At 36.2% G+C, this 144,179-nt stretch overlaps 1 protein-coding gene, 1 long non-coding RNA gene and 1 pseudogene across 4 annotated transcripts; 2 read left to right on the top strand and 1 right to left on the bottom strand.

Moving 5' to 3' along the window:
• Nucleotides 1–41,521: 41,521 nt before the first annotated feature.
• On the bottom strand, nucleotides 41,522–49,276 carry LOC132293976 (uncharacterized). Of its 3 annotated transcripts, none has more exons than XR_009477949.1 (5): nucleotides 45,395–48,866; nucleotides 43,804–45,292; nucleotides 43,491–43,646; nucleotides 43,161–43,363; nucleotides 41,522–41,670 (listed from the first exon to the last, which is right to left on the bottom strand). It is a non-coding gene; the product is annotated as an uncharacterized LOC132293976 (long non-coding RNA). The 3 variants fall into 3 exon arrangements; XR_009477947.1 differs by lacking the exon at nucleotides 41,522–41,670 and adding an exon at nucleotides 42,390–43,020; XR_009477948.1 differs by lacking the exons at nucleotides 41,522–41,670; nucleotides 45,395–48,866 and adding an exon at nucleotides 49,119–49,276 and having other exon boundaries at nucleotides 43,804–44,028.
• A 25,925-nt stretch (nucleotides 49,277–75,201) lies between these two features.
• LOC132270171 (DNA mismatch repair protein MSH5-like) lies at nucleotides 75,202–136,979 on the top strand (annotated as a pseudogene).
• On the top strand, nucleotides 90,827–91,436 carry LOC132278863 (uncharacterized). The gene is made up of 2 exons (XM_059781092.1): nucleotides 90,827–91,186; nucleotides 91,282–91,436. The coding sequence occupies exons 1-2, from the start codon at nucleotides 90,874–90,876 to the stop codon at nucleotides 91,308–91,310; spliced, it is 342 nt and encodes a 113-aa protein (XP_059637075.1). The 5' UTR covers nucleotides 90,827–90,873; the 3' UTR covers nucleotides 91,311–91,436.
• Nucleotides 136,980–144,179: the final 7,200 nt, after the last annotated feature.

The raw sequence follows: 144,179 nt of genomic DNA, 5'->3' as shown, positions 1-144,179 counted from the left end.
ACCTTAAGTTGATTAAAGTTGACCTCTAAGTCAATGGGACAAACAGTATAAAATTAAGGAATTTTCTATGCTGTTAACGGATGGAAGAGAAATAAATTGCTTAATTAAATTTCAGCAATTGTTATGGGATTTAGTAAATTATTTAAACTTATTTTATATGCATGGTGAAGTATTTTAATAACCAATTGGACTTGTGGCATAGTGTATGGCTCCGTGCTAAAAGATGAAACAGAATACGAGTATACAACTTAGTACGCTGTTATCGGACGAAAGGAACTAAATTGCCTAGATTAGTTTAGCAATTAATTGGACTAGACTATGATTATAAAACTTATTTGTAATGCAAGATAGAGTCATATATATATTAGATGTGATCTACGCATGCTTTGGATGCTAGTTGTTGAACTTTTAAACCGTTTCCTACAAATATATGGTTTAACACTTGGATTTAAATTGCTGAAACTATAAATAGTCTCCTGCAAGTATTTGGGACGGTTCTGGATTGTAAATTGCTAAACTGTTAATTATGTGTTGTAATTTACATGGGTTGGATGTTAATTGTGGAATCTTATACAATATTCTACAGTTAATTGGATTATGGTTTTGAACTGTAATTGTTGTAGCATTGAATAAACAATTCTGCAATGATATGGATAATTGGGTTTGGACTGTAAATTACTTGCTTATTATTTATATGTTATAATTTACATGGATATGGAGGATCGTATGCACCGGTATGGGACGGTGACATACTAGGTATGGTTTAGCTCAAAACGCTCATTCCTACCTTATGGATTTTAATTGGTGAACAGTTCTACCTCTTCAACCAATTATATGGATTTTGTGGATTGTATGCACCGGTATAGGACGGTGACATACTAGGGACAGACTGATTCAAAATAACTCAGTCCTACCTATTTTTTATTAAGGGTTCGAATTATAAAAACATAATTCTCCTTATATTTAAGTCTGTGCAGCTAAATAAGCTGAACGACTTATTGGATTTCCTATGGATGGATATGAATGGATTTTAAATATAAGTTTATGGTACCACGAGATGAGCTTGAGTCTCAGACTCATTGGTTAGGGTACGTATATGCAGTGGATGCGTAGCTGGCTATAGTAGGTAGAGGTGTACCCTGTTAGGTCTAGGTACTCATGCCCACCTTTGGGTGCGTTTTCGCATGTTGCCTTCTATTCAGGTTGAGACCCCTACTGTAGTCCAGTGAATGTCCCTTAGTGTGGATATATCTATATGTATGGACTAGATAGCTATTGTTGAGACATCTAGGGTGTATCAGCGTATCGAGTCACTGTTTGGATTGTAGTTAGAGAAGAATTTGCATGTGGGCCTGACCCACTCTTATTTTTACAGGTGTTCGTTAGTTCCAGACTCAGAGCTGAATCGTGCTGAGCAGATACAGTTAGTCACTCCACCGATGACCAGGGTTTTATTTCATATTTTAGACTTGGGATTCGTTTCCAATCTTTTGAGTTCAGTGAGATATTTTAGGGGTCCACTAGATGGATTCCCGAGTTGTAATAGAAATGGAGAAGTAGGATGTATCAAAATCATTCTTTGTTAATTAAATTTTATTCTGAGGTTTTTGGATTATGATTCTAATTTCATTTCAGCAATTTATTTATTCTTGTTTTTCTTATTTGTATTCTGTGTTCGATTATTGCTAATTGATTTGATATCCTCGGGTTATTGGGCGTGGGCCTGGCCAACCCGCATCCGGGAATCTGGGGGTATCACAGTTGGTATCAGAGCACTCCAGGTTCTAGTGTCCTTAGGAGTGTTTTCGTTTTAGGACTTCTGCGTTGCGTCTCTTAAAAACTTAGAGCCATATTAGGATTTGTTGTACTCTTGTTACGGTAGATAGGAGGAGCTGAAGTCAATTATATTCCATAGTTATGGAATGGTTGACACTAGGAGGAGGATCTGGTTCAGGGCGAAAGCGATATAGACCCAACGGAGTAAAGGAGGATGTTGTCAAGTTCTTTGTCAGAAACAGAACTTAGGGATCAAAGATTTAGTCCTAAAGTTGGCATTACTTAGACAGTATACGCCAAGACGGGATTAAGATGTCGGTTTTAGGTCTGTATATCGGGGTCAACACAAATTTCAGATATTCTCAGAAAGGAGACAGACGAATAGTAGGATTCTGAAAAGGGTCCTACGGGATGAAATTTCAGTGTCTCCAAGAAAGGGGGATATTAAAGCTTGAAGATGAAGGATCGCATGAAGGTGATCTCATTCATCTGCAGTAAGGTGAATGATACTAGTAGAATTGGTGTAAATCAATCTATATGTGGATAAATTTTTGTCATTTCTCGGAGAGTCAATTGAAACAGTACTCTTCGGTTGGAAATCGGATAGAGTTCTCCTTAGAACAAAGATATGATTTTATATCACATTCTAGAGCGAATGGGGATTAGGTTGTGACGTTCTATGGTACGTTGTAAAACCACGATAGACGGTTTACATTCCGCGTATAAGGTGGATAAGGGGTAAGCCTTTGGTATTTGCTTAGGCAAAAGAATGTTACTTTTAAGCTATGGTTAAAAACAGGTTTCAAGGTTGGATGATCACCAACGAAACTACGAAATGAACTTTTGCGACATAATTTGTGAACTTGAGTTCAAATGAGGTTTTTCTCTGGAATGGAGGATGTTTTAATTAGAAATTATATTTTGGTTATTTTGTTGCATTGTGTGTATCTATGTGTTGATTTTGTTATTTTGTGTTGCATTTTACTACTATGTGTTTCATTTTGTTGTTACGTGTTTTATTTTTTTTAATTAGTCCGGATTGGGAGTATGGATTGGTTGGGAACACAAGTATGTGATCAACCAACTATTGTGTTGATGACGTGGATAATAGCGCTATGTACACTAGGATTTGTAAATAAATGGTCATATGATTGGGTAGAAACACAAACTCCTAGTCAATCTATTGGACTTGGATGTGCGTCAATAGGGTACATTAATTAGGATGGGATAGCTTAACTACAAATACGAGTCCAATAATTTACAATGATTAGTTAGATATAGTCTACGCTAGGTAGGGATTTGTTTTTACAACACTATAAGAATGGTGGTTGTCAATGTTTTGGGGGATTCGTGAGGTTGTGGTAGGTAAAGATTACTGTAATGCCACTATGGATCAGACGGAGGATTTTGGGCTAGTAGGTACTTATTGGGATAATGCCGACTGAGGATAGTGGACTGATTTAAGCAATATCAGTCTATTCGTAATTCAGACATGGTTTTATGAGGGTGTCATTTAGAGGGGTGGCTGGAATTGTACCTAGAGGAGGAACCAAAGTTTCTCCACTACATAAAAATGTGGAATATTTTTTTATGGTCCTAATTTGCAACAATTAGTTGTTGCTTTGACATTGATGACTATATGAAGGATGGGGAAAGTTTCGTAAGCTTTTGAAGCAGGACAAGGAGTCAAATTAACACTATTTATATTATAAAGGTAGCGTGTCAAAGATAGGATGGTGAGACCGGTTAGCTATCGTAAGGAAACGGTGCACAGTGTGCGTGAAAAAGTTATGTTGCGTGGTTAGCTGTTGACGATGCTCCAAATTAAGTACTAGGTGCAGATGGAATTTGGTGGTACCAGACTAATGGTACTTTTGGTAGACAGATTGGGAGGAGGATGACGGGACTGAGATTCACAACACTTAGTTCTTTCTTCATTCTGGTGGATAATATGATTTCTAAATTAAATCAGCTCAGATCTTGTTTATTTCGAACTAGAGAAATATCAGTTCATATAAATGGGAGGGATTACAAGACGACTTAGATGTATCAAAGTGGTAATTCGCATTTTGCGTTACGTTCTGGTTGGTGGAAGGGAACATGGATGAGGACGCTCGAAACAACTGATAGGAGTTTTCGGTTAGTTGTTACATTCGGAGTTGGGGTCTTAGTTTATACACTAATGACACTTCCTTTTATCAAGGCAATAAAGGGGGTCAAATTCAAATATCAGAGCTGACCCTGGAGGCAGTGTTACCTTACTCAGACAGAGTACAAGGTACTAGAGGAGGATTTGTCACATCTGTGAATACTATCGGAGTGACTGAGATATAAAATTTGTAGAAATTTTTCTTGGTACACTCGGACGGTTGTACGGAACATCAGGACATCAAATGTCCGTTCTAGTGACTAGGTTTAGAAAGAGACATGTATATAACTGTCTAAATGAGTCTCCCCAGTTAGAAAGATAACCGGAGGTCATTGGCGATTTTTGGCACCGCCTAAATTACAATGGGAGTAAGACTAATTCTCATAATGTTCACTTTTGAATTTCGTATTAGTTCTACATTGTACTGATAATAGAGGGATAGCTGTGCTTCATATCTCTCAACGGGGGATTCGGTCGAGAATGTATATTTGATAATGGAGGAGATACTTGGGATAGATATCCTTGGTTTTTATGGGAAGTTGGAAGTGTTTACTTCATTTCTCATCTTGGAGATTTGCGGGGGAAGCAAGGTATGTTGTCGGGGATGGTCAGTTGTTAGGTATTAAATTTCTTTTCAGGGAAGGTGTTACTAAAACACTAGGATGGATGCATAGACGTTTTGCCAGTTTATGCTATGGAATTTGGAGGAATGTGGATCTTTATCCTGTATAAACAAATATAGGTACGAATGAGTAGTTGCTAACTCCAACTTATATATTGAATAATTTTGTGTTTTCTTTATATGGGACCCGTAGATGGTTCTGGGAAGTTTTGGAATTCAGTGGAGCTCCTACGCAACAGCAGCGTCCACAATGGAACGATAATGAATGTTAATGAGAAAAATTCAGAGTTTCATGAATTCCGAGGACGGAATTCCGTTTGTTAGGGGGGAAGAATGTAATACCCCAAAAATTAAAAAGGATATAATTGGGATTTTACTATTTATTTTAAATGTTTTATGTGTTTATGTGGATATGTGTTTAGGTTTAATTGATTAAATTATTTGTTCGTTCTTTATTTTATTTAATTGTTTAGTCTTTAATTGATTTAGTTGTCATTTGGGTTGTTTTTGAATTATTTTGTTGGTTAATTATTTTATGTAACTTAATTGGGGTTTTAATTGATTGAATAATTGGTTTTTTATTTTATTTAATTAAATAGGTTGAATTATTAGGGTTTTGTCTCTTTACCATCACGTTTGAATAAAGCCGCCTTGTTTAATTAAGCCGCCTTAGAGATGTAAGGTATTGTTGATTTCTGTCTCTACGATTACAGTAGAAATAGGGTTAATATCTTTTCCTAAGCCTATGAATAAAACAATAAGGGTCTGCTTAGGGTTGTGCTTATTCACGATTGGTGGAAATACAGTGAGTGAAACAGAGAGTTTAAGGGAAAAACTAAAGGAGAGGAAGGTAAGGTTTGAGCCAAGGATTGTAACCCGAACTAAGGAGAAAGCTTGAGAGCTGTTTGAGGGTTAGAACCAGCGCTGAGGAATCCTTGACGGCGGTCACGATCGACAAAAAGTTTAGGAAGAAGACGACGTTGAAAGGTTTCAAACCGAAACCGAAAGGCAAGTTCTTCTACTTTCTCCTTCCCTTTGGCTCGTGTTCTGTGCACCTAGATAATCTCTAGTGCTTAATCAATTAGTAACTAGAATTTACTTGTTCAATATATGTTATATTAATGATCTGGTTGTGTTGAAATCAAAACTGTTACAATTTCTACATGTCTCGTTTCAATTTTCAGTTCTTTAAGCACGTTGCTTTGTTGTAACTTTAGACTTTGTAATTTATTTCATCTTCTGCAAATGAACCATGGGGATGTCATAGGGATTTATATAGGATCCTTAGGTTTAGTGGTGAAGAGGAACAGAGGGTTTGGAAGAGAACTGAAATTTCTTAAATTAGTTTCAATGTTGTTCTTCAAACATATTGGTTTAATGGCTTTGTTTAATCTCTGTAATTGATTTCAAATTGTTGTTCTAAAACCATAGGGAGTCTGTTTTGGTATTAATAAGACCTTAGGATAAGTTTTTGAAACCAACTGAATGGCAGAAACATGCCGGAGAAGAAGCAGAAAGTCAGAACGGAGTAGAATGGGGACAGGGGCTCTCAAATGAGGTGAGAGCCGGATCCATGGATGTTGGAGCCGGCTCCCATACTCATTGAGCCAGCTCTACATTCTTAGAGCCGGCTTCAGGCTCAAAAAAAGAGCCTGCTCTTGGAATTTAGAGCAGGCTCTTTCAAATAGGGATTTTCTGAATTTTTTTTTTTACGATCTATTTGCAACTGTTGGAGCATGGGAACTGTTTAGATGGGTCTGGGTCTACACAGAGGTATTAAGAAATATATTTTGGGTGTAATTAAGACCTTAAGTTGATTAAAGTTGACCTCTAAGTCAATGGGATAAACCATATAAAATTAAGGAATTTTCTATGCTGTTAACGGATGGTGAGACCGGTTAGCTATCATAAGGAAACGGTGCACAGTGTGCGTGAAAAAGTTATACTGCGTGGTTAGCTGTTGACGATACTCCAAATTAAGTACTGGGTGCAGATGGAATTTGGTGGTACCAGACTAATGGTACTTTTGGTAGATAGATTAGGAGGAGGATGACAGGACTGAGATTCACAACACTTAGTTCTTTCTTCATTCTGGCGGATAATATGATTTCTAAATTAAATCAGCTCAGATCTTGTTTATTTTGAAGTAGTGAAATATTAGTTCATAAAAATAGGAGGGATTACAAGACGACTTAGATGCTTCAAAGTGGTAATTCGCATTTTGCGTTACGTTCTGGTTGGTGGAAGGGAACATGGATGAGGACGCTCGAAACAACTGATAGGAGTTTTCGATTAGTTGTTACATTCGGAGTTGGGGTCTTAGTTTATACAATAATGACACTTCCTTTTACCAAGGCAATAAAGGGGGTCAAATTCAAATATCAGAGCTGACCCTGGAGGCAGTGTTACCTTACTCAGACAGAGTATAAGGTACTAGAGGAGGATTTGTCGCATCTGTGAATACTGTCGGAGTGACTGAGATATAAAATTTGTAGAAATTTTTCTTGGTACACTCGGACGGTTATACGGAACATCAGGACATCAAATGTCCATTCTAGTGACTAGGTTTAGAAAGAGATATGTGTATAACTGTCTAAATGAGTCTCCCCAGTTAGAAAGATAACCGGAGGTCATTGGCGATTTTTGGCACTGCCTAAATTACAATGGGAGTAAGACTAATTCTCATAATGTTCACTTTTGAATTTCATATTAGTTCTACATTGTACTGATAATAGACGGATAGCTGTGCTTCATATCTCTCAACGGGGGATTGGGTCAAGAGTTTATATTTGATAATGGAGGAGATACTTGGGATAGATATCCTCGGTTTTTATGGGAAGTTGGAAGTGTTTACTTCATTTCTCATCTTGGAGATTTGCGGGGGAAGCAAGGTGTGTTGTCGGGGATGGTCAGTTGTTAGGTATTAAATTTCTTTTCAGGGAAGGTGTTACTAAAACACTAGGATGGATGCATAGACGTTTTGCCAGTTTATGCTGTGGAATTTGGACGAATGTGGATCTTTATCATGTATAAACAAATGTAGGTACGAATGAGTAGTTGCTAACTCCAACTTATATATTGAATAATTTTGTGTTTTCTTTATATGGGACCCGTAGATGGTTCTTGGAAGTTTGGGAATTCAGTGGAGCTCCTACGCAACAGCAGCGTCCACAATGGAACGATAATGAATGTTAATGAGAAAAATTCAGAGTTTCATGAATTCTGAGGACGGAATTCCGTTTGTTAGGGGGGAAGAATGTAATACCCCAAAAATTAAAAAGGATATAATTGGGATTTTACTGTTTATTTTAAGTGTTTTATGTGTTTATGTGGATATGTGTTTAGGTTTAATTGATTAAATTATTTGTTCGTTCTTTATTTTATTTAATTGTTTAGTCTTTAATTGATTTAATTGTCATTTGGGTTGTTTTTGAATTGTTTTGTTGGTTAATTATTTTATGTAATTTAATTGGGGTTTTAATTGATTGAATAATTGGTTTTTTATTTTATTTAATTAAATAGGTTGAATTATTAGGGTTTTGTCTCTTTAACATCACGTTTGAATAAAGCCGCCTTGTTTAATTAAGCCGCCTTAGAGATGTAAGGTATTGTTGATTTCTATCTCTACGATTAAAGTAGAATTAGGGTTAATATCTTTAACTAAGCCTATAAATAAAATAATAAGGGTCTTCTTATGGTTGTAAGCACAAAACTTATTCACGAATAGTGGAAATACATAGAGTGAAACAGAGAGTTTAAGGGAAAAACTAAAGGAGAGGAAGGTAGGGTTTGAGCCAAGGATTGTAAGCCGAACTAAGGAGGAAGATTGAGAGCCATTTGAGGGTTAGAACCGGAGTAGAGGAATCCTTGACGGCGGTCACGATCGCCGGAAAGTTTAGGAAGAAGACGACGTTGAAAGGTTTCAAACCGAAACCGAAAGGCAAGTTCTTCTACTTTCTCCTTCCCTTTGGCTCGTGTTCTGTGCACCTAGATAATCTGTAGGGTTTAATCAATCAGTAACTAGAATTTACATGTTCAATATATGTTATATTAATGATCTGGTTGTGTTGAAATCAAAACTGTTACAATTTCTACATGTCTCGTTTCAATTTTCAGTTCTTTAAGCACGTTGCTCTGTTGTAACTTTAGACTTTGTAATTTATTTCATCTACTGCAAACGAACCATGGGGATGTCATAGGGATTTATATAGGATTCTTAGGGTCAGTGGTGAAGAGGAACAGAGGGTTTGGAAGAGAACTGAAATTTCTTAAATTAGTTTCAGTGTTGTTCTTCAAACATATTGGTTTAATATCTTTGTTTAATCTCTGTCATTGATTTCAAATTGATGTTCTAAAACCATTGGGAGTCTGTTTTGGTATTAATAAGACCTTAGGATAAGTTTTTGAAACCAACTGAATGGCAGAAACATGCCGGAGAAGAAGCAGAAAGTCAGAACGGAGCAGAACGGGGGCAGGGGCTCTCAAAGGAAGAGAAAGCCGGCTCAATGGATGTGGGAGCCGGCTCCCATACTCATTGAGCCGGCTCTACATTCTTAGAGTGGCTCTAGGCTCAAAAAAAGAACCTGCTCTTGGAATTTAGAGCAGGATCTTTCAAATAGGGATTTTCTGAAATTTTTTTTTTTACGATCTGTTTGCAACTGTTGGAGCATGGGAACTGTTTGGATGGGTCTGGGTCTACACAGAGGTATTAATAAATTTATTTTGGGTGTAATTAAGACCTTAAGTTGATTAAAGTTGACCTCTAAGTCAATGGGACAAAGAGTATAAAATTAAGGAATTTTCTATGCTGTTAACGGATGGAAGAGAAATAAATTGCTTAATTAAATTTCAGCAATTCTTATGGGATTCAATAAGTTATTTAAATTTATTTTATATGCATGGTGAAGTATTTTAATAATCAATTGGACTTGTGGCATAGTGTATGGCTCCGTGCTAAAAGATGAAACAGAATACGAGTATACAACTTAGTACGCTGTTATCGGACGAAAGGAACTAAATTGCCTAGATTAGTTTAGCAATTAATTGGACTATACTATGATTATAAAACTTATTTGTAATGCATGATAGAGTAATATATATATTAGATGTGATCTACGCATGCTTTGGATGCTAGTTGTTGAACTTTTAAACCGTTTCCTGCAAATACATGGTTTAACTCTTGGATTTAAATTGCTGAAACTATAAATAGTCTCCTGCAAGTATTTGGGGCGGTTCTGGATTGTAAATTGCTAAACTGTTAATTATGTGTTGTAATTTACATGGGTTGGATGTTAATTGTGGAATCTTATATATTATTCTACAGTTAATTGGATTATGGTTTTGAACTGTAATTGTTGTAGCATTTTATAAACTATTCTGCAATGATATGGATAATTGGTTTTGGACTGTAAATTACTTGCTTATTATTTATATGTTATAATTTACATGGATATGGAGGATCGTATGCACCGGTATGCGTCGGTGACATACTAGGTATGGTTTAGCTCAAAACGCTCATTCGTACCTTATGGATTTTAATTGGTGGACAGTTCAACTTGTTCAATCAATTATATGGATTTTGTGGATTGTATGCACCGGTATAGGATGGTGACATACTAGGGACAGACTGATTCAAAACAACTCAGTCCTACCTATTTTTGATTAAGGGTTCGAATTATAAAAACATAATTCTCCTTATATTTAAGTCTATGCAGCTGAATAAGCTGAACGACTTATTGGATTTCCTATGGATGGATATGAATGGATTTTAAATATATGTTTATGGTACCACGAGATGAGCTTGAGTCTCAGACTCGTTGGTTAGGGTGCGTATATGCAGTGGATGCGTAGCTGGCTATAGTAGGTTGAGGTGTACCCTGTTAGGTCAAGGTACTCATGCCCACCTTTGGGTACGTTTTCGCATGTTGCCTTCTATTCAGGTTTAGACTCCTACTGTAGTCCAGTGAATGTCCCTTAGTGTGGATATATCTATATGTATGGACTAGATAGCTTTTGTTAAGACATCTAGGGTGTATCTGCGTATCGAGTCACTGTTTGGATTGTAGTTGGAGAAGAATTTGCATGTAGGCCTGACCCACTCTTATTTTTATAGGTGTTCGTTAGTTCCAGACTTAGAGCTGGATCGTGCTGAGCAGATACAGTTATTCACTCCACCGATGACCAGGGTTTTATTTCATATTTTAGACTTGGGATTCGTTTCCAATCTTTTGAGTTCAGTGAGATATTTTAGGGGTCCACTGGATGGATTCCCGAGTTGTAATAGAAATGGGGAAGTAGGATGTATCAGAATCATTCTTTGTTAATTAAATTTTATTTTGAGGTTTTTGGATTATGATTCTAGTTTCTTTTCAGCAATTTATTTATTCTTGTTTTTCTTATTTGTATTCTGTGTTAAATTATTGCTAATTGATTTGATATCCTCGGGTTATCGGTCGTGGGCCAGGCCAACCGTATCCGGGAATCCGGGGGTATCACAGTTGGTATCAAAGCACTCCAAGTGCTAGTGTCCTTAGGAGTGTTTTCGTTATAGGACTTCCGCGTTGCGTCTCTTAAAAACTTAGAGCCATATTAGGATTTGTTGTATTCTTGTTACGGTTGATAGGAGGAGCTGATGTCAATTATATTCCATAGTTATGGAATGGTTGACACTAGGAGGAGGATCTAGTTCAGGGTGAAAGCGATATGGACCCAACGGAGTAAAGGAGGATGTTGTCTAGTTCTTTGTCAGAAATAGAACTTGGGGATCAAAGATTTAGGCCTAAGGTTGGCATTACTTAGACAGTATACGCCAAGACTAGATTAAGATGTCGATGTTAGGTCTGTATATCGGGGCCAACACAAATTTTAGATATTCTCAGAAAGGAGACAGACGAATAGTAGGATTCTGAAAAGGGTCCTACGGGACGAAATTTCAGTGTCTCCAAGAAAGGGGGATATTAAAGCTTGGAGATGAAGGATCGCATGAAGGTGATCTCATTCATCTGCAGTAAGGTGAATGATACTAGTAGAAATGGTGTAAATCAATCTGCATTTGGATAAATTTTTGTCGCCTCTCGGAGAGTCAATTGAAACAGTACTCTTCGGTTGGAAATCGGATAGAGTTCTCATTAGAACAAAGACATTATTTTATATCACATTCTGGAGCGAATGGGGATTAGGTTGTGACGTTCTATGGTACGTTGTAAAACCACGATAGATGGTTTACATTCCGCGTATAAGGAGGATAAGGGGTAAGCCTTTGGTATTTGCTTAGGCAAAAGAATGTTGCTTTTAAGCTGTGGTTACAAACAGGTTTCAAGGTTGGATGATTACCAACAAAACTACGAAATGAACTTTTGCGACATAATTTGTGAACTTGAGTTTAAATGAGGTTTTTCTCTGGAATGGAGGATGTTTTAATTAGAAATTATATTTTGGTTGTTTTATTGCATTGTGTGTATCTATGTGTTGATTTTGTTATTTTGTGTTGCATTTTACTACTATGTGTTTCATTTTGTTGTTACGTGTTTTATTTTTGTTAATTAGTCCGGATTGGGAGTATGGATTGGTTGGGAACACAAGTATGTGATCAACCAACTATTGTGTTGATGACGTGGATAATAGCGCTATGTACGCTAGGATTTGTAAATAAATGGTCATATGATTGGGTAGAAACACAAACTCCTAGCCAATCTATTGGACTTGGATGTGCGTCAATAGGGTACATTAATTAGGATGGGATAGCTTAACTACCAATACGAGTCCAATAATTTACAATGATTAGTTGGATATACTCTACGCTAGGTAGGGATTTGTTTTTACAACACTATAAGAATGGTGGTTGTGAATGTTTTGGGGGATTCGTGAGGTTGTGGTAGGTAAAGATCACTGTAATGCCACTATGGATCAGACGAAGGATTTCGGGCTGGTAAGTACTTATTGGGATGATGCCAACTGAGGATAGTGGACTGATTTCAGCTATATCAGTCTATTCGTAAATCAGACATGGTTTTACAAGGGTGTCATTTAGAGGGGTGGCTGGAATTGTACCTAGAGGAGGAACCAAAGTTTCTACACTACATAAAAATGTGGAATTTTTTTTTTAGGGTCCTAATTTGCAACAATTAGTTGTTGCTTTGACATTGATGACTATATGGAGGATGGGGAAAGTTTCGTAGGCTTTTGAAGCAGGACAAGGAGTCAAATTAACACTATTTATATTGTAAAGTTATGGTGTCAAAGATAGGATGGTGAGACCGGTTAGCTATCATAAGGAAACGGGTGCACAGTGTTCGTGAAAAAGTTATACTGCGTGGTTAGCTGTTGACGATGCTCCAAATTAAATACTGGGTGTAGATGGAATTTGGTGGTACCAGACTAATGGTACTTTTGGTAGATAGATTAGGAGGAGGATGACAGGACTGAGATTCACAACACTTAGTTCTTTCTTCATTCTGGCGGATAATATGATTTTTAAATTAAATCAGCTCAGATCTTGTTTATTTCGAACTAGTGAAATATCAGTTCATAAAAATAGGGGGGATTACAAGACGACTTAGATGCATCAAAGTGGTAATTCGCATTTTGCGTTACGTTCTGGTTGGTGGAAGGGAACATGGATGCGGACGCTCGAAACAACTGATAGGAGTTTTCGGTTAGTTGTTACATTCGGAGTTGGGGTCTTAGTTTATACACTAATGACACTTCCTTTTACCAAGGCAATAAAGGGGGTCAAATTCAAATATCAGAGCTGACCCTGGAGGCAGTGTTACCTTACTCAGACAGAGTATAAGGTACTAGAGGAGGATTTGTCACATCTGTGAATACTGTCGGAGTGACTGAGATATAAAATTTGTAGAAATTTTTCTTGGTACACTCGGACGGTTATACGGAACATCAGGACATCAAATGTCCATTCTAGTGACTAGGTTTAGAAAGAGACATGTATATAACTGTCTAAATGAGTCTCCCCAGTTAGAAAGATAACCGGAGGTCATTAGCGATTTTTGGCACTACCTAAATTACAATGGGAGTAAGACTAATTCTCATAATGTTCACTTTTGAATTTCGTATTAGTTCTACATTGTACTGATAATAGACGGATAGCTGTGCTTCATATCTCTCAACGGGGGATTGGGGCAAGAGTGTATATTTGATAATGGAGGAGATACTTGGGATAGATATCCTCGGTTTTTATGGGAAGTTGGAAGTGTTTAATTCATTTCTCATCTTGGAGATTTGCGGGGGAAGCAAGGTGTGTTGTCGGGGACGGTCAGTTGTTAGGTATTAAATTTCTTTTCAGGGAAGGTGTTACTAAAACACTAGGATGGATGCATAGACGTTTTGCCAGTTTATGCTATGGAATTTGGAGGAATGTGGATCTTTATCCTGTATAAACAAATGTAGGTACGAATGAGTAGTTGCTAACTCCAACTTATATGTTGAATAATTTTGTGTTTTCTTTATATGGGACCCGTAGATGGTTCTTGGAAGTTTGGGAATTCAGTGGAGCTCCTACGCAACAGCAGCGTCCACAATGGAACGATAATGAATGTTAATGAGAAAAATTCAGAGTTTCATGAATTCTGAGGACGGAATTCCGTTTGTTAGGGGGGAAGAATGTAATACCCCAAAAATTAAAAAGGATATCATTGGGATTTTACTATTTATTTTAACTGTTTTATGTGTTTATGTGGATATGTGTTTAGGTTTAATTGATTAAATTATTTGTTCGTTCTTTATTTTATTTAATTGTTTAGTCTTTAATTGATTTAATTGTCATTTGGGTTGTTTTTTAATTGTTTTGTTGGTTAATTATTTTATGTAATTTAATTGGGGTTTTAATTGATTGAATAATTAGTTTTTTATTTTATTTAATTAAATAGGTTGAATTATTAGGGTTTTGTCTCTTTACCATCACGTTTGAATAACGCCGCCTTGTTTAATTAAGCCGCCTTAGAGATGTAAGGTATTGTTGATTTCTGTCTCTACGATTAAAGTAGAATTAGGGTTAATATCTTTTCCTAACCCTATAAATAAAACAATAAGGGTCTTCTTAGGGTTGTAAGCACAAAACTTATTCACGAATAGTGGAAATACAGAGGGTGAAACAGAGAGTTTAAGGGAAAAACTAAAGGAGAGGAAGGTAGGGTTTGAGCCAAGGATTGTAAGCCGAACTAAGGAGGAAGCTTGAGAGCTATTTGAGGGTTAGAACCGGAGCAGAGGAATCCTTGACGGCGGTCACGATCGCCGGAAAGTTTAGGAAGAAGACGACGTTGAAAGGTTTCAAACCGAAACCGAAAGGCAAGTTCTTCTACTTTCTCCTTCCCTTTGGCTCGTGTTCTGTGCACCTAGATAATCTGTAGGGTTTAATCAATCAGTAACTAGAATTTACATGTTCAATATATGTTATATTAATGATCTGGTTGTGTTGAAATCAAAACTGTTACAATTTCTACATGTCTCGTTTCAATTTTCAGTTCTTTAAGCACGTTGCTCTGTTGTAACTTTAGACTTTGTAATTTATTTAATCTACTGCAAACGAACCATAGGGATGTCATAGGGATTTATATAGGATTCTTAGGGTCAGTGGTGAAGAGGAACAGAGGGTTTGGAAGAGAACTGAAATTTCTTAAATTAGTTTCAGTGTTGTTCTTCAAACATATTGGTTTAATAGCTTTGTTTAATCTCTGTCATTGATTTCAAATTGATGTTCTAAAACCATTGGAGTCTGTTTTGGTATTAATAAGACCTTAGAATAAGTTTTTAAAACCAACTGAATGGCAGAAACATGCCGGAGAAGAAGCAGAAAGTCAGGACGGAGCAGAACGGGGACAGGGGCTCTCAAAGGAAGAGAGAGCCGGCTCAATGGATGTGGGAGACGGCTCCCATACTCATTGAGCCGGCTCTACATTCTTAGAGTGGCTCTAGGCTCAAAAAAAGAGCCTGCTCTTGGAATTTAGAGCAGGATCTTTCAAATAGGGATTTTCTGAATTTTTTTTTTTTACGATCTGTTTGCAACTGTTGGAGCATGGGAACTGTTTGGATGGGTCTGGGTCTACACAGAGGTATTAAGAAATTTATTTTGGGTGTAATTAAGACCTTAAGTTGATTAAAGTTGACCTCTAAGTTAATGGGACAAACAGTATAAAATTAAGGAATTTTCTATGCTGTTAACGGATGGAAGAGAAATAAATTGCTTAATTAAATTTCAGCAATTGTTATGGGATTCAGTAAGTTATTTATACTTATTTTATATGCATGGTGAAGTATTTTAATAATCAATTGGACTTGTGGCATAGTGTATGGCTCCGTGCTAAAAGATGAAACAGAATACGAGTATACAACTTAGTACGCTGTTATCGGACGAAAGGAACTAAATTGCCTAGATTAGTTTAGCAATTAATTGGACTATACTATGATTATAAAACTTATTTGTAATGCATGATAGAGTCATATATATATTAGATGTGATCTACGCATGCTTTGGATGCTAGTTGTTGAACTTTTAAACCGTTTCCTGCAAATACATGGTTTAACTCTTGGATTTAAATTGCTGAAACTATAAATAGTCTCCTGCAAGTATTTGGGACGGTTCTGGATTGTAAATTGCTAAACTGTTAATTATGTGTTGAAATTTACATGGGTTGGATGTTAATTGTGGAATCTTATATATTATTCTACAGTTAATTGGATTATGGTTTTGAACTATAATTGTTGTAGCATTTTATAAACTACTCTGCAATGATATGGATAATTGGTTTTGGACTGTAAATTACTTGCTTATTATTTATATGTTATAATTTATGTGGATATGGAGGATCGTATGCACCGGTATGGGTCGGTGACATACTAGGTATGGTTTAGCTCAAAACGCTCATTCCTACCTAATGGATTTTAATTGGTGAACAGTTCTACCTGTTCAATCAATTACATGGATTTTGTGGATTGTATGCACCGGTATGGGACGGTGACATACTAGGGACAGACTGATTCAAAATAACTCAGTCCTACCTATTTTTTATTAAGGGTTCGAATTATAAAAACATAATTCTCCTTATATTTAAGTCTATGCAGCTGAATAAGCTGAACGACTTATTGGATTTCCTATGGATGGATATGAATGGATTTTAAATATATGTTTATGGGACCACGAGATGAGCTTGAGTCTCAGACTCGTTGGTTAGGGTGCGTATATGCAGTGGATGCGTAGCTGGCTAAAGTAGGTTGAGGTGTACCCTGTTAGGTCAAGGTACTCATGCCCACCTTTGGGTGCGTTTTCGCATGTTGCCTTCTATTCAGGTTTAGACCCCTACTGTAGTCCAGTGAATGTCCCTTAGTGTGGATATATCTATATGTATAGACTAGATAGCTTTTGTTGAGACATCTAGGGTGTATCTGCGTATCGAGTTACTGTTTGGATTGTAATTGGAGAAGAATTTGCATGTAGGCCTGACCCACTCTTATTTTTACAAGTGTTCGTTAGTTCCAGACTTAGAGCTGGATCGTGCTGAGCAGATATAGTTATTCACTCCACCGATGACCAGGGTTTTATTTCATATTTTAGACTTGGGATTCGTTTCCAATCTTTTGAGTTCAGTGAGATATTTTAGGGGTCCACTGGATGGATTCCCGAGTTGTAATAGAAATGGAGAAGTAGGATGTATCAGAATCATTCTTTGTTAATTAAATTTTATTCTGAGGTTTTTGGATTATGATTCTAGTTTCTTTTCAGCAATTTATTTATTCTTGTTTTTCTTATTTGTATTCTGTGTTAAATTATCGCTAATTGATTTGATATCCTCGGGTTATCGGTCGTGGGCCAGGCCAACTCGCATCCGGGAATCCTGGGGTATCACAGTTGGTATCAGAGCACTCCATATTCTAGTGTCCTTAGGAGTGTTTTCGTTATAGGACTTCCGCGTTGCGTCTCTTAAAAACTTAGAGCCATATTAGGATTTGTTGTACTCTTGTTACAGTTGATAGGAGGAGCTGATGTCAATTATATTCCATAGTTGTGGAATGGTTGACACTAGGAGGAGGATCTGGGTCAGGGTGAAAGCGATATGGACCCAACGGAGTAAAGGAGGATGTTGTCTAGTTCTTTGTCAGAAACAGAACTTGGGGATCAAAGATTTAGTCCTAAGGTTGGCATTACTTAGACAGTATACGCCAAGACTAGATTAAGATGTCGGTGTTAGGTCTGTATATCAGGGCCAACACAAATTTCAGATATTCTCAGAAAGGAGACAGACGAATAGTAGGATTCTGAAAAGGGTCCTACAGGATGAAATTTCAGTGTCTCCAAGAAAGGGGGATATTAAAGCTTGGAGATGAAGGATCGCATGAAGGTGATCTCATTCATCAGTAGTAAGGTGAATGATACTAGTAGAATTGGTGTAAATCAATCTGCATTTGGATAAATTTTTGTCGTCTCTCGGAGAGTCAATTGAAACAGTACTCTTCGGTTGGAAATCGGATAGAGTTCTCATTAGAACAAAGACATGATTTTATATCACATTCTGGAGCGAATGGGGATTAGGTTGTGACGTTCTATGGTACGTTGTAAAACCACGATAGACGGTTTACATTCCGCGTATAAGGAGGATAAGGGGTAAGCCTTTGGTATTTGCTTAGGCAAAAGAATGTTGCTTTTAAGTTATGGTTACAAACAGGTTTCAAGGTTGGATGATTACCAACAAAACTACGAAATGAACTTTTGTGACATAATTTGTGAACTTGAGTTCAAATGAGGTTTTTCTCTGGAATGGAGGATGTTTTAATTAGAAATTATATTTTGGTTGTTTTGTTGCATTGTGTGTATCTATGTGTTGATTTTGTTATTTTGTGTTGCATTTTACTACTATGTGTTTCATTTTGTTGTTACGTGTTTTATTTTTGTTAATTAGTCCGGATTGGGAGTATGGATTGGTTGGGAACACAAGTATGTGATCAACCAACTATTGTGTTGATGACGTGGATAATAGCGCTATGTACGCTAGGATTTGTAAATAAATGGTCATATGATTGGGTAGAAACACAAACTCCTAGCCAATCTATTGGACTTGGATGTGCGTCAATAGGGTACATTAATTAGGATGGGATAGCTTAACTACCAATACGAGTCCAATAATTTACAATGATTTGTTGGATATAATCTACGCTAGGTAGGGATTTGTTTTTACAACACTATAAGAATGGTGGTTGTGAATGTTTTGGGGGATTCGTGAGGTTGTGGTAGGTAAAGATCACTGTAATGCCACTATGGATCAGACGGAGGATTTCGGGCTGGTAGGTACTTATTGGGATGATGCCAACTGAGGATAGTGGACTGATTTAAGCTATATCAGTCTATTCGTAATTCAGACATGGTTTTACAAGGGTGTCATTTAGAGGGGTGGCTGGAATTGTACCTAGAGGAGGAACCAAAGTTTCTACACTACATAAAAATGTGGAATTTTTTTTTTAGGGTCCTAATTTGCAACAATTAGTTGTTGCTTTGACATTGATGACTATATGGAGGATGGGGAAAGTTTCGTAAGCTTTTGAAGCAGGAGAAGGAGTCAAATTAACACTATTTATAATATAAAGGTAGGGTGTCAAAGATAGGATGGTGAGACCGGTTAGCTATCATAAGGAAACGGTGCACAGTGTGCGTGAAAAAGTTATACTGCGTGGTTAGCTGTTGACGATGCTCCAAATTAAGTACTGGGTGCAGATGGAATTTGGTGGTACCAGACTAATGGTACTTTTGGTAGACAGATTGGGAGGAGGATGACGGGACTGAGATTCACAACACTTAGTTCTTTCTTCATTCTGGCGGATAATATGATTTCTAAATTAAATCAGCTCAGATCTTGTTTATTTCGAACTAGTGAAATATCAGTTCATATAAATGGGAGGGATTACAAGACGACTTAGATGCATCAAAGTGGTAATTCGCATTTTGCGTTACGTTCTGGTTGGTGGAAGGGAACATGGATGAGGACGCTCGAAACAATTGATAGGAGTTTTCGGTTAGTTGTTACATTCGGAGTTGGGGTCTTAGTTTATACACTAATGACACTTCCTTTTACCAAGGCAATAAAGAGGGTCAAATTCAAATATCAGAGCTGACCCTGGAGGCAGTGTTACCTTACTCAGACAGAGTATAAGGTACTAGAGGAGGATTTGTCGGATCTGTGAATACTGTCGGAGTGACTGAGATATAAAATTTGTAGAAATTTTTCTTGGTACACTCGGACGGTTATATGGAACATCAGGACATCAAATGTCCGTTCTAGTGACTAGGTTTAGAAAGAGACATGTATATAACTGTCTAAATGAGTCTCCCCATTTAGAAAGATAACCGGAGGTCATTGGCGATTTTTGGCACTGCCTAAATTACAATGGGAGTAAGGCTAATTCTCATAATGTTTACTTTTGAATTTCGTATTAGTTCTACCTTGTACTGATAATAGAGGGATAACTGTGCTTCATATCTCTCAACGGGGGATTGGGTCAAGAATGTATATTTGATAATGGAGGAGATACTTGGGATAGATATCCTCGATTTTTATGGGAAGTTGGAAGTGTTTACTTCATTTCTCATCTTGATGGCACCAGGAGATTTGCGGGGGAAGCAAGGTGTGTTGTCGGGGACGGTCAGTTATTAGGTATTAAATTTCTTTTCAGGGAAGGTGTTACTACAACACTAGGATGGATGCATAGACGTTTTGCCAGTTTATGCTATGGAATTTGGAGGAATGTGGATCTTTATCCTGTATAAACAAATGTAGGTATGAATGAGTAGTTGCTAACTCCAACTTCTATATTGAATAATTTTGTGTTTTCTTTATATGGGACCCGTAGATGGTTCTGGGAAGTTTTAGAATTCAGTGGAGCTCCTACGCAACAGCAGCGTCCACAATGGAACGATAATGAATGTTAATGAGAAAAATTCAGAGTTTCATGAATTCTGAGGACGGAATTCCATTTGTTAGGGGGGAAGAATGTAATACCCCAAAAATTAAAAAGGATATAATTGGGATTTTATTATTTATTTTAAGTATTTTATGTGTTTATGTGGATATGTGTTTAGGTTTAATTGATTAAATTATTTGTTCGTTCTTTATTTTATTTAATTGTTTAGTCTTTAATTGATTTAATTGTCATTTGGGTTGTTTTTTAATTGTTTTGTTGGTTAATTATTTTATGTAATTTAATTAAGGTTTTAATTGATTGAATAATTGGTTTTTTAATTTATTTAATTAAATAGGTTGAATTATTAGGGTTTTGTCTCTTTACCATCACGTTTGAATAAAGCCGCCTTGTTTCATTATGCCGCCTTAGAGATGTAAGGTATTGTTGATTTCTGTTTCTACGATTAAAGTAGAATTAGGGTTAATATCTTTTCCTAAGCCTATAAATAAAACAATAAGGGTCTGCTTAGGGTTGTAAGCACAAACCTTATTCACGAATAGTGGAAATACAGAGAGTGAAACAGAGAGTTTAAGGGAAAAACTAAAGGAGATGAAGGTAGGGTTTGAGCCAAGGATTGTAAGCCGAACTAAGGAGGTAGCTTAAGAGCTGTTTGAGGGTTAGAACCGGAGCAGAGGAATCCTTGACGGCGGTCACGATCGCCGGAAAGTCGAGGAAGAAGACGACGTTGAAAGGTTTCAAACCGAAACCGAAAGGCAAGTTCTTCTACTTTCTCCTTCCCTTTGGCTCGTGTTCTGTGCATCTAGATAATCTCTAGGGTTTAATCAATCAGTAACTGGAAATTACATGTTCAATATATGTTATATTAATGATCTGGTTGTGTTGAAATCAAAACTGTTACAATTTCTACATGTCTCGTTTCAATTTTCAGTTCTTTAAGCACGTTGCTCTGTTGTAACTTTAGACTTTTTGTAATTTATTTCATCTACTGCAAACGAACCATGGGGATGTCATAGGGATTTATATAGGATCCTTAGGTTCAGTGGTGAAGAGGAACAGAGGGTTTGGAAGAGAACTGAAATTTCTTAAATTAGTTTCAGTGTTGTTCTTCAAACATATTGGTTTAATAGCTTTGTTTAATCTCTGTAATGGATTTCAAATTGCTGTTCTAAAACCATTGGGAGTCTGTTTTGGTATTAATAAGACCTTAGGATAAGTTTTTGAAACCAACTGAATGGCTGAAACATGCCGGAGAAGAAGCAGAAAGTCAGAACGGAGCAGAACGGGGACAGGGGCTCTCAAAGGAAGTGAGAGCCGGCTCCATGGATGTGGGAGCCGGCTCTCATACTCATTGAGCCGGCTCTACATTCTTAGAGCCGGCTCCAGGCTCAAAAAAAGGGCCTGCTCTTGGAATTTAGAGCAGGCTCTTTCAAATGGGGATTTTCTGAATTTTTTTTTTGTACGATCTGTTTGCAACTGTTGGAGCATGGGAACTGTTTGGATGGGTCTAGGTCTACACAGAGGTATTAAGAAATTTATTTTGGGTGTAATTAAGACCTTAAGTTGATTAAAGTTGACTTCTAAGTCAATGGGACAAACAGTATAAAATTAAGGAATTTTCTATACTGTTAACGGATGGAAGAGAAATAAATTGCTTAATTAAATTTCAGCAATTGTTATGGGATTTAGTAAGTTATTTAAACTTATTTTATATGCATGGTGAAGTATTTTAATAACCAATTGGACTTGTGGCATAGTGTATGGCTCCGTGCTAAAAGATGAAACAGAATACGAGTATACAACTTAGTACGCTGTTATCGGACGAAAGGAACTAAATTGCCTAGATTAGTTTAGCAATTAATTGGACTATACTATGATTATAAAACTTATTTGTAATGCATGATAGAGTCATATATATATTAGATGTGATCTACGCATGCTTTGGATGCTAGTTGTTGAACTTTTAAACCGTTTCCTGCAAATACATGGTTTAATTCTTGGATTTAAATTGCTGAAACTATAAATAGTCTCCTGCAAGTATTTGGGACGGTTCTGGATTGTAAATTGCTAAACTGTTAATTATGTGTTGTAATTTACATGGGTTGAATGTTAATTATGAAATCTTATATATTATTCTACAGTTAATTGGATTATGGTTTTGAACTGTAATTGTTGTAGCATTGTATAAACTATTCTGCAATGATATGGATAATTGGTTTTGGACTGTAAATTACTTGCTTATTATTTATATGTTATAATTTACATGGATATGGAGGATCGTATGCACCGGTATGGGACGGTGACATACTATGTATGGTTTAGCTCAAAACGCTCATTCCTACCTTATGGATTTTAATTGGTGAACAGTTCTACATGTTCAATCAATTATATGGATTTTGTGGATTGTATGCACCGGTATGGGACGGTGACATACTAGGGAGAGACTGATTCAAAATAACTCTGTCCTACCTATTTTGGATTAAGGGTTCGAATTATAAAAATATAATTCTCCTTATATTTAAGTCTGTGCAGCTGAATAAGCTGAACGACTTATTGGATTTCCTATGGATGGATATGAATGGATTTTAAATATGTGTTTATGGTACCACGAGATGAGCTTGAGTCTCAGACTCGTTGGTTAGGGTGCGTATATGCAGTGGATGCGTAGCTGGCTATAGTAGGTTGAGGTGTACCCTGTTAGGTCTAGGTACTCATGCCCACCTTTGGGTGCGTTTTCGCATGTTGCCTTCTATTCAGGTTTAGACCCCTACTGTAGTCCAGTGAATGTCCCTTAGTGTGGATATATCTATATGTATGGACTAGATAGCTATTGTTGAGACATCTAGGGTGTATCTACGTATCGAGTCACTGTTTGGATTGTAGTTAGAGAAGAATTTGCATGTGGGCCTGACCCACTCTTATTTTTACAGGTGTTCGTTAGTTCCAGACTTAGAGCTGGATCGTGCTGAGCAGATACAGTTATTCACTCCACCGATGACCAGGGTTTTATTTCATATTTTAGACTTGGAATTCATTTCCAATCTTTTGAGTTCAGTGAGATATTTTAGGGGTCCACTAGATGGATTCCCGAGTTGTAATAGAAATGGAGAAGTAGGATGTATCAAAATCATTCTTTGTTAATTAAATTTTATTCTGAGGTTTTTGGATTTTGATTCTAGTTTCTTTTCAACAATTTATTTATTCTTGTTTTTCTTATTTGTATTCTGTGTTCGATTATTGCTAATTGATTTGATATCCTCGGGTTATCGGGCGTGGGCCTGGCCAACCCGCATCCGGGAATCCAGGGGTATCACAATTAAGCTCGTGAGGCTTAAGCTTATGAGGCCCATATGATACTGATCGCTCCTTTTGCATCAAAATACAACTCAAACACTGCAAAAAACCATCGGTATATACTAGATACTCAATTCCACTTTAAGGAGTGGCTAAAATAAGTGCAAAAGTCAACTTGCTCTTTAGCTCATCTAAAGCTAACTCGCAATGATCATCCCATACAAATGGTACACCCTTTTTAATCCAATAGGTGAGCAGTCCAGCAATCTTTGAGAAATCTTGGAGGAATTTGCGATAATAACTTGCCAAACCCAGAAAACTACGAATCTCCGAAGGTGAGGTAGGCTATATGTGGATGGAACATAATCGAAGGAATTTTGAAAAGAAGAAATTCTCAACAAACTATATGCTTTATCGTACTCTCGACTTAGAGAGGGTGAAGTTGATGTCTTGTTCTTTCATTGACTTTAATGGCGCAAGCAAGTGGGATCTAACTAGCTAACTTTTCTTAAGTGGGTTGAATGTAAGTAGGTTGACAAAACTCATCTTATCCATATATATATATTCTACAGTCTTTTATTAAAAACTCTTTAATTTTTATATTGTTTTATAAAATTTCAACCTTCAATTCCCGTCAAGGCAAGTTAGTATGGGTCAGCCTGTTTATACAACCCGACAATTTTACACACCCAACCCGTTTTTCTCAACCCTTTTTTTTTGTTCTATTTAAAAATTAAAAAATTAAAAAATAAAAAAATAAAAAAATTAAAAAAATTATTTTTGTAAAGTTACTTTAGGACATGTGAAATTCACAGCCATATATCCAAGGTGGCATGGGCTTACCACTTTATAAAGGTTGTTCGGTTTATAAACCTCGATCCATTACTGCAACCCGACCCATGTAATGCAATGTGACCCGAACCATGCATTCACGCTTCATACATATTTTCTGACTTTATTCCACTAGCCACATTTACGCTTCACAGTAGTAGTTGAAAAATTATAATGAATGAAGGTATTGGGCCTACTAATTAAGAGCATAACTATTCATGAACTGAGCCATTTTGTAACTTTCTTACTTTTTCAAGCTGTTGGGCTTTGGTTATGTCCATTGGGCTGACTTTTTCTTTGCCCAAATTAATGGGTTATTGTTAATTTCAAACTTGCACATTTCTAGAGGTTTAAGAAAAGAATGTACTCCCGCTGCTTGGCACAACTACTTTTTTTCTTCCCAAAAACTCTCTAGCTTTTAGTTTAATGTATAAACAACATAAGGACTCTTCAAAAAAAAATAATAATAAATGCTAAATTTAAAAACACTTTAAATTTGCTGTCATTTTTTTATTTACTTTTTTAAAAACACTTTTAATTTGTCGTCAATTTTTTATTTACTTTTTTTTAAGAAGAGGATTTTTTCCAACCCCCTAATAGAAGAAGGGCGATTTTAATGGAAGGACTCTTGTCTCTCTCTCTCCAAACGATGAATTCGTTTTTAATTACTAATACACCATAATTATAAAAAGTTTTTTTGGATGCAAAACACCTCAAATATTTGAATTGAGGTGGTTTTGGACACTCTTTGAAACCATAATCCAATATTATTGGTGGTTGTCATAATTTATTTAGTCAAAAATTTAATTTCACCCAATATAATTCTCAACATAGCATTTTTTTTTTCTTTTAAAAAAAAAAAAAGAAAATTGTGGGGGGGGGGACCGGCAACCAGTGATAGACCCAGAAAATTGTATGAAGGAACCGCTTTAAACAATAATATTGAATGGTAGGGTATCATTAGAAATTGAGTGGGAATATATTTAAAAATTTCACTAAAAATAGAGACATTTTAAAGATTTTTACAAAATCTATAAGTAATTTTGTAACAAAAAAGAAAGCCAAGGAGGGCTGCTGCCCCTACTGGACCTTTCATGGGTTTGTGCTTGTCGAAACCCGCTTATATCCGTCCACTTTTAAATAAATTTGGAAGAAATATTTACAAAATAAGAGTGAAAAATAGCAATAGACACTCATATTCAACCCAGTTTCAAATGTTATATTTAAATCAAAGAAAAATTCAATTAATTGACTACAATTTTAAAGGACTTTTTCTGCCTCGCCCCTCTCCTAAGATTATCTCTCTCTAGATCATTCTCTCTCTCTCTCTCTAAGATATTCTCTCTTAGGTCTCTCAAAGCCCCGCTCTCCCTCTAGGAGCCCTTATGAAATCAATTAATTGACACTGATTTTAAATGACTCGTTTTTTGCTTCGGCATTGAAGGTTATTATCCAATACTAATATTTACTAGTAGATGCTCGTTTGTTGATTGTTAATCTTGCTAGCGGAAACATTTTTCAAAGTTAGAAAATTAAATTGAATTTGAAAAAATAAAATACAATAGCAATTTTATTTTTCTCTTTAATCTCAAAATTATACGTTAATTTGAAAATGGACTACATTGTAAAAACAGTAATTCTTATTAACACGCCCCCCCCCCCCCCCCCCCCCCCAACCCAACCCAACCCAACCCAACCCAAACCCCAAAAAACGGAATTTCATTCCTGGAATTCACCATATACCTGAACTAAATAGCTTTGGATACTTTGAACGGATTTCATCTTCATGTTTCTAAATGGACTTCGTCTCATTATGATGGTTTAATGAACACGCACAAGAGGAATAATCTTTGTGCATAGCACCTAATTTTTACAATCAAGAATAGGATAAGGCTGCTTTGCATAGTTGCATCTGACTGCAACTCTATCTTGCCAAAATCTATATGTTGGTAATTATCCTCATCTCGTAGAAATTTCGTAACATAGACACATGGAAGATATTATGCATACGATGCAAATGGTCTGGTAATGCCAATCTATACGCTACTGCCTTAATCCAATCTGTAATCATAAATAGACCCGTAAAATGAGGTGATAACTTCCCTTTTCTTCCCAAAATGCATTACTCCCTTTATAGGAGACACCTTAAGTGAAACTTGATCTCCAACCTTGAACTCTAATGCACGAGTTCTACATTGAGCATAACTCTTCTTCCTATTCTGAGTAGTGCGCAAACGATCTCTAATAAGAGCAATCTTCTCCGATGCGTCCTTAATGAATTTAGGACCCAAAAACTAGCTCTCTCTAACCTCTGACCAACAAATAGGAGATCTACATAGTCGACCATACAAAGCCTCAAATGGTGCCATACCAATAGTCTTTTGATAAATATTGCTATAGGCAAACTTAGCAAGCGGTAAATAATACTCCCAATTGCTCTTAAAATCAAGGACACATGTCCTAAGCATTTCCTCTAGAATCTGATTAAGTCTCTCAATCTGTCCATCTGTCTGGGGATGATAAGCAGTGCTAAAATGTAACTTTGTACCCAAAGCCCCGTGAAAGCTCTCCTAAAACCCTGATACAAAATTCTCCCTATCCAATAAGATGGACATCGGTATTTTGTGAAACTTCACAATCTCTGTAATGTAAAGTTTCGCCAACTATTATGAAGTGAAATCTGTACAAATTGGTAGAAAATGAGCGGACTTGATCAATCTAGTAACAATGACCCATATGGAATTATGATTCCGTTGTGAAGTAGGTAGTCCCTCAACAAAATCCATGAAAATACTCTCATATTTCCACTTCGGTATAGGAAGTGGCTGTAATGATCCTCTGATGATCAATCTGGACCATCTGGCAAGTGCTACACTTAGAGACAAATATAGTTATGTCCCTCTTCATACTTGCACATTAAAACTGACGCTTCATATCCTGATACATCTTGCCCCCTCCTGGGTGTATAGAGAACTGAGAATTGTGAACCTCAATCATTACAACTTTCCTCAAATCATTAACGGGAGGTAATACTAAGCATCCATTGTAGTGCAAACCTCTATCAGTGCCCACGTAATGAAATGGAACATCTCCAGAAGCCAACTCCTCAACTCTACCAAAACACTATTGATCTATGAGTTAGGCCTGAACCATATTGTGGATGATAGCAGGTGTCACTACTATACATGCCACAAAAGCATAAGAAAACTCAACAACTGTCCTTAAAGCATCCCTTTATATGGCAAATAAGGCTAAAAGACTAGCATAGGGTCGATGACTGAATGCATTTGCCACTACATTCGCTTTCCTTGAATGATACTGGATGGAGAAATAATAGTCTTTCACAAATTCCAGCCACTGTATTGTATCATATTCAGCTCCCTCTATGTAAACAGGTATTGCAAACTCTTTATACCTGCAGACTCTTGTGGTCACTAAACAATCAAAAAGACCTCCCGAGTAGATAATGCTTCCAAATACACAAGGCAAACACCACTGTTACTAACTCCAAATTATGAGTCGGATAATTAAGCTCATGAGGCTTAAGCTTATGAGACCCGTATGATACTGGTCACTCCTTTTGCATCAGAACATAACTCAAACACTACAAAGAAGCATCGGTATATACCAAATACTCAATTCCAATTTGAGAAGTGGCTAAAACAGGTGTAAAAGTCAACTTACTCTTTAGCTCATCAAAAGCTGATAGGCAATGATCATCCTATAGAAATGGTACACCTTTTTTAGTCAAATGGGTGAGCGGTCCAGCAATGTTCGAGAAATCGTGGAGGAATCTATGGCAATAACCTACCAAACCCAGAAAACTACAAATCTTTGAAGGTGAGGTAGGCTATGTGTGGATGGAACATAACTGAAGGAATTTTGAAAAGAAAAAATTATCAGCAAACTATATGCTTTATCGTACTCTCGACACAGAGAGGCAAAAGTTGATGTCCTGTTCCTTTATTGCCTATCTAATGGTGCAAGTAAGTGGGATTTGCCTAGCTATATCCTTTGTCCACCTCCTCCACCTCCAGATTGATATAAATTGCAAAGCTTTTAGTGCTTTGCAATGGCAATTTCACTAGAGTTAGGTCGTAGTTAACAGTAATGAGATTTGATTTAGTCATAAGGTTTGTTGGTTCTAATGGGCTTCCTCTTGTTGGGCTTGGGTTGTTCCCATTATTTTATCCGATGTTGGATTGGGCTTTTTTGTAACATAGGTTGCCCATTCTTTGTTTGAGCAATCATTATCCCCTTCATCGGCTTGTACACATTTTTATGATCACTATACTTAAAAAGGGGTTGGGTCGGGTCAACCCGTAACAACCCAATGACCTGTTTTTTTTTCTTTTTCTTTTTCTTTTTCTTTTTTTTTTTTTTTTTTCCTTTTTTCATTTTTTGAAAAAAAAAAAATCTTACTATTTTTATTAGCCTAATTCCATCTTTATTGGAGTAAAAATTTTGAAAAAAAAAAATTTTAACTATTTTTTCTCAAGTGGGTTTAATGTAAGTAGGTTGACAAAACTCATCTTATCCATATATATATTCTACAGTATTTTATTAAAAACTCTTTAATTTTTATACTGTTTTATAAAATTTCAACCTTCAATTCTCGTTAAGGCAAGTTAGTATGGGTCAACCCGTTTATACAACCCAACAATTTTACACACTGGACCCGTTTTACACAACCCTTTTTTTTGTTCTATTTTTATAAAAAAAAAAAAAAAAAAAAAATTATTTTTTTAAAGTTACCTTAAGGCATATGAAATTCAAAAAGTTACTTTAGGGCATATTTTTTTAAAGTTACTTTAGGGCTACTTGAAGTGGTTAAATTTAGGGAAATAAAAGTGGTTAAATTTATTTTTTTACAGTTACTTTAGGACGTATGAAATCTAAAGCCATATATCCAAGTTGGCATGGGCTTACCCATTTATAAAGGTTGTTCGGTTTATATAAATCAATCCATTACTGCAACCCAACCCATTTAATGTAACATGACTCGAACCATGAATTCACGCTTCATACACGTGGTTTATGACTTTATTCCACGGACCGGGATCACCTCCAATCCCACAGTGCCCCATTTGGTCCATTTTGGGTCAATGAATAGTGTTTACCATGTTTGGTAAAAAATATATATCCTAATACAGAATTTTCATGTGTATATATTTATGTATACACTGTTCATCTATACATTCCCTCCCTTATTTCTTCTTCCTCTTCAGTCCCTCATTTCAGCAATCCTTTTCAAATAGAAAAAAAAAACCCGTCACTATCCTTCTTCTCTCCCAAAATATGAATGAAACCATTTTAGAAATTTATTTCTTTCTAAATAAAAGCCGGAAGCAGCTATTATTGTGTGAATCAATCCAAAATTTGGATGCTACAAATTGTTTTGAAATAGAAGCAGTGCTTCTGTCAGTCCTAATAAAATTGTAGATTCTAATTTCCTTCCAAAAAGGAGCAGTGTATTTCCAAAGCTAAGCAAGAGTGTATTTCCAAATCGAAGTATGAGACTGCCTTATTTCCAACCCTAAGCAGGTATGATTCATAATTTTGAGATTTGATTTTGAAGAAAATCGTCTTATTTCCATAAGAATTGAATGGCAGAAACAAATATAATTACCAAGAATATATCGACACATTTTTGGTAAGAAACCGAGAAATAGAAAAGTATCAACTGAATTTGAATTGATCCCTTTTTTATTGTGTAGTGAAATAATATGGTATTAGATTTGTTGAGAGAACATGGGTTTTCTTCTATGTTTTTTTTTTTTTTTTTTTTTTTTTTTTTTTTTTTTTTTAATTTTTTGATCTGTTGTTGTCTTTATTATTTGATATTATTTCTCTTACTTGGAATGTTGAAGAATTTCCATGTTCAGAGTGTATTAGGGGTTTTAATGTTTGTGAGTGTTTCAGAGTGTTACAATGTTAAGAAAATGTTTGGTCATTGGGCGTGCATTGTAACGTTTTCCTAAGTTGCATCATAACTTTGTCCTAATAAGCATCCCAAATTCTTCCTTATCTGCATTCCAATATTTTTGTAAAGTGAGTCACAACAATTTTGTAAGGTACATCGTAACATTTTCGTAATATAAATCCGAAATTATTTGTAAAGTGTATCCCAACATGTTTCTAATGTGCATCCCAAAGTTTTCGTAATATACATTCCAACTTTTTCAAAAGGTGAGTTCCAAACTTTTCCTAAGGTGAGTCCTAACTATTTCGTAAGTTGAATCCCAATTGTTTACTAACGTAAATCCCAAATTTTGCATAATATTAATCCCAACATTTTCATAAAGTATACATGAAATTAGCATCACTTGGTTGGACATATATGTTCTGTTGTGGCATAGAGGATTTTTATCCTCATTTGTTTGGGAAATACTTGATTGATACATGCAAAGAAATAAATGAGATATATGTCAAATTTAATTGGTCATGTACGTGAAAAGGTTTTGTATTTGAGCCGTTAAGATGGAACATACTTGGGGTGTAGAAATTATTTTTTGTTAATTCAATATTTTGTGCATATGTGAGAAAAGTTTTTGTATTTGAGCCGTTCAGACGGAAGGTGAAGTAAATAATATTCAAGACACAACAAAAGGACGAAATGTTGCTATTGTAGAACCAGAAGTGATTAAATGAAAACCAAGGTATAAAATGGAGTTTGATAGTGAGGAAGAGGCATATGATTTTTATAATGCATATGGTGGTCGAATTGGTTTTAGCATTCGGAAGGAGTATGGTAATAAAGTTAATGGAAGAATTACATCAAGGGCATTAGTTTGTAGCAAGGAAGGTGTAAAGGGGACTGATAAATGGGATGTATTTAGAAAGACTACCTGGGCTGAAATGCAAACCAATTGTGGTTCACGAATGGTTCTTAGATATGACAAGACAAAGGCAAAGTATGTAGTTTCTAAATTTGTAGAAAGTCACAACCATCCATTCATAATTTCTGAACACAGCCACATGATGTCATCCCAGTGATGAATTTTCTCAATCCAGGCCATCGATGTTGAGTTGGCTTTGGATTCAAGAATTCCGGCTTGTAATGTATATGAGTTGATGGGAAGACAATCTGGTGGCAAAGAATCAGTTGGGTGCTTGAAAGTGGATCTTAAAAATTATCTAAGGACGCGAAGACAAAAGGAGCTTCTCTATGGAGAGGCGGCATGGCTTGTAGCGACTCAGGTTTGGATTCAACCCGGTACTACAGTAATGAACCAAAGATCGACTCGATAACGGATACAGATGCGGAAGCAAGAAACAAAACAAGGGTCTCCCAAGACGCAACACACCTCTCAGACCCTAAGATGACCCTCCATGAGGTCACGGAACTCAAAGAAACGAGGTGCGGAAGCAAAGGACAGGAAGAATGACAATTAAGCCCCCAGGGGCAAGGTAGTCATTCCTGAAAGTATGAATTCAGGTGCTACTGAGCACACCATTGGAAAGACAATAAAAAACAAATCATGATGGACTCAAGAATTGCATGATTCCGAGTCCGAATGAAGGAGAAACGTCAAGATAAAGAAAAATGAGCAAAACCCGTTACTCAAGGGCAAAATGGTCAATTTACAACTGAGAAGGGAGATTTGACTCTAAACAAGTCAAATAAGGTCCACACAACCTAAACAATTCATTTCACAGCATTCCAAGAGGTTCTAAGAACTTTGGTCATGAATCCCACAAAACGTCATTTCCCGGTTTAAGCGAAAACTAACACCCTCTCACTAAAACATGAATAACTCTCTCCACAGTTGGATTTTTACTATATGGTTGGTATCATTGGAAATATGACTTCAAGATCATAATTTAGGCTCAAGAATCACCCCATTTGGGTTATAAATGAAGAAGTTATGGCCATTTGAAGTTGGAAGATCAGTGCTGAAACTCAACAGAAGCTAGTCTCGGGATCTAGCTATTTCGGTCGACCAAAATGACCTATTGGATGACCAAAATGGACAAAATCTGTGCTGAAAACAAGTTTCTGAGGTGAGGTTGCTTCGGTAGACCGAAATGAGCCATCGGTCTACCAAAATAGGCATAAACAGTGCTTTTGGCTATTAGAAATGGTGGTCTTGAAGCTCAAATGAAAACCAAAAGGCTTCAGTCGATCAAAATGGCATTTCGGTCGACTGAAATGACTTAAGGAAGTGTAAATGAACCTGTTATGCATAAAAAGCTGAAAGCTTACTTGGAATTCTCATGGCATGTTCAATACACATAATATGCAAGTGTGTGATGATGTGAACATACACGCAAGTGTAATATGGATATTTAAACATGTTACAATGGCCTATGGCCTCATTACACTTCGTTTACAAAATTTCACATGTCAAACCTCAAGGTTGGAAAAGTTTACATTTCAAAACAGAACTTGAAGTTGAAATACATACACTTGAACTTTATGGTTTGTGGCCCTTGGCCTCATGTCATACATGTCAAATACATTGAAAAGAGTGTACTTAGGTACACTTTACATAGCTTAGACAATAGGTACAAGTTTTTGTCAAAATAAACAAAAGCAAACATGATATGCTAACATGTGCATATTCAATGTCATAAAAAATACTTTAAGACTTCTAGCATGTCTAAGAGTGTTGTGTATTCCACAGCAAGGCTTCTTTACCTACAAAACACCTAGTAACTTCGGGGTGAATAAACAAGACTAACAAGTTTATTTGTAGGGAATGAGCATGCATGACTCGATTTCTTTCAAATTTTTAGACTGGCATACAATAGTTTAAAAGGGTCATGCCACCTAATGTCTATGTCAAAGGTTAGACTCAAGGAGCATCCTAAACTACCTTAAAACAATGTTAACAAGAATCATGATATACATACATATATGTAACGAATCAGGTTTGGGATAATCCAAAGAACACGATAAGACGGATGCTTGAAAATAGATCAATATGAATTGCACTTTCAATACAATTAAACAAGGTTTGGACTAATCCATACAACATGACAAGAAGCATACTCAGATACAAGTTAACAAGGATTACATTATCAATGCAATTAACATGATTGGAGCATTCTAACTAACAAGACAAGAAGTAATACATGAAATCATGAATAAGGTATAATATTTATGCAATTAAACAAGGATAGAACATTCTATGAAACACGAGAGAGTTATACATCAATCAAGAACAAGGCATAATATCTATACAAGTAAACAAGAATAGAACATTCCACATACGCAACAAGTTTAAATCTTTAAGGAATAGCAACTTGAAATTTAAAGAGTGAAATCAACCAATGTGGAAACTTGGATATCGCCCAGATTAAAACCATACTCTTGGGATCACTTTAGGGTTACCAACCCAAGGGTACCTTCCCCTAGTCTTAAGATCACTTTAGGGCTATCAACCCAAGGGTACCTTCCCCCATTCTTGGGATCACTTTAGGGCTTTTAACCCAAGGGTACCTTCCCTCATTCTTGGGATCACTTTAGGGCTTTTAACCCAAGGGTACCTTCCCCTATCCTTGATTGATATCCCAAGTCCCAAAATCAACAAGTTGTGCAACCAAGATTGTATCAAATACAAGGAATGCATTAACCACGTTTCATGCACAACCAAGATTTTGGAACACATAAGTTATGCCCTAAGTTCATCAACTAACATGGCATGTGAAAATGTCAAGAATTCATAGTGTGCATCTATATAGACTAGAAACAAGATATATAGCACATGAAATTCATTGAAATAGATATACTATAAGTATAAGATTCATGGTTTAATTACTAATCAAATAACACATGTTTAATTGAAACATCCCAAGACAAATGTGCAAGTCTATGAAGTGTAACGACCTAGTCATTTGCCTTCCTTTTCTTTTTCCTGAAATTTTACGAATGAATTTTTTTCGTTTAATTTTCCTTTCTGAGCTCTATTTCGTGTCGCTTAGTGTCATCTCGAGTGCTCGAAATTGGTTTCTGAGACTCTTTCATGTGAATTGATAACTTCCTTTGAGGACCGAGTCATTTTCGCATTTTTCGTTTTTGGACACTATGCGCTATTTCATCCTTTTCCCTATTCTGTCTTTTCCCCATTTGTCACATTGTTGGCACAACCTCACTTCTCATGCTTGGAGTTGGTTTTTGACTTCACGTGCCTTCATCTTGAGTGATTTCCATGAAATACGTATATTTACTTTTGTAAGAAAATACTTTGGTTGCTCCCGGTGTCCATAGGGGCATGGATGCAAAGTTCTTTGAAATTATTTTCTTTTCTTGGGGTGTTTTTATCTTTTGAAGATATTTTATTTCAGGGGTTTTTAAGAAAATATTTTTTGAAGATATTTTCATTCTGGGCCATAAGTGCAGTTTTTACTTTTTGGAGAGGCTATTGTGCAATTAATGAAAGTTATTGTAAAATGTCTTGTTTTGAGCTTGGATCCTCGTACGGGATTCATTTTCACATTTCGTTGAGTTTTGTACTCTTGGAATTTCCTCCCGGTCGATGTTTTCCAAATTCAGTTTCCGGCTCCGGTTAGCGCCAAACTTGTTTTGGGCATAACTTTCTACTCGGGACTCGGTTTTTGACGCCGTTTCTTCCATTGTTCATATTTTATCATTTTGAATCTTTTTCATTCACAAATTTTTGCCATTTGAGCACGTCTGCTCAAATTTTACTTTTTCAAACCCGACAGGGTCCGTTCGGGGCACTTTTTGAGATTTCTATAAAAGGGGGGTGAGATATTTCATTTTTCATCTTCTCCCCTCTTCATGCACGACCTGGAGCTCCCATGGCAGCCCAAGGGGTGCTGCCATCTTCTCTCTCCTCTTTTGGTTCACTTTTCCTTAATGGAAAGTCTTCGGCCTTAACGTTTGTTGTTCCCCTCGCCGTGCTCTACCTTTTACCCTTATTAGAATTCAATTTTGACCATTTCTTGAGTTTGGTTTTGAGGTCAAGTTATGATTTTGATGGGGCTTTGATGGGGGTTATGTTCACGGCGTTGTCCCCGACAAAACCTATTAGTTTCGTCGGATTTGGAGTCGTTCCATTTTGATGGCTTTTGAGATTTTCATCTCAAATTGAGGTAGGAGATATTCTAGGTTTAAATTCTTGTTATATAGCATGCTTGTGATGCTCATACTACTTGTTTGCATGATTAAATATAAAATCTAGAGATTTTATTATTTATTTTTCTTGTACGGGATCTAATTTTCCCGGTTGCTCATGACTTGGTTAAAACATGTAGCATGATTTTATATTGCCCCTTGATATGCTCATTGTCGTGTATTAAAATTAGAACATTTGAATAAGTATTAAAGATTTTATTTAATATTTATCTTAGGTGAAAGATTAATTCACATGGCCTTAACTAGCTTGAAATTAATATGTGTTAGCATATTATATTAGGCCTTAGCATGCTCTTCAACATAGTTGAATTTGAAAGTAATTGGAGGTGTTTTGAAAATTAGTAATTATTAATTAATTTGATTAATTAATTTGCCCCGAGTGCACTATTCACTCTATTTAAATTCTGACTTGATATTCTTGATTTACATACCATATAGTTTCATATATATTTGATTTAGAATATTCGGTTAGGTTTTGGAACCTTTTATTTAATTAAATTCCATGTTTAAGATTTAATCCTCATGGTGATATACAACTTGGAATTGTATTGTGGCATGCTAGAAAATTAAGCTTTGGTGTGGTTGTTCACATATATTAAATTGGGATTGATTGCATGAGAATTGCAACCTTTATTTTATATTTAACTTTAGTAAAAGTTTAATTTACATAGGTGTAACTTGCATGAAATAAACTTGTAATGTGATATTACATTAGTCCTTGGTATATTCTCTAAGATATGTTAAATTGAGAGCATTTGGTTAAGTTTAAAAATCAAGAGATTTTAATTAAAAGAATTAATTAAAATCTATTTTGTGTTCCCATTAGCTTAATTAAGGTTTTAACTTGATGTTTGTATTGGCCATGACTTGTTTACTAGTATATATAAATTTGGGACTATTTGAAGTTGTTTTAGAATCTTGGGATTTAAATTAGCATGATTTAATTAAAGTTCTACTTTGTTATTCTAACAACCTAATTGAGTTTTAGAATGGATATAGGTGATGACCTTGCCATACCCTTTAACATGTATTAAATTGAGGTTAATTGAAATTGAATCGGAAATCTAGAGAGTTTAATTGTGTTTATCTATTTAAATTCTATCAATTTACTCCATGATCTAGTTGTGTTTTAGAAGTGGTTTCTATATTCAAATCATGGACTTAGACTTGTTGTATATTCATTTGGTTATGTTTTGAACATTGGATAACATAGTTGCTATGTTTATACTCATGAGAATATGTTTTTCTTATTGAATATATTGTTACCTTGTGTAATAATTTGCACACTTCGTATTTAACATCATTCATGCATAGCGTGTAACGAATCGCATACTGAAGATTCGACATTCATCACATCATATTAGTGTTGGACTTAGAGCATGTATTGTATAGGTTTCTAAATTTGGTTGTGCTTGGTAGATAGTTGATTATCTTGCATATTCCTATTGATATATGCGTTGTTGCACAACTTGTTGATTTTGGAAACTTGGGGATGTCGTTGTTTGGCTATGGCTAGGACGTGGTTCTAGTACGGGAGATAGTCCCTCTATATATAGTCTAGTGCGCACATAGGGAGGTTACCCATGGGCTAGTAACCCTAAAGTAACTATGTTGTTGGTCTGATCCGGCGTGACGTCCGAGTATCCACTTTGTTTGATTTCGCATTTCATTTTCAAGTTCATAACTAGATGATTTTGTAACTTGTTGTTTCTTATTTGTCGTTCCATTTTAAGTTACAGGATGTTAACTTTGCGAAATTGTGCTTTATGCGTTGTATTGGACGTTCCAATGTTGGTTAAATTGCATCGATATTGAAAATCATGTTTTGACATTCTAATAAAGCTTATGATTGATCTATTGATTCATTTATAACATAGACGTTAGGTGGCATGAACCACTACTATTATTTTGTGCTTCAGATTCTAAGTCGATGGCTTTGAGAACTTAAACCTTATTGCATTGTATAATATGCTCTTTTGTTGTTGAATTGCATGGATAATGTGATTCTTGTTAACTTGTATTCAAATATGCTTTTGTCATGTTGTATGGATTACTCTAGACCTAGTTCAATTGTATTGAAAATGTAATTCATGTTAATCTATGCTCAAGCATTCTTCTTGTCGTGTTTTTTCGGATTATCCCAACCATGATTCGTTTCATACACGTATGTATATCATGATTCTTGTTGCTTAGACTCTAAGGTAGCTTAGGATGCTCCCCGAGTCTCACTTGGACATAGACGTTAGGTGGCATGAGCCCCTTTAACATGTTTCACCTTAAGGTGATAAATTTGTAAAATGTTAGGTCGATGCATGCTCATCTCCTACGAGTAGCTTTATGTTACTCACCCCTACGATACTGGGGTATATTTCAGGTATGAAGAATTGGTTCATGACGCCTAGCATTCCTTGGATGTCGTGTAGCTTTCAAGTTTCCATTTCATGCAGATGTTAGCATGAAATGTCATTTTGTAGACTTATATGTCAAAATATGTATATTTGATTCCATGTATGTAATGTGTACTTAAGTATACTCCTTTCAATGTATTTGATGTGTATGAGATGAGGCCGGAGGCCAGTGACATGTATATTGTATTCTATGTACTTTTTAACTTCATGAAATATTGTGAAAATCTTGAAAAATCGCAAGTCATTGCTTCACCATGGTTGCATCAGGTGTGGGAGTTCCGTTTTCATTCTTTCATAGGGTCTTATAAATCATGTTTAAAGTGTGGCCAAGGGCCAAACGGTCATTTGATCTCGTTTTGTATTTTTGGATTCTGAGTTTTCATTCCAAGTTCCATTTTTGCCTTTTTGCCCGTTGGGGGGTCGGGTTTTGTATCGGTGGTATTTTTAACTCGAGGACCATTGTAGCACGTCCAAAGAGGTAAGTTACGCTTGCGTGCATGGTCGTTTCCGGGCAAAACCTTATCGTTTGTGTTTTGAGCCTCTTGTGAATTCATTTCGCATTTTTTTTGCATATTCTGATCGAAGGGCATTTTAGGGATTTCACAGTGAATTTTTTTCAATTCTGTCCATATTGTTGGGTAGAAAACTCGATTTTAGGGGGGGTTTCTTCTTCGTGTTTTTCCAGAAAAACTCGTCTTGACCTCCGTTTCAAGCCTCAGTTCTGGGCAGATAAAAAAAAAAATGTAACAGCAGCCAAGGGCTGCCACCAGCCATGCCTTTGGGCGCCGGCATGCACGCCGGTGGGCTCGCGCATGGGCACCGTGTGCGCCATGGCCCCTTCGTCGGGCCGCCGCGACGTTAACTCTTCTTTTGGGCTTTTTTCCTTCGTCCGGACTCCGATTCAAGTGAATTTTTGTTTGAACTTGACTAATTTTTTGCTATCTTTCCAACGGTGTGCTCGGTTGCACCTTGTTCTTCCTGGATAATTACCAGTTTACCCTTTTTGCCTTAAGTGCTCATTTTTCTTCGTCATGCCGTTTCTCCTTCGTCTAGACTCCGAATCATGCGATTCTTGAGTCCATCTTGATTAGTTTTTCGTTGTCCTTCCAGTGGTGTGCTCGGTGGCACCCGAATCTATAATTTTCAGAAATGACTATTTTGCCCCTGGGGGCTTATTTGTCATATTTTCGATTTTTGCTTCCGCATCAGTTCTTGTTGAGTTCCAAGACCTCATGGAAGGTCACTTTGAGTTCTTAGAGTCTTGTTTTCTGTTTTTGCTTCCGCATTCGGATCCGTTATCGGATCATCCTTACGGTTCATCACAGGACACGCTAGCCTAAAAACCAGGGTCGTCACATGAAGTACACTAATGAAGCCAAAATATAGAGGGGTCACGATGCTTTATAAAAAGATACAAGGAGTCATGATTAAACCGATGGAAGCATAAATAGAAATTTAATCTACTTAAGGGATTAAATTATCAAGATTACGAGACAAGTCCAAGTATTCTACGAGTAAGGCTTGTCAAGGATCATGTTAAGGACAAGTTCAATATCATGTTACAAGGTCATTTCATACAAGACACAACCATGTGAATTTAATTCCATACAAGGAAGATAATTAAATTGTAAGTTTCAAAACTTATCCGATTATTCTCAAATGGATGCACGTGAAGGAACTCATGAAGAAAATCGTGAATACAAGGTTAGACACTTAATCTAGCTCATGGAACCATTGGAATGGATTTTAATTAATTCTTTTAATTAAAATCTCTAGATTTTGAAATTCACCCAAATGGTCTCAAATTAATATATGTTATACAACATGTCAAGACTTGATTTAAAAGCATGATACAAGTACATCTCACGCAAGGTACGGCCATAAGTATTAAACTTTAATACTAGAAAAATAATAAGGTACGGCTATAAGTATTAAACTTTAATACTAGAAAAATAATAAATGATAGATTTCAAAACCTAATCAAATATTCTAGATCAAATATATGTGAAACCACATAGCATGCACATCATGAATATCAAGTTGGAATTCCAATGGAGTGAATAGTACACTCGAAATAAATTAATTAATGAAATTAATTAAATATTACTAGATTTCAAAATATCTCCGATTACTCTCAAATTTACCTATGTTGAAGAGTGAATTAAACACTACAACAAATAAGGTTTTCAGCGGCGGTCTAAACTACCGGTTTTAGGTACAAAAAGCATCGGTAATACCTATACCGGCGGTTCTCTAAAACCGGTATTACTCTAAAACCGCCGGTATAGTCACCGCCGGTAAGCTTCACCGGCGGTTTTTAAGCAACTGCCGAGTTTGAAATCATTATTGGTGGTCCAATAAAACCGCCGGTAAAATTTTAATTAACAGCGTTATTGTCTGCCGGTGTATTTTAAGTAAACTGTCATTGTAACTGTCTATTCCGGCACTTTGAAGGCGCCGGTAATGTATATTCTTTTTAGGGGTGTTTGTAACTGCCGGTGTTAGAATTAATCTCCGGCACCTTAAAGCGCCGGTAATGTATAATTTTTTCTTTTTAGGGGCGTTTTAAATCGCCGTTTTTAACAATATACTCAGGCAATTTAAAGCGCCGGTAATGTATAATTTTTTACTTTTAGGGGCGTGTTAAATTGTCGGTGTATTGTAAGTGAACTGTAATATTTTTTTCTTTTGGGGCGTTTTAAACCGCCGGTAATGTGTTAATTTTTTTTTAAAAAAATATTTTTTTCTGGTTTAATTTACATATTAGCAAATATTTTATTTTGTTCCCTGTTCAATGAAATCACATGTAATTTACCAATCACAACACATCCAACAACTTAAATTTGATATATAACATAGAACAAAGAAAGTTACATTAAAATTCAATAACATCCCATAACATATAAGTTTTGTTTCAAAATGTCAAGTGCTAATAAAAGGTTCAAAAGGAAATCATGCAAAATAAAACATCAACATTTCATTGAGAATTTGAGTGAGACTATGCGAGGGCCTTGAGAATTAATGGTTCAATTTCATCTCTCGTCTTCCTTCAAATTGCCCTACATACATTTTAAATAAAAGCCATATAATGCAAGCTCTTCTAGTTGTGTTTGCATACATATAATGGATAAGGAAACATAAAAAGATATAAAATATAAATTATAATAAATTTTAGTACTCATAATTTACACTTAATCAAACTAGAAAATAAATAATTGAAGGTCTAAAAAAATTCTTACAATCATTTTGGCAGCATGTTCATCACTAGCTTTGCTATCCTTCTTGCTCTTATGTGTTGCGCAAAATAGTTAAGCACGAGTTGGCGTCTTCCCTGATTCCAACTTCATCTATATATTTTTTTTTAATATATCTATATATATATATATATATATATATATATATTATAATTATATCGCACTGATGTATAATAAATTGTGTGACATACAAGTGATTAACTTCATAAAAAAATAGACTTAACCTTTTCAGCCTTCCGCGCATAACTCATTGTCCCAGTTGTGTGCAGCATTGTTTGCTTAGAGCGTTTTACTTCATTTTGTTGGCTTTGTTTCTAAAACAAAGGAATAAGAAGGTATATATTAGCCTTTTAAATTGTAAACACACACATGTTATATATGAGCTAAGTAGATTAATCCTTATTTTTAAACAAATGTTATATATGTTACAGGTTAAGTGAACATTAACTATGAAAAAATCAGCAGGATGTCTAACAACTAAATGATTCAACATTCTTTTGTACATTGACTTCCTCTTTGTTTTTACAACTAGAGTTGTCATGTAATATCATTTCTACTCCATTTATTAGCTTTTTGCTAGTTGCTTTTGCTTGTAATCTATATCAACTTCTAGTTTTCTGGTCAAATTATTTAAGAATAAATAGAACTTGGTTCTGCTACATTATTATCCTTTAAGGTTACATTCATTTCAGGTTGTAAATGACTTGTTGAATCCAGCGGGATAGAATCTAAGAATCAGAGAGGACACTTAGGTACCTTTTACCATTTTATTGTTATTATGATTTGGTAATTGTTATTGGCTGAACTTGGCAAAGCTTTAGCAGAAAATGTGTTGAATATGACACATACAAGGATACATCAAAAGCTTCTGTCTCTTAACTCTCATGACATACAAGCTGGAGCCTACATTTTTTTTATTTTTTTTGGATAAATGGGGCCTTTAGTTTTTGTAAGGTGCATATGGACAACTTTTTTTTTTTTGTCTTTGTTTTTTTTTTTTGGGGGGGGGGGGGGGGGGTGGTGCGTTCCAGAATTTGGTGTCAATTGTTCTGGAAATAAAGTTAATCCACATAAAAATATAGTGGATTCATAAAAGGAATGTATAGCATATTTCATCACAAATATTTAAATTAGTAAAAAGTCAAATCTTTAATTTCTCTGATAATTGTATGCAAGGCTTACATTTTGAACTTAAAACCTATCAAGGATCAAAGTCCTAAAAGCTCCTGGCTATGTATCATAATACCTCTCAATAAATCTATAGCCATGTGCTTAGTTTCAGCACTGGATCATGCTACCACTGTCTACTTCTTACTTGACCAGTTACACTTACAAATTCTAAAAGGGTATTTGAATGACAACTTATTTAAAATGTTAGATTAATTTCTTGGTGTAATATTGACTTTTCTCTCTCTACTTCTCTGTTCCTTGACTGAAAAAAACTAGAATAAAATGCTAGAAGCTAACTGAAAAAAACTAGAATAAAATGCTAGAAACTGACTAGGAAAAAATAGTAGAAACTGACTAGGAAAAAATGCTAGAAATCATTCAACAACCAAATCAAGCAACCAAACAGCAACCCTGAACCACCAATTCAGCCACCCATAGTAATCAACACCCGAATTCGAACTCCAACAACCAAATCAAGCAACCAAACAGCAACCCTGAACCACCAATTCACATGTCCTCTTTAATTATCCAATTGTAAATAAGCATTATCCAATTTTAAATACACATTAGATGGGAATAAACCTATATACATGGAATGATAAATCTAATATTATTAAATAACATTATGAATTACCTGTGCTGCCTCTGTACGCCAATATCTAATGAGATAATCCCATTGGTCCTCCTTAACACTTGGTGGTGGGTTTGCATATCATTGTTCATCTGTATGCCAAATTTTATAATAGTTACTTTTAATTTCACTCTTCCAATCTCTCCATTTATGACCAAGGGCTGATAATGTCCAATCTTTTGAGATTTCTTCTACTCAAACTTGCCCTGCATATAAAAGATAAATAAATAAAGAATCGAGTAATTCAAAAAAAATTTATTAACTCTAGAAATGAAATGTGTATACAAGTGAAATCAGTCAGTCAGAGATGTGAAGAGTCAAAAAAAAAATTACCTGTACCGTCGTCCACATGTCCTCTTTAACTATTTCAGGGACTTTCCTCCAATTTTTATAGTTCAAGGGAGCTGCAAGACCATTACGGGCAATTGTGCCCAAATAATTAGCGAAATTTTTTCATCGGCTCTATTAGGTTGTCCATGCTCATTCACACTGTAAAATGGTATAATAATAAATAAGTCATCGATTTGGACCAAATAAGTAAAATGGTATAATAATAAATAAGTCATTCACACTGTAAAATGGCTTCACTTGCATACATTTCCTAAAACTTTCTAGTCATTCAATGCCATCATTAAAATAAAGTCACCTTAATGGTATCAGGCTATTCTTTTTGGTGTCATGTTGTACCACATTTGCGCAGTGTGTGGGGCCTCGAGTCTTCTTCGGTGGTCTTAACTCATTGCTTTCAATAGTCCCCATATCCTCTTCTTGTGAACCATGAGAAGTATAGGACTGCGAATTTGAACCCTGAGAAAGTCCTCCATGCAATTCTAATTCCAAGTTTGTTGTTGCCCTACATTTCATTATGTTCCTGCATAAAGCTAACAAACCTTTGTTGCCATGTTTATTCAAGCTGGTAGTTAAGATGAATGTAGGCTGAATATATTAGGTCTTCAAAAACATCAAAATTTGGAAAAGTAACACACTTGAGAACAATTACAATATGCAATAAGGAAGTATAAATTTACTTAAGTATGATAGTACCACAATTTTATTTGTTTTAGGACAATATCAATTTGAAATATGTTAAAATAAATAAATAAATAACTAATATTATGTATACTCTTTTTACTTACCAAGTTATAAGAAAATGAGTAAGGGAGGGAGAGATGGAAAAAAAATCATAATATTCCATAAGCACGAAGCCAAAAAAAAGACGAAAATAAGAAAATGCAACATTATTTGCAGCATTTAAGAAAAAATTATCATCATTCTAAGTATGTTACTCATCCGAAATATCTTCTTTTTCCGTGTTTGCTGATTAAGATTTATCAACCATTGTTCCAGGCACATCACCTCTATCCCAATGAATGTGATCATCAGTTGCATTCGAGTGTAGAGAACTAAATGGTTGCTCAAATCCATAGGTCTCAGTATCATCTTCAGGAATATCATATAAATCACAAGGTTTTGTCCCTATAACAACATGCCAATTGTATCAACGGGTCTTGAACATAAAACACTTGCTCAGCCTGAGATGCTAGAATGAATGGTTCGTCAGTTCGCATCACACGTGAAAAATTAATGAGTGTAAACCCAAAATCATCCTCCTTTATCCCTCTACCTATAGAGAGTACATCAAACGAATCACACTTGAACAATACAACCTTCCTTTCCTCGTTGTAGTCCAATTCAATGATGTCAGTCAATAATCCGAAGTAATGAACATTTCCTGCAATAGGATTTTGATCACTGGCTCTTGCATAACTTGATGTGTGTGCTTTTAAAACAACACCACTATTTTGGGTCTTCCTCTGATTATCACAATCTCTAACATTAAACTTAAACCCATTAATCACGAACAACTTAAATCGTTTGGAAACGATATTAGGACCCCGAGCTAGCCATCTAATCTCATTAGGGATAGGATCCTCCGTATTCCGCAGCTGTATTTTCAAAGATGTAAGTTTTACAATAAAGTAAATAGCATATATAATATAAAATTTAATTAACCGTTCTATGTGTAGATACTTACACATTCATTAAACCACTTATGAAATGATAGATGAGACATTGATTGTATTTGTCATGGCTTTAAATTCCGTTGCCTTCTTTTAAGAAATTTCTTATGCTTTCTGTAATGAAAAAATATCATACTCTATATGTTATATTGTTAACAACAAATGAATAATAATAATAATAACAACTAGGTCAAATATTGTAAACTTTTCACTTACTCAATGAATTGTGTAGCTCCGTCGTAGTTAAATAACACATACCGATGAGCTTGTGTTTGACAATCATCATCTAAAACAATAATCTCCTGTTTTCCTAAGGCACGACCTCTAGGGCCAAAAGTAGACATCTCTTCTCCATCATCAAGGTTGTCATCATTCCTTGAGGGCCTATTGAACCTTGTCTCCACGATTGCTAGGTATCTTGAACAAAAATTTAAGCATTCCTCAGCTAAATACCCTTCTGCAATTGAACCCTCTAGGCGACTTCTATTGCACACATAATTTTTTAAGGTTAAAAGATACCTGATAGGATACAACAAAAAAATGAGAAGTATTTGCAATATTTAGTGGGGAAAAAAACCTACGAAAATAGTGGAAAAAAGTTAAACCTCTCAAAAGGATACATCCAACGATATTGCACTGGTCCTACGATCTTTGCTTCCTGAGCTAAGTGAATTGATAAGTGGACCATCACATCAAAAAAAGATGGTGAGAATATCATTTCCAATTTACAAAGTGTTAAAGTAATCTTATTTTTGCAAATTGTCCAACTCAGCCGGTATGAGAGTTTTTGAACATAATTCCTTATAAAAGTTACTCAACTCAACAAGTGTAGAGCATACATTCTTTGGCAATAGCTTGCAAATGGATACTGGTAATAGTTGTTGCATTAGGATGTGGGAATCATGGCTCTTTAAACCGCTAATTTTACGCTCTTTCAATTTCACACAACGTGATATGTTAGCTGCATATCCATCTGGAACTTTAACTTTTTTCAACGCCCGACAAAAGATTTTATTTTCAAGTAGAGAAAATGTGTAACTTGCCGAAGGCAAATAATATTTGTTTGCACCACATTCCTGGGGGTGAAGTGAATGCCTTATTTGCATCTCCTACAAGTCGAGTCTTGATTTTAAACCATCCTTTCCTCGACCCGGTTCATTCATCAAAGTATAAAGTACATTGTCACATATATTCTTCTCAATATGCATCACATCAAGATTATGATGAATAAGAAGGTGCTCCCAATAAGGCAATTCAAAAAATATACTCTTCTTCCTCCAATTGAACATTGGATTTTCATCCATTTCATCCACTTATGCAGCATTCCCCTTGCCATCATCCCCTTTCCCAAATGTTGGAAAGCTAATGCCCTCTAGTTCATGTAGCACTTCTGTTCCAGATAACATAGGTGGTGCACACCTAGTCTCTTCTGTTCCATCAAAAGCTGCTTTATTGCGTTTGAATCTATAACATTGCTTAACAAAATGCCTATAGCCTGTATAAAAAATTTTTTTGCTATGCTTTAACCTACAAGAATAAGTGCCTTTAAGACAAACTGGACAAGCCAAATACCCCTTTGTACTCCAACCAGATAAGTTTGCAAAAGCAGGAAAGTCACTTATAGTCCACAATAACGCTATATGCATGCAAAACATCCCTTTTCTCGACGTATCATAGGTATCCACCCCTTCAACCCACAATTCCTTTAATTCTTCTATCAAGGGCTGCAAATATACATCAATATCATTTCCAGGACCCTTAGGACCAGGGATTAAGGTGGATAGTATGAAAAAAGGTTGTTTCATGCACATCCACCCTGGCAAGTTGTATACAGCAAGAACAACAGGCTATGTACTATGTGCAATACTCATAGTCCTAAATGGGTTGAAACCGTCTGATGCTAGGCCAAGTCTAACATTTCTAGAATCCCTAGAAAACTCTAGATACTTTTTGTCAAAATGATCCCACGCTAGAGAGTCAGCAGGATGTCTTAACTTTCCATCTTTTATGCGTTCTTCCTCATGCCATCGTATATCTAAAGCTGTCTTATTTGACATGAACAACCATTGAAGTCTTGACTTAAGAGGGAAATACCTTATAACTTTGGCTGGAATTTTTGTCTTTTTGATGGGGGTGATGTACTTGTACTGCCCTCGGAATGAGTGTCAAAATCCTTCCAGTACAACATACAATCAAAGGGACATGCATCAATCTTATCATACTTAAGACCTAAGTCACTAATTATCTTTGTTGTCTTGTAAAAAGATTTTGGCAGTGTCTCACCTTCTGGTAGTACATCTTTCAAAAACATTAGTAACTCACTAAATGATTTATCAGTCCAATGATGCAAAGTTTTCAACAAATATAGTTTCACTATAAAAGACAATTTCGTAAAGTTTTTACACCCAGGGTATAGATCTGTTTTTCCATCATCTAGAAGCTTGTAAAACTTATCTGCCTTTTCATTAGGGCCCTGATGATACTCATTTTCCTTATCAGCTTATTCACCCATTTCATTTTGAATTCCAAAACCCTCATATAAGAGTTCGTGCATGTCATCATTATTTACATTGGAGTCGATGTGCTCGTATAAGGTGTGCCCATCATTATGCCTAGAAGACGAAGGTAATTGTTCTCTATGATAAATCCAAGTTGTGTATGTTTGGATAAACCCATTCCACATTAAGTCATCCAAAACTTCTTGTCGTGTTTTCTTGATACAATTCCCACAATTGTTACAAGGACAATATATGCGTCCACTCTGCCCAACTCGCTCAAACGATGTATTTAGAAATTGTTCAACTCCATTCGAGTATGTAGTACTTATCCTATTTATATAGTAAGAAAGACAAAAGTAAAAATGAATTTATTGTAAATATCTAAACCAAAATGAGAATTAAGCTTTATTTATTTATTATTTTTTTGAAAATTGACGAGACTAAAATTTAAAGTACCTTGACTCCGTAATCCAAATTCTGTCCATTATGATAGATTCTATAACCTAATGAAAGAAATTATATATGAATCTCTACAAAATAATAAATATATTACAACAAAGTTACAAAAGTAACAAAGTAATAAAAATTATTTATTATCCTCATGAAGAATAATACATATGAGAGAGAGTGTTGGTTTTAACGATAAATACAAGTTTAATGCATTGGATTTCTTTTCATTTTCCTTTTATAGTTTTCTTTTCCTTTTTCAGTTTTCAGTTTTCTTTTCCTTTTTCCTTTTCAGTTTTAATATATACAAGTTTACTTTAATTCATGACAAAAAGTTATGGCTTGACTAGTTAATCTGTTTTGTGAACACTAAAACCAAAAGTTAGGGTTCACATCCATAACAAAAGTTGCTGAAATTTAAAGAATACGACAAATTGGAGGAACCCATGTATCTCACTAATCAATGAATTCTTAAGAAAGAGACCCTATTAACATGAAACAAGCCACAAAAATACAAACTACAATATAAGAACAATAAAAACCCATATGTTTAGAAAACAAACAAGCCAAAGCAACAGAACCAACATGAAAGCCTCAAAATCATAAGCCTCCAAAATCGGCAACAACATACCAAAAATCGGCAACAACATTACCCTATTTCCTTCAAAAATCAGAAGCCCCAAATCGGCAACAACATACCAAAAATCGGCAACAACATTACCCTATTTCCTTTAAAAATCAGAAGCCCCAAAATTGGCAACAACGTACCAGAAATTATATATGTAGTAGTTGGAGCTGATTCGTTCAAGAAAGAGTAGAATGTAGAAAAACCCAAAATATATATGCAATTGTTCATCTTTAATTAGTTAATTAGTTAAGATATATATATATATGCATATATATGCAAAATATATAAGCTAATTAGTTAAGAGAGAGAGAGATAAGTAGAGCTCTTAAGAAGGGAGGGATTAGGGTTAGAAGTTTTTAGAACTAACCGTATGCCAACTGAACAACCACCACTATGCAGATCTCTAATGCGACACCAATCGGCCACCGCCGCCGTGATCTTCCCTGCGCCACACCAACTGCACCACCAAGGTTTGAAGCCGTGAGTCAGTGAGAGAGTAGAAGGGAGGAATAGAAATCGTGTGAATAGTAATATCCTCCCCTAAACGTGATTTTTAGGAAAAAAAATAATAATACATAAAATAATAACAATTAAATAAAAATTACATAATTTCTGGTATATTTTTTATACCCGCCGGAATTATTTAATTAATTTTGGCGCTTTTACAAACACTGCCGGAAATACTACATATATACCGGCCGTTTTTTATCATACCGCCGGTATAATAACCAATAATGGCAGTTTAATATAAACTGCCAGTAAAAATTAATTAACAGCGGCACACACATAAAAACTGCCGGTAAAAATGATATTTCTTGTAGTGAAAGCCTAAGATAATATGCTAACACACATTGATTTCAAGTTAGGTAAGGCAATGTGAATTAATCTTTCACTAAAAATAAATATTAAATAAAATCTTTAATACTTATTCAAATGTACTCAATTTAATATACGTCAATGACCATATTATGGAGTAATATAATACCATGCTACATGTTCAAAACAAGTTATGAGCAACCGGGAAAATCAAATCCAATACAAGAAAAATAAATACTAAAATCTCTAGATTTCATATTTAAGCATGTAATCAAGTTGGATATGCATCAATAGCATACAATATAATAAGAATTAAACCTATAACAGCCCCCACCTCAATTTGAGATGAAAATCTCAAAGGCCCACCGAAAAAAAAGTGTTCCGAACCCGACGATACCGAAGGGTTTTGTCGGGGACAACACCGTGGACAAGAATCCGCAAGAAGCCCCATGAAAATCACAACTTGACTTCAAACTTGAACTCAAAAAGTGGTCTGAAACGGGTTCTAATAAGGGTATAAGGTAGAACACGTCGAGGGGAACAATAAATGTTAAGGCCGAAGGATTTCTACCAAGGAAAAGTGGACCAAAAGAAGAGAGAGAAGGTGGTAGCCATGGCTACCATGGATTCCAGCCAGAAGAGAGGGGAGAGAGAGAAAAGTCTGACTTTTTCTCTTAAGGCCTCCTATTTATAGAAAATCTCAAAAAGTGCCCCGAAAGGGTTCCGCTAGGTCTAGAAAAGTGGAATTTGAGCAGACGCACTCAAACGGAAAAAATCTATGAATGAAAAAGATTCACAATGATAAAATATGAATAACGGAAGAAACGACGTTAAAAACTGAGTTCCGAGCAGAGAGATATGCCTCGAACAAGTTCGGCGGCAACCGGGGTCAAAAACTCTGAAACTAGATAAAAACGACCAGAACGGAATTCTATAAGTACACGACTCGACGAAATGTGAAAATGAGTCCCGTACAAGAATCCAAGCTACAGACGAGGTATTTAGCAATAACTTTCGTTAATTGCACAATGACCTCTACAAGAAGGGTTAACTGCAAAACTGCCCCTGAAAGAAAATATATTCCAAAAGATATTTTCTTAGATACCCCTGAAATAAAATATCTTCAAAAGATATTTACAAAAAACACCCCAAGAAAAGAAAATAATTCCAAAGAATTGTGCATCCATACCCCTATAGACACCGGGAGCAACCAGAGTACTTTCTTGAAAAAGTGAAGATGCGTATTTCGTGGAAACCACGCAAGATCAAGATATGTGAAGTTAAAAACTAACTCCGAGCATGAAAAGTGAAGTTGTGCCAAAAACTGACAAACGGGAATAAGACAGAATAGGGAAAAGAACGAAATAGTGTATAGTGTTGAAAAACGAAAAATGTGGAAATGACTCGGTCCTTAAAAGAAGTTGTCAATCCATGGAAAAGAGTCTCAGAAATCATTTCCAACCACTTGAGGAGACACTAAGCGACAAGAAATAGAGTTCAGAAAAGAAAATTAAACGAAAAAAATTCATTCGTAAAATTTCAGGAAAAAAGAAAGGAAGGGAAATTTCCGGGTCATTACATGGCTTGTGGATTATTTTGAGACTCGTGCTTGCAAAGATCCTTCATTTTTCTATTCCTTGCAACTAGATACTGAGCAAATGATTACGAACATATTCTGGTCAGATTGTAGAATGATAATTGATTATGGCCATTTTGGAGATGTTATCAGTTTCGACACAATGTATAAAGTAATACACGGCAACAGACCATTTGTAATTTTCTTGGGTATGAATCATCACTAGGAGACCACTGTGTTTGGAACAGCCTTAATGTATGATGAGATAGCGGATTCGTTTGTCTTGTTATTTGAAACGTTCTTGAAAGTGATGGGCGGAAAAGCACCAAAGACGATTATTACGGATCAAGACATTACAATGGTGAAGGCATTAAAATAGGTGAATAACTTTCATGCATCTCCATTCTTGTCACTTTCATGCTGAGACAATCCTATTATTTCAGTCGTATTTTTTGGATTTGCAATATTGTAACACGGGTATTAAGTTAATTAATCTTGCAGGTCATGCCGGTGATGAAGCATCATTTATGTGTTTGTCACTTAATGAAGAATGCGCAAAAGAACCTACTATTTCTGTTTAAACGCGTTGAAGGAATAAAGAAGGTCATCTCAAAATTAATGTTCCAAATTAAGGAAGAGGATGATTTTATCAGGGAATGGGATTTAATGATTGCAGAGTATGGTGTTGCTGGTAATAAGTGGCTTTCCACTTTGTTAGATTTGAGACATAAATAGGCCCTGACATTTTTCAAACACGACTGGTCTGCAGGAATGAGTAGCACGTAATTGAGTGAGAGCTTCAATGGTCAATTGAAGTATTACCTTTTTAGACAACTTATTCTACCAGAATTTTTCACACACTTTGACAGATTGTTGTCAGACAAATGGTACAAGGAGTATGAAGCCGAATATGGCTTGGTGGAGAGGCAACCGGAACTAAAAACAAAGTGCCACATATTACGTCAAGCGGGGAAGGTGTACACGATGGCAATATTTTAGCTTTTCCAGGAGGAGTTTTTAGTTGCTCTTGCGAGTCAGGCTGTTTTAGTTGCAATGACTTGGATAACAATGGACACCGTGTTTATAAAGTTGCTGGTGAGGATGGGGTGCAACATCATGTGAGCAGGACATTTGAAGATGAATTATCATGCTCATGTTGTAAATTTGAAAGAGAGGGTTATTTGTGCAGGCACGGTTTGAAAATCCTTAAAGACTGCATGTTTGTGAATGAGTTGCCTTCCTTATATATAATAAAAAGGTGGACTAGAAATGCTAGAGATGGCAGGTTGGAGGAAATTGTTTCCACTGATGTGAATCTGGATCCTCAACTTGAGATTAGGTGACGGTATAGGATACTTTGTCGTATACTGACTGAAATATCTTCCATTGCATTGCACGATCCCAAAGGATATAATGATTTATTAGAAAAAGCACTAGATTAGAAAAAAAACAATACAAATAAGTTGTGGTCGTAGGTTTGTAGAGAAAATTGCAAGGGGTAAGGGAGAAAAAAGGGTGAAAAGCAGCAGTGGAATAATTCTTATGTCCCTGAAAGTTGAAGATACCTCTAAAGGATGATTTAAAAGGTTGAAACCAGCCATAGGGTTAAATAGTGGGAAAAGGAGGAAGTCAACGAAAGCAACAGGCCAGGTATACGTTACTATCGCACGCATGGCTATTTCATTGTTTAACTATTTGAGCATGCGAATAAAATAAATTCGATTTCATAACATTATATCCTTCATCATAAAACACTCGTGAGTAGAAGAAACTAAAATTTTTTATGTTTTAGATATCAAATGAAACCGTTATTTTGGGAGAGGTAGGTGGCAACGATAAACCGTCAACCCCATCCAACATGTAAGTGAATGTGAGTATTATTGCAAGTATATTATATATAAGCAGTTACTATTCATAACTATTGGTTAACATGTTGATTATGTTTAAAAGTGCATTGACAGTGTTTATATGAAATATTTTAGAGTGCAGAAATTCCCGTCCAATTTCTAAATGAAAAATCTAACGTAACACCACCAGCTGTATTGCACAACAGATAACTTAATATTGGTGAACCATGTATTTCATCAACTTACCATGTAAGTGTGTTAATTAAGATACATTATTTTCTTTATTTTTTCAAAATGGACCAAATTTTTTTTACATCTAAACAATTAATTACAAAGGTCACATGGGATATATCCCACACCAAACATTGCCCAGACGAGGCAACATTAGAAAAAGTCCCACTAAAACCTAATGCAAAACATTGATGTAGATCAGTTGGAATATTATCCATTTTCCGTTGACTTGCAGCAATAAAATCCCTAAAACTCTTGATCGAAAACTGTATGTGATTAAAAAATTGACATCATTTTGCCATTACACCAAGAATAAAGAAAAATGTTAATGTCAGTTCCTTTTTCCAATAACATGCTTACAGTTGATCTTCATGAAGTCCCCCAAATAACAATTATACTCTTCCATATAGAAGAATCTGAAACCTTTGGAATGACCTGCCAAAAGGATGTATTCCTTAGGTAACATGAACAATGTTTATACCCAACCACCGAAATCCTATCTTTGGACAATGAATAATCCGAAGCTAATACACAGTTTTTAGGTAAATCAATATCCAAAACTCTTCTCACCCCAAAACCACCTTCTTCTTTAGGAGCAGCAAACTTCGTCCATTTTAAATTCCTCGTATCTTCATAATATTTTCATCATGCTCTAAAATAAAGTTCCTCATTGTCTTTCATATGCCCATAATCATGTATAAAATTCCCTTCCGCATCCTAAATGACAGTGATATTGGTTTAAGCAGTATGCTCTTTAATTTGCTGATGCAAAAACCTTCTGCACCTGTCTTGGTCCTTCATCCATCTAATTTTTGTCTTTTGAGACAGAAGAATTGCTTCATTAGAGTTAGCACATTCAAATTTCTGTCTAATATCCTACTCCTCAATGAAAACATCATTCATAGGATTCTCGGTTAAACTCAATTACACTTGCTCAAGAGACTTCATAATACCAATAACCTCCTCAAAAATATACCCAAACTTTACAAAAATTCTATTTTTTAACAGCCCTTTTAACCAATGTAAAGTAGTACAATAGCTTTTGGATTGGATTCCCACGACTATTAATCAGAGATAATGTTGCCAACCACTACTTGGTTATTCCACACCAACAAAAATCTGAAAGGCTTTGGACCTTCACCAATGTGCAAAGAAATTTTCACTTTAAGTCCCCTATGATCTGAAATGAATGTTGTGGAGTGAGAATAATATGTGAACTTAGAAATACATTATCTTAATCCTGGTTCATAAGACCTCGATCCGACATTGTATAAATTCTTCTCTGACTAAACCTTTTAGTACCCCATGTATATTATCCATTATCCACTGGAATATTAGATAAACAAAGCTGATCAATGGTGTGGTTAAAATCATATAGCAGTGTGGGAGGATGCCTAAGGCCTCCCTTCTTCCTACCTTAATATGTATTGTCAACAATATAAATGTTTCAGGCTGATATTGGCGATCCAGCCATGTTGTTATCTCAACTGTTCAGTACGCCCTCTACATATGATGAATCAAGTGCTCATCGTGTGAGAGGTGATGAGGTAATCATTTATTCCTTCTTCACTAATTTTTTATCATTGTTGTCATTATAGTAATGCAGATAACAGCTTACAAAAATTATTTGGATTACATTTGTTGTCGCTGTAGTTAATTGCAGACACCTGGGCAAGTAAATGTGACGCCAATATCTCGAATGGCAATGACGTCGGGGATGAATCATCCAATTCAGCATCGACTATTTGAATATTGAGAAGAAACTTGTCATGTAATTCACATTTCATTGATTGTGTGTATCCTTGTAACCTTTTGGACTTCTTGTTTAAAGTTTATGGCCTACTTCGGCTGTAATACCCCTAATTTTAAAAGGATAGTCTTGGTATTTATTAATTTGTTTTTATTGCATTTTTAATTATTTAATTGATTATTTAACTAATTGTATATGTGTTTAATTGAATTAAGTGTTACTTTATTAATTGGTTATTTGTATTTTGTCTATGTGTTATTTGTATTATTTGTTTAATTTGATTATGTGCTTAAATGATGTGTTTGATTAAATATTTTATTTTATTGTATTGTATTTTATTTTATGGTTATGGTTAGTAGTAATGGGCCAACCAATTAAGTCCCATGGACTACTTAGATAGGAGGTTTGATGGGTATGGATAATTACTCATAGATAGTTGTATATGTATATATATATATATAGATATATATGTATAAACATTTATAAAAGGGAAAGTAATTTATTAATTACTTTTATGGTAACTTTAGTATTAATATTTAATCTGATGTATATATTTTATATTTATATAATAAGGATGTACATAGATTTTAAACATATCATGTTTTAAGTTACTTTTAATATTATTGTAACTTAAGTGTTATTAAATAATCTGTTAATAAATAAGCTGATGTATATATTTTATTTATTTACTAAGGATGTACTTACATTATATACATAATATATTTTAAGTTACCTTTTCAATACTTTAATTTTATTTATTTTCTTTATTAAGTTGACTTGGACTAGAAAAAGGAATAGGGTTATTATTTAGCCTATAAATATAACAATAGGTTGTAAAAGGGGGTTAAAACTATATCACGTAATATATTCTAGAGAGAGTTAGAGAGAGAAGGAGGAAGAGAAAGGAAGGAGGAGAAAAACCTTTAGAGAAGAAGATCGAGGAAGAAGAAGTTTAACTTTTGATCTGAAAGTTTAAGGCAAGTTCTTTTTCTATCTCTTTCCCTTTGATTCTATACATGCCTAGGAAATTTCAAGATGCTTAAACATTAAAATTAAATATTTATGCATGTTTAATTGGATTAGAACATAGGTTTTATGAATTTGGTTCATATTTTTTCTTGTTGTATGAATTGTTAAATTCATGGATTTAATCTGGTTTCCTTTATGAATTTTTACATGTTTAAATGATATATTTTCATATCTATGGATTGATGGAACTTAAAAACATACATAGGAATCCTTAAACAATAAAGATTGAGATCATAGTAGAAATTCTTAGTAGATTCGCGTAACAGTACTCGATCCACTATTACAGTGCTCGAGCCTTGGAGGCAAAGCTCAAGCTATTGATGCAAAACTCAAGCATGAAACGAAAAGCTTGAGCCGTGGGTGAAAAGCTCGAGCCATAGGTGAAAATCTAGAGCCTAGGATGTAAAGCTCGAGCAACGAACATGAAGCTCGAGCCTTGGACAGGAAGCTCGAGCAATTAGGATAAAAGCTCGAGCCTTACCTGGAGAAGTTTCGTAAACAGCATTAAATAGATCTTAATTGATTTTGGAGGTTCCTGAACATTAAACAAGGATTAGGGATGAGTTTAAATAAATTTTAAACAAACTTAAACGCAACAATGCATGCTATTTGAATTCTTGGAGGAATGAATGGATTTAATCTTTATTTTGTTCTAGCAACTAAGATTAAATGTGTAGCATGAATTTTATATGGAGAATGCTTACTTGACTGTATAATAAAATATCAGCATGTGTAAGATTTAGTTTGTGTAGGATACAGGATGTAGGAAGCTTAAAGAAGTATTAAGTTATTCCTATTTTGTGATAGCATGATATTCTATTATTATGTGAATTGTTAGATTAATTGATGTATTATTGTATTTGTTATATCGATTATTGGATTGTGTAGATGTAGTGCACCAATATGGGTTGGTGGCACTTTAGGGATAGATTAACTTATCAGTTAAGTCCTACCTATTTTGTATAAAGGAATGGATTAACTAAAATGTTAAGTCCTACTTACATTCAAGTCAGGTCAGCTGAATAAGTTGAATGACTTATAGAGGATTACTTGTAGAGTATTACTTTATACTGGATTGGATGGTTACTGGATTTTTATATATATAATTATGGTGCCATGATATGAGCTTGAGCTTCAGGATCAGTGGTTAGGACGCGTATATCGCCAGGGATGTGTAGCTAGATATAGTGTGGTTGTGTGCCCTGGTAGGTGTAGGTACTCATGCCCACTATATGTGCGTTTTACATGTTGCCTACTATTCAGGTTGAGGCAACTAGTGAGGGTCCTTTAGTGTATATTTATATATATATACGGTGTAACGGCCTTGGTTTTTCAAGCTAGTGCGTCCCGTGATAAACTAAAGATTGACCCGATAGTAGATCCAGATGCAGTAGCAAGAAACAAGACAACGGTATCCTAAGGCACAACACACCTCTAAGACACTTTGATGACCCTCCATGAGGTCATGGAACTCAAAAGAATCAAATGCGGAAGCTAAGATCAAAAGAATAACAATTAAGCCCCCAGGGGCAAAATAGTCATTTCTGAAACTATGGATTCCGGTGCCACCGAACACACCACTGGAAAGATAACAAAAAATTAATAAAGATGGACTTAAGAATCGTATGATTTGGAGTCCGGATGAAGGAGAAACGACATAATGAAGAAAAATGAGCACTTAAGGCAAAAAGGGTAAACTGGTAATTATCCATGAATATTCAGGTGTAACTGAGCACACCGTTGGAAAGACAACAAAAAATTAGTCAAGTTCAAAAAAAAGTTCACTCGATTTGGAGTCCAGACGAAGGATAACGAGTGAAAACAAAACTCGACGTCACGACGTCAAGACGGGGCACCACGAGCAACCCACGAGAATTCCCACGAGCATCCTGACATGCTAGTGGAAGAAAAAGGGTTCAGCCAGAACTGAGAGTTGAAATGAGGTCCGAAATAAATTTTTCTGGAAAATCACAAAGAAGAAACCCCCCTTAAAATCGAGTTTTATACCCAACCATGTGCAGGAAAATGAAAAAAAACTCATTGTGAAATACCCATAATGCCCCTAGATCAAAAGAGGTTAAAAGGGTCAAAAAGCTGCCATAGGATCTGTCCGCAACTGAGAGCAAAAATGGGCTATCAAATGAATTTTTCTAAAAAAACACGAAGAAGAAACCCCCCCCCCCCCCCCCCCCCCCCAAAAATCTAGTTTTCTACCAGAAAACGTAGACAGAATCAAAGAAAATGCAATGTAAAATGCCCAGAACACCTCGAACCAAGGTATCCGTACCTGAAAATAACTTGGTAACTTCGGGGTGAGTAAACAAGTTTACTCGTAGGGAATGAGCATGCATCGATCTAGCATTTTAATGTTATATCACCTTAAGGTGAAACATGTTAAAGGGGCTCATGCCACCTAACGTCTATGTCATAAGTGAGACTCAGGGATCATCCTAAGCTACTCATGCAATTGAAATGAACTATGGAATACAAGTACACATGCTCAAGTATTCTAAACCATATTATAACATGATACACGACATACAAGCATACATGTTCAAGTACCGTAAATTGTGTTAAACAAGATAAGCAATATCTAACATACACACACAAGTATTTGATATATGTAGAGTACTCATAGATCAAGTATACAAGCGCAAGTATACTAAGCTAAATGAAATACACATAAGACAAGTATACTAAGCTAAATGGAATACACATAAGACAAGTATACATGGCACAAGTGTACTAAATGAAATATAAACTCACGAAGTAAGTATACAAGTTCAAGTGTACTAAATAGGATTCAAATACCTAAAGTAAGCATCAATTCTCAAGCAACAAGTAATCCATGATTAACAACTTGAAATTAAATGCGAAATCAAATAGTGGAAAGACTAGGACACGTGGTTATAAACCAAACAAGTATTTTCGGGTAATTACGACCCACAAGGTACCATCTAGTGCGCACTAATGATTTAGAGGACACTTGTGCACGTACTAGAGTCAAACCCTAGCCATCACATAAATTATGTGCTCACAAGCTTTCTTAAATCAATAAGTTCAAAACTTATACAAAATCAAATGCAAGTTACCACATTCTATGCGCAAGTAAGATTGAATCCACATAATTCATGTCCTAGAATTCAAGTCTAAATAGCATATGACATGTCATGTCCTCAATATGCAACTTATACACAAAGTAAGAATATTTTACAATAATTGAGCCACATTACCATCCTAAGCCACAAGTGCTAAATAAGCTTTAAATTAGTAACTAACTTTCAAGGTAAACAATTATAATATTCTAAACAAGCTATATACCTATACAAGATACATTTAGACAAGCTTTGCAAGACAATGATATCCTATATATGCTAAGTCCCAATTACAATTTTAAGATGCCCCAAGTACTAATTCTACATCTAATTAGTAATATACTCACAAGGTAATTAATTTCACTACATTTCAAAGGATTTTCAACCTAACATGAAAAGTCTCTAAATTTCAAATCAATCCCAATTAGACTTAAATCAATATATGTTAAAGGGCATAACATGGTCTTCACATATATTATATACCCAAAATCGATTTAAGTGACTACAACACTTAAAAAAAAATTAATTAAGAAAATTAATTAATTTTCTCTAGATTTTCAAACAACTCCAAATGTCCTCAATTTAACATAGGTTAAAGAACATATCAAGGTCTACCTTAATACACATTACAAGTTGATTTAATACTTGATACAACTATGTGAATTAATCTTTCACAAAAGCTACATATTAAATAAAATTTGCAATTCTTTTTCAAATGTTCCCAATTTAATATATGTTGATAAACATACCAAGGCCTAATTTACTATAACATGCCACAATTTATTTCCAAGTTATACCCAACCATATCAATTAAATCTTAAACATAGAAAATAATTAAATTATATTCTAAAACTTGCACAAAGGCATGCTCACAAGTTATATATGCTTATAAAACAATCAATATAACTCATATATAAACCTAAGCCATCCCCTACCTCACAAGAGGATTGTTTCTCTTTAATCCAAGCCGAATCAACACAAAATGGCAAAGCCTTCAAAGGTTATGTAGAGGAGGATGAGGGAAACAAAAAGTATTCCAAGCTTTATGGTGTAAGGTGAGTGGAAGGAGGTCAAAAATGAAGTCAAAGCCTTGAGTCAAGCTTTTCCTTCAATGGAGGCTAGATTAGGGTTTGAGAACAAAGTGGTGAGAAAGATGAATTAAAATGTGGTGAGTGGAGGATTTATCATTCCTCCACTCACTATGTGAGTCTACACTATGGACTTCACACACATATAGTGCAAGACCTAAAATGAACCTTATACTTGTCATTAATCTAAAGCTCATTCCTACACTAAATCCCCAGCCTACACTTGTCAACCATCCAGGCCAACAAGTGGTCCAATTCTGGGCCAACAAATGGGTGAATCTCCACCTTCCATGTATTAAGAGATTAAGCTTTCAAGTGGTTTCACCAAAATATCAACAAGTGGTTCCCTAGGAGTGTGACACTTATCACACTTTCCAAAAATTGCCAAAAGTTCCTTTTCCAAAATATCTTCTAAATTAAATTACAAAATGGTCACTAAGAAGAAAAATAATTACTTTATTTAATTACACTAAGACCCCATATGTTAAGAATATTACAAAAAAGTTATGTGTCCATACATTTTACAAGAAAAGTAAACACTTAGCATGATTTTCTAAGAAAGTAAAAATACACATGACATGGAATTTAAATATCGTGGAAGCATGCAAAAAAAACGGAATCAAAGCCGAACACAAAAAGTAAGGTTGTGCCAATAAAGTAACAAATGATAAAAAGATGAAAAGTGAATAGTGTCTAAAAAGTGAAAATATGAAAATGACTCGGTCCTTAAGGGAAGTTGTCAATCCAAAGGAAAGAGTCTCAGAAACCATTTTCGAGCACTCGAGATGACACTAAGTGATGAGAAACTGAACTCAGAAAATAAATTTCAACGAAAAAAATTTATCCGTAAAATTCTGAGGAAAAAGGAAAGCGGGGAAAATGACCGGGTCATTACAACCTATCCTCCTTATAGAGATTTCGTCCTCGAAATCAGGAACATTCCTAAAAGAACCCATGTATCGTACACAAGGTCACACCAAGGAACAGATGATAAAGTACCCAAGCAAAACTCCAAAGGTCTCAAGATCATCGAAAGGACACGAAACCACGAATCGCGAGACACCTCCCCAACGAATTAACATACTAACCCAATCTCAAACAACCGAAAGGAGACCAAGGCAACAAGACATCGAAACAAGGAACACAACCAGAAGCGACATGGTAGCACGAATAGTGACTAGAACCTGCCCACAACGTACCCAAGGTATGGTAGCATCGACAGCATCAAGTGCCCACCCATACTCGCATTACTAGCTAGGTAATGCAAGGTAGCATCGACAGCAACTAGCACCCACCCACACACAACCTGTATGGTTGCATGACAGTAAAAAGCCCTAAGTCGTCATCTACCCCCAATAAGCTTGCCTGTGAAACTTATCGATACAAATGACATCAATGTCAAAATGATCGTTACCAAAAGCACCACAGAAACCAGGTATTCTATAAGAGTTGTGATATGGTTCAAAATGTCTGTCCAGAGTTTGGGTTTGAGGTCAAGTTGTGATTTTCATGGGGCTTCCTTCGGATTCATGTAGATCGTGTTGTCCCCGACAAAACCCTTCGGTTTCGGCGGATTCGGAACACTTTTCTCCCAGTGGGGATTTGGGATTTTCATCTCAAATTGAGGTAGGGGGTGTTATAATTTAAATTCTTGTTGTATTACATGCTTGTGATGCTTATACAACTTGATTACATGCTTGGATTCAAAATCTAGAGATTTTATTATTTATTTTTCTTGTGAAGGATTTAATTTTCCCGGTTATTCATAGTTTTGTTTAATCATGTGGTATGATAGAATATTACCCCTTGATATGCAAATTGACATATATTAAATTTAGATTATTTGGACAAGAAATGAAGATTTTATTTAATATTTATCTTGAATAAAATATTAAATCATGTGGCCTTATCTAGCTTTAAATCAACATGTGATAGCATATTATATTAGGCCCTAACATGCTCTTCAACATAGATTAAATTGAGAGTAATCGGAGAAGTTTTGAAATCTAGTAATATTTAATTTATTAGATTAATTAATTTGCTCCAAGTGTACTATTCATCCCGTTGGATTTCCAACTTGAAATTCTTGATGTGCATGCAATATAGTTTCATATATATTAAATCTAGAATATTTGATTAGGTTTTGAAACCTTTCATTTATTATTTTTCTTGTATTAAAGTTTAATACTCAAGTCCGTAACTTGCATGAAATGTACTTGTATTGTGTTCTTAAATCAAGTTATGATATGTTGTATAACATATATTAAATTGAGGTCATTTGGATGACTTTCAAAATAATTAAAATCCATTTAATGGCTCTATGCACTTGATTAAGTTTCTAACCTTGTATTCATGATTGTCTTGATAAGTTCCTTCACGTGTATTACATTGAGCATAATTGGATGAGTTTGAGACTTACACTTACTTGTTTTACTTGTATGGAACTTAGTTCACTTAGTTATAACTTGTATTCCATGGAACTTTTAGCTTTTCACATGTAACTAGACCCCGTGTATCTTGGTTTTATTAATGTACTTAATGAACTTTCATCATTGTCTTGAAATGATTTAATTATCCATGTATTGCTTAGTAAATAATTAAATCATGAATCTTATACTTGTGGTATTTTTGCATTGATGGATTTTATATGATATATATCCTAGTTTGTAGTCTATGTAGATGCATAGTATGATTTCTTGACATTTCACATGCCATGTTAGTTGAGAACATAGGGCATGACTTGTATGTTTCCAAAATCTTGATTGTGCATGAAACATGTTTAATGCATTACTTGTGTCTTAATGTTATCTTGACTTGCATAACTTCTTGATTGTGGAAACTTGGTGATATCAATCAATATTGACATGGCTAGGCCTTGGTTCTAGTACGGGGGAATGTCCCTCTACACTATAGTGCGTACTTGGGGAAGGTACCCATGGGTTAGTAGCCCTAAAGGGATCCCAACATTCCGGTTTTCAATAGTACGCACAAGGGGAAGGTACCCAAGGGTTAGTAGCCCTAAAGTGATCCCAAGAGTACGGTTTTAATCCGAGCGATATCTGAGTTTCCACATCGGTTGATTTCACTATTTAAATTTCAAGTTGCTATTCCTTGAAGATTTAAACTTGTCGTGTATGTGAAATGCTCCAATCTTGTTTCATAGCATAGAATTTATGCCTCATTCATGACTTCACTCCTTAAATTTCAAGTGTCGTATTCCTTGAAGATTTAAAACTCTCTTCGTGTTAAATGAAATGTTCCATCCTAATTAAATTGCATATATGTTATGCCTTATTCTTGGTTTCATATATAATTCTTACCTTGTTAATTGGAATGTCCCAATCGTGTTTTATTTCATTGATACTATCTATTATCCTTGATTCTATATACTTTTCTTGTCTTGTTAATTGAAATGTCCAAATCTTGCTAAAATGCGTAGATATTATGCCTTGTTCTTGATTTCGTGTATTAATCCTATCGTGTTAATTGGAATGCTCCAACCATTTTAATTGCATTGATAATGAAATCCTTGTATTCTAGTATCTTTTTGTCGTGTTGTATGGAATCATTCTAAATCTTGCTTAATTGTATTTGATAATGCAATTCATGTTAACCTATGTTCTAGTATCCTTCTTGTCATAATCTTGGATTATCCCAACTATGACTTGTTTCATGTGTATATATATATCATGATTCTTGTTGCTATTACTCCATGGTAGTTGAGGATGATCCCTGAGTCTAATATTTGACATAGACGTTAGGTGGCATGATCCCTTTTGAATTTTATCATGTTAGTCCTAAAAATCTTCAAGAAATCGAGTCGATGCATGCTCATTTTCTATGAGTAAACTTGTTTACTCACCCCGAAGTTACTGGGGGTTTTGATCAGGTACGAAGACTTGGTTCGTGATTCTTATCATGCTTAGATGATTTGTAGACTTGAAGATTTCAATTCTTGTAAAGTTTGACTTGAAATGCCATTTGTAGTCATTTCGTCAAATGTGTATATTTGATTCCAAACTTGTATTATGTGCTTAAGCACACTTTTTGGTATTCATTCTATGTATATAAATTGTGGCCAAGGGCCAAACTTCATTTGTAATCCTTGTATATTGAAAAATGTTGAATTTTGCCTTTAATGAGAAAAGTATGAAAATTAGGGTTTTGATATGTCATTTTCGCACCAGTGTGTGCATTGTGTATATAATTCATCCTTTAGTATTCATTTACCGTATGTGAGGTGTGGTCAAGGGCCAAACACCATTTAGTTTTCATTTTTGCATTTTAGTTCACATATTGCATTTTTGGGCTAAATTGTAGAAACCGAGCCTTTAAGGGTTCATTTTCAAATCGGGTGGTGTAAAGTGTGTTCCGGTACCTCCATTAGGTCTCATTTATCTTGTATGAAGTGTGGTTAAGGGCCAAACAGACATTTGAAACCATTTCCTAATTTTGGTTTCCATATTTTCCATTTCAAGTCCATTTTTGCCTTTTGGCCGTTGGGGGGTCGAATTTTGCATCGATAGTATTTTTAACCCATGGACCATTGTAGCGCGTCCTAATAGGTAAGTTACATTTGCGTGCATGATCGTTTTCAAGAAAAATCTCTTCCTTTGTGAATTGAGCCTCCTAGGGACTCATTTTCAACTTGGTCGCTTAGAAAACATGATTTTAGGGGGGGTTTCTTTTTCATGTTTTTCCAGAAAATGTCGTCTTGGTACCGGAAATCCCTCGTTAAGTTTTAGCTTCCAGTTTTCACTTAGCAGCTTTATGACCCTCATGACCAGATTTCTTGGAGGGGCATTTTGGGCATTTTACAGTGAGTTTTTTTCGTTTCCGCCCACGCTGTCAGGTAGAAAACTCGATTTTAGTGGGAGGTTCTTCTTTGTGTTTTTTCAGAAAAACTCATTTCGACCTCCGTTTCAAGCCTCAGTTTTGGAAAATCTGCTTTGGATCCTTGCTGTCAACATATACATGCCATTGGGCGCCGGTGGGCTCGGCATGGGCGCTTGATAAGCGCCGAATATTGTATATTCAAGCGCCCTAAATTGCATTAGTAAAGTCCGTTGTATGTTAATTTATGTAGATTATCTTCATTTCTATATTTTTATGCATTTTCAGGTTCCTTGGCCCAAAAGGAGCAAAAATAAGGTGTTGTGGATTTTTGATCAACAATGTGCTTAAAAGCTGAATTTCAGGCAGCAGTGGAACTGATTTTAATTGCCACTTTTGACCTAGAAAAATCGAGATATGGACTTCCATTATAAAATGGCATATTTAGAACTCTGAATTAGATTTCTAAATCTTCAAACGGTTTGTCATTCGGAACTCGGAACAGAGAGTTATGGCCTTGTTACCAGAGGTGAGCAGAACTGCCTAGCAGAAATGAAATTCTGCCTTGATCTTCATTTTCGACCAACCATCCTTGAGAATTGGATCTCCACCAAAACATGAAGTATTTAAAGCTCTGAATTATCTCTCCAAATCTTCAAACGGTTTGTCATTCGGAGTTTGGAGCGCAAAGTTATGGCCATTTCATCAAAATAGGTTTGGGTGGAGCAAGTGAAGCACGGAGCTTTTTACACTAAATTCGAGTGCTCGAATTTTGGGCAGAATGCCCTTTGGAAATGGCTCATTTCAGCCCACTTGCACCTTGGTTTCTTCATTTTGTTTTCCTCTTTAATGAAGTGGTTGGAGATGTTGGTTGGTAGCCTCTTGGAGTGGATAAGATATCTAATAAAGGGAAGCAAGGCCACACAAAAATAATTAAGCTGCATTCTACAAGATAGAGGAGGGAGAAGAGAGCAAGAAAAGGAGGTGTTCTTCAAGCTCCAAAGAGGGTGCACGAAAATGGAGATGAGGATGATGCTTCTTCCTTCTTCTAGCTCACCAATGGGCAACTAAACCTCATCTAGGGAGGTGATGAAACCCTTCCCTTGTAAGCATGTGTTAGTATAGTTTATTTTTGGGGATTACAATGTATTTTTGATAGTCTTTCCATGATCAAAAGCCTCATTTTTGTTGTAATGAATGTTGAATGTTTATAAATGATTATTGTGAGTTATTCATCTTGTCTTGGATGGTTACTTTTCTTAATCATATTGCTTGCACTTCCATGGTGACAATGGAAGTTAGATCATGGAATGGTTTTAATGGCATGGAGTTAGAGAACCTAGATAGTTCATGGCTTAGGGTTTCCCTTTGATGGTCTATACTTGATTCTTAGCTTTATGTGCATTCACCATTTAAATTAGGGCTTGATAATCCTTGACTTAGTAAGCATGTTCTAAGCTACATTTTAGTTTAGGTAGTTGATCATGTGAGCCTTTGATGGTTTACTCTTGCCTCTCTATTTAAAAAAACTTCTTGAGGATATTATAGCACCCTAGTATTGTTATGCATCATGACTATCATATATGTTGTTTTTCCCTTAAATGAATCTTAACCTAGCATGTGTATAGGGATGGAGGTGGATTCATTTCCCTAGCCTTCTTTACTTGTACTTCACTCCCTTGAATTCTTGCAATTTATTATTTTATGCACTTTTAATTTCCTAGCTTAAGTGACATCCAACAAAACCTCTATAAACCCTTCATCATTCTAAGAATGATTTTAGACATTTAGGTTGTATTAGACTAGCGCAGTCCCAGTGGTTCGACTTACCCGACCAATAGCCCTATTTTACAATGATTCGTGCTATTGCGAAGGTTGATGTATAGTTGATCAACCGATCAATTTTTGGCGCCGTTGCCGGGGACTGCAAATAGTTTAGTGACCATAGTTCTAGGGTTAAATTTAGTTTGATTGTGAATATTGTGTCTTGTGAATATTTCTTGTGTGTTTTGACCATCTCAATGTTTTAAGTGTTGTAAGATTCTAGGGACTCAAAGCTCGCCGGGGGAATGCTAGCAAATTGTAAGTCTAGAGGACCCCAGGTAAGTCTCGTGACTTCTAGTTTCGAGTTGTGAATATTGTGCATGTATTAAATTTAGTTTTAGTTTAGTTGTGAAGCCCTTGTTGAGGCTCTTATCCTGTTTAAATTTCGTGTTCAAGCATCGGTCCTTGTCGTGGCCAATTTAATTTTTGTCTTGATAATTGAGGAGAGAGGGAATATCATATGTGGAGGTTATGGTGATGAAGTGTTGTGTTGATTGCTTTGTGTGTTGTTAAATTACTCCTAGATGGAGAATAATTATCTCCCAACTCAATTCTACACACCACATGCGTTTTGTGCTTTTTGCTCTAGTAATACACACCATACAAGAGATTGTCTTCCAACGAGACAATTCTCGGATTTCTATCTAGAGCAACCAAATGCAAATTTCTCTGAACCGGGTAGTGATCCATACTTCAATGGTTATAACTCGGGTTCAGGAGATCATCAAAACTTCTTGTGGCATGACATAGGAAATTCCGCCCCACAATCTCTTGGGCAACATTTTCACTCTAATTTTCAACCCAATTATCATTATTTCCAGCCCTCTTCTTCTCCTTTTCTACCATCTCCATTGGATGAGTTAATAGCTGCCAACGAACAAATGATAGAGTCTATGCATACGCAAATGATAGAGTCCAACAAGCAAATGTTGGATGACATTGTTAGCATACAATCCACCGCCTATTCTCATTCCCAATCTAGAGTTGATTTAGATGACCAAATAGCCCAAATTCAACAAATGGTTGATGTTCTAAATCAGGAAAAGGAAGAAGAATTTCCAATTGAACTTGTGGTCAATCCAAAAGAGAATTCTATGAATGATGAGTTTACTTCTACTAATTTTCATCACGAGAATGTTCAAGTGGTTACCGCATGTGAAAATGAAGAAATAGTGGGTGAAGATCAAATTGTAGCCACACAAAAAATTGAAGAATTTGTGGTTCAAAATGAGGAAATTAATGATGATGAGATTGTATCCTATAAAAATCCAGCACAGCCCCTACATAATCCCTTGCTTGATGCACCTCCTTTAATGGAGGATCCTCTAAAAGCTTGCTTAGCTCATTTCAATTATAAGGATTTTGATGTTGACAATTCTATTCTGGAGGTAAATTCTTTGTTTGAAATTCCTCCACCTATTCATTCTCTTCCTAGGGTAACATCAAATGCACCTCTTTCTTGGGAGCTTGCATCTCATCCCATTCCCTCACTTGAGTTGTCTCAAGTTGTTGAGCCCGAACCGCCGGATAAGTGTGAGGAGGATGTTGAAATTTTGAAGGATAAGTTGTCGAGCATTCCCGTGCTCAATATGACCCTTCAAAAGCCTTTGCTAGGTGCACTCTCACCTACTCCATCTTCCTATAATCCAAATCAGCCCCATAGTCCAAAGTTCTTCATTGAGGATGAAGAGTGGATTGAGGTCTTTCCATTACCTCTTTCCAACTTTTGTCTTCAAGCTCTTTTCCTTCCGCTTCCAAAAGAACTTTCTTACTTAGGGAAGCTTGAATCTCTTGAGAGACATGGTATAGGGTGATGAGGACTAACCTGATCTTGGTGCGTCTAGCTATCGACGTTAAATTTAGCACTCATGGGAAGCAATTCTTTCAATTTCCAAGCTTCCCTCTCCTAAATTTGCTCGTGCCTTGAAATTTTCTGGGATCTGGTTTATAAAAGCCAAAAATTTGATTCTTCTGGAAGGCTCTTCAGTTGTGTTCCACAATCTTAGACCGATTTCTTAGACCTTCTCAACTCTAATTTTCATTCCTGAAAGTTTCCATCTCTTTCTAGCAATTTCATAGGATCTTTGGCATGCAACTCATGTGCACAACCTCTCATTTTCAATGCATTGTTGGATCATGGTTCCCCAAAAATTTTCATCCATTAGAGAAAAGCTGCAAGGTTTGAAAATTTTCTCAAAATTTTCCATGCATTGGAAATGAAATGCAAAGTTTGAAAATTTTTCATCCAGGCCTTAGAAATGTTGAGCAATTTGACATTTTTTCCAAAAATTTTCCACCCATGCATTGGAATGGACTGAATTTGCAAATTTTAAAAATTTTCCATGCTTTAGAGATGAAGTGCAAAGTTTCAAAAATTTTCCATCCATGCATTGGATTGGATTTATGTTGCAAAGCTTCAAAAATTTTCCCTATATTAAATTGGAATGATGTTGCCATGCAAAAGTTCAAAAATTTCTTCCATACATGGGAATGCCATGCAAAGCTTCAAAATTTCTCCATGCATGGGATTGGATTGAGGTTGCCGCATTTTTAAAAAAAAAAATTTCATTTTGTCCCAAGGCCTTTATCATATCCATGTTGAATCCATGCAAAATTTCAATCCATTTCATCCATGCAAATTTCTTAAAATTCAATCCATTGCATCCATGCAAATTGCAAATTGCATCCAAATGATGTTGCATCATGTATACATGATGCAAGATGTATATACAGTTTATACATTGGAATGATCAGGTAGATGCACAGTATATTCAAAATGCTCAAAATGATGTTGCATCATGTATACACAGTTTATACATTGCATGGGAATGAAATGCAAATTGCATCCATGCAAATATGTGAGCAAAAGTATGCATCCACCCATCACTTCCATCCATGCAAACCCATCCATGCATCCATGCAAGCTCACGATGCATCCATGCAAGCTCACTACCTTCACATTGCAACCATTCAATTTCCATGGTGTGCAACTTCATTTCTGCACCTACTGATGCCAATTTCGTGCACTCCAAAGTCCAGTTGAGTGCTTGAAAATTCCAACCCAAAATTTCGAACCCTCTGCCTCAATTTCGAGCAATCTCAGCTCCATGTTGAGTGCTCGCAGCTGCCCTCCTCCAAGTGCTGCACCCACTGCCGGATCTTCGAGCACTCGAAGATCCCATTCGAGTGCTCGAAAAGCCTTCAACCCACAAATCCCGAGCCCTCGAACTCACTCTCGGCATCAACCTCACAAACTCCACCCTCAATCACCTCCCACCTCTCAGCACTTCACTCAACACAACCCCACGACCTGCATTCACTCACTCACATCCTCTTGGCACCACCCAACTAACCCTCTCGGCACTTCCAATAATCAACCAACTCACAACCAACTTCTAAACTTTCTCCAACATTAACATGCACACCAAGCACCCACTCAACTCCACCTCTCGGCCAACCAAAAACCCACAACCAACTCCACACATATCTCTCCTCTCGGCATCTACCAACCCAGCCACCATGCACCCACGACCTCACAACCCTCTCCACCAACTCACTGCCCAGTGCTCGAGCACTCTCAAGCAACCCCACCTTCAAGCCCACAAACCCACCATGCTGAGTGCCAACCCAATCCTCACAGCAACCAACTCCACGACCTCCATGCAAGCTTCACTAACTCACCCCAAACCCAACCTCACCAAACTTCCTCAACTCGCACACACAGCACCCTCTCTCTCTCTCGACCACTCCCATGCATGCATCCCACCTTACCACCAGCCTGCAACCAACCAAAACCAACTTCACCCCTCTCAGGAAACCAACCCTCATCCCACCAGCAAACCATCTTCCACCATTCACTCACAACCATCTCTGCAAAATTTTCGAGCACTCGAAGCCAAGCTTCGAGTGCTCGCAGCAGGCTCGACCTTAATAATAATACTAATAATACTTCTTAAAAAAAACAAAAAAAAAAAAAAAAAAAAATTGTATAGATTTTCTTTCTGGCACTAAACTTCAGGTTAGTATTTTTATTTCTGTTTTGATTTTTCTTAAGAGACCTATGCTTTCACCTGTGTACATTAGTTCTATTTTGATAGGTCTTTATGTCCAAGTTTGGGGGACGTATTTGTGCATTCACATAGATGGACATCTTTGCATTCATCACTCCACTTGGTAATATTGTTCTTTTTCCCTTTTTTTTTGCTCTTATTTTGGTATGCTTGTCTTCACACCTTGAGGACAATGTGTCATTCAAGTTTGGGGGTGCATTTATGCATTTTTGGTTTCATAATTTTTGCTAAGCAATGATAGTATAACTTGACACTTGTCGAAGATGAAACATATGTTTAATACCTTGTGTATAGAAGTAATTAAAATTTTTGAAAATAAAGAAAAATTTGAGTTGAAATGATCATGTAGATTCAAATTAGTCTGTATAAATGTCTCAATTAAATTCTCGCTGGATTTAACACTCTTTTAAGCTTCACAATGCACAGATGCACATTGGAAACTTAACTGTGAGGCATGTAACTTAATCGACCTTGACCTTGGCCTAGTTAATCTGATTTGATGAACCTAATAGATGAATATCTTTGGCATGATTTAAGTTGTCTAAAAAAAAAAAAAAAAAGAAGAGAAAGAAAGAAAATAATGACCAGTTGACGTTCGTAGCCTTTCCAACTCGAGCTATTAAGCCCTAGGAGTGTCTCTACACTTAGCACCCTAAAGCCGTCTGGTTTGGGAGTTGTTGGCCTAATGCTTGCTACAGGGGTTGGCTAGAAAGCTTAAAGGACTTAAACATTGCACGGTCATTAAAAAAAAAAACTTGTAATAAGCATGGTTTGCTGGAGTTTGTAGCCTTTCCAACTTGAGCTATTAAGCCCTTTGGAGTGTCTCTACACTTAACAACCTAAAGCCATCTGGTTTAGGAGCTGTTGGCCTAACGCTTGCTACATAGGTTGGTTAGAAAGCTTAAAGGACTTCAGCATTGCACAACCATTCTATGTTTCACTTATGAGTTACAATAAATTGTCAACAAGCAACAAAAGTTGTCTTGTAAATAAAATCATGCCTTAGGGACCTTATTTAAAGGGGAATTCAATGATTTGAAAACTTATGCTTGGAAATTGGAAAAGAAAGTAAAAGCCGCATGTTGAGAATCCAATCCACTTTCACTAAAGTTAGAGTTGATTTCCATTTAAGAGATGACAATTGAGTTATTTATATGGACTATGATGTTGATACATGCATGTTGAAATGTGTTTAGTATTAATACTTCATATATGCAAGGTAGTCTTCCCAATGCCCCAATCTCCAGCTCTTTTTCTATTTCAAGTTATTTTTGAGCTATGTATATATCTCATTTTACCATGGATGATATTTTTGTAGTAGCATGCCCATGGTTGTCTTTTCATTAAGTTTTTCATTGTAGTTTTGCTAAGGACTAGCAAAATGTAAGTTTGGGGGTGTGATAAGCGCCGAATATTGTATATTCAAGCGTCCTAAATTGCATTAGTAAAGTCCATTGTATGTTAATTTATGTAGATTATCTTCATTTCTATGTTTTTATGCATTTTCAGGTTCCTTGGCCCAAAAGGAGCAAAAGGTGTTGTGGATTTTTGATCAACAATGTGCTCAAAAGCTGAATTTCAGGCAGCAGTGGAACTTGATTTTGATTGCCACTTTTGACCTAGAAAACTAGAGATTTGGACTTCCATTATAAAATGGAATATTTAGAGCTCTGAATTAGCTTTCTAAATCTTCAAACAGTTTTTCATTCAGAGCTTGGAGCAGAGAGTTATGGCCTTGTTACCAGAGGTGCACAGAACTGCCTGGCAGCAATGAAATTCTGCCTTGATCTTCATTTTCGACCAACCATCCTTGAGAATTGGATCTCCACTAAAACATGAAGTACTTAAAACTCTGAACTATCTCTCCAAATCTTCAAACGGTTCATCATTCGAAGTTCGGATCGCAAAGTTATGGCCATTTCATCAAAGTAGGTCTGGGCGGAGCAAGTGAAGCATGGAGCTTTTTACACTAAATTCGAGTGCTCGAGGCCTTGCTTCGAGTACTTGAATTTTGGGCAGAATGCCCTTCGGAAATGGCTCATTTCAGCCCACTTGCACCTTGGTTTCTTCATTTTGTTTTCCTCTTTAATGAAGTGGTTGGAGATGTTGGTTGGTAGCCTCTTGGAGTGAATAAGATATCTAATAAAGGGAAGCAAGGCCACACAAAAATCATTAAGCTGCATTCTACAAGATAGAGGAGGGAGAAGAGAGCAAGAAAAGGAGGTGTTCTTCAAGCTCCAAAGAGGGTGCACGAAAATGGAGATGAGGATGATGCTTCTTCCTTCTTCTAGCTCACCAATGGGCAACTAAACCTCATCTAGGGCGGTGATGAAACCCCTCCCTTGTAAGCATGTTTTAGTATAGTTTATTTTTGGGGATTACAATATATTTTTGATAGTCTTTCCATGATCAAGAGCCTCATTTTTGTTGTAATGAATGTTGAATGTTTATAAATGATTATTGTGAGTTATTCATCTTGTCTTGGATGGTTACTTTTCTTAATCATATTGCTTGCACTTCCATGGTGACAATGGAAGTTAGATCATGGAATGGTTTTAATGGCATGGAGTTGGAGAACCTAGATAGTTCATGGCTTAGGGTTTCCCTTTGATGGTCTATACTTGATTCTTAGCTTTATGTGCATTCACCATTTAAATTAGGGCTTGATAATCCTTGACTTAGTAAGCATGTTCTAAGCTACATTTTAGTTTAGGTTGTTGATCATGTTGTTTTTCCCTTAAATGAATCTTAACCTAGCATGTGTATAGGGATGGAGGTGGATTCATTTCCCTAGCCTTCTTTACTTGTACTTCACTCCCTTGAATTCTTGCAATTTATTGTTTTATCCACTTTTAATTTCCTAGCTTAAGTGACATCCAACAAAACCTCTATAAACCCTTCGTCATTCTAAGAATGATTCTAGACATTTAGGTTATATTAGACTAGCGCAGTCCCAGTGGTTCGACTTACCCGACCAATAGCCCTATTTTACAATGATTCGTGCTATTGTGAAGGTTGATGTATAGTTGATCAACCGATCAGCGCCGTGTGCACCAAGGCCTTCATCGGGCCGCCGCGACGTCTCAACTTCAAACACTCGTTTCTCCCTCGTCCGGACTCCAAATCGAGTGAAATTTTTTTTGAACTTGACTAATTTTTCGCTGTCTTTCCAACGGTCCATCTTGATTAGTTTTTCGTTGTCTTTCCAATGGTGTGCTCGGTAGCACCCGATTTTATAATTTTTCAGAAATGACCATTTTGCCCTTGAGGCTATTTTTGTCCGATTTTCTTGTAATTCGCTTCCGCTACTTTCTTTTGAGTTCCATGACTTCATGGGAAGCCACGGATGTGTTTTGGGAATGATATACATTCTAGGGACGTCATTTCCATGTAAAAAGACCATTTTTGCCCCTGGGGGCTTATTCGTCATATTTTCGATCTGCTGCTTCCGCATCAGTTCTCATTGAGTTTCACGACCTCATGGAAGGTCACTTTGACTTCTTAGAGTATTATTTTCTGTATTCACTTCCACGTTCGGATACGTTATCGGGTCATTCTTCGATTCATCACAGGACGCGCTGGCCTAAAAACTAAGGTCGTCACAGGTTTAGAGGTTTGCTTGTGGTTCCTACAGTTTGTCGGGAGGATGTGTTACGGGAGTATCACACTTCTTGTTTTACCGTGCATCTAGGTGGTACTAAAATGTATCATAATTTGAGACGCCAGTATTGGTGGAATGGGATGAAGGCAGATGTAGCACAGTTTGTTGCTAGATGTCTTACCTGTCAGCAGGTAAAGGCAGAGCATCAGAGACCTACTGGTTTATTGCAGCCATTGCTAGTAGCACAGTGGAAATGGGAGTGTATTGCTATGGATTTTGTGACAGGACTTCCGAGGTTACAGAGAGGTAATGAGTCTGTTTGGGTCATTATTGATAGATTGACTAAGACCGCTCACTTTTTGCCTGTTAAGGTGACAGATTCTGCTGAGGCACTTGGCAAATTATATGTTACAGAGATCGTCAGATTGCATGGGGTTCCATTGTCCATTGTTTCGGACAGGGATGTCAAGTTCACGTCGAAGTTCTGGAAAGGGCTTCATGCATTGTTTGGTTCACTGTTGCATTTCTAGTATAGCATTCCATCCACGGACGAACAGCCAATCGGAGCGTACTATCCAGATCTTGGAAGATATGCTTCAGGCCTGTGTACTTAATTTTGGTGGTAGTTGGGAGGACCACTTACCTCTTGTTGAGTTTGCCTACAACAATAGCTATTAGTCGAGCATTGAGATGGCTCCTTTTAAAGCATTGTATGGTAGGCCTTGTCATTCTCCTGTTTGTTGGACTGAGGTGGGTGAGACAGCCACCTTAGGGCCAAACATTGTCTTGGAAACCATTGAAAAGATTAAGTTGATTCGACAGCGGTTGTTGACTGCTCAGAGGCAACAGAAAAGTTACGCAGATAGATGGAGACGGCCATTATCCTTTGAGGTGGGAGACCACGTGTTTCTCAAGGTTTCTCCACGAAAAGGATTGCTACGGTTTAGAAAAAGTGGCAAGTTGTCACCTCGTTTCATTGGGCCATTTGAGATTTTGGATCGAGTGGGCGAGGTTGCTTACATATTGGCATTGCCACCACAGATGGACAGGGTCCATAATGAGTTTAATGTTTTGATGCTATGAAAGTATGAACCAGATCCATCACATGTATTGAGCTAGGTTGATGTTGACATTAATGAGGATGTTTCTTACAAGGAGGGACCCGTTCAGATTCTTGACACTTGGGACAAAGTGTTAAGGGGTAAAACGGTGACTCTTGTGAAGGTTTAGTGGCGACATCACGGTGTTGAGGAGGCTACGTGGGAACGGGAATAGGATGTTCGTTCTGCGTACGAGTTTATTTTTTTCCCCATGTACGACTTGATTTCGGGGACGACATCCTTATATGTTGGGGAGACTGTGAGGACTTGTATTTTTGCATTTTTATCATTTTTCGTACATGGAAGCATTCATGCATTTTATTTTATTTTTATTATTATTGTCGGAAATATGATTATTTTGCAAATGTGTGTTAAATTAATTAAATATCATTATGTGTTAAGAAGTATTATAGACTTTATTATGCAAATGGCATATTAGTCAATTAGTATTTCATAAAGGTGCAAAGTTGACTTTTATTATTTGAAATGGCATATTTGGCATTTGGTCATTTTATAAAGGGTAATGTGGACTTTTTCCATGCAAATGGTATGGAGGGGATTTGGTATAAAGTGGAAGGGCTTTTTAGTCCTTGTGTGCGGTCACCATTTTGACCAAAGGAGGGAGTGACACTTGTGTATTACACTTGTCCTTGTTTGGCATGTATAACAATATTATTGCATGCAAATGTGTATTTAGTTTTAGCAGAACTCATTTTGTTTCTCTAACTTGCTTAATTTCCATCGACACTTTTCTTTTCCTCCATAGTCAATTCTTTTACATGAAAAATTGAGGTACTTGAGTTGAGAATTTGAGGTGATCTTGTGAATAACAAATGATCTAGAAAGGGAGAGGGTTCTTGTGATATAAGGGTTGTAGCCATTTCCTCACTGGTGGGTTTTCAAAAGAGTTTTCAAAAGAAGAAGTTGTGTTAGTGTTTCAAGAGGTGTTCTTCAAGTTTTGCAAACTTAGGTAGCCTCGATTCATCATTTGGGTTGTTTTAAATTGTTCTTGAAAGGGTTTCAAGCTTTTTTGAGGTATGATTACTTAACTCTCACACCCTTTACCTTCAAGGAATCAATTCTATGTGTTTTGTGCTTAAAACATAGGCTGCTACTTGTTTTTCACAATTCTGGAATCACAGCGACCTAAACTTCAAAGGATCATAACGTCCTCATTTTAAGTCCAAATTGAGTGATTTTTGAGTCTAAATTAACTAGCTCGAAACAAGCTTTCCAACGATTCCAATTTCAGCCTTAGATTCGAACTGCGGAAAAAGTTATGACCCTGTAAACATAGGCTGCTAGGTTCGCGCTTTAATCTGCAGAATTTCCTACACAGCTACCTAAACTTCAACTGACCATAACTTCCTCATTTTAAATCCAAATTGAGCGATTTTTGAGTCTAAATTGACTAGCTCAAAACAAGATTTCCAATGATAGCAATTTTAGCCTTAGAATCCAACTGTGGAAAAAGTTATGACCTTTTAAACATAGCCTGCTACTTGAAAATTAAAATATTCGTTGTTGTGATATTTCTTGAAATAGGAAGTTTTGTACTTGATTTTCTAAATGTTATTAAGCACTGTTTATGTTGTTATATAGTAAATGTGAGTGAGAAAGCATGCTTCTTATGTTATACAAGCATGGATTAATTAGCCTGTTAATTTACCATGCTTGTGTGTGGATTAAAATGCAATACCATGATATTGTATATGAGTTGAGATTTTTATATTTATTCCATTATCCGTACATAATGTTATACAAATGTACATGCATGTCATATGAGCATGGGGATGACGTTGGAATCAAAAGGAAAGTGAAAATGTTTCATTAAACGGTTTTGAAAACTGGATAGCAGGGAGGTGCCTTGTATCCTTGAGTTTTGAAAAGGGAATTGAATCAAAGATTTTAAAATCGGACAAGAAGTTGCCTTGTCTGTGCAGTTAATGGGAATCTAGAGGAGACGTAGGGAGTGACTCTACGTGTAGTTGTGTCACTAGAGCCCCAAAATAATCACAAAGAGTGGCCTTGTATCAGGGATAGATGACCAACTCTCTTCTCATGGTACTGGGGAGCAACCCTGGGCGGATTACATTAACTTTTCGTGATGAAAATGGGATTTTGGGATAGTGAGAAGTGTCAGTGGCATTAGCATTAGCATTCGCATTGCATAGCACTTTATTTTATTATCCTACATGACATCATTTTTTTCCCGAGTTTATATGATCCCATTTTCTTTTATCTATTTTTTGTTTGGATTCACGAAGGTATTAAGGAGTGCGCTTTAAGTAATTCCTGCTGAGCCATGGTTGCTCATTCCTATTTTATTCACATCTTTTCAGGTTATAGCATGGATGGTGTGGAGAGTGTTCCTCCTTAGCTATAGACAGAGTCGGGGCTGGTGTTGTTGTGTTATATTCCGCATAATAGTCTATGTTTTGTATTATATTTCTTTAGAATATTTCTGGCATGTAATAAATGTTCTTTCAGACTTTAAAATTTCAAAGTTGTAATATTTGCATCTTATCTATTTATTTTCAGTCTTATTTTGTAAAGGAAAATAGATAGGTGGAAGTGTGGTTGAGATAGGTTATAAGGATATTCTTGATTTTGAAATTGTGATTGTTTGTGTGTTGTGTTCACAATCCGGACTACAATCTAGGGGCGTGACAATAATTCTTGTTTTATTATCACATAAACATAGCAATTTACACCATAGGCATGAAAATTCATCAATTAAGCAGGCTTTCATTATCATATATCACATAAAACATAGCCACACCTTTTCATATAGCAAGTAAGTAAGATTTACATGGAATTTCACAATTTAAACATGCTAAAACACAATTTTTTTTAGAAATTAACTCACAAAAGCCTAAGAATATGTGAATTAGAGACCCCTACCTCACTTAGATGCAAAAATCCCCAAAGTGAGCCAAAAATTCGAATTCGCTAGAGTGCACCAAAACTGAAATTGCTTACACCCACTTGAAGATCTCGCCGAGCTCTTCAATTTGTCACAAACAGCACCCAAAAATTCCAAATGATGAAGGAGAAATCAAGACTTGAAATTTAGAAGAAAAGAAAAAAAAAAAACAAGGAAAGAGGGAGAGAGATGCACAGCCGGGGAAAGAGAGAGAATAAGACCAAAGTGGTCTCTAGGCCATTAAAATGGTAGTGGTGGGTCCCACCACTTTTAAAAAGATTTTTCTGTTCTTTTTAATTTTATTTTCATTCTTCTTTTGCACCACACAATTATATATTTATACACAAACTATATATAACTCATATAAAATACATCAATTAAAATGTATGAGATGCAAATGGACCTAGCTAAAATTCCCGAACGCAATAATTCTGGTAGCGGGTCCCACACGGGCTTGTCCAGCCCGAAAAACTGAAAAATGTCAAAATGGCAACCCTTACATTTCAAAAAGTCCTGAACTCAATGAAATACCCTAACCATCTCTAGGACATAACCGGCACACCCCACGGTGTCCAGTACACAAAACGAGAAAAGACTAAAATGCCCTTGCAACGACAAAAATTCCAAAAAAATGGAAAATGACGAAAAATGGAAATATTACAGGTAGACATTCAATTCTTCCCACATACCCTTCAGTTCTGAGTAATAATCCCCAATAGAATGATCTCCTTGCTAGAGATTAAAAATATCCTTATACAACTAATAAATATTAGAAATATTCTTTTCTGAAAATACATGTCCCTGAGATTTTCCCAGATATCTTTGGCAGATTCTACGAATGACATGTTGTTGAAGATCTCAGGCTCCAAGTTGTTCCATAACTAAGTCATAATTTGAGCATCTTCTATCTCCCAAGCATCAATAATCTTTTCATCACTGATAGGTTTGGTTGATTTAACATAAGATAGTTTTCCTCGAGCCTGTAAGAACACCTCTACCGCTCAAGACCATTGAAGGCAGTTCGAGCCTTTTAGTTTGATGCTGGTGATTGACAAGAAGATGGGATTCCTCAGTATCCATCACAAGAGCTGCCAAACAAATGAGATATAGTAGTGAGCGGGAACCGAGATAAGAGAACCAGGATCTAGCCGAGATGAACCCGAGAGAAATTATCAAGAAGAGAGCCGAGGAGGGATCCGAGAGAGATCGCCGAGACGAGAACTGAGATCGCCAAGAAGAGATTGCCAGGAGAAAACCGAGATGGAATCAAGATCGGAGAGTCTGAATAAGACTATTTTTTTTTTTTTTAAGAGGGATTGATTTTCGCTTTGATACCATGTTGAAAGAGAGACTATATGAAAACGTATATGTTATTGAATGAGTAATACAATAATACAATGGTGTTTATATAGGAGAAGTTATGGGAGTAGGTTGATGGAGAAATAGTAAACCTTATACATGTAATTCTATTTATGGTAATGAGGAGTAGATGACAACTCATACAATACCAACTTTACATGTGTGACAACTCATACAATATTGTACAACACTCTCAAAGAGTCCAAAAAAATCAACTATCTCCTACATAGATTTACAATTTCTCCTTAGGACCCAACAAAAAATAGTGCTAATAATGGAGAACTTCAGCTCACTAATAGAAGTCTCCTTCCTTCAAAGGATATCCTATTTAATTGCTTTTAGTTTACAATGTTCTAATTTAAATTTTCATCAAGTAAACATACATACATCAAATTGAACTTTATAACTCCATCATACTACAGATGTTTTTCATGGCAAGAGGCACACAAATTTGTTAATTATATTATATGTGGATTAATATATATATTTTTTTTCTGGACCTATTGACTACTAAATACTTGGGGAATAGGTGTGGAGGAAGGGAATTTGGGGTTCTATATTACTCTTTCTAAACATATGCATGTCAGTGTCTACACACATCATAGATGCATAAACGGTTTGTTATGCACACAATAAATGGAAATTAGATAAGATTTCCATTTCACATATTGTTGGGTATTAAGGTTATTTAATCGACATGAGCTAGATGAATCTCATTTGATTACTTAATATCTCATTTCTATCAATTCACATATTTCCTTTTGGAACGTTGGTGAAATCTCACTTTTAAATGACCATATCTGCATTCCTTTTGTCAAGAAGAATAATATTTTCTCCCCCATCCCCCCACCAAACACCCCAACTTCCTAGCAAAAATATATTTCCAATCTTTATTGGGACGAAATTTGTTAATTAAACATTACTGCAATCATTCCTCTCACTTTTTTCGCACAAATATCATTGCTATCACTTTGTTTGTAGGATACTTGACGTGCATTTTTGAAGAAAAGCTTGATGAAACTACTCGTAAGAAACTTCCAGATTTTGAATATGTAGTAAGTCAATTACTGACTTCGATTGTATCATTTAAATTATGCAATTAACACTAGAAATGCGCCATCAAATGTAGTTATCATATGAGGATGCAGACACAAAAAAATTCTTCTATCGGACCTCAAACACGAGAATTGGACAGCCTTCTTAGGGATATATATCATAAAATTCTAGGTGTGTGATTTTAATAGATTTTTTACCATGTTTAATTCCCAGTGAGAATTCATAAATTGCTTGGAATTATGTATTGAATTTATCAAAAAGATACAAATGAGATTTTAAGTGTCATGTACAAGGCAAATAAACTGGTCTATAATTCAACTTACGGTAAGTATTACACCCACTTTACTTTGCCATGTGCCTGTTCAATTTGATTGTTCTGACTACCAAATTATTGACAATCTTAAACTAGAAAGCATGGATACGGACATTGGATGCGGGTATAACGCGATACGGACACGATTATATTACAAATCTTGAAAGAATAAGACATGATCAAGTAGATACATAAAAAAATAATATATAATATATTATTATATATAAACATAATAATTTTTGGTTATTTTATTTTTCTAATCATGAATGGCATTACTAATTTGGAAGTTAGAGTTCTACATTTGTTATTTTTGTTTTACAAATTTTTTTTTTTTTTTTTTGTAATTAACATATAATATATTTTAAATTGCATCGAATCACATACTTCTAAAAAAGAAATAATTTCAAAACCACCCGCCGTATCTTGAAAGTGTCCAAAACATGTCTTTCTCTTGCCCATGTTGTTTGCAACCAAAAAATAAAATTTTTTAATTGCATGACGCTTTTAGCCGTGTCCGACAAGTGTCCAATACTGCCCCGACACTCCAGGAGAGGTGTCCATACTTCCTAGATGTCAACTTAGCCCACCTTTTAGTTAAAACTTACAAGAGTGGCGATTCAATAATGTTTATTTTTTAGTAACATAATTTAATGCTCTTCCTTTCTTCCTTAAATTCTTTTTGAAGACATGGAGAGGGCAATTACCAGGGACTTAGTGTCACATATTCTTTTGTTCTCAATACATCTTATCAAGGCTGTGAATTTTACAGCTGAACTTGATTGGTAAAATTAATTTCAATTACTGGCTATTTTTTTTGCATGCTCTTTCCTTAAATCTCTGTTTATTGTTTGATTTTCAGTATATTTTTCTCACTTCAGTCTCTTCATGTTATTGCTTAGCTTTTTGTCGTTGGCATTGGTTGCTCGTCAGAACAATTTTGTGAGGCCAACTTTGACCACTGAAAACTTGTTTGACATACGGAATGGAAGGTTAGAAATGTTGCAATTAAGATATGTTGACATACTGAATCCTATTGCAACAAATCACATGAAGAAAAGGATATCCACCAATAAAGTTCTAACAAGTGGTTCATCCTGTTACTAGACATGTTTTGCAGGAAATGACAGTAGACACATACATCCCCAACGATACAAAGATTCGTGATGATGGTATTTAGGGTTTTCACATTTCTTAGGGTATTGGCTTTGGCTCATCCTAGCATATTGGTTATTTTCGTTAAATTTACAAAACCATGTGTCTTCAGGAAGGATTAATATCATTACCAGCCCTAATTATTCAGGGAAAAGTATCTACATAAAGCAGGTCAGTAGTTATATTTATACCCTTTCCAGAACTGTCTCTCTCTCTCTCCACACCCCCTTTTAGTAATTCATGGTGGGTTTATGAATTATGTATGTATTGTGCCTCTCTATGCATGTGTCTAGGCTATGGTATTCATATAAGCCTCCAATTTGGAGTCCAGAAATGTGTTCTATCATTTAACTAATCAATTCTCTTTATAGTCATATACAATGAACACTTAGAAATTCCTATGTGTCAATTATTTGGAGATACTTTGTAGTTATATTCTTTGTATATGCAATAATTTTGTTGAATGAATTCCTTGACATTTGGTCTTTTAGCAATTCCTATCTGTGTCAATTTCTTGAAGACAAAGTGTATTTATATTCGGTGTATGTGCAATAATTTTGCTGAACAAATTCCTTTATATTTTGTCTTTCAGCAATTCCTATTTGTGTAAATTTTTTGAAGATAATTTGTATGATATTGTGTGTATATGGAATAATTTTACTGAATGAATTCCTTAATAAACTGAAATATCTATTCTCTTTATATTTCTCAATGTGCGTTAATGACCACAATAACTTGGCGTTTTTCTAAAAACTTGAACAGTATAAAAGTGATTGGAGTTCTGCATAGCTATTCTTGGCGATCAATATAATTTGGGCTTTATATACTCGGTATTTTGGCCTTTTCTTTTCTGTCAGAACACCTACATGCATATGCATTGGATGCCATGTTGGGCACTGATACCCATCTTTCACTTCATTTTCTTTCGAAATTACTCTATTTAGATATCATTACTTGTGCTGGCGCTTGCAATTAATTTGTGGACACTGATATGACGCTTGACCATAAATTTGGGCTCAGAAGTTATATTTTTTCAGGTAGCTTTGATTGTTTTCCTTTCCCACATTGGAAGTTTTGTACCAGCGGATGCTGCTATTGTGGGTTTGACTGACAGGTTTGATCTTTATGTCCTCAGTTTTTTCCAATCACTATGTTTCTGGGACGTCACTCGCATATTTTACTATAAAAATGACCATTCTAATTCAAATTTAAAATAATAGGATATTTTGTGCAATGGGAAGCAAGCTTATGACTGCAGAACAATCAACATTCATGATTGATCTACAGCAAGTAGGAATAATGCTAAGGTATGCATGCAAGGAGTTTCTTTTCTTGTAACTCACTAATGATGAATATATTATTCATCGTTTGCTTCTTGTATTATTCGTGTTTTGTCTTTTTAGTAAGTGTCCTCACTCTTCTTTTAGCTAGGGGTCTCTTAAGTCCATATTATTCCATATGTTGGGTTAGGGACCAAAACCCTAGGATCTGATATAGAGTTGTGCAAGGTCCGTGATCTAGACCTAGAAAAGGGGCACCGGGGGGTGCGGTGGGTTGGTGTTTGATTAGGTCTCGTTGGTTGTCTTAACCAATTTTGACTACTTTTTAAATATCAAAATTAAAGCAGTCCATTATGACTACCACTATATCAATCAATTATGCAATAATAAGTCAGATTAGTAAAAAGCATAAATAATGAACACCAAGATTTTTTATGAGGAAAAGTCAAGCGGAGAAAAACCATGGGACCTAATCAGGGAAATTAAATCCACTTTGAGAAATTTTTTACACTAGGTTAACAGTTCCCAAACCCTAGGAGCCTTTGGTAAATTTTGACACAGATTGATCCACCAAACTCTATACTCAAGTCTCCACACACAATCCACTCCTCCAGCGATCCGTTTCTCCAACAAGTGATTTGATTCCCAATGACTAGTCATCCAACACAATCTGGTATGATTGACTAGTGTTGGTGTTGAACTTCTCAATTCAGTTCTGCAACAATTATGTAATCAACGCTCTCCTATCACACTCATCAATTCTAATGCAATTGATAAATGCTAGAAAGGAAAATATGAATGCATTCTGCTTTTCTCAAAAACTCTCAAAACTATAGGGCGTGCTTGGTTTGTCACTCAGAGAACAGTTATCTGATTTTCAGACAGTTGTACAAAAACTCGGCTTGTTTCATTTTCCAGAAAACTCAGTTATAGTTTATTTGAAAACTGTTTTCTGTTTTATGAGTTCTTAAGAATTGTTTTCAGAGTGATAAACCAAGCATGCTTGCACTTGAATTTTTTTTTCAGAAAATGTAGTTTCCAAAAATACTTTATATGCATATCAAATAGGATTTCACAAATCAAAACATGAAATCTCAAAAACCTTATTGGATGAATGTGTGAACCCTAATTTTGGGGAGTGCATTTAAGTATCAATTTACCTTTATACCCTAGGTGTAAAAGATTACACATTTCCCCTTGGTGAAGCTTGAATTCCATCTTCAACTATGACCAAGAGGTAATTAAACTAAAATAAAATAAAATCATAAACTCTAGTTTTAATTCATGAAATATGCCAACACGAGTCTTATTAACCTATCAATCTCTCTTTTGCAATTTCACAAACAAAAATTGAACATAACATTATAAATAAAAAATAAAAAGACTAAAATTTTCTTGTCTTTGCTTCTTGAACTCGATTATTGATAAGCTGCAAAACAAAGATGAAACTATACCTAGTGCATCTTATCAATTTGAGAGAGAATCATAAACCAAGCATAAAGATGAACATAATAAACATAAAATACCCATTCTCCCCCTTGTTGTATGCCTAAAAAATGTATTAATCAACAAAACATTATATCAATCAAGGTTAGGCAAATATATCAAATAATCAAGCATGTGTAATTAAGAATCATATATGCATTCTACCCTTTTTTTGTCACAGTATCGAAAATAGAATCAATAACATATTATAGGAGGAAAAACTGTTAGGAATTCTGTCTCAAATTCTTATAAATTCGGTTTCTGTTTGTGAGTCATAGTTTACGTGAAAATTTCTTGTAAGGCCAAGTCTTGGCCTCTTAAGGAATTTTTTTGTAAGGCAAGTATTGGTTGCTAAGAAATTATAACCCTTGTCCACCAAGGAATTGGGTGTTATTGAGAGTGAATGGAGATACATGTAGCCCGTGGAGGGCAGATACATGTAGCCTAAGAGTGGAGGGCAACCTTATGAGGGAGTTGATAGGTAGAGGGAGAATACTAGAGTGGTAGAGAGAGTACTGATGGTGAGAGAGAGTCTCGTGAAGTGGTACACAGTGTATGGCTCAAGTATCAATCTCAATACCTTGGAGCAGGAGTACACAGAGAAGAACTCTAGTATAAGAGTTTATATACACAGTCCAATATTAGAAATTATTTACTATTGTAATATCTTAACATGACTATAGTGGAATCTCCTCATTTATGGATGTAACCAAAAGTTAGGGTGAACCACGTATATCTTATGTTGTGATTTGTGATTGATTTTCTTCTTGTTAGTTGTTATTGTTATTTGCTTAAGTGTGCCCCCAACAAAAACAAGTTAATAAACTGAATGCTTCATTAATAGAAAAATAATCGAATCCATCGAGTCATGAGAATCGTCACTTATGACTCATGCACTGTGCAAGGTCATGTGACGCAGCGGATATCTGTTGCACATGCTGCAAATTGTCATACTTATTACTTTACTTCGAGTATTACGAGTTTAATTTTTTTATCATTCCATGCAAATAATTATACTTGTCATTTCATGAAGTTCAATATATATTTTTCTAAATCAAGCCCGGCCCGAACTTATGTTAACCTGCTAACAGGTGGATCAAGTTTGAACTTTTCAAACTTATGTTACTGACATAATTACAATTACAAATCATTGTATTTATAATATATATATAAGTCAAGTAGCCGGCCCGTTCTCTTTGGAGGAAAAAAAATGCCCGCTCTAAACATGCAGCTCGGCCTGTTCCAAGCCTGCAGCCCGCCATCCCAGAGCCCATGGCTGACCTGGGATTCTTAAAATGCCTTCTGGCCCGGCCCGTTGAATGGTCAAAGCCAGGCGGGCTCAGGCCTGGGTTCCTAAAACAACGGCCTGGCCCTTCCAGTTATGCACCCTTGGCATCCTCTTTGACGAGTACATTGAAGTGTCAAGTTACCTTTATACTCTTGACGTAAAAGATTACGCATTTGCCCTTGGTTGAAGCTTAAATTATATCTTCAACCCTGACCAACACCACCATAAGTGCCATTGACCTAACACCACCATTATGGATATGAAATTTGGGGTGCCAGAGTAGCAGAATTCCTCGTTTCTCAATGCAAGGATGCTTTTCTTTGAATAAATATATTTTAACTAGAAACTTTTACGTTTTATTATATCTGCTGAATATATTCACAGGCATGCAACTTCAGAGTCTTTATGCTTGTTGGATGAATTTGGTAAAGGCACTCTAACGGAAGGTTAGTTTTCCAGCAATTTTAAACCTTTTGTCACTTGCTGACATGCAATCCTTGTAATAATAAAACGATTGCTCATTTGATGACTGTCTCTTCATATTTGTTTCAGATGACATCGGTCTCCTTGGTGGAACTATAGATCATTTTGTTAGGATATGTGTGCCCTAACATAGCAAATTCTAATTTTGGATTGTAAAAGTCATGGTTTCTTGTCTGAATATTATTATTAAAGCATTATACAATTGGTGAATGAAATGTATTATTTTTCGATTCTTTATGAAATTGATGGTGTCCGCTTGATTACAAAATATATTTATATATGTATGTAATGGCAATTAATACTATGATATAAATTAGTAATCATAAATGGTTTAAAGTCGGTAATTATGGATGGACATTTAATTAGTTAAGACTTAAACCGGGTCCACGATAGATTGAGATATATTGCGAGAGCTGTCGTATGCAATTGCTCTCTATCACAGTCATGGCTTTTGACTCTCAAGCATGAGAGAAGTATAGACTCTTTTATTAATTAATAATTACTTTGATTTGTTCGGCGGATACCTCGGGATCCTTAGATCGACACTTTGGGTAGTTATGTAATTAATAATTAGAGGTCTATATTCTCAATATTTGCATCAGTGCTATTTGTATTTATTTTGTTTTGATTATGGTTGATCACAAATTAAATTCGAAGGCCTTCATATGTTTTAGACAAATGTTTTATATATATATTTATTTAATAAATTATTATTATTTTTTGTCAAATAAATATTTTATTGTGATCGAACCGGAATTAATCAAAGGTAACAAAATAATTATATTAATTATGTTGTCGAATTGACGGCTTTAATTATCCGATAAATAATTAAGCATAGAGGGGTCAAAGTGCGACATTGACTTAGAGATTATTTACTATTTAATTGGAGTGCAATTAATTTCTTTTAGTGGAGCAGAAATTAATTTATGAATTAATTGAATTGGGTCCATGGTTTAATGGACCGGACCAATTATTAATTTATAAGAGCCAAGAAAATAGTAAGCCCAGGAGGATTCTCACCAATAGCCCAAGTTGATATTGGAGTCATGTTAGGATTGAGAAAGTTGAATTAGAGATGGAGAATGATTTATTGTTTCCTTATTCTTATTTTTATTTTGCCTATATATACATGAGTTCATGTATATTTTAGGTGTGACTTGAAGAACAAGTAAAAGGAATACACTTTCTCTCTCTAGATTTTAGGGTTTTGTTTCTCTTCTAAAGGAGGCTACCACCAGCCTAGATTCCAAGGTCATTTATCAAGGCATATTGGTGATTCCTAAAGGGAAGATAATAATCAAAAAGAAGGAGAAATGATCTTGCTAAATGGATCTACAATAAGTGAGAACATTCACTTTAGAGGAAAGTTCAAAAGGTTTACTCAGACCTTTGATGTAAGTATTCAATCTGTTTATTGAATTATGCATCATCTTTTATTTATCTTTGCATAAAACTTGTCTCCATGTAATGAATCAAGATCTATGATTGCAAATCCCTCAAAAAGTTTTAAAAATTTGCACGTTTCCTAACAGTGGTATCAGAGCACATGGTTTGATTTATTACTAGAGAACATGTGTTTATAAAAATCATATTCATGGATCCAAATTATATATACATATATAAAATTATTGATATATGTTGATGTATGATTTATTATGTTGATATATATTAATACATGTTGATGTATGTATAATTGTGAATGGATGATGATGTGTGTTTGGGACATGGATGAAGCTTATAGGTATATAGAATGTAATTTTATTTTTGGATGAATGTAATTAAGGCTTTGTTTTAGCCGTTTGAAAATTCAATGATGTAATTTAATTTTTTCCATTGTATTTCAAATTGTAAGTATTTATTAAAGCCATGTAATATTCATCAAAGGATGCTATGAAGCTTCAAGAGGGTCCGAAAGGGTTAAATTATGCTTCAGTAATTTTCTGGAATTTTTTCGAATTTTTCGGGAATTTTTTGAGGCTTAATTTAATTTTCTGGGATTTTTCTGGATTTTTTGGAATTTTTTTGGCGTTTTTCCGGTGGCCGGAGCTTCGCCGGCGGCGAAAAGGGGCGTCGGAGGTGGCCCGGATCAGGTGTGGCGTCAAGATGGTGAGCCTGGCGCGAGTTCCACACGCGCCAGGAGAGTGCACATGCTAGCGCGTGCATTGCACGCGCCAGCCAAGGTAGCTTGACCTCCACGCGCGTGAAGGCGCGTGGAGGCACGTCCCACGCGCCCCAGGCGCGTGGGAGCGCGTGAGGGTGCATTCCGCGTGCCCCAAGCACGTGCCGGCGCGTGGGGGCGCGTGGGAGCACGTGCAGCTTGCCCTAGGCGCGTGCCAGCGCGTGTGGGGTCCTCCGGGCTCGTTCCAAGCGGCGTTTTGCTTCTCCTGACGCGTACAAGCTTCCTATGGGTGTTTACAGACAGTTGAAGGATTCCCGTACAGCAAGAATAGTTTTTAAATGTTAAAAGCTGAATCCATTGGCCATTTATATTGCTTCTGTCTATTATTTGATGCATGGAATAATTTAATAGTTGTTATAATTGTTCATGCATTGGATCCATGATTTTTAATTAAATGGCTTGATTTATATTAATTAAATTATGAAGATAAATTGGATTAGATTGCTAATTAATTTGAGGGCATTTATTGGGAAACAGAAAAATTATTTTTAAAAATTATTTTTTGCCTCAAATTAAAGATTAGTGAATCATTTAAAATCCATATATTTTCTAAATTTAATTGGATTAAAATCAAGGCGTTTTGCAAGCATTAAATCATGAATTAAAAACTCTAGTTTTATATTATTAAAAATTGAGTGGGAGCGGGGATTTTTTATACATTACCCCATGGCCTTCATAATTATAACCATTATGATTAGATCTTTAAAAATAAGGCTCCACGCATGATTTAAAGAGTCTAAATTACAAGAATGGTTGTCTCACGAAAATATATTTATTAAATAACCATTATAGTTAGATCTTTAAAAATAAGGCCCTACGCATGATTTAAAGAGTCTAAGCTATTAATGGCAATATATTTAATATTTGTTTTTCCGTTGGAGCATTAATTATGTTATACACTCAATCTAAAATCAATAGTATTAGCTCCCCAACGGAGTGGTCTATACTAGGTGATTTTAGAAAGACTAAATCTAATCGGGAATTATTTCATATTTAGATAAGGCATTGTCTAAAGAGATATGGAAATAATGAGTTATTCTCGTCAATAAGCAATAATGAATTCCGCCAACCGGATAAGTTATTGGCATATTGATTGTCCGATTTTTCATGCAATGTGGTTAAGGGACCCACAATTAATTAATTGTTTTATACTTGCATGATTATTATTCACTTTATTTATTGTATGAATGCTTTTATTTTCAGATTTATCATGACTAGTCCATTCAGTCCACTTGCAAACATACTAAAAGAAAATCGATTAACTGGACCTAATTATATCGATTGGAAAAGGCAACTAGATATTGTACTCACATATGAAGGGTTGAATTATGTGCTTACTACTCCTAGACCTTCTCCACCTTTGCCTGAGGATCCTCCTGAGGAGCATGAAGTATTTAAGAAATGGAATAAAGCAGATGAGATGACTAGGTGCTACATTCTTGCTTCACTCTCGAATGTACTCCAAAGTCAACATCTTCAATATCTCACTTCTGCAGACATCATGCTTAACCTTAAGGAAATGTTTGGGCAAATTGGTAAGAGCGCACGCCAAAATGCTATGACAAATTTGATGACCATTAAGATGGTCCAAGGTACTTCAGTTCGGGAACATGCTTTAAAAATGATTGATTTTTTAAATGAACTGGAGATCCTTGGATGCAACTTGGAGGGTGAACTTCAGGTTGACATGATTATCGCTTCATTGCCAGACTCATTTAACTCTTTTAGGGTTAATTATTATATGAATAAGCTTGAGTACACACTCGCTGAACTATTGAATGAGTTGGTAACCTTTGAAGGGATAAACAAAAGCAAGGGTGCATCTATCAACTACACTCAGTCTGCTGGACCATCCACTTCTAGGCCCAAGAGGAGGGGCAAGAAAAAGAAGAAGGATGGTGCCAAAACTGTGGTTGTGCCAAACAAAGTAATCCAAAAGGATAAGGGAAAGAAGAAAGTGCGGGTTGAAGGCGAAGGAAACTGCTTCCATTGCGGTCAACCGGGTCACTGGAAACCTAACTGCCCAATACTTCGCACACAAGGCAAAGGAAAAGGTATATTCATTGTTGAGGCATGTAATGTGGTTGAATCTATAGATTCCTGGTGCATAGATTCTGGAGCCACTAATCATGTTTGCAATTCATTGCAGGGATTCCAGGAGTCCAGAAGCCTCAATGAAGGAGAGATATACTTGCATATGGGATCTAATGCCAAGGTGGAAGCTAAAGCAGTGGGAGTGGTTCATATGCAGTTTGATAGTGGGAGGAGTCTTATTTTAGAAGATTGTCTTTATGCGCCAAATGTTAGGCACAATTTAATTTCAGTTTCTTCGTTGGTTTGCAAAAATTATATTTTTACTTTTGGAAAAAATGTTTTAATTAAATTAAATGGTTGTGTTATAACTTCTGGTGCATTGAAAGATAATCTATATGTTTTAACTCCTAACTCATATCAAATGCAAAATTATGAATTAAATGCAACTTCATCTAGATTGAATGTTAAAAGAAAAGCAGTTTCTCCAAACTCATTGTATCATTGGCATCTATGATTGGGTTACATCAATCAAAATAGGATTCAAAGGTTGGTTAAAGAAGGTTTATTACCTTGTGAGGCAGAGGAGCCTATGCCAACTTGTGAATCCTGTATTGAAGGAAAGATGACTCGAAGGGCTTACTCAGCCAAAGGAGATAGAGCCAAAGAACAATTAGAGTTGGTGCACACAGACGTGTGTGGTCCCATGAACACCCAAGCGAGAGGAGGGTTTGAGTACTTCATCATTTTCATTGATGATTATTCACGTTTTGGATATATTTACCTAATGCGACACAAGTCAGAAGCTTATGGAAAATTCCGTGAGTTTCAGGCGGAAGTGGAGCGTAAATTAGGTAAACTTATCAAAACACTTCGATCTGATCGAGGAGGTGAATACCTCTTGGGGGAGTTCAAGGATCATATGGTCAATGAGGGTATTGTGCGCCAGTTATCCGCACCTGACTGCCTTCAACAGAATGGAGTGGCAGAAAGGAGAAACAGAACTTTACTTAACATGGTTAGATCTATGATGAGTTTTGCTACATTACCTCTATCATTTTGGGGATTAGCCTTAGAATCAGCGATGTATATTTTGAACTGTGTTCCATCCAAGTCTGTTTCAGGAACGCCATATGAGCTGTGGTTTGGACGTAAACCTAGTTTAAATCACATGCATATATGGGGGTGTCCAGCACACGTGCGAAAGAAACAGGCAGATAAGTTGGAAGCAAGATCAGATGCATGCTTATTTATTGGCTATCCTAAGGGCACTAGAGGTGGATTATTTTATGATCCCAGGGACAATAAGGTTATTGTCAGCACTCATGCTGTTTACCTGGAGGAGGATTATATTATGAATCACAAACCTAGTAGCCAGATAGTGTTAGAGGAGATGGTTGGCACGTCAGAGATACCCCCAGTGGACACACCTAATATAAATACTGAGAATGATGAGACACAAGAAGTCCATGTTGAATTACCATCATCTAGTACATCGATTCCTGCACCGGTCCTTCGGCGTAGTGGGAGGACTATCATCCAACCCAAAAAACTCACACTTTTGGGTGAGGTCTATGAGGCCGTCCCCGATAAGCATGAGTCGGACCCAGTAAGCTATACGGAAGGGTTGACCGATATAGATGCGAATCATTGGAAAGATGCCATGAAATCAGAGTTGGAATCGATGTATTCTAACAAAGTCTGGGATGTTGTAGAACTTCCTAGTGGGGTTCAGCCCATTGGTTGTAAGTGGATCTACAAACGAAAGAGAGGAATGGATGGGAATGTTGAGACATTCAAAGCTAGACTGGTTGCCAAAGGCTTCACTCAACGTGAAGGTATTGATTATGAGGATACATTCTCATCAGTTGCAATGCTTAAATCTATTCGCATTCTTTTGGCCATTAGTGCTTATTATGACTATGAGATATGGCAGATGGATGTTAAGACGGCATTTTTAAATGGCCATCTTGAACAAGACATCTACATGAGGCAACCAGATGGTTTCGTGGTTAAAGGTCATGAGGACTGTGTATGTAAGTTGAATAGGTCTATTTATGGACTTAAGCAAGCTTCACGCACATGGAACATTTGTTTTGATCAGGCAGTCAAATTATTTGGCTTTGAACAAAACGTGTTTGAACTTTGCGTTTACAAGAAAAAACAGGGTAATGTCATCATGATTCTCGTTTTATATGTTGATGACATCTTGCTCATTGGTAATGATGTAGAAGCATTGTCATCAGTCAAAAGGTGGTTGTTCAATAAATTTGAGATGAAAGATCTTGGAGAAGCAAGCTATATTCTTGGGATCAAGCTTATGCGAGATCGGGTTAAAAAGAAAATAGGCTTGTCTCAAGAGTCTTACATTGACAAAGTTCTGATCAGGTTTGGAATGGAAAACTCTAAGAAAGGGTTTTTGCCATTTAGACATGGGTTGGCTCTTTCTAATGACCAGTCTCCCAAGACTGATAAGGAAATTGAGCAAATGAGGCGGGTACCATACGCTTCGGCAGTTGGTAGTCTCATGTATGCTATGGTCTGTACCAGACCGGACATCTGCTACTCGGTAGGGATTGTCAGTAGATATCAGTCCAATTCTGGACTTGATCATTGGTCAGCTGTGAAGAATATCTTAAAATACCTTAGAAGAACTAAGAATCTAATGCTCATTTATGGAGGTGATGATCTGGTTCCAGTCGGATATACGGATTCTGATTTTCAATCAGATCCAGATGCCAGGAGATCTACATCTGGATATGTGTTTAAGTTCAATGGAAGGGCAGTTAGTTGGAAGAGTGTCAAGCAGGGTTGTACTGCTGACTCAACCATGGAAGCAGAATACATTGCAGCCTCTGAGGCAGCAAAAGAAGCTGTTTGGTTGAGAAACTTTCTAATTGAACTGGAGGTTGTGGAGCATATAAATCAGCCTATGACGCTTCATTGTGATAATAGTGCAGCTATAGCCCAAACCAAGGACCCAAAATTTCATAAAGGAACAAGACACATTCAGAGGAAACATCATGTGGTTCGTGATATAGTAAAGCGAGGAGATATACTTGTGGCCAAGATTGCATCGGAACATAACCTTGCTGATCCATTCACAAAGGCTTTACCGATCAAGATGTTTGATCGTCATATGGAGAACATGGGAGTTAGATGTGATTTGAATTGGCTATAAGTGCAAGTGGGAGCTGTTAGGATATGTGTGCCCTAGCATAGCAAATTCTAATTTTGGATTGTAAAAGTCATGGTTTCTTGTCTGGATATTATTATTAAAGCATTATACAATTGGTGAATGGAATGTATTATTTTTCGATTCTTTATGGAATTGATGGTGTCCGCTTGATTACAAAATATATTTATATATGTATGTAATGGCAATTAATACTATGATATAAATTAGTAATCATAAATGGTTTAAAGTCGGTAATTATGGATGGACATTTAATTAGTTAAGACTTAAACCGGGTCTACGATAGATTGAGATATATTGCGAGAGCTGTCGTATGCAATTACTCTCTATCACAGTCATGGTTTTTGACTCTCAAGCATGAGAGAAGTATAGACTCTTTTATTAATTAATAATTACTTTGATTTGTTCGGCGGATACCTCGGGATCCTTAGATCGACACTTTGGGTAGTTATGTAATTAATAATTAGAGGTCTATATTCTCAATATTTGCATCAGTGCTATTTGTATTTATTTTGTTTTGATTATGGTTGATCACAAATTAAATTCGAAGGCCTTCGTATGTTTTAGACAAATGTTTTATATATATATTTATTTAATAAATTATTATTATTTTTTGTCAAATAAATATTTTATTGTGATCGAACCGGAAATAATCAAAGGTAACAAAATAATTATATTAATTATGTTGTCGGATTGACGGCTTTAATTATCCGATAAATAATTAAGCATAGAGGGGTCAAAGTGCAACATTGACTTAGAGATTATTTACTATTTAATTGGAGTGCAATTAATTTCTTTTAGTGGAGTAGAAATTAATTTATGAATTAATTGAATTGGGTCCATGGTTTAATGGACCGGACCAATTATTAATTTATAAGAGCCAAGAAAATAGTAAGCCCAAGAGGATTCTCACCAATAGCCCAAGTTGATATTGGAGTCATGTTAGGATTGAGAAAGTTGAATTAGAGATGGAGAATGATTTATTGTTTCCTTATTCTTATTTTTATTTTGCCTATATATACATGAGTTCATGTATATTTTAGGTGTGACTTGGAGAACAAGTAAAAGGAATACACTTTATCTCTCTAGATTTTAGGGTTTTGTTTCTCTTCTAAAGGAGGCTACCACCAGCCTAGATTCCAAGGTCATTCATCAAGGCATATTGGTGATTCCTAAAGGGAAGATAATAATCAAAAAGAAGAAGAAAGGATCTTGCTAAAGAGATCTACAATAAGTGAGAACATTCACTTTAGAGGAAAGTTCAAAAGGTTTACTCAGACCTTTGATGTAAGTATTCAATCTGTTTATTGAATTATGCATCATCTTTTATTTATCTTTGCATAAAACTTGTCTCCATGTAATGAATCAAGATCTATGATTGCAAATCCCTCAAAAAGTTTTAAAAATTTGCACGTTTCCCAACACATTTCGTTACATGCTGTGAACCTCCAAAGGTTTGATGTTCTCAACCACTGCTTACTACGAAATTGCAAAAAAATGTATGTTAACATTGCACATCCAGGTTTACTTTGTGTTAATTCACTATCTGATAATGAGTTTGCTGAGCTATTTAAGTTTCTTTTAATTTAGCAAAGAAGATAATTGAATTTACTTTGAGAAACCCCCTTGTGTTATGATCACAACTTTCCAAGTTTTACCGTAATTGCCTGAAATTTAGTAGCGTTAATTTTGTTGGAGGACATTTTGTTTTGTTAGGAATCTATCTTGTATTTATAAATTTGAGAGTTGGGGTTGGAAAAGTTTATTAGTTCCACGGGTATGGGCATGCTGCTAATCATGTAAATTATACTTTGATTGCCCTATGTTTAATTTTCTTGCTGTTCTTATTGCTAGATCGGATGTTTGGTCTCACACTGTTCTTGTCCTTTTTGAGCATTCTACTTGAATTTTTGTGCTCATCAGTCGGCACTGGTGCTATTGTGGGTTTTCATTGTACATGATCAGATCCTCTCTGTTAGTTCCATCCTACTTTCTAGTTTCTACACATTGGAGCTGTGTCATTGATTTTTTCTAATACGTCCTAACTCAGAGTTTGTCTCTCTCCTAGTCATCCAGTATCCCCCTAAACTCTCACATATTATAGTCCCTTTTCTCTTTTCTTTTATCTTTTTTTGACATGCTTTCCAGTTTTCAAGTGCCCAACTCAGCTTCAAAATTCATAGTTTACATTCTTTTTGTCTCGTGAAACTTTCCTAACCTAAATGTAATTGATAATCATGTATAACAGTAGTAAATTCCATTTTAAACATCCAACTCTAATTTTATGAACCACATAATTTCTGACCTCTCCATGCATTTATTTGAGTGAATTTTCATATGTTAATCTATCTGATAGGAGTGTGTGTTTCTTGTGGTCACCCTTCTCATCACGTTTGAGAAAATGCCTTAGAGTTGCAAGTTACAGAAACATATAAACATCAGACCATTGAAGAAATCCTTGAGTTTTGGTTCCATTCTAATCTACTAAACTACCAGAACCTTAATGATTTGATCCGCCATTTTGCAGTGATGGATACTTTTTGTGTGTTAAACTCGTATCAGACCACATTATAATGATAATGGAGAGTTTTTTGTGAAAAAATTAGCTCTGTCAAACCCATGGTTGGTTTGCTAATATTTTTCTGGTGCACCATCTACCCACAAAGTTTCTAACAATAATTTAGACATCAGTGAGCCTTAAATTTATTTAAATGTACAAATTTTTTTCTATTTGTTGAGAAACAGCATGTCATACAAGAAATGACATATCTTGGGGACCTGCCAGCTGAAACTTTGTAATCTTAGATTTACTGCATAATCTAGAATTCGACTTGTGATGAGATATGCTCTACTTATCTGCAGGTTTTAGTTTGCACTCACTTGACGGAGTTATTTAATGATAGTTACTTACCAGAGGTATAAGCTGGTACATATCTGCTGCCTACTTATTGAAAACTTTCCTCTATTACGCATGACATAAAGGTGAATTATATATATTGATTGATTTCAGTCAGATAAAATCAACTATTACACCATGAGCGTGCGAAGACCTGATAACAACTGTACAGATATTGAAGATATTGTATTTCTATACAGGTAATTAATTCTTACCTATTGTATCAGACTACTAATGGAGGAATCTATTGCATTCTGTGTTATATGTACTTGCTGTTATATTTTGCATTCAGGTCGGTGGTTAGAACCATCTGGTTGTTTCACTTTTGGGTCAAATAGGAAGTCCTGGGTGAAACTGGTTGAATGGCATGTTTATCCTAAGATGCGGCTTTATGAATGTGTTAGTAGACAAATTATATCATCTCTATAAAAAATGGGTGTTTATTAGTTAAGAAGAACTACAAGATAGAAGAAATGCAAGAAAAATATGTAAATGCTTGAATGAAAATTAAGCACTCATTTACAGCTCTAGTATTGATATACTAAAAGTGCACATATTACTATTATAAGAAAGGAAATTAAGTAAAATCACTGCAGACTCTATGCCTAGACATATGCAGTATAAGTCAAATTCCATGATTCTAGGATTTCATTTCGGCTAATATGTAACTCACATCCCACGATTCTAGGCTATCATATCTCAGCTAACAATTTATCTTCGGGGGAATTTAGACTCCCTTTGAAGTTGGTACTGATAAACATAGCTTGTTTTATAATGTCTTGCAGGCTTGTTCCTGGACATACACTTCTTAGCTACGGTGAGTATATAATTTATTTGTGTTGGTAGGGGATGCCACTGCAAATTATCTTAACATGCTTCAATTTATATATTGCAGGGCTGCACTGTGCACTACTTGCTGGTAAGATACAAACATAATGTGTATCTTAAGTAATATATCTTCAGGATTATCAAAAAGAGAAGTTTTGGAGTTTGAGTTCCATAATATGTGCAATTGTAACGATCCCAAAACTAATACTTTTTAAACAAAAAAAAATTCGACATGACCTCCCCTAAAAATAGGCCTATCACAACCTGTTTAAATTCATTTTTAACCTATCATGGCTCAAATTCCGAATTCACGGCAATAGTAGATGATAATACACAATCAAATGACCTCAATAATACTTCAAACTAGTATTACTCTCCCCATTCATCAATAAGGTTTACAAGTTATCAAATTCACATCCAAAATATCATCAAATGCCTTAATTACATTACATGAAAAAGTTTTGCAAAATATACATATACACCTTCACACTTTTAGTGCTTTGCAAAAATAACGGGAGATATACAAAAGACACAGAAGTGAGCTTCTAGTATCGCTCAAGCTTGAGGTGGGTTGTCGTCCATCGGTTCTTTTCCAAGACCTGAAAAAAATGTATAAATAGTAGGGTGAGCTATATGCTCAGTAGGTGACACTTAAGACACAAATCTTGTGTCCTTGTGAATTCAAGCAAAGCATAGGCCAATGGGAGATAGGGATCATACAACGTATGGGATCAAATACAACATACAATTCAATTCCAATTATAAACAATGCAATGTAATGCAATGAAATGCAATGCATGTCAATGACACTCCCCATTTTCATTCTCAAAACCATCACTTTCAAACGTTAATACAGTCCGCCCTTTGGTAACCCCGCCGCGACACGAGAGGAGGATTGGCTAGTGTCCCTGACCCTTGGTAACTCCGCGGCGTCATTATGGGGCCCAGGTAGCTCAACCACACTAGGGCGACTCCCTAGTCCCCTCTAGGCTATATTAACCTCCGGCCCGTTGGTAACCCCGCAGCGACCGGGTTTATCAAAACCATTTCACAAAAACTATCATCTCCCAAAAATTCCTCATTTTCATTTCAAGACAAATTCTCCCATTTCATGCATCCCAATGACATGTCCAAGAATGTACATATAATCTCAATATCATGACAATGTGAAATTTTGGCACAATACAATTAAGCATGGTCTCATACATCACTTTCAGCAAGTTTACACATAGTAGACATAAACTCAACACATAGGCAAGCTTTTCACATAATACATCACATGTGCATAAACATACATTTCTTTAGACAACATTAAAATAATCATTAACACAATTAATCCCCAAGTAAAGCATGTTAGCACATAAAAGAGGTATAATTCACAAAAAACACCACAAAGCCATCATTTATACATGCTTTTCACATAAACAAGTCATAACCCTAAGAAATGAATTTTTTCTAAACATCACTTACACCTCATTGAAGCAATTAATTCTCAAATTTAGCATGTCTAGCACAACAAAAGAGCATAACTCACAATGGAACAAGAAGATAGTGGATTAAGATGCCCCTACCTCAAGATTGCACCAAAACCTAGAAAATGGGTCTCAAGATTCGAAATCCAAAGGGGCACAAAATCTAAAATTGCTTGTATGGATGTGCAGAGCTTGACACGAGCTTCGTTTTGCCTCAAACAGCACCTCAATCCGACAAAAGGTGGAGGAGTAATCTAAGAATGAAGTTTGAGTTCAAAAAGAAAAAGAAAAATCAAGAAACAGAGATAGAAGGAAGGGCCAGCGGGAGAGAAGAAAAATGGAGACCAATTGTGGTCTCAAACCCTTTTTGGGTGTGGTGGTGGGTCCCACCAAAATTTTAATTTGTTTTCTCTTTTTCTTTTACTCAATACACATCACACAATACACATATACTTACACAGACATCACATTTTCCCCAACTTTAAAAAGATTTCGTCCTCGAAATCAAGACATACCTGAGGAAGAAAACAATGCTGGGTACTTGGACCGAACCTCCTGTTCGAGCTCCCAAGTAGCCTCCTCGACTCCGTGGTGTCTCCAAAGGACTTTCACCATTGGTATCGTCTTGTTCCTCAACACCTTCTGTTGTGTGTCAAGAATCTGAACTGGTCCTTCCTCGTAGGAAACATCCTCATCAATATCCACATCAACCCAACTCAAAATGTGAGATGGATCCGGCTCGTACTTTCGTAACATCAATACATGAAAGACATTGTGAACTCTGTCCATCTGTGGTGGTAAAGCAAGCCTATAAGCAACCTCTCCTACTCGGTCCAAAATCTCAAACGGTCCAATAAATCGTGGCGACAACTTGCCACTTTTCTCGAATCTCATAAATCCCTTCCGTGGAGAAACCCGTAAAAAAACATGGTCTCCCACCTCAAAGGATAACGGCCGTCTCCGCTTATTCGCATAACTCTTCTGTCGGCTCTGAGCTGTAAGTAACCTCTGTCTTATCAACTTAATCTTCTCAGTAGTCTCGAGTACAATGTCGGGTCCTAAGGCGGCTGTCTCGCCTACCTCAGTCCAACAAACAGGAGACCTACAAGGTCTATTATACAATGCCTCAAATGGAGCCATCTGGATACTCGTCTGATAACTGTTGTTGTAGGCAAACTCAATAAGTGGAAGGTGATCCTCCCAACTACCTCCCAAATCAAGTACACATGCCCGAAGCATATCTTCCAAAATCTGGATAATACGCTCCGACTGACCGTCTGTCTGTGGATGGAATGCCGTGCTAAGATGCAACGCTGAACCAAACGCTGCTTGAAGTCCTTCCCAGAACTTCGAAGTGAACTTGGCATCCCTATCTGACACAATGGCTACAAGAACTCCATGTAACCTTATAATTTCCTTCACATAAAGAACACCAAGCTTTTCTGCATCATCTGTTGCCTTAATAGGCAAAAAGTTAGCCGTCTTGGTCAATCTGTCAATGATGACCCATACGGCCTCATTGCCCCTCCTTGACCTTGGAAAACCTGTCACAAAATCCATAGTAATATGCTCCCATTTCCATTGTGCTACAAGTAATGGTTGCAACAAACCTGCTGGCCTCTGATGCTCGGCCTTCACCTGCTGACAGGTAAGGCATCTAGCCACAAACTATGCAACATCATTCTTCATCCCGCTCCACCAATACTGACGTCTCAAATTGTGATACATTTTAGTACCACCTGGATGAACTGCAAAACGGGAAGTGTGAAACTCCCGTAGGACATCCTCACGACATACTGTGGGAACCACCAACAAACCCCTGAACCGTAGACCCCCATCTGCATGCAAGGCCCAATCTTTCACTGTCTCACCACTAGAGATAAAAGCGTGGATGGCATCTAAGTCCGGGTCCTGTCTCTGTGACTCAATCACTCGTACAACAAGAGTAGGCTGAGCCACAAGACTAAATAAGAATGCCGACTCACTGCAAGCATCATCATCACAACACTGTAATCCCATCTCTGCCAGATCTTCAAGCATCTTCCACTTCCGAATAGCTAAACTGGCCAAAGTTCCATAAGATTTCCGGCTTAAGGCATCCGCTACCACATTCGCCTTGCCCGGATGATATTGCAAGTCAAAATTGTAGTCCTCCAAGAATTCGATCCACGCCTCTGTCTGTTGTTCAAGTCCTTTTGGGAGAAAAGGTACTTGAGACTTTTGTGATCTGAAAATACCTCGAATCTCTCACCATACAAGTAATGTCTCCAACACTTCAAGGCAAATACAACTGCCGCTAACTCCAAGTCATGAGTAGGATAGTTGTACTCGTAAGTCTTCAACTGTCGAGACCCATAAGCCACTACTCTACCATCCTGCATCAACACACATCCCAACCCGTCATGTGAAGCATCACAATAGATCACATAACCTAAGCCACGCTCAGGTATCACCAACACTGGAGCTGTAGTCAATCTCGTCTTCAACTCCTGAAAAGATGAATCACAGGCCTCATTCCAGACAAACTTGATCCCTTTCCGGGTCAAACGGGTCATAGGAGCTGCCAAACGGGAGAAATCCTTCACAAATCTCTGATAGTAACCCGCTAAACCAAGGAAACTGCGGATCTCAAACACATTCTTAGGTCGCTCCCAAGTCAAAACTGCTTCAACCTTTGATGGATCAACTGATACTCCACCTTCTGAAACAACATGCCTCAAAAACTTCACATCCTGTAGCCAAAACTCACATTTCTTGTATTTGGCATACAATCGGTGCTCCCACAAAATCTGTAAAACAATACTCAAATGGACCTCGTGATCTTCCCGAGTCCGTGAGTACACAAGAATGTCATCCACGAAAACTACCACAAACTGGTCCAAGTAATCGTGAAAGATGCGGTTCATCAAGTCCATGAATGTCGCTGGCGCATTAGTCAAGCCAAAAGGCATAACAAGGAACTCATAGTGTCCATACCGTGTACGGAATGCTGTCTTCGGGATATCTTCATCCCTAACCCGCTACTGATAATAGCCAGACCTCAAGTCAATCTTCGAGAAACAACTGGCTCCCCTCAACTGATCAAATAAATCATCTATCTTTGGCAAAGGCTACTTGTTCTTGATGGTGGCATGATTCAACTTCCGATAATCAATGCACAACCTCAACGAACCATCTTTCTTCTTAGCAAACAAGACCGGTGCGCCCCACGGTGACACACTCGGTCGGATGAAACCTTTCATCCTCAAATCATCAAGTTGCCTCTTTAATTCTTCCAATTCAACTGGTGCCATACGATACGGTGCCATAGAAATCGGCGCGGTACCTGGCATCAAATCAATAGAGAACTCCACTCCTCGGTGTGGAGGCAACTCTGTCAAATCCTCCGGAAACACGTCCAAAAAATCACAAACAACCGCAGGATAATCCTCTTTCCCAACATCATCTTCTTCGGCTATAAGACTAGCCAAGAAGTAATCACCATGACTTCGTCCACGAACTCCATAAAATGATGAAATGTGGGAATCACTCCGATCTCCCATGAAAAAGAAACAGTCTCCCTCGGAAGTGCAAGCTGTAACCCTTCCTATGTAATAGTCGATCGTGGCATGAAATGAAGCCAACCAATCCATCCTGAGAATGACATCAAAGCTAGTCATCTCTAGGAGGATAAGGTCAAACACGAAAGTCCGCCCGACTATCACAATGGGACACTCCCGCACAATTCGGCTCAAAGACACTGAAACCCCAACTGGCGTATCAACACTCAACGCCCGTTCCAAGAAACTAACTTCTAACCCCTATGCAAGTGCAAATGATGATGAAATGAAAGAATGAGATGCACCAGAGTCAAACAAAACACGGGCCCAACAACCAAACACTGGAAATATACCTCGAAGAACTGACGGTCCAGAAGATGCATCGGTCTGTGCCAGTGCAAAAACACATCCCTGTGGTACCTGTGCCTGAGGACTGCCAACCTGAACATTTGACTGCTGCACTGACATAGTAGGAGTATCACTCCTAACTAACCGTGAACCTTATGAAGACATGGCAGGCTGTGGTGGTGGCAGTCTGAAACCTGACTGAACTGTAGCCGACTGAGACGGCCTCTGTCGTGACCCCCTGCCACTACCTGTGCCTGCTCCCTGGCCTGGACAATCACGAATCAAGTGACCCTGCTGGCCACACCCATAACAAGCCTTCGGAGATGACGAAACTGAAGACGATCTCATCGGACAACTGGACTTGTAATGTCCGGGCTGCTGACACTGATAACAAACAACTGCACTCCTGTCAGGTCCAGCTGGCATAGGAGTGGTAGGAGCAGATCTTGTAGACTGTTGCCCCTGAAACTGAGATGGACTGTCCCTGTTCCTTTTCCAAGAAGATCCCTCTGAGGATGGCCCTGCACCCCTCTTTTGCTTCAATTGCTCTCTTCTTGCATCCTTCTCTTTATTGTCAGCCTCCAGCATTAAAGCCCTTTCCACTGCTTCAGAGTAAACCTTAATAAACTGTGCCGTGATCAACGGCCTCATTCGATCATTAAGACCCGAGACAAACTTCCGAGTCTTGTTAGCTTCATCTCTCACCACTTCTGGAGCAAAACGGGAGAGTGAGGTGAACTTGTTCTCGTATTCCGCCACTGACATGCTCCCTTGAATAAGATTATGAAACTGGTCTTGTAACTCCCATCTTTTGGAAAGCGGGAAGTACTTCTCATAAAACAGCTCCTTGAACCTGTCCCAACTCATCTCTTCAATCTTGTACTGGTTAGTGATCGACTTCCACCAAACCTTGGCATCCATAGCAAACTTGTAAGTTACTAGGATGATCTTCAAGTGATCCTCTGTCACATCCATTGAGGTTAGTTGGGTTTCGACTTGATCCATGTAGTTGTCTGCTATCATTGGATCCGCACCACCCTCAAACATAACTGGCATCAGCTGAGAAAACCCCTTAATAATCTTGAGACGCTACTGAGCTGGCGTCTCCTCAACTTGAACTGTAGGTTGTGGTGCCGACTGCGACTGAGCAGCAATCGTTGCCCTCACGACATTTTACAACAAACGATTAAACTCCAGTGCCATAGAACCTTCACCCACTTCTACAGGTGCTTCAACATTATCTCTCCTTGTGGGGATAATTCTCGGGAGAATCAAGTCCCTAAGAAGCATGTTCTCATCATTTAGCTCCTCCAGATTGGAGCTGGAGCTCTCACCAACATCACCCCTTGTTGGCCTAGGGCCAACTTCTCTAGGTTCCTCACGCCGTGACATCGTTCTATAAAATGAGAAAACGATTCAGAAATATGACACTAAGGTCCACTGTGGACGACTCAACAAGAATTGATACCGTACAACACTTAGCATGCAAGACTATGCAAGAAACATTTTAACATAAACAAGTAAGCAGTAAGCACATAGGCAGTTAAGCATGCTCATTTAAGTAAAATATCACGTAGCAAGTAGTCAAGTAAGCAACACAAACAACATTCCATGTGACCCTAAGTAAGCCTCTACCCGTCGTCCTAAAGGTTTTCGAACCTTTGCTCTGATACCAAATTTGTAACGATCCCAAAACTAATACTTTTTAAACAAAAAAAAATTCGGCATGACCTCCCCTAAAAATAGGCCTATCATAACCTGTTTAAATTCATTTTTAACCTATCATGGCTCAAATTCCGAATTCGCGGCAATAGTAGATGATAATACACAATCAAATGACCTCAATAATACTTCAAACTAGTATTACTCTCCCCATTCATCAATAAGGTTTACATGTTATCAAATTCACATCCAAAATATCATCAAATGCCTTAATTACATTACATGACAAAGTTTTGCAAAATATACATATACACCTTCACACTTTTAGTGCTTTACAAAAATAATGGGAGATATACAAAAGACACAGAAGTGAGCTTCTAGTATCGCTCAAGCTTGAGGTGGGTTGTCATCCACCGGTTCTTTTCCAAGACCTGAAAAAAATGTATAAATAGTAGGGTGAGCTATATGCTCAGTAGGTGACACTTAAGACACAAATCTTGTGTCCTTGTGAATTCAAGCAAAGCATAGGCCAATGGGAGATAGGGATCATACAACGTAGGGGATCAAATACAACATACAATTCAATTCCAATTATAAACAATGCAATGCAATGCAATGCATGTCAATGACACTCCCCATTTTCATTCTCAAAACCATCACTTTCAAACATTAATACAGCCCGTCCTTTGGTAACCCCGCCGCAACACGAGAGGAGGATTGGCTAGTGTCCCTGACCCTTGGTAACCCCGCGGCGTCATTATAGGGCCCAGCTAACTCAACCACGCTAGGGCGACTCCCTAGTCCCCTCTAGGCTATATTAACCTCTGGCCCGTTGGTAACCCTGCAGCGACCGGGTTTATCAAAACCATTTCACAAAAACTATCATCTCCCAAAAATTCCTCATTTTCATTTCAAGACAAATTCTCCCATTTCATGCATCCCAATGACATGTCCAAGAATGTACATATAATCTCAATATCATGACAATGTGAAATTTTGGCACAATACAATTAAGCATGGTCTCATACATCACTTTCAGCAAGTTTACACATAGTAGACATAAACTCAACACATAGGCAAGCTTTTCACATAATACATCACATGTGCATAAACATACATTTCTCTAGACAACATTAAAATAATCATTAACACAATTAATCCCCAAGTAAAGCATGTTAGCACATAAAAGAGGTATAATTCACAAAAAACACCACAAAGCCATCATCTATACATGCTTTTCACATAGACAAGTCATAACCCTAAGACATGAATTTTTTCTAAACATCACTTACACCTCATTGAAGAAATTAATTCTCAAATTTAGCATGTCTAGCACAACAAAAGAGCATAACTCACAATGGAACAAGAAGATAGTGGATTAAGATGCCCCTACCTCAAGATTGCACCAAAACCTAGAAAATGGGTCTCAAGATTCGAAATCCAAAGGGGCACAAAATCTAAAATTGCTTGTATGGATGTGTAGAGCTTGACACGAGCTTCGTTTTGCCTCAAACGGCACCTTAATCCGACAAGGTGGAGGAGTAATCTAAGAATGAAGTTTGAGTTAAAAAAGAAAAAGAAAAATCAAGAAACAGAGACAGAAGGAAGGGCCAGCGGGAGAGAAGAAAAATGGAGACCAATTGTGGTCTCAAACCCTTTTTGGGTGTGGTGGTGGGTCCCACCAAAATTTTAATTTGTTTTCTCTTTTTCTTTTACTCAATACACATCACACAATACACATATACTTACACAGACATCACAGCAATCATATTCATTTTTGTTTTTTTTTTTTCGAATTTTTTCATCTCATTGAGTGTAAAAAATTAATCTGAAGACACAAAGGACTAGGATCATCTGTTTTGCGTCGAATCTATACGAATCAGACCATCCAGGATTAACTAGTGATGTGTTGACTTTATAGTAGTCCACTGGTGTGGGGCGAAGAAAGAAAGTGAAAAAGAAAAATCCGAAAAGAGAAATAAGTAAAGGTAACATGCAATTGCCCAGGTAGAGTAATAAAAGAATAGATCAAATATAGAAACATGAAATCAAATATCCACTTGTTTGATGGAATCGAGAAGTAAGCGTACCACATGCTTCATCTGATGTTTGTTTCCAAATGATGGTGGATTCCGTGCAACTGGGTTTTCCAAAACTGCTTGATTTTTGTTTCTAAGAGTGTTTTATTGGAGGCAAAAATGATCCATTTCGATGCATGTGATAACATAATTAGATTATAGCCGTTGTATAGATTGCTACCATAGTTAGATTATATTATAGCCGTTGTATAGATTGTTGCCATGATTATTGTATAGCCGTTGGTGATTTGTCACCTATTTATACCTCTCCTTCTACATGATTTATTCACACTTCAATATACAGAATCTCTACATTTTATATATGAGTGTCTCTCTCTCTGTCTCTCTATCTCTTATAATCAACTTGGTATCAGAGCCATCGATTGATGGCCTGTACTGAGCCATGTCTCTGATCTTTATCACAAATCTGCACCATAAATTATTATTATCTTTTTTTATCTTTATTTATATATTTATTTTTTTACTTTTTTTTTTCTCTTCTTCTCTCGTTGAAATTGAGACTCACCTAATCTGAACAACAACCACATAACCTCATCGTCGGCACTGCTCTCTGTAACTGCAAACTACATAATCTACAAGACTCGTATCTGCAGAATCAGAAGTTCTTCCTCTCTGCCACTCTCTACAACAATCTATACAAAACCTATTACCTACATCAACACCCATATCTTTCAGGTTCGCGATCTCAGCCGTTGTTCCAGTTCAGGTTTGCGATCTCAGCCGCTGTTCCAGTTCAAGTTCATAATCTTAGCCGCTATTCGCAGTTCCAATTCGGGTTCACGATCTCAGCCAGATTCTTCCGCCATCACCGAACGGATCTCAGCCAATATTGTTGACTTTTGTAATACCCCGATAATTTTAAAGGATTTATTAATTAGGATTAATTATTTTATTTTATTTTTCAATGATTTATTTTATTTTATTGAGTGCTAGATTAATTATCTTATTTTAATTAAGTTATATTTCGTGATTATGTATGATAATTGATTGTTTGTGTGGTTGATTATTGATTGAATTATTAGTGTGTTGATTTTATTGGTATTGTATGACTTAGTTGCAAATTCTTGTTTGTTTATGTACTTCATGTAATTAGTTATTTTAATTTCTGTATTTAATTAATTATCTTATTTATTTAAATTAATTGGATTGGGCTTAAGGAAAGTTGGACCAAAAGATGTGGTCTTGGGCTTGTATGAAACCTTATTGGGTTAATTAATGAAGGTCCGTGGTTATTTAATTATTTAAATAATCACTTTTGTATCAATTATATATATATATATATATATATATATATATATAATTAATTAATAATTGTTATGGAAAGATATATATATATAGATATATATTTATTGATATATATATGTGTATATGATTTAATTAACTAATGGGTTAATTATGGAAGGAATATATATTTATATATATATATATGTTTATAGATATAAATTATTTAAAGGTTATTATTTTAACTCATAATACTAGTTGGAATAGGATTTGAAATTTAAGGTGTATAAAAATGCACATAAGGGTTTAGGGTTAAAAGTTTTACACGTTAGAAAAATAAAAAACAACAGACAGAGAGAGAGGAAGAAGAAGGACTGACAAGGAGGAGGTCGGATCTGAAAAGGAGAATGTCGGAATTAGAAGAGATAATTAAAGCTTAAAGCGTCGGTTTCGTTTCGAAACCTTCAGGCGAGTTCTTCTCTAACTTTCCTTTTAGAACTCATAAAGATTTCACCTTGAGCATTAAGGCTTTAATTAATTTTATTAATTAAATCATGGCTATATCTGATAAATTAAAAGCATGAATTATTATATTTTAATTTTGTTTTTTTTTTTTTTAAATTGATAGATGTATATGTTGTATTTATTGTTAAATCAATTGTTGTGCTTGATTTTTGACCCAAGAGGGTTATTTAAGGGTTTATAGAATTTATAGGATTTTTCTGTATTTTCTGGGATTTTTCTGGATTTTTCTGGAATTGTTTTATAATTTCTGAAATATTTTTAGAATTAATCTAATAATTTTTGGGTAATTAAATAAATTATTAAAATGGGGGAAGGATTCTGTTCATCGGCGTGTGAAAAAAGGGCTGGCGATTCAGTACGGCGCGGTACATGGAAGTATAGTGTGCCGTGGATGTGAGACATGGATGTGCCATGATCAAAGGTAGATTAATCCGGTTTGTCTACGAGATTTATTATACACGTGGATCTCCACCATTAATGGGGAATCAGATCAGTGGATTGATTCAGTGTGGGCGAGCTCACCGTAGCGCATGAGCTCAGCCAATACCAACACACACAAAGGCTTGGATCCAGCGCATGCAAGTGCATGGTAAGCACGTGGGCGCGCGTGGGAAACTATGTTGGCCTAATTCGACACTAGAAATTAAAACGGTCATAACTTAGTCATTTTAAATCGAAATTGGGTCATTCTTGAGCTCAAATTCAAGGATTTTTCGTCTTCTTTCCAATGGTACCAATTTCATTATCAGATTCCCATCCTACTAGGAGATATTTATGTTTTAGTGAGATAGTGTCGGAAAACTATTTAAACCAATATGGAGTATTTAGAGGAAACTATTTCTGACATATTTAGTTGCACTAATTTGTGTAAATATAATAAATTAATAATTTGTTATGGAAGGAAGTGTGTATATATATATATATATATATAATTATTTATATATGTGTATATATAGTTTAATTTGTCTATGAGTTGTATGGAATGATGAATATATATATATATATATATGTGTGTGTGTGTGTGTGTGTGTGTGTATGTATATTGATTTTAAATAATCAAGGATTATTAAGGAATGTGTTAAACACATATATATATTAAATAATATATGTGTAGGTATATATATATATAAATCATTTAAGATGATTAATATTATCATTCTTATTTGGCATATCTTGATAGGCTGGTTGTTAAATTAATGATATGCGTATAATATGCATGTGATGGCTATGTATGATTTAGCGTATTGTTAATTTTAAAGTTAATTCATGGTTAAAGTGTGGGCATGGATGAATTGTCAAATGATTAAATATATTACCTAAATATTTGTATGAATAGAATACATATATGGAAAGTATTGATGAATTGCTAATTAAATGTATGAATAAATATACCTGTGGAGGCATGGTTGAATTGCCAATGTATAAATATACATACACGGAGGCATGGTTGAATTGCCAATGTATAAATAAATATACTTATGGAGGCATGGTTGAATTGCCAATATATAAATAAAAATATTTATAATGGCATGATTGATTTGCCAAAGCATAATTACGTTGTTATGTGTTAGATGATTAAAATATCATCTATGGTTGTTGTATGTATGGATTGGATTAGGGTTAGATATTCTTAAATGAGAATAGTTTAGTACTTACTGGTTAGTGTATTATTTAATATTAATAAAATAATATTGGGGAAGACATAGATGATTTGTCAAAGCTTGGATTTTGGATATGTGATTTAAACAATTAAAATCATTATCGGGTTGGGATTAAATAGAGTATTTCTTTTATTATAATTTATTGTTTAAGTGATTAAACAACTGATTAGGATGGAATTCAGGTTAAAGGAGTTTATTTTTTTTTTAAAAGAAATGGTGGATTGGTCTAGGTATGATTATTATTTTAATTATTATTTAATAGGTTTGAAAATTTAATAAATCTATTAGTGGATGTGATTAATGTAGTATATATAATTATTTATATATATGTACATCATGCTATATTAAAGTTAAATTCTTTATTAGGTTGGATTTTGATCAGAGATGATCTACTTATTGGTTTTCAGAGGTCTGGTAGAGAGAACTTGCTCGTAGGGTTTAACCCATGATTTATTTTTCAGGTTATTAGAAGTTCCAGTCTCGAGGTTAAGGATCCGCAGCTGTGAGACTGTTATTCATCTATTCATTTTGTGTACTTTTAAGTAGTATTGGATTATAGATAATGTTTTAAGGGGTCATTGGGTTATGGGATTCCCGAGTTGTAATTGTTGGAGAGTTATTAATTAATGGAAATTATTATTTATTAGTTTTTCTTCAGCGTATTATTTATTCTTTTATTTCACTTTGTATTCTGTGCTTGATTAAATACTTTAATTGTTTTGATATCCCTTAATTTTGTGCGCGGACTTGATCAACCCGTGTTTCGAAATTAGGGGGTATTACAGTTTGTATCAGAGCACTCCAGGTTCAAGTGTCCCTAGGGTGTCTTTCGTTGTGTGACTTCCGCGTTGTGTACTCTTTTAATTAGAGCTTAAGGTTAGGATTCATTGTATTCTATATTCAGTCCGTTAGTGCGTCCTAATGGTAAATCGTTGAGTTTTATCCGAAAATGGTAAGACACTGATTTGGAAGGTATTTGGGGAGGAAGGAATATAGGCGCCAGAATCGTATGCTAAATTAGTATATAGAGAGACAATATCTATTGTGGAAATCGATTGAATGGCATAGATTACGAAGCTTGATAGTTTACGTTCACACAGTAAATGCAAGTGCAAGATAGAGTAGAAAACTGAATTGTGGAAAGTTATTACTTCTACACTTAGTATTGTTCAGGGAGGATGAATGTAGTTGCAGAATTGGTTTTTAAGTTCTGTTTTGAGGCCTTTTGGGGTGAAGCTCAAGAGTAAAACCGTGAGGGCTCAAGCCCAAAGCGGACAATATCATACCATATGGTGGAGTGGGTCGTTACAAATGGTATCAGAGCCTAACCCAGCCGGAAGTGTGCCAACGGGGACGTCGGGCCTCCAAGGGGGGGTGGATTGTGATGACCCTGTGGGCGGGTGTGCCGTGGGCGGGTGCGAGAGACACTGTCAGGCTACCACACTGGCGAGCTACGGGTGCGGTGCACAGTCCCACATCGCCTGGGTGGAGGAAAGGTGAAGTGCTTATATGTAAGTGTGTCACCTCCAATTGGTATGAGGCCTTTTGGGGTAAAACCCAAGAGCAAAACCGTGCGGGCTGAGACCCAAAGCGGACAATATCATACCATGTGGTGGAGCGGGTCGTTACAACTTTAGCCGTGTTCCGCTGCGTTCAGCTGTGTTCTACCACTGCCCCTCTGCCGTCGCTGACTTTAGCCGTGTTCCTCTGCTCCTCTGTATACCGATGTGTTCTCTATAATATATATATATATATATATATAATAGGATAAAGTGCAAAAAAACCCTTTCAACTATTGGTCATTTAGCAGAAAATCCCCCTAATCTAATAATTTGGCACCTCTGTATACCGCTATGTTCTCTATAATATATATATATATATATAATAGGATAAAGTGCAAAAACCCTTTCAACTATTGGTCATTTAGCAGAAAATCCCCCTAATCTAATAATTTGGCAAATAACCCCCCTGAACTAACATGTTTGTTGCAATTAACCCCAGTCTGGTGATTAGCCGGTTGAATTTGACCGTGAAGAAGCACATGACGGTCACGTGACAACCCAAATTTTTTTAAATGGCCATACAACCCTTTATGAAGTTAAAAGACCACAATGCCCTTTCACCCTTACTATAAAATGACTTATTTTTAGTCTTTAACTACTGACGTGACGTGGAAAACCAACCCTACCCTCCTCCTCCTTCCTCATTCACGCCATAATTAAGCAAAGACCAAATATCTCTGCAACCTTTTTTTTTTTTTTGTGGGTAAAATCCTTGCAACGACTACCGGGCGGACTCCAATAACCACAAATGTAATATTTCCATTTTTCATCATTTTCTATTTTTCTGGAATTTTTGTTGTGGTAAGGGCATTTTCGTTTTTTTATCGTTTTGCGTGCCGGACACTGCGGAGTGTGCCGATTGTGTCCGAGAGTTGTTTGGAGCATTTCATTGAGTTCAGGACTCTTTGAAATGTAAGGGTAATCATTTTAGCATTTTTTCATTTTTCGGGCCAGACCATAGTTGTTAAAGGCTCAAGGCGCATAAAAGCGCAAATGCCTCCTGGAGCCTGAGGCGCAAGGCGAGGCGCGCGCCGGACTGAAGCAAGGCGCACATTGGAAAAAAAAAAAAAAAAAAAAAAAAAAAAAAAAAAAAAAAAAAAAACCCACCCAATAAAGTATTAAAGATGCAATAGTATATATAAAGATGTAAAAGTCAACTAAATGAATTACTTAAGTTAAATATTCAACATAAAGATGCAAAAACCAAGTAAATCAAGTACTTGAGTTCAACACAGTGAATAATCGAACATATTAACATAAAGATGCAAAAGTCAACTAAGGAAAAGTATAAGATAAAACTAAAACAAATATAAACATCATTTCTTCCTAAGAAGGCAACACTAATGAATCTAAATATCATCCTCGTCATCAATAAGCATAACATCATTTTGATTGTCACTAAATGATTCATAATTCTCAGGATCCTCTTCTATCTCATCTGAATCATCCTCATCCTCATCCACAAGTCGAACTGAAGAACTTCCTACTCCCTTTGTTGGTAACCGTGAACTAGAACTAGATTTTGATCTAGTAGACTGTTGCGGCTTGCTAGCCTCTACAATATCAGCAAAATTAGCAACATCACCCCATGTCAAGGAATCATCTTCATAGACTAGATCATGTTCTGCATCAGAATCATCCATCCTCCCCGTCAACCACTCGTTGCTCTCATCAATGTCATCGAGTAAAATGGGATCAAGAGTGTTACGCATATTATATCGACGCCTCAATGCTCTATTACATTTGATGAACACTAAATCATTCAAAGTTGTTTGAGCGAGCCTATTTCTTTTCTTGTTATGAAGCTGTAATAAATTCAACTTTAACTAGTAAGTATAAAAAATTAAAATTTTAACTTTCAACAATTGAATTACAAACCTAGTTAGTAGATAGTATATACTTACATGCTCAATAAGCTCCAATTTCGTTCACAACCAGAAGAACTACAAGTAAGGCTTAAAACCTTTATAGCAAACTTTTGCAGAAGTTTTGTTGACTTGCCATAAGCTTCCCACCAATTACCTATTAAAAAAAAAATTAATAATGATGTTTAGCAACTTTAGCTTCATCTTTCTATCGACTCTATTGTCAAAATAATTTTAACACTTAGCTATACTAACTTAATATACTTTACCACTTTACCTGGTCCTCGTGTACTTCTCTGTCTAATAGCAAAGGGATTACCAAAGAGGCCCGCAGCTTTAGAATATAAGGACAGCTCCTTAGTAATTTTGTCTTGGTCTTTGACATCCGGGACTAACCTTGCAATGCATGCATACAAACCCTTTGCAATCTCTTCATCTTCTTCAATTTTCGGATTTGAATAAAAGTATTCTGGGTTCAAATAATAACCTGCTGCATGCAAAGGGTGATGAAGTTGAACATTCCACCTCTTATCAATTATTTCAAAAATATCTGAGAATTTATCTTCTACTCCCCTAAATGATTTTGCAATGGCTTCTTTAGCCCTATCCATAGCCGCATAAATGTATCCCATGGGAGGCTTTCTCTTGCCATCAACTAATCTCAAAACCGGAATAAGAGGACCGGAGACCTTAAGGCTAAAGACAATGTTATTCCAAAAGGAAGGCATCAAAACATAAGAAGCAACTCTTTTACCAGCTTCCTCTTTCGCCCATTTACTACGATTCCATTCTTCTGAAGTAAACATCTTTCTCAAGTTATTCTTTTGCTTGTGAATACTTGATAATGTGATGAAACATGTAGCAAATCGAGTCTTAGCAGGCCTAAGTTACTCCTTTTTATGAGTAAAGTTCCTCATAATGTTCAATAACTTTGGACGCATATAAATATAACTATTCAACTCTACTGCCCTCTGCATTGTTCTAGAGATGGACGGTATTTTCCCAATGTCTTCCAACATCAAGTCTAAGCAATGAGCAGCACATGGGGTCCAATACAAATGTGGGTGTTCTTTCTCTAACAACCTCCCTATTTGAAACCAAACGGAAAAAAGAAAAAATGATATAAAGAGCATGAGTAAATCAAAATTGATTTAAATTATATATTTGTAAAGAATGTAAACTCTAAAAGTTATAAACATTGAATATTCTTACCAGCATACTTATTGCTTGATTCATTATCTGTGACGACTTGGACGACATTTGCTACTCCAATGCGGTTCACAAATTTATTAAGTCAAACATCTTGTCACCGTCCTTTGAAAAAGAAGAAGTATCTATCGATTCAATAAACATGGTTCCCCTTGGACTATTTACTATGAAATTAAGCAATGTTCTCCCTCTCTTGTCTGTCCACCCAGCTGCCATTAATGAGCATCCAAAATTTGACCACTCCTCTCTATGGTCATTCATCAAAGCATTGGTATTATCTAATTCCTTCCTAAGCAAAGGAACTCTTACATCATGATAACTAGGTGGTTTCATGCCAGGACCATATTGTCCAATTGCTTCAACAACCTCGGCAAAGCTATCATACTTAACAGCATTGAATGCAATTCCTGCATCATACATCCACCTTGCAAAAGCAGCACACGCTCTTCCTCTCAACTCTTTCTTGCACGCATCATTAATGGTTGTCTGTTTTCCCCCCTCCTTTCTTTTTTGTACCACAATTTCTAGTCTGGGAGTGAAATATAAATCAATCAGTCCCTTTTGCTTTTGCATCTTTGAGGAATTGACACTAGCACTACCACTACCTGCACTAGCCACCCTTTTTTCCCGATTGTTAACTTCCATAACGTCATCCTCATCCTCTCCATCAATGAAATTAATTTCATCACTAGGTAACAATTTCATTTGCTCTTTTTCTTCCTTTTTCTTACTCATGTACTCTTTGATTTCTTCTCTAACACTAAATGGGCATCTTATGCATGCACTCACATTTCTATACCCTCCAGCTAAGTGTTGCTTAGCCCAATAAATACCTCATTTTGTAGCTTTTGTGCAAAAGTTACAAGTGACAGCATTTGTATCTTTCGAATTCTCCAAATGTGAGTAATTCCATGCCGAATCCTTTCTTGAACCATCACTAGGCATCTTTTAAAGTACAAACTACAATCAAATTCAAGATGACAAAATAATAGCATCATGTAATCAGTGTCTACAACAACTCTGACAAAAAAGTAATACAGAACTTTAAAGCATTATTAACATTTCAATTTAAAAAATAATAATAATAAAGAGCTTTGACAAAATGCAAAAAGCATAATATTATTTCATGCAAAAATAAAAAAAGCAGTGTTGATGCAAAAAGCAGAATATTATTTATATATTATTTCGATCTCAACTTATATATATATAGTTATCATTTTTCATGAATCATGTCCAAACCAAGCTTATATATATATATATTTATCATTTTTCATGATAGATATGTTGAGATCAAAGCTTGGTTTCGAATATTATTTATATATTATTTTGCATACCAAAGTCCAGACAATCAACTGCAAACCGGCAAGGAATCTACAAGACTACAACAATGATATGCTATTGAAAAAAATGGAATTTTGGTTTGGTGTCTTTGATCACAAAAAATTACCTAGTTATATTTAATATATAATTTTTTTTTTAAAAAAATTTTATTTACCCAAAAAATACTTATATTTATATATTTTTTCCTAAATATATATATATAGTAATCAAATTTACAAAATAGTTATCCTCAATGGTTCAATGTCTTGAATATCCTTTGGACGCATATAAATATACCAATTCGTGAAATGAAGAAGGAAAATGGAGAGATATCAGTTGTCAATGAATGACATAAATTAATGGAATTTCATCTTCCAGTTCCAATAAGATATGCTATTGGAAAAAAAATAAAATATAAAAGAAGAGCTGAGACGAGAGGAAAAAAAAAAAATGCATCGAGACTCGAGAGAAGAAGAGAAGAAGAAGAAGAATAAATAAAAAAATAAAAAATAAAAAAATAGAGAAAAAAAATAAAAATATTAAAAGAAGAGCAAGACTTGAGAGCTGAGAGAGTGAAAAAAAAAAAAAAAATCTGAGAGAGGACAGTCTCAGGAAGAAAAAAAGAAAAAAAGAAGAAGACTGAGAGATGATGATCCGAGAAGCAAGAATAAAAGAGGGAAGGAGAGCTTACCGGCTTTGCAGATCCGAATTCCGGCAGATCCAAGACTCCAAGCTTCGCAGATCCAGGCTCGTACTTTTCTGTTCTCTCAGTTAGTTAGTTCTTTGTCCTTTTGCTTTGGTTCTCCTTTTTTCTTTTCTTTTTCTTTTGACTTTTGTAGTCTTGTATACCGTATGTATAGGTTTTGTAATTAAAAAATAAAAAGTAAACAAATTTTAAACAAATAAACCCATACAGTCATATACAAACAAAATAATAACAAAAAAAAGTACAAAATATATATATATTCACTCAGGCGCGCCTTTATATCGCCTTTAGCCTTGCGCCTATCCCTTAGAGGCGCTCGCCTATCACAAGGCAGTCGCCTTGAGTCAATCAAGGTGCCAAGGGTGTGCCTTCGGCGCCTTGGGCCTCAGGCGTGCGCCTTCGGCGCCTTTAACAACTATGGGCCAGACAGTCCCGTGTGGGACCCGCTACTAGAATTGTTGCATGCGGGAATTTTAATTAGGTTCATTTACATCATATTTATTTTATTTAATGTGTTTTATATGGTTGTAATTTAATAGGTGTATGTATATACATATATATATGTATGTGTGTGGTGTAAAAAGAAAATAAAAATAAAGAGAAAAGAAATTTTTTTTTTTTTGGTAGGGCCCACTAGCACATTAAGTGGTCATGAAAACACATTTGTTTTTTTGGTCTGAATCTTCTCTCTTCTCCTGCTGGTCTCTCACTCTCGGATTCCATTTTTCTTTTTTCTTTTGCTTCAAACTTTGAATCTTGTTTTCTCCTTCAATACTTAGTATTTTTTAGTGTCGTTTGCAGCAAATTGAAGCCCATAACGAGATATTCAAATCCATACCAGCAATTTCAGCTTTTGGCCACTCTATGAAGTCCGAAAATTGAGACTCATTTTGAGGGTTTGAGGTGAAAATTGGGGCTTTTGGCTTAGATTGAGGTAGGGGTTTCTAATTCCCAATTTCTTGTTCCTTTATGAGTCAATTTCTTGTTAATTGTTGTTAACTTGTTTAATTGATGTTAATTAATCCTAAAATGATTTTATTGTGGTGTATAAAGTTCTTAATTTTATGTATTAATTGATGTGTATGAAAAACGTGCTTAAGTGTTGATTTCCTATGTCTATTGTATTACTAATTGCTAGAAATGATGTATGTAAGCATGTATAATTTTTTTTAGAACTCCTTGTGAAGCATGCCTTATTGAAATTGCTTGCCTTGAAAATGATATAATTGTTGTAATAAAAAGTTTGTGCTTATACGCGTTGATGGTATTATGTGAGAAGTGTGGCTAAATGTTAGTTTCCATACCATGGTGTTTATTATTTTCCTAGAAATTTCTATGAAGAAGCATGTTAAATTGTGAAGTGTAAATTTTCTTTATTTTTATACTATTGGAAAAATACATGGCATGCATCCACAACATTGGGCATGAAAGAAAAGGGGAAAGTGTTTTGAAATGAAAGTGAAAGGGATTTTTGGGAGAAGAAATTTTGATAAAATGGTTTTTATGAAAACCTGGACACCGCGGAGGTACCAATGGCCCATAGAGTTAATGTAACCTAGAGGGAACTAGGGAGATCGCCCTAGCGTGGTTGAGCTATCTGGGCCCCAAATGACGCCGCGGGGGTACTAAGGGTCAGGGACAGTAGCCAATACTTCTCTCGGCGCTGAGGGGTTACAGAAGGGGGTTACGTTAACGGTTTAAAAAATGGTGAATGGAAGTGATCTTGGAAAAAAATAGGGAGCAACATAGCACGGCATTGCATTTCATGGCACGACATTGTCTGTTTTGAGCCTTGTAATTGTATCATACTCTTCCTCTGTATGGCATGATCCCTTTCCCTTTATTCCTATTCATTATTTGGATTCACGGGGCCACAAAAGGTGTCTTAGGCATCACCTACTGAGCAATTTTTCTCACCCCTTATATTTAATATTTTTTTCAGGAAACGGGAAAGAAGTGTCGGATGACGTTCCACCACAGGCCTAATTTGGACTAGAAGACCATTTTGCTATTTTTGTATCTAAGTCCCATATTTTTTTGTAAAACTTTAGTTGTTATATTCAGTATAGAGATTTATAGACTCTTAATATTATAATTATACCTATGGGCTGTAACTTTTATATAAGTTGTTTGAATGTTGTAAAGCATGGACATTTGATCTTAATCTTATATTTTGGGATTTTAATTATGATATTTGGATAAAATTGTATGTGGTTATACCACCATAGAATGAACTAAGTTAAGGCATAATGATTGGATGAAAGGGATGCTGGAATATAATATTTTGCATTATGTGTTGGGACAGGTCGGAAAAGTCTTAAAAGGCCAAGAAAGGCCATTGAATTTTTTTAATTAGGCAGGTTGTTGTTGTTGGCTCCCTGTTTAGCGAAGGTCATGCCGATTTTTTTTTTTTTTTTCTAAAGGGTATCAGTTTAGGGGTGTTACATAAATATCACAACTCATGTTTTCTCAACTTTCCAATCATTGATTTGATCAATCGATGAAGCTTGGATCCCTGATTTTAGGCCAGATGATGGATTGATATATATATATATCGAATTTCTTGAAATTTTGTTATACAACTATGTCAAATAGGCATCGGCATCGGCATCGTCATCTCCATCATCAGAGAAACAACACTGAAAAAAAAAAAAAAAAAACAGAGAAATCTTTCTCAGCCGATGGTCTTTTTAGCCTTTCTGGAATTGCATCACCATGGTTGATTCTGCCGGAATCACATCACCGCCGTGAGCCCATCATTTACTTTACCGACAGTTTTGGGAATTCCAGCCGGATCGATTATGTCAGATGCACAAGGGCGATTTATATGGATAAATTTACAGATAGAGGAAGAGAAGAAAGAGGGGTTCAAAGGTTTGAAGAATTAAGGGAATGGGTTTTGGAAAGAGATTGATCAGCAGGTAAGGGTTTCTTCAATACATTTCCATTGGTAGCTGCTTTAATTTTGCTAAAGAAAATAAATTTGAAAAGAAAATTAATATTCCCATCCTTTCCTTTTCCTTTCTCCAATCCGTTTTTATTTTTAACATCTTTTCTATCTCTTGTTGATGATATGAGGCGAAGGAGGCGAAAGGTCCGAAGTGCAGCTTCCAAATGCATAAGCTGTTTAGACTTCAATTTTCAATTTTTTCTCCATGTTCCCTAATCTCTACATCCAAATGCATAAGCTGTTTAGACTTTAATTTTCAATTTTCTCTCCATGTTCCCTAATCTCTATTTAGGGTAGGGGTGGCAAAACATCAATTTTTAATTTTTTTTTCAGAATTTATTTTTTTAGTTCTACTTTTTTGTGGATAAAATAACATCAAAAAATTGGTGGTTGCTAAAATTTTCTGAAACGACGTGGTTTTATATAGGGGTAAAATTGTCTTTTACTATTTCCGTTATAACTAATTGGCCGGAGATGTCACATAGGGGGTTAATTGTACCAAATTCAATAGTTCAAGGGGGCAAATTGTAGTTCAAGTGGGTTAATTACACATAGCCAATAGTTGAAGGGGTTTTTTTGCACTTTACCCTATATTATATTATATTGTCATTCACCTCACCCAGAATATATAATATTATATATATTATATCTTCCCCCTTAATATATATATATATATATATATATATATATTTTATATCTCGACCGAGAAAGAAAAAAAGAAAAAAAAAAAAAAAAAACAAACAAACAAACAAACAAATCCCTAAATCTCTCTTTATAAATATTATATATTTATAGTATAATATATATTATATTATGTGTAATACCCCGTATTTTATTAAAGAGTTTAGTTTATTTAAATTCATTTATGTGTGGATTTCTTTACCTATTATTGTGCATGCTACATTATTATATTAAGTTCATTTAATGGTGCATGTAAATTAATTGTGTATGTTAAAATAGTAAATTTATTCATTTAATTGTGCATGTATTATTATTAATCATTTTTATTTGTTGGTTATGTTTATATTAAGCTTATTAGTTAATTAAAGTATTATATTTGTGTTATAAAGTATTATGATGATATAATGTATTCTTATGTAATAATAATAATAATAATAATAATAATAATAGTTTAATAATAATAATAATAATAATATAATAATAATAATATAATAATAATTATAAAAGTTTAATAATAATAATAATAATAATTATAATAATTATAATAATTATAATAATAATAATAGTATTAAATCATAAGTCATGATGAAATTAGAGATTAGGATATGATTTCATTAATGTTTATGGGTAAGACTTGAAGCCATATGGTTGGGAATGTGGTTAATTAAATGCAAAATTAGATATTTGTAATATTTATATTATATAAATTGTATATAAATTAGCTAGCCTACCTTAGAAGGAATGGAAGGGAGATAGAAAAAGTTATAATTTTTAGTGAGCCATTGTAAAAGTGTGGAAAGGAAGAGAGAGAAAGAAAGGAGCTTGGACCGGTGTAGGAGAAATTTACCCGACTACGCGCAACCGGCGGATTTATTTTAAATCCCAAAAAGGCAAGTTATTATCTACTTTTCCCCTTTGAGTCCATAAATTATTCATTACATTTATTCGGCTATTTTTTTAGTTAGAAACCATGCTAGGACAATGCTAAATTAAATATTTAATTTATTAAAATAATGTGATATTAATTATTTAAGGGTTAAATAATTTATTATTGGCCTAGGTAATTAATTGAAACTTAAGAATTGTTATTTAAGGCTTTAGAAATTTTTCTAGAATTTTTGGGCAATTTTCGAAATTTTTCTGTATTTTCCGGCGACCTTCCGGCGAGTTTTCCGGTCGCCGGCAATGGGGGAGATGACCGGAGTGATCCGGTGTGATGCGGCGCACCATAGGAGGGTATGTGCGCGCATCTGGGCCAGTAACAGGAGCGATTGATCCGGTGCACCGCGGTCCATGTTACCGCGATACACCCGGATCTGTGAGCGTTGGATGGAGGGAAGATAGGTGGATTGATCCGGTGTGGCGCGCATGTAAGAAAGATGATGCAGCCAACCAACCGGAGGACGCCGCGTCAGCAAGAAGCCATCAACGCGCGCATGGGAGCGCGTGCGCGCGCGTGGAACTCTCCAGACGCGGGAGCGCGTGCGCGCGCGTGGCTGATGCCAGACACGCGTGGAGGCGCGTGGGAGAGTGGGGAAGGTTGGGCTGCACGTGGGGAAGCTTAGGGCGGCGCGTGGGGGCGCGTGAGGGGCCCTGTCAGCTGCTGGAAATTACCAAAATACCCCTAGGGCCTGTTTTGTAAATTCCAGAACCTTAAACTTGGATTTTTAGGTACTGGTTGGTATTTACAGGTTTAACGGGCAACGAAATTAGTATTTTAATACCCGTTAATTATTCTTATGGCCGATTAGTCTTTTCTAAGTATTTATTGGCTCGTTTACAGTACGGATATTAATGTGATTTATTTAACGACATTGTTAAATATAGATGGTGTTATTATTGTATTAAATGGTATTAATCATTGCTTTGAAATTAAACAATGCCATGGTTTTAGTCATATAAATTATCCATGTTATATTATGGGATGTTTATACTGTTAATCATATATAAACCATGATTATTATGCTGTGTGCATTTCAGAGAATAAATGGACTGTTTTAATTATGTCGCATTTATTTTATATGGATGTGTTGCCCTATAGAACCATGTGAGCTGGCTAATAAGTTTCGACTCATTTATACCTTATGCATTTGTTGCTATAGATAGATGTGTGGTTGTCGGGGTATGTGGTTTAATATTATTGGCATGTGTTGCCTAATTTATATGCTCAGTATATTCATCAGTACTTTGAGAGGTGTTATCACTGTGTAGTTCGTTATAGTCTGTGTTGTCAGTACCATGCACCATGTATAATAGCTGATTTCCCGGGTAGGGAAAGGCGACACTTAACCACCTCGTGTGATTCTAAGTGATCACCGTCTATTCTGGTTGAGGTCATGTTATACATTGGATAGTTCCCTTAGGATGCATACAGATATAGTACTCATCCGATTCATAATGATTAATTTATTTGATTCTCTGATTTGGGTCATAGTAGAGAGGACTTGCTCGTGGGGTTGACCCACCATTGTTGTTATTTCAGGATACGGTCAGTACCCGTTCCAAGGTTGAGGTTAGTAGTGAGGGACCACCATCCGAACTCATCTACTCTTACGATCCAGTTCAGGGTAGAAGTTTTATGTATTACTTCAGTTTCAGTTTTTATTTACTTTTGACGTTGAACTCTCCGGTTTATATTTAGGGATTCTTGACATAGGATTTCCAAGTTGTAATAGAGTACTGTATTAAATAAAGGATGGATGTATGTTGTATTATTTAGTGTTCCTTTCCTGTCTAAATTCTTTTATTATCATCATTTTGTATTCCATGCTTGTATATTGCCAATTGTTTTTGATATCCCTCGTTTTTCGTGTATAAGCCTGATCAACTTATGCGTGGAAAATGTGGGGGTGTTAAAGTTGGTATCAGAGCATTCCAGGTTCGAGTATCTTAGGGATCTGTGATTACTATACTTCCGCGTTGTGTATTCTGATAATTAGAGCCTAAGTATTAGGGTTCTTTGTATTCTTTTAGTCGGTCCATTATAATGTACTGACGTTAGATTTTTCTGAATTGAAAAGAAGGATGTCTCGGCGTGGGACAAGGAATGCGAATCGTCATCGCAGTACTTCCCCAACTCAAAATGAGAATCAGGAATTTTCCCCCCAAGTTGCTAATATTATTGCACGAGCTGTAGCAGCTGGAGTAGCATCTGCTCTACGAAACCAGTAACCTCCTCCGATAGTACCTGTTCCTGAACCAGTGGCACAGCCAATGTCATGGGACAAAACTCGTCATTCGTTTATCAGAGGGAATCCACCATCGTTTGCGGGGTCCACAGATGTCTTGTTAGCATATCAGTGGAAACAGGAGAGCGAGCGTCATCTTCGGATGGTAATCTGTACCAAAGTGCAGAAACAGATGCTAACTACGTTTATGCTGATAGGCAATGCATTGGAGTGGTGGGAGTTTATTACTACTGTTGAAGAGAGGACCAGATTGACTTATGCTGAATTTCAAACTCGCTTTGACGATAATTATTTTCCTATGTCAGTAAGATCTGCGATGAAGACTGAATTTCTGGATCTGCAACAGGAGGATATGACTGTGGCTGAGTATGAATAGAAATTCATTAATTTGTCATTATTTGCACCAGAGGAGGTCGATACGGAAGAAAAGAAGAGAGACCGCTTTGTGAAAGGGTTGATATGGCCGATTAAAGTGGTGATCATAGGTAGTCCTGCATATACTACTTATATCCAGGTGGTTAATGCCGCTTTACAGCACTGCCAGATGAGGAGTGATTACCGGAAGTCCAAGGGAGATAAGCGGACTAACTGAGACTACCAGACAGTGGAGAAAGGAAGCAGCAGTGGTACCAAGTCCAATGATCGAGGCAGATTTCAAGGACATCAACCTTGGAAGAAAAACAAAGGAAACCCAGATGTGCAGAGGGATAGAGTCCCTAATCAGGGTAGACAAGGTGGGGTGACTCAGACCGGACAGGAACAGTGGTCGGGAAATCAACAGAGAAGGCAGGCAGGTCCTTTTACGGGACGTTGTTATCACTGTAGAGAGATTGGGCATCCGGCCAAGATGTGTCCCAAAGCTAAGCAGGGACAGTATGGGCAGCCGAGACCTAATCAGCCATTACCTCTACCGGCCCCGCCGATGCCACGTGGGCAAGTTCAGAATTTTCCAGCACTTCCAGCACCACCATTTCCTCCGGGACAACCTCCACAGCAGTTGCATCATGGCAGAGTTTATAACTTCATGCCACATAATGCGCAGGCTCCTCAGGCTATTGAGGGTATGTTTTCTATACATGGTAGAACTGCTCGTATACTGTTTGACACTGGTGCATCACATTCTTTTGTGTCTAGATCTTTTGTTATCTTATCTGGTATGACGACTCAGTTATGTGACCAACCTCTTAATATTTATACACCATTGGGAGTTGGCGCAATTTTACGAGAGTGTAGCGGTGATATCCTTATAGATATGGGCCGGCTTCGATTTCTTACAAATTTGTTAGTGTTAGATATGCATTCGTATGATGTTATACTTGGGATGGACTGGTTATCTCAGTATCATGCTCAGGTTAACTGTTACGAAAAGTCTATTGTATTTGCTATACCAGGACAGGGGATGTATCTTCTTATTGTACCACAACCTGATAGAGGGCCTAGCACTTATTTATTCGTTCTTGAGGAGGACTCACAGGAAGCGACTGCGGTATCTCTTGACAGTATTCCGGTAGTACAGGAATTCCAGGACGTATTCCAGGAAATTCTAGGCTTGCCACCGAGTCGAGAGATAGACTTCGTCATTGATTTAGCTCCAGGCACTACGCCTATTGCTAAGGCGCCGTACAGAATGGCACCAGTAGAGATGCGAGAGTTGAAAGATCAAATTCAGCAGTTGCTCAGCCAGGGATTTATTCATAGGAGTACTTCACCATGGGGAGCACCAGTACTGTTTGTCAAGAAGAAGGATGGATCTCTTCGTCTTTGTATTGATTACAGAGAACTGAACAAGGTCACTATTCGTAACAAGTACCCGTTGCCCAGAATTGATGACCTGTTTGATCAGTTGAAGGGAGCTACTTACTTCTCAAAGATCGATTTGAGGTCTAGTTATCATCAACTACGAGTCAGAGAACAAGATGTTCCAAAGACAGCATTTCTCACAAGGTACGGATCTTATGAGTTTCGTGTTATGCCTTTCGGTTTAACGAACGCTCCAGCTGTCTTTATGGACTTGATGAATAGAGTATTCAGAGAGTACTTAGATCAGTTTGTCATTGTTTTCATTGATGATATTCTGGTTTACTCTAAGTCGGAGAAGGACCATGCCAGACATTTACGCACAGTGTTGCAGACACTTCGAGAACATCAGTTATTTGCGAAGTTTGAGAAGTGTGAATTTTGGCAGAAAGAGGTCAAATTTCTGGGTCATGTAGTGTCAGAAGAAAGGTTAGCAGTAGATCCAGCCAAGGTTGCGGCCGTTATGGAGTGGGGACAGCCTACCTCACCGACAGAGATTCGCAGTTTTCTGGGATTGGCAGGGTATTATCGCAGGTTCATCCAGGGATTTTCCAAAATTGCAGGTCCACTTACTCATCTGACTAAGAAAAATGTACCATTTGTATGGGATGATTCTTGTCAGACTGCTTTTGCTGAATTGAAGAGTAAGTTAACTTCTGCACCTATCTTAGCCACACCTCAGAGTGGAATCGAGTATTTAGTATTTACCGACGCTTCTCTGAAGGGTTTGGGTTGTGTGTTGATGCAAGAAGAGCGACCAGTTTCTTATGGGTCTAGGAAGCTTAAGCCTCATGAGCTTAATTACCTGACTCACGATCTAGAGCTCGCAGCAGTGGTTTTTGCCTTGCGTATTTGGAGGCATTATCTTTTGGGGGAGACTTTTCGATTGTTTAGCGATCATAAAAGTCTACAATATTTGTTCGCACAGAGGGAACTGAATATGAGACAGCGCAGATGGTTGGAGTTCGTGAAAGACTATCATTTCTCTATACAGTATCATCCAGGGAAAGCAAATGTTGTAGCAGACGCACTCAGCCGCCGACCCTATGTCAGCCTTTCGGCTTTGTTTGCAACAGAGTGGGATGCTTTGAAGACTGTTGATGAGTTAGCAGACGCTTTTATGGCATGTGTGGTAGTAACTCCTTCTATCATTCATCAGGTCATTCAAGCGCAACTCTCAGATCAACAGTGTATTGATCGGGTTTCGGAGTTAGCCTCCGGAGATGTTCCTTTTTATTCTATAGGGACTGATGGAGGATTGAGGTACAAGGGACGTTTAATTGTGCCTTCAGCTGACAATCTGAGAAATGTTGTGATGAGAGAGACACACACTTCTCAGTTCTCTGTACATCCAGGGGGAGACAAGATGTATCAGGACATGAAACGCCAGTTTTGGTGGGCCGGCATGAAGAGAGACATAGCTATCTTTGTCTCTAAATGTAGCACCTGTCAGATGATTAAGATTGATCATCAGAGACCGCCAGGATCGTTACAGCCACTTCCCATACCAGAGTGGAAATGGGAGAGTATTTCTATGGACTTTATAGAGGGATTACCTACTTCGCATCATAATCATAACTCTATTTGGGTCATTGTTGATAGATTGACCAAGTCCGCTCATTTTCTGCCTGTTCGTTCAAACTTTACGTCAGAACAGTATGCTAAGCTGTATATTACAGAAATGGTGAAACTTCATGGCGTACCATTGTCCATCGTATCAGATAGAGATCCGAATTTTGTATCAGGATTTTGGAGGAGCTTTCAGCAGGCTTTGGGTACAGAACTTTATCTTAGCACTGCCTATCATCCTCAGACAGATGGACAGACTGAGCGAGTTAATCAGATTTTAGAAGACATGTTGCAGGCATGTGTTCTTGATTTTAAGGGCAATTGGGAGGAATATTTGCCGCTGTCAGAGTTTGCTTATAACAATAGTTATCAGAAAAGTATTGGCATGGCACCATTTGAGGCTTTGTACGGTAGACCGTGTAGGTCTCCTGTCTGTTGGCTTGGAGTTGGTGAGAACAGCTTTTTGGGTCCTGAATTTATTAAGGACACGTCAGAAAAGATCGCTATCATTAGGGATCGGATGCGTACAGCTCAAAGCAGACAGAAAAGTTATGCTGACCGTCGAACTCGTGTTTTGGAGTTTAAGGTTGGTGATCAGGTTTTGCTTAAGGTTTCTCCCATGAAGGGAGTAATGCGGTTTGGGTCCAAGGGTAAGTTATCGCCTCGTTTTGTGGGTCCTTTTATGATTACAGATCGGATTGGGGCAGTAGCTTATCGTCTGGCTCTACCAGATAATCTTCATAGGGTACATAATTCTTTTCATGTATCCATGCTGCGGAAATTTCTACGGGAAGAAGATCGATATCAACACATTGATGTGGGTGAGATTGAGTTGCAACCCGATGCAACCTATTTGGAACAACCTTACTGTATTCTCGATCGTAGGAATCAGATATTGCGCACGAAGACTATTCCATTAGTACGTGTACAGTGGAGTCATCATAGTGCTACAGAGTCTACTTGGGAACGGGAAGATATTATCCGTGCCAAGTATCCAGAGCTCTTTAATACAGGTATGTAGTGAATTTCGGGGACGAAATTCCTTTATTAGGAGGGGAGAATGTAATACCCCGTATTTTATTAAAGAGTTTAGTTTATTTAAATTCATTTATGTGTGGATTTCTTTACCTATTATTGTGCATGCTACATTATTATATTAAGTTCATTTAATGGTGCATGTAAATTAATTGTGTATGTTAAAATAGTAAATTTATTCATTTAATTGTGCATGTATTATTATTAATCATTTTTATTTGTTGGTTATGTTTATATTAAGCATTATTAGCTAATTAAAGTATTATATTTGTGTTATAAAGTATTATGATGATATAATGTATTCTAATCTAATAATAATAATTATTATTATAATAGTTTAATAATAATAATAATAATAATAATAATAATATAATTATAATAATTATAAAAGTTTATTAATAATAATACTAATAATAATAATAATAATAGTATTAAATCATAAGTGATGATGAAATTAGAGATTAGGATAGGATTTCATTAATGTTTATGGGTAAGACTTGAAGCCATATGGTTGGGAATGTGGTTAATTAAATGCAAAATTAGATATTTGTAATATTTATATTATATAAATTGTATATAAATTAGCTAGCCTACCTTAGAAGGAATGGAAGGGAGTTAGAAAAAGTTATAATTTTTAGTGAGCAATTGTAAAAGTGTGGAAAGGAAGAGAGAGAAAGAAAGGAGTTTGGATCGGTGTAGGAGAAATTTACCCGACTACGCGCAACCGGCGGATTTATTTTAAATCCCAAAAAGGCAAGTTATTATCTACTTTTCCCCTTTGAGTCCATAAATTATTCATTACATTTATTCGGCTATTTTTTTAGTTAGAAACCATGCTAGGACAATGCTAAATTAAATATTTAATTTATTAAAATAATGTGATATTAATTATTTAAGGGTTAAATAATTTATTATTGGCCTAGGTAATTAATTGAAACTTAAGAATTGTTATTTAAGGCTTTAGAAATTTTTCTAGAATTTTTGGGCAATTTTCGGAATTTTTCTGCATGTTCCGACGACCTTCCGGCGAGTTTTCCGGTCGCCGGCAATGGGGGAGATGACCGGAGTGATCTGGTGTGATGCGGCGCACCATAGGAGGGTATGCGCGTGCATCTGGGCCATTAACAGGAGCGATTGATCCGGTGCACCGCGGTCCATGTTACCGCGGTACACCCGGATCTGTGAGCGTTGGATGGAGGGAAGATAGGTGGATTGATCCGGTGTGGCGCGCATGTAGGAAAGATGATGCAGCCAACCAACCGAAGGACGCCGCGTCAGCAAGAAGCCATCAACGCGCGCGTGGAACTCTCCAGACGCGCGTGGGAGCGCGTGCGCACGCGTGGCTGATGCCAGATGCGCGTGGAGGCGCGTGGGAGAGTGGGGAAGGTTGGGCTGCGCGTGGGGAAGCTTAGGGCGGCACGTGGGGGCGCGTAAAGGGCTTTGTCAGCTGCTGAAAATTACCAAAATACCCCTAGGGCCTGTTTTGTAAATTCCAGAACCTTAAACTTGGATTTTTAGGTACTGGGTTGGTATTTACAGGTTTAACGGGCCACCAAATTAGTATTTTAATACCCGTTAATTATTCTTATGGCCGATTAGTCTTTTTTAAGCATTTATTGGCTCGTTTACAGTACGGATATTAATGTGATTTATTTAACGACATTGTTAAATATAGATAGTGTTATTATTGTATTAAATGGTATTAATCATTGCTTTGAAATTAAATAATGCCATGGTTTTAGTTATATAAATTATCCATGTTATATTATGGGATGTTTATACTATTAATCATATATAAACCATGATTATTATGCTGTGTGCATTTCAGAGAATAAATGGACTGTTTTAATTATGTCGCATTTATTTTATATGGATGTGTTGCCCTATAGAACCATGTAAGCTGGCTAATAAGTTTCGACTCATTTATACCTTATGCATTCGTTGCTATAGACAGATGTGTGGCTGTCGGGGTATGTGGTTTAATATTATTGGCATGTGTTGCCTAATTTATATGCTCAGTATATTCATCAGTACTTTTAGAGGTGTTATCACTGTGTAGTTCGTTATAGTCTGTGTTGTCAGTACCATGCACCATGTATAATAGCTGATTTCCCGGGTAGGGAAAGGCAACACTTAACCACCTCGTGTGAGTCTAAGTGATCACCGTTTATTCTTGTTGAGGTCATGTTATACATTGGATAGTTCCCTTAGGATGCATACAGATATAGTACTCGTCCGATTCATAATGATTAATTTATTTGATTCTCTGATTTGGGTCATAGTAGAGAGGACTTGCTCGTGGGGTTGACCCACCATTGTTGTTATTTTAGGATACGGTCAGTACCCGTTCCAAGGTTGAGGTTAACAGTGAGGGACCACCATCCGAACTCATATACTCTTACGATCCAGTTCAGGGTAGAAGTTTTATGTATTACTTCAGTTTCAGCTTTTATTTACTTTTGACGTTGAACTCTCCGGTTTATATTTCGGGATCCTTGACATAGGATTTCCAAGTTGTAATAGAGTACTGTATTAAATAAAGGATGGATGGATGTTGTATTATTTAGTGTTCCTTTCCTGTCTAAATTCTTTTATTATTATTATTTTGTATTCCATGCTTGTATATTGCCAATTGTGTTTGATATCCCTCGTTTTTTGTGTATAAGCCTGATCAACTTATGCGTGGAAAATGTGGGGGTGTTAAATTATGTTTATGGGGCAATTGATCTATTGGACCTAAATCAGGTTTATTTTTGGGACTACAGTCAGAACTTTTGGGGGGAGCAATCAGAACTATTCACCAGGTACACCGTCTCATATATTTCCAAGTTATGGACCGGTCTGAAATTTTTCATCCTATTGGCACTACCATGGAGGGTTGTTTAAACTACATTCTTTGGTCTCAAGCTATGTCTAGTTTTCTTAAAGGTAAGAAACTATAGCGCTTTATTACCGGTGATCTATTTGAGCCAGTGCAAGTCCAAACAGAAACAAGAGAAAAATATGGTGATCGTCTTGAAGAATGAGATAGCAAAAATCATCAAATTATTACTTCGTTTCGTAATACCTGTATCTCATCCATTACTATAGAATTTAGCAAGTTTAATTCTGCAAAATCCATCTGGGATTTTTTAAAGCACTGTTACACCACTACTAATCCCGGCCATCAATATCGACTTCTGACCAATCTGCACAACAAAACTCAACAGCCTGGTCAATCTATCAGTACCTTTGTCTCTGAAATACATGCTATTTGGGATCAACTATCTCTTTCTGAACCTACTTGGTCGTATGCTACTGATGCTACAAAGTTTACTACCTATCGAGATCGGTAACGTGTCATCATGTTTCTCATGGCTCTTCAACCCTCATTTGAACCCATTCGAGCCTCTCTCCTTCATCGGCATCCTCTGCTTACCTTAGAAGAGGCTATAACCGAGCTTCTTTCAGAAGAAACTCGTCTAAATACATCTCAACCTCAGGTTACCGATGCAGCTCTTGCTACTCATTATCTCAGAAAGAAACCAACCTCATATTTCTCCTCTCCCAAGGAGTGTACCTACTATCACAACACTGATCATGCTTTATTAACCTGTCCCACCAGAATCTGCAAGTTTTGTCACAAGAAAGGCACATGTCACTACCAAAGTGATTGTCCCAAGAACTGGCAATCTCGCACCAATTCTTCCAGAGGTACTTCATCCAGCCACAGACATCCATCTTCATCCTTCACCGCTGTCACTGCTGAGGGGTCCTGTCCTCTAGCTCCTACAATCACAACGATGTCTACTAATGATATAGAGGCTCTTCTTAAGCAGATTCTCTCTAATAATGGTACTCCTCCTTCCACTATTATGTCAGTTACCTCAAGTAATTCTTGGTTTTTTTTATTCTGGCTATTGTAATCATATGACCTCTGATTCTACAATGTTTTCTAAACATCATCCTGCCATCAATACAACTACAATTCATACAGCTGATGGATCTCACTTACATGTCAATCACATTGGTCAAATTTCCACCCCCAATGTCTTACTCTCAAATACCTTCCATATACCAAAACTTACAATTAATCTTATCTATGTTGGTCAAATATGTGAACTTGGACTTAATGTCATTTTTTTTTCTTCCGGTTGTCATGTACAGGATCCACAGACAGGGCAGACCTTTGGGATAGGCCGGAAAGTGGGATATCTCTTTGAGCTCATCTATCTCCGCATTCCTTCTCATCGGCTCTCTACACTTTCCACTGTTGCTTCAGCAACCTTTACTCCCTCACTTAGCCTTTGGCATTCTCGATTAGGTCATGTGTCTATTGGCGTTTACGCTCCTTAGTGTTAACTGGTCGATTAGGTTTAGTTAAATTGATGATGTAACTTGTTTGCCTTGTCAACTTACAAAACAACCTGTTTTACCTTTCAATAAAAGCACATCTATTACTTCTGCTCCTTTTGACCTAGTTCACTTTGATGTATGGGGACCTTCTCCTCACACTACAATGGGAGGATCCAATTACTTTGTTATTTTCATGGATGATTTAGTCACGATTTACTTGTTTATATCTTATAAAAAATCGCTCTGAACTACCCCAACTTTATTATGATTTTGCAAACATGGTCAAAACCCAGTTTTCCCGATCCATCAAGATCTTCCCTGCTGATAATGCTATAGAATATAATGAAACAAATTTTCTAAAATTTCTTCGCCAACATGGCACGATCTCTCACTCTTCTTGTCCTGGCACATCCCAACAAAATGGGCGTGCTGACCGTAAACATAAGTATATCTTAGATACTGATCGTTCTCTCCTCATATCTAGTTCCTGTCCTGAGCATTTTTGGGGGGAAGCAGCTCTCACTGCTGTATACACCATTAACCATGTTCCAATGCCTATTATTGGCAATCAATTTCCCTATGAACGCTTATATAGGATCCTTCCGGCTTATAATCTACTCAAAGTTTTTGGATGCGCCTGTTTTGTCTTACTTCAACCTTATGAACGCACCAAATTAGAGCCTCAGGCTTGTTTATGTTGTTTTTTGGGTTATGGAATTAAATACAAAGGATACAGATGTTGAGATCCCATTTCCAAACGTCTTCGTATCTCTCGTCATGTCATCTTTTGGGAACACAAAATGTTCACTTCTCTCTCCAAATTCTATCTATCTTCATCTTCTACTACCTCTTTTTTTTACCGATTCTTCAGTTAAACTTTTCCCAGCCGATGCAGATATCATATCCTCATCTAAGATCCCAACCATTGCTCCAGATACAACGTCTCCATCTAAGCTCCCACAAATGGCTTTACTTGACGAATATGCTTCATCTGATGTTCCTGTTACTGAATCTCTATATGAGCTCCCACAAATGGCCTTACCTGACGAATCTGTTTCATTTAATGGTACTGCTACTGAATCTTCTTCATCAGATATCATCACTACTGCTAAACCTCCTCGCCAATTTGATCAGGTAAGAAAACCTCCTAGTCATTTACGTGATTTTCAGTGTTTTTCTACTATCATGTCTCATCATGAGCCTCAATCCTACCGTGAGGCTAGTTCTAACCCCCTTTGGCATCAAGCTATGGTAGAAGAATTACAGGCTTTCGCACAAGCTCAGACCTGGGACATGGTTGCTTTTCCCTATGACAAAACTATTGTTGGTTGTAAATGGGTTTACAAAATCAAAACTCGTTCTGATGGTTTTGTGGAATGGTACAAAGCTCGTCTTGTTGCAAAAGGTTTCACCCAAGAATATGGCATTGACTATGAGTAAACATTTGCCCCTGTTGCTTGACTTACTTCTGTTCGTAGCCTATTAACTGTTGCAACAAACCGCAAATGATTATTGTTTCAAATGGATGTGAAAAATGTGTTTCTCAATGGCGATCTCACTGAAGAAGTATATATGAGACCCCCTCCAGGATATAACCATTCTTCACACCAAGTCTATAAACTCTGTCGAGCACTATATGGTCTTAAACAAGCTCCAAGGGCGTGGTTTGCAAAATTCAGTACTACAATTGGAGATTTTGGATTTACTTCAAGCTCATATGATTCCAGTCTTTTCATCCGCAAGACTGACTCTAGTATTACTCTTCTTTTACTTTATGTTGATGACATGATAATCACTAAGAATGATCTTGATGGTTCTCTGCACTCAAAAAATTTCTTAGTCATCACTTTGATATAAAGGATCTTGGGCGCCTCAGTTATTTCCTAGGCTTAGAGATTCTCTCTGATTTAGATGGCTATTATCTCTCCCAAGCCAAGTATTCCTCTGACATTCTTGCTCGTGCTGGACTCATGGATTGTAAAACAGCTCCCACTCCACTTGAGACCAATGTCAAGCTCACTCCTCTAGATGGTACACTCCTCAGTAATGCTACATTGTATCGACAGTTGGTTGGCAGTTCGGTATATCTTACTGTTACTCGACCTGACATCACTTATGTTGTGCATTATCAACCAGTTCTTATCTGCACCTCGCTCTACCCACTATACTGCTGTACTACACATCCTTTGATACATAAAAGGGACTATGTTTCAGGGCCTTCACTTTTCTTCTCACACTTCACTTGAATTACATGCCTACTCTGATGCTGATTGGGCAGGTGATCCGACTGACCGACGTTCCACTACTGGCTACTGCTTCTTCCTCAAGAACTTATTTGGCTTCGATGGCTCTTAAGAGATATGGGTATTTCTCACTCCACTGGTACAGTTCTCTATTGTGATAATCGGAGTGCTATTTACATTGCTCATAATGATGTCTTCCATAAACGCACCAAACATATTGAAATTGATTGTCATATTGTGCGTCAACATGTTGCTCGGGGTACTGTTTGTCTTCATTCTATAATTTTCGCTGATCAGACCGCTAAAATTTTTACCAAAGCTCATCCGCCAGGCAGATTTCAGGAATTAATTTCCAAACTCAAGTTGGTTTCTGCTCTACCACCTTGAGTTTGAGGGGAGATGTTAACATAATTAGATTTTAGCCGTTGTATAGATTGTTACCATAGTTAGATTATATTATAGCTGTTGTACAGATTGTTGCCATGATTATTGTATAGCCATTGGTGATCTCTCACCTATTTATACCTCTCCTTGAACATGATTTATTCACACTTCAATATACAGAATCTCTACATTTCATATATGTCTATCTCTCTTTTTGTCTCTTATAATCAACAGCATGGAAATGAATTACATCCAACATATGGGCATTGGCAACAAGGCGTCAAGTCTGCTTACCTTTATTTGTTCTTTTTTACTTTTTCCTTTCTTTTTTTCTCGTTTTATTAAACTTAGAAAATGGGTCTCTATCTTTCAATCTGCCATATGATATACAACAATGGAATATTCTTAGGGTTGAATAGATTCACTTAGGTGATCATCATTTTGTTATTGTTCCGGTGCTCTCTTAAGTATTAGCACACTATGGCTGTTCAGTACATATATTGGAACACTATCACTAACACCATACCAAGTCCCTTGCAATTTTTATTTGCAATGACACATTGGATCATAATGGGCTCGACTCTGGCCGAGTCCGTTACGATTTGATCAAGTGAGTTCATATCATCTAATATGTTGTACCCTGTTTATAGAACCATCACTATTCAATACATAGTTACATACATGGGAGCGCGTAGCACACATGCACATGAGATAAGTCATTTCTAAAAAGGAAATACATTACCTGGCGTGTTTTCCACTTCTGCGGGGTCCTGGAAGGGAAAAACTGGATCTGTGATTTGTGAATTCTATCTTCCACCATTGTACCAAGCAAATGGCCCTTAGGTTAAGTCATTTTGCAAATACTAGAACCAATAGATGCATTCTCTGGCAGGTCTCACCCTCCTGTGCATGTAGCAATTTTTTATGAAAGCATTCTTTAATAGGTCTCAGCTTCCGGTACATGCAGCAATTCCTCTCTCTCTCTCTCTCTCTCTCTCTCTCTCTCTCTCTCTCCATTTAAGCATTCTGGTCTTGGGCATTTTCCATTATCATTTCAAGTGCCTCCTGCTTTAACACATCGAGGATGTCTTTGGTTGCTAGAATTTGTCGGGGTAAATCCCATGTTTTCACTCCCATGACAGGCATATAAGGGATTTACTCTGAGCTTAACTTCTCGATGCTCTAATTATTCTGATATCACTGACTTCATTGTTCATGTAGGTGTCCCAGAGGAAGTGATAAGGAGAGCAGGACTTATATTGGATACTATCGGAAATGATTACCATGTTGGGCGATTGTGCAACGAGAAGATATCAGCTCAAGATCAGCAATACAAGGCACTACACGTTCAGTGAGCCCGATTTTGAATAGAATCAAACTTGGAACTTGACATATATATGTCTGCTCTAACACTAATGGCATTTACTTTCTCAACCTAATGCAGGATGTAGTTGAAAAGATGTTAGCCTTCGACACTCTCAGGGGAAATGTGAACCTCTTCTTCCAGGATATACTTCCCTCTTAATTACTCTGTAAAGCATCACACAAGTGTCCTCGTCTTTTCCAATTTATCAATTTCATGTATTCAGAAGTGCCAATATTGTAATGAAATTTAAAACCAGAAGGTAAACAAAGTTACACTTCACTGTCATGGCCACCTTTTTTTCTCCTCACTGACTCAATTATCTAGTTTTATCTGAATTTTAACTCGATATTGTTTAAAGTTGTGGTATATGTGCTTACACACACACACACACACACACACATATATATATATATTGGGAACGCATTTGGGAACGCATTTTTTAGTGTGTTGAACCAAAGACCTAAGAAGCCAATTTAAACTTTGGATGGTCTGCAAAATCCAGATATACGCAATTAGTTAATCACATGCATAATTTAAGTTCAGATCACGTATTTGATGAGTGGAATTAACCGCAAAGCCCTTACTAATTGAGCTAGCACGGGCAGATTTACATGCATTTTGTCCTTACTTTAAACCCTTCAACTCTCTTTTAGAGAAGTAGGAGTAGTATTTCTGGCCAAAACTTCAACAAATGAAAAGGAACTTTAATAGTCATTTCAAAGCTTGGCATTGTGACTCTTACCATTATCAGTAATATGCTAGGAAAGTATCTTTCAGTAATCAGATTGAAAACCTATAAATCTCTAGAGGAATTATGTTATCTGTATTATTATTATTATTATTATTATTATTATTATTTATCAATGTTATCTGTATTTCATAACAAATCCTATAGACAAGAACAGGACTCAAAAAATAGGAGAGCATCCAAAGAAACTTCAGTAAGAGCCAAACCGTCATTGATAAGGTCTCCTTGTTGGAATACAACCATACTTTTAAATCTGTGTGAGGGAGGTTCAGTATAAGATACTAGTTCATCAAGTCTTAACATGCTCCCTTTTTTAATTATTGTTATAGTTTTTAGGGTTAATTCCACCTACACCCCCTGGAGTTTGTCAATATTTCACTTACACCCTCTCTATGTTTCATAATTTCACCTACCACCCCTGTCAGTGATGACCGTCCACTTTATTAACTGAAATGTGTAATTTTACGGTATTGCCCATTAATTATATATTGATATTTATATAAAGATATACCTGAGAGTAAAATTACCGAACTGACCTTAGTTTTATGTTACTAAAGTGATCCCAACACTTCGTTTTTTTTGTTCCATATATAGAAACCCACAAATACGATAAAAAGAGAAAGGGTGACAGTGAGAGAGAGTGAGACACAACCCTATTTTGTGTGATTTATTTGCTTTGAATCATGTAATCAAACCAAACGAAGAACGTAATCGGAGCGAAACATAGTTTGATTTCAAGAACGATCACTATTAGGGCTTGGTGACTACGAACGATTGCGATTAGGGCTTTCTGAGCACTAGGTATGTATTAAACGTTGTTTGCCTGTTTAGATTTTAGGGTTTGTTGTTATGATTTTGTATGTGAGGGTTTTTCTGTTCTGATTATATTAATCGCAAATTAGGTTTTCTGACTATGACGTTGACTTGCAATTAGGGTTTGTTGTTAAGATTTTAGGCTTTACTATTATAAACCATCAATATATGACTTACATTGCTTTCATAATTATTGTTATGAAATGTAGGTTTTTTTAAAAAAAATTATTTGAATTTATATGTTTTCTGTGCCTTCTTTTTTCTTTTTCCCGCGTTATGTTTTCTGTGCTTTCTTTTTTCTTTTTCTTTCAAAAATTGTTTTTTTTTTTTTTTTTTTTTTTTTTTTTTTTTTTTTTTTTTTTTTTTCCCTTATCTAATGCACACACTTACACTACTTCCTCATTTTGTGTATGGTGGGTTTGCTTTCTAGTTTATCAATATTATTGCGTCAATGTTTGGATTGCCATATATGAATGACTTCTTTAAATTTTCTATATTTTAATAACTGAGATTTATAAATTAAGAGAACTTGTGTCTATCATTGAATGATGTTTAAACTTATCATTTAGTTTCACTTAATTATTGTGTTATGAAATCTGTAGAGTTTTCTAGAGCCATATTTAGGTTTTTTTTTTATAATTATTTGAATTTATATATTTTTTGTGCTTTTTTTTTTCTTTTTCCCGAATTATGTTTTCTGTGCTTTTTTTTTTTTTTTTTTCCTTATCTAATGCACACACTTACACTACTTCCTCATTTTGTGCATGGTGGGTTTGCTTTCTAGTTTATCAATATTATTGCGTCAATGTTCGAATTGCCATATATGAATGACTTCTTTAAATTTTCTATATTTTAATGGTTGGGATTTATAAATTAAGAGAACTTGTGTCTATCATTGATGATGTTTAAACTTATCGTTTAGTTTCACTTAATTATTGTGTCATGAAATCTGTACAGTTTTCTAGACCTATATTTTGGTGTATTTGTAGTCGTTTCTCATGCTCTGGCACATCAATGAAGCAGTTGAGACCTTCTGCTAACTTATCATAGATGTCCATTGTAATATTCTTGCTTTTCTTCATTTTTCATTTTCTGGAATTTTATGATTTTTCAAGGGTATTTTCGTCTTTACTCGTTTTGCGAGCCAAACACCATGGGATGTGCTGGGTGTGTTAAAGAGTTGATTGGAGCATTTCCTTGAGGTCAGGACTCTTGAAATGCATTAGTTTCCATTTCGCCATTTTTCAGTTTTTCGGGCTGGGAGGTCCCAAGCGGGACCCGCTACCGGGGTTGTTGAGCACGGGGGTTGAGTATCGGGTCCATTTCATTTCATGCATTATTATTTAATGCATTTTATGTGATTGTGTGCTTGTACATGTGGTGTAGTGGGTTTAGTAGAGGTACATTGTATATAATAAAATAAGATAAGACATTATTAATGCAAGTGGGACCCACCAACCTTTTCATTCATTTTTATGGCCTTAAAGCCATTATGCAGATCAGTTATCTCTCTCCCCTCGTCTATAACTCTCTCACTCCTTTCCTTTTCTTTTTATTTTTTCTTTTCTTTTCAAACTTTAAAGCTTGATTTCTCCTCTAGCTTTGAGAAATTTTTGGCACCGTTTGCAGCAAATCGGAGAGCACGACGAGATCTACACATAGATACCAGCAATTCACACTTTTGGTCACCTTAGGGGTTTCGAAAAATTGGACCCATTATGGGGATTTTCTCATTTTTGGAGGTAAAGGTCTCTAATGCATGCAATCTTTGATTTCGGTGAATTATTTCTCTATTATTTGACTCCACCATGTCTTAATTATATGATTTTGCTTGTGCTTATATGGGCTATGTGTAATAATCATGCTAGTTGTATTCTTATGTGAGAAATTAGTACTATGAATATGTTTTAATTGAAATTATATGAAAAAAATGCTAAGTTTAAATTCCCTATATGCATAGAATGTTATATGTTATGAATTTGAGTTTGATTTTTGTTGAAGCCTTTGAGTTAATTATTTTATTTTATTTATTTATTTTTATATGTAAGAATGATGTATATAAAATATGTGGAAATTGATATTATCATGACATAGAAAGGCATGATGCATTCATGTGTGGCATTGGGCAGAAAATGAAAAATTTGATTTAAAAAAGAAAGAAATGATTTTTGGGGAAATGATTTTTTTTTATGAAAGGGTTTGCGAAAAACCCGGCTGCCTAGGAGTTGCCTAGGGACCGCAGCGTTAGTGTGGCCTAGAGGGAACTGGGGAGATTTTCCTAGCATGGTTGAGTTACCTGGGTCCCAAATGACGCCATGGAGTTGCCATGGGTCAGGGATAGTTAGTCAATCCTTTTCTTGTGCCGCCATGGAGTTGCCATGGGATAGGTTATACTAACGGTTTAGAAATGATGATGAAAAAGGTTTTGGAAATAGGGAGCGACATTGCATGACATTGCATTCCATAGCATGAGATGGTTCGTTTATGACTTGGATTATTGTTGTTGATGTTGTGGTTATATTTTTTTTGAAAATGGCATGATCCCGGTTCTTTTCCACATTCCTTGTTTAGATTCACGGGGTCATAAGAGGTATGTCTTAGGCACCTCCTACTGAGCCATTGTGCTCACTCCTTTATTATTAGTATTTTTCAGGACACGGAAAAATGTGGCGGATGACCATCCACCACAAATTTAGATAGGATTGGAGATTCATATTTTGCTATTTTTGTTTTAGAATTTTAATATTTTGTAAATGTAAATCTTGACTATTCTGTAAAACTTAGTATAATTTGTATAATGTTGTAAATTATAGATTTTTTATTTCAGCTGTATTTCATGGATTGTACATTGATGTAATTGGAGTATGTTCCTTGTAAATGAGTATGGGACTAAGTAGTGGACTGACGCTTCCATGTTGTTGAAGGAATTAGAGGAACATGACTCTTTTTATATGTATGTTGTTGTTTTGTGAATGTTTTATATTATTTACATTGTGCATTGAGACATGATAGATTAGTTTAAGGCCAAGTGAGGCCATTACTTTTTCTATGCAATTCAACAGGTTGTGATAGAACGTTTTTTAGCAGAGGTCATGCCGAATTTTTTTTATTTATTATTATGACTGGTATCATTTTGGGTCGTTACATCCATCACCACAAATAATTTCTTATGCTAACAAATTTTTACATAACTCCATTAAGACTTTGCTTTTGGATCTTAAGTGCTTACTCGATGTATTTTGCAAATATTTTAGTTATATCTTTCAAAAATTGTTGGGAACTGGTTTCTTGTCTAAATTTTTGTGAAGACTCAACAGGGAATGCAATAGGAAATATAATATTCAGGCATATATGTATTAAGTAAGTTGTTATTTTTATCTTTTTCTGGAAATATAATATTCATATATGTATTCACTTCATAAAATGTGTTGTTATTAAATAATTGTTGTTGTTGGTTTTTTTTTTTTTCCCCAGTTCAGTTAATAAAATATGCTCTTATTAAATTTTTTTTTTTTTTTCTCCGCAATCCAGTTCATAAAATGTACTTTTATAAACTTGAGCCTTGCTTGAATTTCATATGCAAAATGAATTTTCTATTATGATGTATTATGATTATAAGTTTCTAATTTTTTGTTTTTATATTGCTTTATTTGTAAATGCAGGGCTTGTCTTTTTGTCGAAGTTATGAAGATACATCATAAATTATTAGTCCATCATTTGGATAAAGTGTTTACATTATGGAATATGGATCCTGATGGATACTCTTATATGGAATTTGTATGATGATTGTTATAAGTATTGCTGTTGTCCATTGTTTGGTGATGTGGTAGTAGCACTTAGAATTGAATACGAATTATATGATAGTAAGCTCATAATATTGGTTGTTGATGACAATGATGTGCAAGAGATGTTTAGTTTTCACAATTGTAGGAGTGACATAAACATATTTGTCGATATAATTCCAGCTATCAATGTTGAGATTCCAAACAATGGACCACAACCTGTACCTATATCAATTGAAACTTCTTCTGTCCATGTTAGTGCTTCATCATACTGTGGTGTGAATGAAGAGGTGGATTATAGTGGTGTGGGTTTTGACAGCGATCAGGTAAATGTTGAGTTTGACAATGAACAGGCATATGACGAAGTGGTTGGTCAAAACAATGAAAAGGAAAATTTTGAGGGTGGTCAAAACAATGAAGAAGAATCTGATGAGGATGGGGATGGGGATTATGTGTATAGTTTTAGCACTGAAGATGAAGACTGGAATGAAAATAAGAGTGATGATGAGTTAGTAGATGAAACAACATTGGGGAATAAGTATTGCAATAGAAGTGATGATGGGTTAAATGACTACTCATATAATGATGACTATGACTACTCATCAAGTGATTATGATGAAGATGGAGAGGGAGATAATGCAGAAGAGCATGATGATGATGATGATGATGAAGGGTATTATGGTAAGATAAAACCAAAAGGAAAAAGAAATAGAAGCTCAAAGATGGTGATTGACTATAGCAAGTTTGGAAAAGTGTTTGAAAAAGTTGAAGGGCAAAAAATTAAATTGGAAAGATATCATATCTTTCCAAATATAGAAGAATTTAGAGATACATTGAAGGATTATGCAATTCAGGGGGGATTTAAACTGAAAAAGGTAAAAAATGAAAAGTTGAGAGTGACTTGCAAGTGTGCAACACAAGGCCGCCCATAGAGGATACATGCATCCCCTATCGGAGAAGAGGAGACATATTTTGTTAAGACATATAATGATAAGCATGATTGTGTTAGGCTCTCCCATAATGGAAAAGCAGATTCTAGGTGGTTAGCTAAGAAGTTTGGTAAAAATTTTAAAGAAAATCCAGAATTGAGTGTAAAGGGGTTCAAAGGGGTAATTAAAGGGGCTCTTGGACTTGAGCCAAAGAGGTCATAGTTGTACAGGGCAAGGGGGAAGGCAATGGCTGAAGTTGAGGGCAATCATGCTGCCTCATATAAGTTATTGCCACAGCATGCAAATGAAATCAGAAAATGTAATCTAGGCAGTATAGTTAAGTTTGACCATTAGAGACCTGACTATACTTTGAACCCAACATTTAGAAGAATATTTATTTCATTTGAAGCAATGAGAACTAGATTCAAGTTGGGATGCAGACCATTTCTGGGTGGGATGCAGACCATTTCTGGGTTGGATGGCTGCCATTTGAAGGGCCATATGGTGGTGTGTTATTGTAAGCCATTGCTTTGGATGCCAATAATGGGTTATTTCCTGTGGCATTTGGTGTAGTGGAGAATGAGAGGAAAGAAAGTTGGGCATTTTTTTTGCAGCATTTAAGCACTGTTATTGAGGTAGATGTACTTGCTAAGCCTTGGACCTTCATGTCAAACATGCAAAAGGTTAGCATTTTATTGTTTTTTTACATTTTAATATATTTTTATTCACTTTATTGTTTTTTTAATTCATTTACTATTTTTTTATTCACCCTACAATAATTTTATTTTAATTCATGTACTGTTTTTATATCATTTGTGATAGGGTCTTGACCAAGCATTAATTGAAACTATTCCTCGAGCTACTCATAGATTGTGTTGTAGGCATTTATATAATTCATTTAAGAGAAAATATCCTGGTCTATTTTTAAGACAAAAATTTTGGAAGGCTGCTAGAGGCTATAATGCAGTAGATTTTTAGAAGGCCATGAACCAAATACAGAACTTAAATAAAGCAGCCTACAACTGGCTCATGAATAACTTTTAGTTGTCATCATGGGTTAGGCATGCATTTAATCCAGAATTGAAGA

The sequence above is a fragment of the Cornus florida genome, unplaced genomic scaffold, assembly GCF_030987335.1.
Source record: "Cornus florida cultivar Cherokee Brave unplaced genomic scaffold, ASM3098733v1 CherokeeBrave_3.0.0_Hap2_Chr01, whole genome shotgun sequence".
Taxonomy (NCBI): Eukaryota; Viridiplantae; Streptophyta; class Magnoliopsida; order Cornales; family Cornaceae; genus Cornus; species Cornus florida.
This window is presented reverse-complemented; position numbering and strand designations above follow the sequence as displayed.

What these genes read in the sequence shown, in the direction of transcription:
- LOC132278863 (XM_059781092.1), top strand. Translation starts at nt 90,874, where the DNA reads ATGAATAAGCTTGAGTACACACTCGCTGAACTATTGAATGAGTTGGTA. An exon ending in CACACAAGGCAAAGGAAAAG is followed by an intron (nt 91,187 to 91,281) that starts GTATATTCATTG and finishes AATTCATTGCAG; the next exon opens with GGATTCCAGGAGTCCAGAAG.